Genomic DNA, 144,179 nt, shown 5'->3' on the forward strand with positions numbered 1-144,179 from the left:
ATAGAGGAGAGAATTTAAACTCTAGAAATCAAAAGTAAAATTGAGGAATTTAAAGAAAAATTAGGAAGAGAAGTTCGTTCAAATTTACCCAATGCATTTTGGTCGAGGAAAAAACATATGGTCAAACTCCCGTATATTAAGTAAGACCAATACAAATGCATCAAGAGTTACTTGAATACTGTAAGAAAGAAATCAAAGATTTACTTGAGAAAAAATTAATGAGAAAAAGCAAGTCACCATGGAGTTGTTCAACTTTTTACGCTTAAAATCAAGCTGAAATTGAACGTGGAGGTCCAAGACTTGTAATTAATTACAAGCCTTTGAACAAAGCTTTGTAATGGATTAGGAATCCAATACCTAATAAAAAGATTTGCTAAACATATTATGTACAACGTCAATATACTCAAAATTTGATATGAAATTGGGTTTTTAGCAAATACAAATTGCAGAAGAAGATAAATATAAGACAACATTTACAATGCCATTTGGACATTACGAATGGAATGTAATGCCTTTTGGTTTGAAAAATGCTCCTTCTAAATTTCAAAAAATTATGAATGAAATTTTTAATCATTATACAAAGTTTACAATTGTATACATAGACGATGTCCTTGTATACTCAGAATCAATAGAACAACATTTCAAACATTTGAATATTTTCTTTGAAGTTATCAAAAGAAATGGTTTGGTGGCTTCAAAACCAAAGATCAAATTATTACAAGTTAATGTTAGATTTTTAGGTTAAAACATTTATCAAAATACAATTACTCTAATTCAAAGATCTTTAGAATTCACAAGTAAATTTCCAAAAGAAATTAAGGATAAGAATCAACTACAAAGATTTTTAGGATGTTTAAATTATGTAACAGACTTTATTCCAAATTTAAGAATTAGCTTAAAACCATTATTTAATAGAAAAAAGAAGAATCCACCAGCATAGTCGGATGAACATACTCAAATAATTATTAAGGTCAAAGCTTTAGTCAAAAGACTTCCTTCCCTTAGCCTTCCTGACCTAAAAGCTTTTATGATAGTAGAAACAGATGCCTCTAATGCTGGATTTGGAGGAATTCTTAAACAACAGGTAGATTTAAAAGAAACCCTGGTTAGGTTTCGCTCAGGTGCCTGGTCAGGACCATAAGTTAATTACTCAACAGTTAAAAAAGAAATTTTATCAATTGTTTTATGCATTCAAAAATTTCAAGATGATTTATTTAATAAAGAATTTTTACTAAGGGTAGATTGTAAGAGTGCATATTTTAGAAAAGGATGTTAAAAATTTGTTTTCAAAACAAATCTTTGCTAGATGGCAAGCAATCCTTTCTGTGTTTGATTTTCAAATTGAGTTTATTAAAGACACTTAAAACTCGATTCCATATTTTTTAACAAGAGACTTTTTACAGGGAAAAAATGTCTAGGCGACAGAGAACCAGTGACTATTACTCAAAAGAAGCCTCTCCTTCAAAAGAAATCCCTATTCACAATAAATTCTCACCTCTCATAAGACCTCAAGCCCCCTTCTTTTAAAGCCATCATGGAAGGACAGCAATCCTCTTCTCAACAGTCTCTTATTTCTCAAAAAGTATCAAAAGGCTACATAACAAAGATGTCTTCGAAGATCTGTTTCCCATTGAACCCGAATGGGATTCATCTTCCCCCTTTGAAGTCATCAAGAATTATTTCTTGAGAGGTTGTCATTTTGAAACTCTAGACACCCTGAAGGATAGAAGATTTTATGAACTTATTTTGATTGAAACAAACTTTGTTTTTATAGATCACAACCATGATCCGCAAGATGTTTCAAAAATTAATTTTTCAAAAATTAAGATTTTGAAAATCATTTCTCCTTCTGAGTGGGGTCAGCACCCACGCATCTTCAAAAGATTTAAGGGAGTTTTTATCCCTCAAAATTATGATTATCAAAAGGGATAATTAGAGTTGGCCTAACAAGATCTTTCAATCGGTTTTGGTGATAACAAACAAAAGACTATTTAACTTAAACAGTTTGAGTTTTGAGTTTCAGGAAATATGGATCAAGTGTGGTCTAAGCAAAGTTCAAGTATAGCTCAAGTATGGTTCAAGAGAAGATCAAGTATAAATCAAGTATGGGACAACTACTCAAATGATTCAAAGAGAATCTAATATATTTGAAGCTCAAGCAAATTTTTCAAAGAATATCAAGAGCAAAGCATGAAAGAGAACTCAAGTATGTCTTATGAAAGTTTAGGAAACATATTTGTAAGTATTTCAAAAGTTAAAATATCATTTGAAATATATTTTGAAGCTTTTTCAAGAGATTATAAAGATTTAAGTACCTATTTTTAATTAAGTTTTTATAAAGATCATAAGAGAGCAAAATAGTTTTAAAGAAAGATATTTTATAAAACAGAATTTGAATAGCTCAGATGACTAAAGTAGAGACTTCAGATGACTGAACTTTAAGTTTAGACATCTGAAGAATTACTTCAAACGTCTGAAGATTAAGTGCAGACGTCTGAAGAATTTATGGAACAAGACAGAAAGTGGCAGTAGCAGTTCAGACGTCTGAACTCACGACTTTAGACATCTGAACCTGGAACTTCAGACGTCTAAACCTGGAACTTCAGACGTCTAAACCCAGACTTCAGACATCTAACCCTGTATTTAGTCCTATTTTTAAACGGTTTCAAGAACTTCAGATGTCTGACCTCGAATCCTCAAACGTCTGAACACTATTCAACGGGCAAAAATTTTAAAACCCTTATTTTTAAATTATAACCGTTTGAACCCCAAATTTTCCAACAACTTGGGAAACTCTTTAAGGAAACTATTACAACAAGGAAACCTATTTGGAAGCCTATAAATACATGGTTCTTGTGAATCAAAAATTATCCCCAAGCATTGAAATTCTCTCAAAGCTCTCTTGCTCTCAAAATCTCTTTTAATCAATCTCTTGCAAAGCTGAAAGTACTGATTGTTCTGATATTCTTGTTCATCAAATCCTGAAGAATTACTGATTTTCCATCTGGAAAAAAGGTTTTTGGTGAATTTTTGAAAAGTTTCAAAAGTTTATTTCATTCTTGATATTTTATCTTTTGAAGTACATAGTTTTGATTTGTACTAATCTGCTCTTTATGTGAGCTTCTCTTGTACACCAGATTTTGATATTTCTCTTGTAGATTTTGGACGATTCCAGGTTGTTGGAAAGTTGACCAAATAAGGGCATATTGTTTGGAGAAGGCGGGCTCTAGCCTTGACCAAAGGAGTGCTTGTAAAACAGGCGTTGTTCCACCTAGTAACGGAACTGCTATAGTAGAACCTTTGGTGTTTTGCCAAGGGCGAGGACATAGGCTGTGTTGAAGCCGAACCTCGTAAAAATCTTGTGTCTTTCTCTCTGTTTTACTTTATATTCTGTACTTGCTGTTGTTATATGATTTAAAAAGTGCAGGTTGCAGGTGTTTTAAGTGAGAAAGAAACAAAGACTCTTGATATTTAGAAAGTACGTTTTGATTAATCGTTTGTGGAAACCCAAAAGGGAGTACATTGATTAATCTGCGGACATCTTAATCAAGAGAAGTGCATACTAAGAGCTTATTCAAAGAAGGTGGTAAATATGTACAGGGAAATTAACAAAAGCTCTAATTTTCTTGGTTAAGTGGTTGAATTGCTTTGATTTCATTGATTGGCTCGTTGGTTTAAATTTCTGTATTCTCAAGTTTGATTTTCAGTTATCAATTGTGTTTTTCTTAGTATCATAAGTAAAAGATCATAAATTTATTAAAATTTAAAAGAATCCAATTCACTCCCCCTCTTGGGAAGCTATTCCTAATTTCAATTAGAAGTCAATGAAGAATACTTAGTCAAAATTGTTGATAAGTCAGTTACCTTAGTTACGCATGAAACTATGCAGCAAAAGATATTACTAAATTTAAAAGATTTAGAAGTCTTTATGTCAAAATATGATAGAATTCATATAGGGATGGTCCAAGTAGGACTATTTCCTTTAACAAGAGTCGGTCTTAACAAACCAGTCTGCATCTTACTTAGAGATGCTAGACATCACATATTTAATGATTCATTATTAGGAATGTTAGAATCCAATATAGCAAAAGGTCCAATTTATTTTGAATGTTATCCAAATATTAGGGCAAATCTGTATGATGAGTCAATTGACAAGTTATTAACATTAGATATTCAAACAAAAAATTATAATATGGATTCAAGATCTTCAAATTTAGAAATGATTTACAGAATTTACTACAAAGTCACAACTTCAACTGTTTTTCTAAATGTCATTAAAGAAAGTCCAAAAGGTGAAATTCTTTTACTTCAAGCTAATAATGATAGGACCTCGTTGGTATCTCAACCAAATAAACTTCTTTGGCATGAGATTCAAACCGGGGGAGAATGAGAATTTTACAATTAAAATGAAAATAATGAAGAAAAAATTAGAAGTGTTCAAAAGACTATAGCCACAAGTATTATTCAAGATCAAACTGGAAATGTCAAAATAAATTTTCAATCACTATTAACAAGAAGTAGAAGTGTAGGACAACCAAGTTCAAGAACAAGAGAAGACTTAGGAAGAAAAAGTATTTCAAGTGTTTATACTTGTAACGACCTGCTTATTTTGACTATATTTTTTTTCCACAAAATAACATACATAATAACCCTGTTACCCTGATAAACTTGATATATTCATAATCAACTCGGACCCATGGGCACCGAGAATATACTTGTCATACATCACTGATACCTAAGCAGCAGAAGCATAAATCATTTACATACCATGCAACACCAGAACACATTACCAGAGTTCTACTAAAACCCATAAATTCTTGTATATACATATATCCCAAAAATCAAACGTACCCTAGGGTCATAACCCAAAAACCCAACTGACCCTAGCTATGACGACCTGCTTAATTTCCACATTTTTTTTTATATTACAAAATCAAAAAGCTCAACTCAGCAGATCATAATCCACCTGGACCCGTGGGTACCAGGGATACATCAGAACACATAACGGAAGCTTAAGTAGTAGGAAACATACAATCACAGTATTATAAATACAAAAACATCCATCATATTACCATAAATACCAGAGTCACTATATTATTTCAGTATATACATCCCAAAACAAGATCTAGGAACATTTCCCACAAAATCCAACTGTCCCTACTAAAACTTACCCTTCAAAGAGGGCAAACAAACAATACTAGATCAGCAGGGCTTTTCCCGCTCTCCTATCTAGGGCTCTTGAAAGTTTATAAAATTTTGGGGTGAGACACATCTCAGTAAAGAAAATAAACTAATACCAGTGTGTGGTAACATGAGTATTCCGTGTTATACATATACCATACAGAACATATTCAGTAACTGCTATGTCAAATCTAGGAAAACATATATATATCATCAAAACATAGCAGAACATACTGCATTTTCATAAACATATTTCATCTCATATAATAATAATACAAAAACATTCCTAGTAGGTATGTCGGCTGTTGTCATGTATTACCCCCACATGACTGGGTTGTGTGGCCTGAAGGCGACACCTGACAATGGTTGGCCGACCACTACCAAGTCAAAAGTACAGCCTGTAAGTCTGATAGGTCTGCCAGACCTGGTCCGTACACCAGGGGCGCTCACATACTTCCTAAAAAGCACATCGACCATCCAATCTCACACCACTCCGTACAGTGGCGTTAACAGATATCATGATCATGATAACCATGGACACATAGCAACGATACCGTGCAAGTGCTAGCCCAAATAAAGCCAACCAAGTTCTGATATCATATAACATATACTGAAACTATGGTACATGGATATTTCATATCATTAATTATCAAATCAATCATATCATTTTGCATATATACGTATATCATGAAAAATCATCGGCTCATACGCCAGTATTTCACATTTTACCATAGCTTGGCCCGTACGCTGGCAAATCATAGCAGAGCCCATATGTTGGCAAATCATTTCCATAGCTCGGCCTGTACGCCAGCAAATATTACCAAAGCTCAACCCGTATGCTGGCAAGTCATACACATAGCTCGGCCTGTACACTAGCAAATATATCAAAATCTCAACCCATACGCCGGTTTTTCCATTATAAAAATCCATATCATTAATACATTCCTAAAAAGCAGTATTTCTTTATCATTTCTACTCATGCCACATGAAATAGATTTTTCATATGTCCAACATAGCATCATTTTCAACAGTATTTTCCAAATATAAATCGTATATAAATATATTTATTTCCCAGAAATAAAATGCTATAACAATATACATATTTTCATAAAATACTAGCTTCATTTATCCCCCTACCTGATTCTTGAAAAGCCCCTAAGAAAATCTGTCTTGCATCCACAAGGTACCCCATTCAACACCCTGAAAACGGAATTTCTCAAAACTAAAGTTCAGTATTTCTACGCGTACTCTGCTTTTTACAACTATCAAAAATCCAAATATTGAGTAGAAAGCCTTATTCTGGATTTGGGATGGTTTCCACCTCAGCCCCACCGATGATCCACTCCGACAGATTTGCAAAGAACTTTCCCAGGAGCGTCATGGTGGCTTCAGATCCTCAAACTGGCAGAAATCTGGCCCGAAATCGAAGAGAGAAGGAGGGAACCGAATGGGAGAGAAAAAGAGGGTTCTGCGCTGAATTTCCATCAAAATCCGAGTTTTTCACTATTTATAGGGTTGGATTCATCGACGAGCCACGTCATCTCATCGAGGAGTCCTTTGATAATTACGTCAACGAAACCCACTCCTCGTCGACGAAATTCAGACTATCCAGAACCTCTCTCGGCATTTCCTCGTCGAAGAGACATGTCACCTCGTCGATGAGCCCAATTACAATTTTGTCGATGAACACAAAGCATCCGTCGACATGGCCTACTGCCTCTTTCTCTTCTTGTTTCTATTTTCCACCTTCTTAATCATTATTTAAATACTATTACTCTTCGGGTCGTTACACTAGCTCTACAACTTACCCTCCTAATAGGGTAGCACGGGCAACCACTACTGTTGTGGAGCTCTATCCGCCATTCTATCTGGATTCCCTGAAATGTTTGTAATATTGGGGTGAGACACCTCTTATTAAGGGAAATAAAGTAATATCAGTGTGTGACAACATGAGTTTTTTTTTCTTATACATATAAACAGTACATAATTCATATCTGGTAAAAGCAGTTATATCATATCTGAATTAAACATGATTTGTCATAACATAGTTTAACATACTAAATTTCTATGCATAAAAAAAATCATCTTATATAACCATACCATACCTAAATATTACCCAGGATAGATAGCTAGTTGTTGTCATGTCTAAACCCCACATAACTGGGTTGTGCGGCCCATAGGCGGGACCTAGTAATGGCTGGTCGACCATGCTAAGTCAAACATAGGTGTGTAAGTACGATGGGCCTATTCCACCTGTGCTGGTCTACTAGGGGAACTACAACACTTCCATAAAGCCACATCGACTGCCATCTCTCACACTCTATTTAAGATGTGTGGTAGCACTAACATAAACATAATCGTAATCATATAACTACTGTATCGTGCTTCGTAAAACTAAACTAAATTATCCGGGTTCTAATAACACATAGTACATTTCATATATATTTATATGTAGCTGTTCCATATTTCATAGAAATATCTGACATATTCATATTTTCATAAATTATGACATAACATGCATAGTCACGGCATCTACGCCGGCATAAAGGCTAACATAAAACATAACATATGACTCACGACATCTACGTAGGCATAAAACATGACAAAACTTACTGAATATAGCATCTTTGTACTGTTAACATAATGTTTTAAAACCATATTTCCTATACTATTTTAGGGTTTTCCTAAAATTGTCGTAGCATGCTTATTCTGAAAACCATAATAATCCAATATATCATAATTTCCGTAGAACATCATACTCATGCCACACAAATAGGAATAATATTCTAAACATAAAAATATGATCTGAAATCGTATTTCCTGATAAAATGTATTAAATATGTTTTCCTGTTCAATAGCAGTATTTCCCAAACACTGTACTAAACATACATATTTTTTCAGAAAATTAATGTTGTATAAATTAAATATTAATTTCATGAAAAATACTGACTTAATTTATCCCCTTACCTGACTTACTGAGAAGCCCACAATTTAAACCAAATCCACACCCATGGTGTTCTTAGCTCAACACCCTGAAATTTACATTTTTCCCAACAAAACTTCTGAATTATTCCATCTACTACATTACCTCAATCTAGAAATACAAAATACCCTATAAAACTTAAAATAACTAACTTATCCAAATTTTGGGATGGTGCCCAAGTTAGCTTAACCAACTATCTACTTTAGTAGATTTGAAGAGAATCTTCCCAAGAATAACGCAGCGACTTCCGATCGTCGATCCGGCGAGAATCGAAATCGAAATCGCAGAGAGAAGGTGGAAGGGACGAATTCTAGAGAGAGAAGGGGGGGGTTTTGCATGCAACCTTCACAAAAAAAAAATGTGATTTTTGGCCTTATATAGAGTGTTTGTCTACGTGGCCTCGTCGATGAGCCACGTCACCTCGTCGACGAGTCCAAGAAGGAAGTTTATCGGCAAACGCTTGACCCTCGTCAACGAATTTCAGGCTGTGAAATCAGCCCTCTAGGTAAATTCTCGTCGACGAGACGTGTCCACGTTGACAACCCCAAGAGGACCGTTCGTCGATGAAAGCTTTGGGTTCGTCGATGAGACCCTGCTGAGTCCCCCCTTTGAAATTCCCTTTCTCTCCTTCCTCTTTTATTTAATTACCATAATTTTAGGGTCTGTACAATACTGAACCTAATAAGTATTATAAACTTAAAGGAATCAATTTTGAACCAGAAATTCTTCAAGGTTATTATTTTGAAGAATCTAATTCACCAATAATGTCTCAAGCTTTAGATGAAGAACAAAGAGAAACCTTAAAAGAAGAAGGTCAAAGGAAAAATTTGTTAACCATAAGTAAAAAGTTTGAACCAAATATGGAAGCTTTTAGGGAAGATTATGAACATAAACTTAATCAAAAGAATCGAGGTAATTTTTTTGAAAAATATAATAAAGAAGAAAAAGAAAAAATAAGAGAAGAACAGTTAGAGGAAATGCAAAAAACTCATAAAGATATTTTATTCTTCAAATATTTAAAAGATAGACAAACTGTAAATGTTATTCATAATAATAAATGGAAGTTATTAGATAATAATTGCGTATCTTCAACACATTTGCCTAAAGATTCTTTCAAAATTGCTTATAAGGGAACATAAGTAATTGCATCACCCTTCAAAGAAGTTAAAAATATTAATAATGATTTTGATTAATTAGTTAGTCAAAATAATTACGCAAATCAAATGCTTCAATCAATTGTAAACCAATAAAAGAGAATGGAAAATATTTTAGAATGAATGTGAGAAGTTAAGATCAATAATACCTTTGAAAAAGGAGAATCAAGTAAAGACTTCTACTCAGGTCATTGGTGTTGGCGTTGAACAACTTGAGGCAGCTGACATGAAACTGCGGTTTTCTCCCCTGATCTACCCACTTCTTTATCTAGACGCGAGCAAACTCTACATTCTATCTCCGTTCTCTGGTGAAGATGTACGCCATGAGACTCTTTCATTTGTACGACTCACCCATTAAAAAATAAGAACCTTTATTCAAACCTTTTTCGATGATTGATATTAAATTTAGCTTTGAATCTAAAGAAGATCATATTATAAGAAAAATTGAAGAACTTCGTAAGAAAAATAATATAATTACCCTAACAATAGGAGAAGCTATTCATAACTCGGAAAGAAGCTTTAGAGAAGAAAGTGATTTTGAAATTAATAAAATAAACAATAATTCTTGGAAAAATAAAAGTGTTAAAACTTATTACAAAAGACCAACATTTCCAAGCTTATTATTTGAAGATGAACCTATAAAAGAAGAAAGAAGTTTTAGTGGAAGCTCTTTACATGAGTGGAATGTTGATGGTTTCACTGAATATCAAGTTATTAGGTTAGTACAACAAATGATCTTGGCAACTACTGCCTACAAATTTAATAATGAAAGAACTGAAGAAGCTACAATAGCTGGATTGCTAGTTCAAGGATTTAATGGATCATGAAGATTTTGGTGTGATAATTATCTTACTCAAAAAGAAAAAAATGGAATTTTTGCAGCAGTCAAAATTAAAGAAGAAAATGGTCAACAAACTCAAGTTAGTGATGTTGTTTCAGCATTACTTTGGACAATACTAAAAGCTTTCGTAGGAGAACCTAATAATATGGCAAAAATAATGGCCATATCAAAGCTAATGACCCACTAAAGGCCATATTATCAAAAGAAGATAGAAGTTATCAAATTCATCAAAAGTTGTTGCGAAGTTATCATCAATGTTTGTTCAAAAGTCTAAAGTGGATGGAACACCTTGTCTATCCTTACAATCCCTTCTTTTTCAACTATCAGCCATTTGGCCTAGCTTGTAATATTTTATTTTGAGTGTGTGAGGGAGTGTTTTTACACCTATCCACCATTTGGGGTCAGAGTTGTATATTTTATTGTTATCTTTTGTCCAGAGTCTGTATCTTAATTGAAGGTGGTGGGTTCCCACACAAATGCAGTCGTCCAGGTGCTGTCACCTTTAATTAAAGTTTTTTGTCTTGTTGCATTGGTTCGTCTGTCTTGAAATGAGTCCAAAGTTGAATTTAGTGGTTGATGGGGCCCAAAGAGCACCCACACTAAGTCACGTCGAATTCCAAATTATTTGAAGTCCTAGCCTTGAGTTCTATAAATTTGTAAGTTCATTTCCTTTGTAGCTTGCACCAAGTTGGGAGTTTAATTTCCTTAGGAAAGCTTGAGCTTAGAGCTCCATTCGAACTCCCTTCTCCCTCTTCTCTCTCTTAATCTTTCGTCCATAGGTTTTTGTCATGTAAACAAAAGTTCAATAATAAGTAAGTTTAGGTTTGTTTTGATGAATGATTTCCTACATTTTCATAATATCAAACAACCCCTAAAGAAATTTATTTATTTTTATCTCTTTCTTCACTGTGTAGAAATAAAAATAGAAAATAGAAAATGGTATAATATGTGTTAAGGGACATAATGAATGAATCATTGAAACAACCTAAGATAATCAAATTTAAGAACGTATAAGAATTATATATAATTATTATTTGTGGTTTATTAAGTGAAGGATTTGTTGGTTTAATGTCTTTCCTCAATAAATATAGATGAAATGTTATTGCTATATTTAGGCGTGAAATCCATTGAAAGTGGTGTTTTCATTTCTAGTGCGTTGTGGCCTCTCAAGGAAATGTAATGATTAATGTTGAAATGAATTAAAATTTTGAAGTATGACTTCCAATTCTAGGTTTGACTAAAAAATGTTGTTCCAAAAAAGTTCTAGATTGAAAATCGTTTACATAAATTAACTTATATTGGTGGGAAAATAAAATTGAAAGAAAGTAAAATATTTTTTGTTTTGAAACAATAATTTATCTTGGTAGTGAAACAAAGTAAAACTAATGAAAAATATATTTTGTAATGAAACATTGTTAGGATCCTCTGAGCAACCAGAAAAATTGGGACACCAGAAATTTACATGGTTCGGTCAAGATCGACCTACGTCCACGGAGCACACCACAATTCACTTAAAAATCGCCGAAAAAAATACAATTCTCTCAGCTTCTCTCTTCCCCACACTCTCTTCTTCCTCTCTTTTCTTTTCTGTGTATATCAACTCTCCACAGCTCCTCTATTTATAGATAGCTGATAATCAATTACAATAAATCCAAATTGAGAATTTTCATTCATCTAAATTAAATGGCAGATAACAGCTTGCAATCTCCAACTTGCAATGCGTCTCCAGCTTAGCTCATGCGTCTCCAACTCAGTTCACACGTCTCCTGGCTCCAACACAACAATCTCCCACTTGGAGACAGAGACGCCTCCTTAACCAGTATCAGCATATGAATAAATGATGTGCACAAAATATGTCTTCAGGCATGAAGACCAACTAAGTTGAACACAACTTCAACTTCTCTGTAGTCACCACTTTAGTTAACATATCTGCCGGATTTCTGCTACCTTGGATTTTTTCAAGATGTTTCGCACTCTGACTATCACTTTACAAAACATTCCTCTCCTACTTTAATCCAAGTTTCGTTAACAAACCCTGAAGCCAAATCATATCTTTACTAGCTTTTGTCACTGCTACATACTCAGCTTCTGTAGTGGATAAAACAACAACCTTCTGTATCTGTGACATCCAACTAACAGCTGTTGTGCCAATAGTAAATATATACCTGGTGGTGTTTCTGCGATGATAATTTCACCTGCAAAATCAGCATCTACAAATCCTTTGATTTTCAAATTGCTTTTACTTAAACATAGGCACTTATCAATAGTGCCATGTAGATATCTCAAAATCCACTTCACTGCTTCCCAATGTGTCTTCCCTGGATTTGACATATATCTGCTAACAGCTCCTACTATTTGGCCAATATCTGGTCTGGTACCAACCATAGCATACATGAGACTTCCAGCGGCTGAGGCGTATGGTACCTTAGCCATAAAGTCTTTTTCTTCATCTATCTGGGGAGATTGATCCTTAGAGAGATGGAAGTGACCTGCCAATGGTGTATTTACAGCTTTGGCGCTGTTATGTTAAACCTCTGTAAAACACGGGTGATGTACTCTGACTGAGATAACTGCAACATTCCTTGTTGCTTATCTCTAAGGATCCGCATCCTAAGAATCTGCTCTGCAGGACCCAAGTCTTTCATATCAAATTCCTTTGACAATTGCTTTTTCAATTTTCTAATTTCTTTTATATCTGATCCTGTAACTAGCATATCATCAACACATAACAATAGGATAATATAGCTAGTACGATACCTCTTGAAGTAGCAATAGTGGTCGACATTGCACTTTTAAAAATTGTTCCTCTTCATATAGCTGTCAAATTTCTTGTACCACTGCCTAGGAGCTTGTTTGAGACCATACAAACTCTTCTTCAATTTACATTCAAGATTCTCTTTACCTTTTACCGAGAAACCTTCTTACTGTTGCATATATATTTCCTCATCAAGATCACCATGAAGAAATGTCGTCTTCACGTCCAACTGCTCAAGATGTAAACCCTCTTAGGCAACAATACTCAAAACAGATCTGATGGTTGTCAGCTTGACAATTGGTGCAAAAATATCAGTGTAGTCAATTCCTTCATTCTGTTCAAAACCTTTGACTACTAACCGAGCTTTATATCTCTTGGATCCATCATGCTTTTCTTTGATGGAGTCTTCTCACCATTGGGCAACTTAGCCAGTTCCCATGTTTTGTTGGAGTTAAGAGACTTCATCTCGTCTTTCATTGCAAGCTCCCGCTTACTCGAATCTCCTACCTGACATGCTTCAACATAACATTCATGTTCTCCTCCATCTGTAAGAAGCAAATGGTTCACATACCTCCTGTTTGGTACATGCTGCCGAGAAGATCTCCTAAACTCTGGTGCTGGAGTAGGAGGTGGTGGTGCAATAATCTACTCCACATGTTCCTCTGCCTGAGGATTCTCGGTATTCTACTGGGGATTCTCGGTGTTCTATTGACGTGTCCTTACACCTTCTAAAACATCATCCACATCTACAAAGGTTGTTTCAGACTCTATAAACTCTGTTGCGTGTCTATCTTTGTACATCACCTTTTCATAAAAAATCACATATCTCCTTCTGATCATCGTTTTGTTTTCATCATCCCAAATGCAATACCCATATTCATCTCCACCATAACTGATGAAAGTGCATTTTTGGGATTTCAGATCCAGCTTACTCTTGACATAATCATTGATATGTACATATGCAACACAACCAAAAACTTTCAAATGTGAAAGTCTTACCTCTTTATTGCTCCATACTTCTTATGGTAGACTATAGTCCAATGGTACTGATGGACTCTTGTTAATCAAATAAGCTGCTGTGTTGACTGCTTCAGCCCGAAACATTTTTCGCAAGCCTAACTACATATGCATGCTTTTGAATTTTTCTGTCAACGTTCTGTTCATCCGCTCGGCTACGCCGTTGTGTGAGGCGTACCTGACACAGTTCTTTCCATTCTGATACCATACTCATAGCAGAATTTCTTGAGCTCAGTGTCAACATACTCGCCACCTTTATCTGTTCTCGGCTTCTTAATTTTCAAACCAGTTTCGTTTTCTACCATTGCTTTACAAATTTTAAAAGCATAAAAAACATCAGATTTATATTTCAGGAAGTAAACCCATACCTTCCATGAATGATCATCGATAAATGGGTCGAAGTAATGCTTCCCACCTGTGGACGAAATGGTTGTTGGTCCGTATACATCTGAATGGACTAGCTCAAGTCTCTCCTTCTTTGGGATACTGATGTTTGTCTAGAAATTGATTCTCTTCTGTTTCCTAAATATGCAATCCTCACATGTGTCAATCTTCACCGACTGTAAATCACTTAACTTACCATTTGAGTGCATCACCCTGAGTCCTTTCTCACTCATGTGTCCAAGTCGTTGATGCCATATGTTGCTACCGTCATTTCCTGTAGCAACTATAATAAACGTGCATGCATTAGGAGTTACATAAAGAGTACCACTTTTCTTACCTCGTGCAATTGTCAATGCACCCTTCAAAATCTTCCATTCATCACCAATGAAAGTTGTGTTATATCCTTCATCTGCTAGTTGACCGACTGAGATCAAATTCTTCCTCAGGTCTGGAATATATCTGACATCTCTCAGTTTCCATACTAACCCATTCATTTTGATCTTCACTGTCTCCTTACTGGCAATGTCGCAAGGTTGATAATTGCCAAAATATACTTTACCAAAATTACCCAATGTATACTCCTCTAGGCAATCTCTGTTGCAAGTGGCATGGAATAAAGCTCTAGAGTCTAACACCCAAGACTCCTTTTTGCTCTCCAAAGAGTAGATCAACATATCATCATTTTCTGAAGCAACATTTGCTTCTATCTTCACCCTCGTCTCATATTTTTTCTTCAGACTTTTGCACTGGTTCTTGTAATGACCAGTTTTTCCATAGTCTCAGCACTCAATGATTTTTGTGCCCTAGGAACTTGCGTCCTAAGAACCTCTGAGATTTCTGGATTTAGACCGCCTGGGCCTAGATCTTTCGCGGTTGTTTGATCGTCCATGTCTTTTCCTATGCCTCAACTTTCCATGTTCAAGGCTGAACTCGAAGTGGAGCCATGATTTGATTGCATTCTGATTTCTTTCGTTAAAATCATGCTGACGACCTCATCGTATACAAGCTTTGACTTCCCTGCGGAGCTACTGATTGCAGTAACAATACCATTCCAACTTTCGGATAATTGACTGAGAATCAGTAGGGCACGAATCTCACTATCAAATGTTATCCCAATGGAGGCGAGTTGATCCAAAAACTCGTTGAATTTATTCAAATGCCTGCTAAAACTTTCACCTACAGACATGGTTAAGTAAATAATATTTTCATAAGATGTACCTTATTAGTGGCTGATGGCTGCTCGTACATATTAGAAAGCGCATCCATCAAAGACTTGGTGGATGATGTATGCTTTATATTGAATGCCACTGACTTTGACATTGTCATTCTAATGGCTCCGAGAGCTTTTTGATCAAACAACTCCTACTCGTTCTCATTCATAGATGCTGGCTTACCCTTCAATGGTAAGTGCAACTCCTTCCCAAACAAATAATCTTTAATCTGCATCTTTCAGAAACCGAAATTGTTGTCGTTCATCATTTCGATCTTTGAGCTCTTTTCATTCAGTATCTCGATTCGCTAATCTAGAGATGGAATTAGCTCACATGGATAGCTCGGTTGGATCCAGAATGGTCGAAAACCTTAGAAATAGTTCAAGTCGTTCGAAAAACGGACCCAAAATAACTTCGAAAAGCCAGTCAAAGTTCAGGTCAAACTTGGTCAACGATGCTGACATGGCACTGCGGGGCCTACTTTGCTGACATGGAAGGTGCTGACGTGGCACCATGGGCCCACTTGCTGACATGGTAGTGCTGATGTGTCACTGAGGGGCCCACCCATTGGCGTGGCACTGGGGCCCACCTACTGACGTAGACGGGTTTGGATTGGGCATCGGGTTGGTCCGGGTTAGATACAGATCCAAGTCAGGTGCAGATCGGGTCTGGAGCGGGCTTTCGGTTCAGGTCTAGGATTGCCTGGTCGGGTCGAGGCGGCCAGGAGAGAAAGACGCGTGGTTCGCGTGCGGGGCGCGTGACGGCGCGTGACAAGGCGTACCGCTCCGACAAAGCGTGTGTAGGTGCGTGTGCGGTTGTCTGAACTCCTTTCAAGCTCTGACTTGCATTGTTGGCTTCGTCTTGGTGAGGTGAACGTGATGGTGACCTCAAAATTCAATTTCGAGCCACTGGACAGAGCTTTGATTTCAGTGAAATACTCAAATCTGGCTTTTCTGCTCCAACCGAGCTTTAATACCATTTGTTAGGACCTTGTGAGCAATGAGAAAAATTGGGACACTAGAAATTTATGTGGTTCGGTCAAGATCGACTTACATCTACAGAACACACCACAATTCACTTAAAAACCACCGGAAAAATACAATTCTCTCAGCTTCTCTCTTCCTCTTTTTTCTTCTCTGTATATATCAACTCTTCATAACTCCTCTATTTATAGGTAACTGATAATCAATTACAATAAATCCAAATTGAGAATTTTCATTCATCTAAATTAAATGGCAGATAACAGCTTGCAACGCGTCTCTAGCTCAGCTCATGCGTCTCCTGACTCCAGCACAACAAACATTTGTTGTGAAATCATCCATTTTCTATTGTAATTTTATTTTTCAAAAACATAATTGTGTATTCAAATTTGAATGAGAATTGTAAATGTAATATTGTATTTTTTAAAGCATAAAATTACAATATTATGAGAAAAATCTCTTGCCAACTATAGGGAATTATCTTTCTAATTTTTAAATCAAACCAGCTGCGGCCTTGCGGTCTGCTAGTGCTATAGGTACCGGAGGTGTGTTCACTTTCTCGTGAGCTTCCCAATCATGGCCACTCCAGGACGGGAGAGCCACTGTGACTGTAACCAAACACCCCGTCAACTGGCCAAGCAACACTGCTAGTACTAAAAAAATCCCCACAGCTGTCAGCTCAAGCTTCATAGTTCATAGTGATCCGCTCCCGTAGGCGACGTTCCGACTTCTGAGGGCAGTTCGAAGCCAAAATACAAATGGGATTATCAGCACGCATGGCCCTTCGCACCTCCCTGCTGCTTTCTGGTTCTTCGCGCGTTGCTTCTTCGCACCTCAGTGCCCCTCCCCTCTCTCGCCAGGTGATAATCGATTCTTTCACTCCCAATTTCTCACTCTATAACCCTTCCACTCCGGCACGCACATCATCACTCTATATCTCCTCCACTCCTCTTGATGATTTTTTTATTGTTATTTTTCCCTGTGCGATTTTACTGCGAGTTTGATTCCTTATGTGAATTTCGGTTTTAATCATGCAAATGTATTAATATTCTGCATATTATATTTTATTTAGTACTGTGACTCTTAATTTTTAAATGTAATCCATCCAAGCTTTTCTATCTCATTTATTTTATTGCGATTGATGGGTGATAAGAAATATGGTGAATATGAATTTGCCTATTGGTAAAAGTAGGTTTGCTTGGGTCCTGAGAAAATGTACAACAACAACAACAACAAAATCAAGCCTCAAGTCCCACTAGGTGGGGTCAGTTATATGAATCATTTTCCACCAATTTATGCGACCATTTATTTTGACAAATTTACGGCTATTAAATCCTTACTCAGTATCTCATTTCAAGTTATTTTAGGCCTACCTTGACCCCTTCTACTGCAGCTAACTGACTCTTACTCACTGGCGCATTATGTGACCTACGTCGCAAGTGCCCAAACCATCTGAGTCGTCCTTCCCTTATCTTATCTTTTATAAGAGCTACACCTAACTTACCGCGAATATGTTCATTTCTTAATTTATCTTTTAGTGTTATACCACTCATCCATTTAAGCATTCTCATCTTGACAACTTTTACTTTTTGGATATTCTATTTCTTTGTAGTCCAACATTTTGATTCATATAACATAGCTTGTCTAATAGCCATCCTACAAAACCTCCCTTTTAATTTTAAGGGTATAAAAGTGCTTTTCCTCCATTCATATGATTTTTTCTTAGTTTTTATAATTATGTTAAATGAATTAGTTAATCATATAATTCCATTATCACCTAAGCATTTCCAAACTTCAATTGGAGTGTTATCCGGTCCTATAGTTTTTCAATTTTAAATCTTTTTTAGTGCAAACTTAACTTTGTTAACTCTAATTTTGCGAATAAATCTCATATTTTTAGTCTTTTACTGTTTTGTCAATTATAAGTTTAAGCTTTTTATTTGGTTTTCATTAAACAGCTTACTGAAGTAATTTCACCATATTTCTTTTATGTCTTCTTCCTTAACCAAGACAATATCATCCTCACTTTTTATACATTTTACGTTACCTAATGCCTTACGCTTTCTTTCTCTAGCTCTAGAAAGTTTAAAGACATCTCTTTCCCCATCTTTGGTATCTAATCTAGCATACAACTTATTAAACGATCTATGTTTAGTTTCACTAACCGCATTTTTGCATCTTTTCTCGCCTCTTTATACTTTTCAAAGTTGTCCATGTTTCTACATTTTTGCCATGTTTTATACTACATTCTTTTTGTCTTTACGGCTATTTGGACATTTTTATCCCGCTACCAACTTTCTTTGCTACTCGAGAATCTTCTCCTTAATTCACTTAAAATCTCTTTTGCTATCTTTTTTAATAGAGCTAGCTATCCTACTCCAAAGAGTATTTGTATCTATCTTATCATCTATAGTCCAATCACCATCTTCCACCATGTAGTTCTCTTACACTGGTTTATTTTATCCTTTCTCTTCTATTTTTTAATACATATATATCTAACATTAGGACTTTGTTGTGTGCTTAAGCTTTCACTTGGAATAATTTTACAATCCTTGCATGATAAATGATCTACTCTCCTAGTTGAGAAAAAAAATTATTTGACTTTTATTTTGTCCACTTTTAAAGGTTATTTAAATGTTCTTCTCTCTTCTCAAAGCAAGTATTCATTGTAATAAAATCATATGACATAGCGAAGTCTAAGATCATCTCCTTAGGCTCATTTTTGTGTCCATATCCATGTCCTCCTTGTATATTCTTATAACCTTTATTTCCCCTTCCAACGTGTCCATTTAGATCACCTCTTATGAATATTTTTTAGTCCCTGATATGCCTTGCATAATACTATTCATATCTTCTAAAAATTGTCTCTTAACATTTTCTGCTGAGCCCAGTTGAGGAGCATAAGTACTAATAATATTTATTATCTCTTGGCCTAAGACCATCTTGTTTTTTATAATTCTATCCCCTACTCTATTTACATATACAATGCTATCTTTTAAGTTTTTGTCTATATTCTTATGTTTTTCTTTTCTAGTGTACCAAAGTTTAAATCCTGATTTATCAAATTTTCTAGCTTTCTCCCCCACCCACTTAGTTTCTTGAAGGTAGATTATATTAATTTTTATTTTAATCATTGTGTCCACAATTTCAATGCTTTTACTTGTAAGGTCCTGAGAAAATGTATGAAACAAAAATCAGAAAGAGAAATAATTTTAAATCTTATACTTTTGTTCACTTTCAATTTTCGAAGCTTCAATTAAGCTAGCTAGTTACTATAGGCTTTCTTGGTTGCAGATTTTTGCTTTTCTAGGTCTTAATTATGAGGAGTTTAAAATGCATCATTTTATTCTTTTTGATGTGAAACCTTGACCCCAACTCACACAAGCCCTTTCAACCCCCCCTCCCAAAAATAAAATAAAAATAGAGGAAAAGTAGAACCCAACTTTTCATGCTACATGAGGACTAATTTATCATATATCTACACTCCTTGTCAGTTGTTGGTAAATTTCAATGGCAACCAAACACAGCAAGAAACATGTCTTCAAGTGATTGATGATTGAACTTTATCTACTATTTATTGGTAGGTGAAATTGTCTCTACAGTTACAGAGGAGGGTCATCATAGTGTGCGCGGCCTTACCCCCATGGTTATCAAAATCTTGATTCGGATGGTGCAATTCTATGACTATGATCCAAACTTGCTTAATCGACCTAGATCTCAAGTGGAATCTTAATAAAGTAGGATCCCAGTAGAATCTTATCTGGATCGTTAGAATCTTAAGATCGCGATCCTACTTGCAATCCAACCTATCCCTCTTTTGCAATGGAATATGGAATTTTCCTATTTGGGATTTTAAAGAAAAAGGGCCAATATATATTTTTATTGGCCCAAAAACTTCATTTTTGCAATTGACACAAAATTTGGTCTAGTTGGCTCAAATGCATCAAAACTTGGGCAACATAATGAGCATGTTCTATGATTTGTTGGATCCAAGTCAAGAGAGCAGCTGAGTATCTCTTGAAAGCTAACTTCCTTCAAAATTGAAAGCTCTCTAAGAGCTTAGAGTTCTTGACAGACAGATCCTTGGTTGTCTTCAGTAGGTTTGGACTGTTCCTTCCTCCAGCAACAGTAGAGGCTTGCTGAGAGCTTTGAGATCAGCAAAGATCTTCAACAAATAGGGAGTTGCAAAGTCAGGCTAAGAGCTTAAAGTTGTAAGCCTGTAGCAGTTATGCATTATCTTTGTAGTTCCTTTTACCTTTCTTTTTTCCCTTCTTATTATCAACAAGCCAGAGACCTATCTTTTTTCCCAAAGCAGAGAGCGTATAGCTTTCTTTTTCCTCCTCTTTTCTTTGTGACTAACAAAAAGTTCTTCCCCTTCTATTGTTTCCTTCTTCTCCTTCTTATGATCTGATGACAAAACTACAGAAACTGAGAAATTTACATCTGTTCATTGAATTAATATTAGCAATTTCTTCTTCCTTCTTCTCTTCTTTGTTTTTTTTTTCCTTTTATTTTTAATTATAATCATTAAATAAGCTAGCAACAGTCTGCCCTTTGTAGAGCACTTTGCAGTTCAGGCTATTTAGATTTTTTATAGGGTCAAAGTTGTTGAAGGTAAAACCTGCTAGGTGCTAGCTAGTGAGCTAGCTACATTCTTGAAATTTCTTAAACTTACTACCAAGTTTTTAGGATTATTTTGTTCAGAGTTGTCATAAATTGCCAAATATTTAAAATTTTAATTTATTTTGGATTGTAAGTAAAATCTTACAATCCAAGATCTGATCCTATGATTTGATCCTGTGCAAGGTCTTAAATTTCAACTTCGACTTAAATTTCAAAGCTCTAAAAGTACGGAAATTTCGATTTCGATGTCAATTTGAGACAATAATGGAAATCAGCAGTAGATCATGGACTTCCTTTATGAAACTTTTGAAATGGATAATAGATGTAATAAGTAATAACATAAGTTTTAGGACTAATATATTACAAATTAAATACATCTATGCTGTGTATAAGGTGGAAAAGTTGTAATATAATTTGTGTATAAGATAATGTGCATTAAAATTATTCAGCTAATACAAATGAAATTTCTAAATCATTTAAATATTATTTATTATACAAATAATGATAATTTAGACATGAAGCTTAGATAAAAAAATGTTGTTGCTAGTTTCTTTTTTCATATAATTTCAAAATCCATTGTAATAATCTTTTTGTTTCAATGAAAAAATAACATAAATTAAGAGAGAAATTTCACTTTGCTCCTATATCTCTCATTTGAATTCCGAGCAAATTTTGTTCTACAGTTAAAATTTCGACAAGTTTTGCTAAAATTTTGAGATTTTGATAAATTTTGAATGATTCGTTGAAATTTCGACTGAAATTATGTAAAACGGAAATCAACTGCCATTTCAATTTCGAGGGTGATGGAAATCAGAAATTTCAACAGAAATTTTGACAATTTTTTAGGAATTTAAGATAATGATCCTGCAGACCCTTCCAACAATCCTCTGTAGAATCCAGAATCTAACTACCTTGTGTATCTCTGCTTTTATGTTGAGAGGCTGTTTCCTTGGATTCGATCTTGTGACCAACTAGTCACAAAGGAGTAACCTTACCGTTGATCCAAGGCCCACCCTCTAGCTACTGTACTAAAATAATGAAGAAATAATCAACAGACTTATTGAAGGGTGAATTCTCTACTACCTAGCTAGTTTAAGTGTGGTTTCAATACATGAGAAAGGATGCAAAGTAACATAAAGAAAATTATTTTGTTCTCATCTCAAATCTCTTGGATACCCAATGCTTCTCTTCTCAAATTTCTTGGCAACCCGATGAATTTTTAACAACTTCTGGCTGATAATATAAATTCTTGCTGTGAAGGTAAACTAGTTTCATAGAAAAATTATTTTTCAATATTTAGTGTAATGATAGTGCATTTAAAAAATGATTCTGGTTGTCAGATAAGCATGGAGGCACAAAGTGTTGCTACTCAGCTAAGTAAATCTGGTTTATTACGAACCCAGGGCCTTGTAGGAGGTAAATGGACTGAAGCATATGATGGAAAGACCATAAAGGTGCGGAACGAACTATCTTTTTTTCTGCCCCACTTATTGTATTATAGTTATTGTTATTTTCTTGTGATGTTCGGTTATGTTGATAGAATATTAGAATGAGTAGTTTTAGGCTTGATGCTGCATAATGGGGCTGCAAGCCTGTTTTATACTGTAAATTAATTTGTGAGTGGGAAGGAAATGATCCCTAAAACTTCATTTTCGTGCTCAATTTTTTTTTGGGATATTAAACTCAACAAAGCTTCAATTTTTAAGAAGAATATATTAATAAAAGAATGTTCATGAATAAGAAAGCTTTCTAAAAGGAACAAAACTACAAAAGGAAAAACATAGAAAAAAAAAAAAAACAAAACAGCAATACAATCACGCTGAACATCCTGAAAAGACAAACCCTTGAAACAGCCAGTAGCAGCAGCCCATAATGAAGTCAGGTACTAAATCTTATCCCAAACCAAAGAACAAGAAATCTTCTTTCCATTGAAAATACAGGTGCTCCTATCTTCCCAAACATGCAAAAACAACCAATATCTCCAAAGGGTTGATCTCTCTTTACTCCTTTCGAAACTTGAAAAGAAATGGCCAACATATCTTCTAGGACCTCTACTGACATTGGACCAACCCAAATTTCCCTAATAGCACTGAAGGTCCGTATTAAATCCTCTAGGTAAAGGGAACCATAGTTATCTGGTCCCCGCCCCCCTCCCGAACTGTGATTCGGATCACATTTACCAATTCGAGGGTCAATGGCATTCTAGATCGATGGGGGTCAAGACCTAGATAGCCAAAATTGGTGACCCCAATTTTGAGAAGAACTTTGCAAAGCATGTAATGATGACTTGAAGAGAGAAGAGGGCCGCAAAGCCTATGATGATGGTAAGAGAAGTGGGCTTTGAAGCTTGGGACGGGGAGAGAAGGGGGCTGCTTGCTGGGTGAGACTCTGCGAGGGTTTCCTGCTGTGCAATGGTGGATGGAGACTTCACGAGGGGTTCCTGCTGATGGATGATGGATTTGAACCAGTAGAGAGAGCTCGAGCTCTTTGTCCAAAAAGTTTATCCCTCACCCCCTTTTTTGCGCGGTCTATTGTTAAAAAAATTAACATATTAATTTACATTAAAAGAAATAAATTAATTTACTAACTAATTGTTGTTTCTTTATAATTTATATTATTTAATTGAACTAGAAAAATGGGAATGTTTTTCTATATTCTATATTCCGTTAAGTAAATAATTGAAAACTTACTGCAATTCAGCATAGCGTACCGACTAATCAACCCAAATAAGTGGTTCAAACATACCACGATCCAAAATAGCATCCCCTCCCCTTCTTTCCAAAAAAAAAAAAAAAAAAAAAAGGAGAAACGTGCTCCTCTTAAATGTACCCATTTTCATACATGTAACTTGACCTAAAATGCACCTGGTTCTAAGGAACTATGAAAAGAACAATGCAAAAACAAAGGAGAGGAAGATTTAGAAGTATCAAAACAAAGAATGCATACATCAAGGGATAGAGCCTTAGCTGGCCTTCAACTTTGCAACATATTGGTAGTATTAACTCTATTAAGAACCAATCAAATAAAACCCTTTATTTTAAAGGGAACTTTGGCCTTTCAGACTCTTATGATATAGAGAATAATACAAATTTTCCTCGATTAAAAACTCAAAAGAAAGATTTACAAGAAAAATCCCCGAAGACTCCAAACTCCACTTTCTCAATCACTTTCAAATCCTTCCCTAAAGGATTAACTAACTATAACCCCATCCCCTCAAGGAGTTCTTGAGGGACCCGGTTGTCCCTCTCACTCCCCAAAGAGTTGATGGGTAAGATTCCCCCTTACTAGATAACTCTCTTTAGTATAAGTTATTACTTATTATCAGCAGTTTCAAGAATATTAGGAATGACAAAATACCTTTCTGCGAATCCAAGTCCCCTTTGTTATCCTTGTTTGATTCAGTCTCAGCCTTACCCACATTCATTTTGGAATCACCGAATCAGACGCATCAAAGACAACAATAGGACAACGTTCCAAATGAGAACCAAAGGCCAAAGAACCCACTTCAATGACATTTTCTATTTGGTTTTCTGTATTCTTTAAATGGCAAAAACTGACCTGTGCTTGTTTAGAGGAGCTTCTAGATCCTTCGTCCCCCACTTCCTTCTGCCCAAGCAAAACATCATCTGCCACAGATAAAAAGCCGTCTGCAGATCCTTCACTAAATATATGAGAACTTAAAATACTCATTCTCGTCAACTAGACCGTATGCTTGGGAAAATTTGTCTCTATAACTTTGTTATATAGGGAATACCTCTTTATAATTATATTATATATAGGGAATGTCTTCAGCTAATTCTAGAAGGAAATGATTGTAGAGAGTGAGTGTGGTTTTTATGAGTTCCCCCAAGAGAAATTTGTGTTTTTGTTATGATTAGGGAAGGCCTTATGCTAAATCTAGATAGGAATGATTGGAGTATGTGTAGACTATCTTGTTTTGTTTTTTGTTTTTATTTTTATTTTATTATTTTTATTTTTATTTATTTTTATCTTTTATTTTTAAATTTTTGGTTGGTGGGAGGCGAGGGCCTCTAGTCAAAAAAAAAATAAAAAAAATTGGTATAGTGGCACAAATACTAGTTTTTTCCCCCCTTTTGTTGCTTGTTTCATGAAAGAAAAAATTTCTGCAAAGAAATAGAAAAAAATAAATGTTGCAAAGTAAACATCCTTGGTTAAAATAGGGCTACCATTTGTTCTATAGGATGTAATTATATAGCAACAAATTTAATGGATGCTGAAGATCTGTCTGAAAATAGGCCTGCCGTAAGTAACTAGGGTCTGAAATTGGGGTCTTATTGGTCAAATGGTTGAAAAAGAGCGACAGAAACTTGCATACCTGGGAGCTGCTGTAATTATATATTTACAGTTTATTTTTTTCTTTTTTTTTGGGGGGGGGGGGGGGTAGCAGTTGGAGGGCGAGGCTTTTTTTTTTTGTGAAAGAATAATTTATTAAGAGAAGTAAATAACAGTACAAATGAGGAAAGGAAAACATCTGAAGGAGAAAACACAATAAGAAATAAAATACAAAAAAATCCAGTGAAATGGGATAGAAAGCATATATTTAGATGTTGGTATCCTTTTTGGTATCATTTACCTTATTAATTTTAAGTTGTTGTTTATTCATTTTTGTGCTTTGCTACAGTATGCTGTCACTTCTAACACCACTGGAATTTGCATGTCATGGCAGGTTAACAACCCTGCTACTGGTGACGTTATAGCAAATGTCCCATGCATGGGTGGGAGGGAAACAAATGATGCAATATCATCAGCTTATGAGGCATTCAATTGTATGGGACACGATACCAGTCTATCCTGATTGTGTGGTTTTCTGGGATATGCATTCTTTTTTTCTTTTGCATGTTTGGTTGAATTAGCATATGGAGATCTTGCTTCTAATTGCTTATGAGAATGATACTGCTTTTTTGTCTGGTGAATTTTGTAATACAGTCATTATATTCTATTTTGCTGCGCATGGTATTTTTCACATGTTAGATTGAGGTCTGAGGACTGCCTTGAAATGATTGGGCATTAAACTTCACCTTATCTGTTTGACAACAAAAGAAGAGATTTTATTAATAAGAAAAGAATTTACAAAGAGGAGCATAAAATTATGGAATAAACTGGAAGAAATAAACTAAGAAACAAATAATGACTAAAAAAGTCAGAGCAAAAGATTCCTCCAATCTTGCTGAACCTCCAAAAAGCTAACTCCCTTAAAGCATCCAAAACCAACACAGTATGAAGAGGCCAGGTTTTGAATCTTCTCCTATTGCAGCTTCCAATTCAATTTTTTCCTGAAAAAATCAGTGCATTACACTCCAACCATAATCCCCACAACATTGCAAAAATGCGGCATTTCCAAAGTGCAGCCCTCTCCTTCCTTCTTCCAAAATCCTCAAAAGAAATAGGCAACATTCCTTCCATTGACATTAGGCAAACCCAAGTTTCTCCCATCATACCAAATAATTTATTCCAGATTCTCCAAGCATAATTACAGTGTAAAAACAGATGAGATGTTTCAGAATTCAAATAACAGAGCATACAAACATCTGGAGATAAAGCCTTCAATGTTCTCTTGGTCTGCAACAGGTCATTAGTATTGACCTTATTAAGCACCGTCAGCCAAATAAAAGCCTAAATTTCTGGGGGAGCTTTGGCCTTCCAAGTAGACGAATATAGAGGAAAACAAGAACTGGAATGGGCCAAAAACTCAAAAATAATTTACAACAACAAGCTTTGGCCTTAAACTATACCTTATTTTATATATGTATTTATTTATGCCTGTTATTATTATTATTACTTATCAATGGTAATGTAGCTCCTTTGCGACTGGTTGGTCATGGGTTCGAGCCCAAGGAAACAGCCTCTCTGCATAAAAGTAGGGGTAAAACTATGTACCCGTGACAATCCGCTCCCTACCCTTACAAGCGGAAGCCTTGTGGCCTAGGGACACCCCTTATTTTTTTTTTTTTTTGTTATTCCTGTTGGCACGATGCTTTTGCGGTCACACAGTTCATGTAGTGGCAAAAGACACACTAGCTGTTGATGGATAAAGGGTGAAAATTTAAAATCAATGTTCACAAATTGTATATTATGTTTGGTAGTGAGGAGTTGTATTATAGTTTGCAGAGGATACTGGTCACTAGATTTAGCGGATCGTCAATTCCAATTTTTAGAAGCCTTTGGGACCATATGATTGTTTTATGCCAATATGCTTTTGAAGCAGCTTCATGCATATGTGGTCATGGACCTCATGGTTGGCATGCTATAGGCTATATGAGAAAAATTCTTAAAATAAAGACTGAACTGTTTTCAGTTTCAAACATCCTGCTTCCAAGCTGAATTTAAAAAGAAACAATTTCTTGCTTCTTTTGGCTATGTCCACAACTCCACATAATTATATATATTTTTCCCTAACCTTTGGTCCTTGGTCTTTAAATGGTTTAAAGGGGCCATCTTCCTAGAGCCATGTGAGCAAGACAGTGATGAGTGACCTATTTTTAATGAGTGATATAATTTTGCGATGTTTTGTATGTCGACATACAGTACTTTATTTTTAGGAACATATAATTGTTTTAAATTTGGAAAATAGATTTTAAAGCCTTATAATTTTATGCATTGTAATCAATTTTGGGAAATTGCTCTGAGTTCTGAATTGAGACTTTGATTTTTAAGGTTTAATTCCTTTGTGTGCATTGGGCATGTGTCTGCACCAGCCTGGCACAATCTACAGTACTAGTTGAGAATTACCCCTCTTCCTCCCCACTGCCCCCTCCCACTTCCCCTCTGCATCCCAATTTTGAATATAATTTTCTCAAACTTAACGTAAACTCTTTTTAAGTTATTCTTTTCTTGTTGCAATTACACCAAAAGAAGGAGAAAGAATAATAATAAACGGGAAAAACCTTGTACACCTAATACTTGTGGATTAAGTTGTACTCTTGATGGTCAGTTGGATCAAAAATTGAATTAATGGGTGGGACATCTGCCTTGGTTTTATTACATTTTGAATAGGCTTGAGCCCTCAGCCTAGACTTTGTGTTAGATAATTTTTAAGGCTCTCCCCATTTGTGACTCTAATTGGTTATTAAGATTTGTTTCATCATAAATTTTGTAGTCATTTTTATTCAATTTTATTCACATTATATGTACTCGAAATAAACATCCATTTTTAAAAAATTTCTGTGTCTATCACATGTAACTCGCTCAGAGTGCTTAGTCTATTCTTTATATTTTACTTCATCTTTGTTAGGGCTGAAATTTAGGTGGGTCTGATTTGAATTGAAGGCCGCTTACGCTCTACACTGAGAGCCAAAGTGGCTTCCAAAGTTCAACTGAGGCCAAAGGTTAGGCCATCTTTTCACGTTGGCTAACTAACTATATTTCATCTCTTTTACGTGGTTGTTAAGACTTTCTTGATAATATTTATTAAACAAATATACCATGAGAGAAATTGTTTAACATAAGGCATCAAGACATAAGCTTTTTGAGCAAGGAAAAAATGAACTATAACTGAATGACTTGCACAATGTAGATAATATGCTACTCTTGTATAATGCAGATAATTTGGTTACATTGAAATCAATTGAGTTATTTTTTTTATAATTATTTTCAATTTAAAATATTAAATATACGAAATGTAATCTTTTTAATTGCATCAATTTGAGTAATGACATCCATTCCCATGTTATAACTAGTAGCTTTTGTGGTCCAAGATTGTGGACTTTTGACTTGAAACCGTGGACTGTTTTAAGCTCGGTATATTGGAGATTTTGTAAGAAAGCATGCAAACTCTCACACAGTTTTATATGTAATTTCAAGTGCATATATACAATTTCTAATATATTTGTGTATGTTGGGTTTATATGGATATAAATGGGATTATAATTGAAGTTGTTTTCTACAACATTTTTTCTCTTATATTTTTGGTATATTTTATATCAATAATCAATTTTATGGTGCTTCTCTTGTAATACTGAATTCTTAGGATGCCCAGACTGCTGACTTCTAAGATATAGAGAGCTACTGCAAGTACCATTTTTTTTTTTAATTTATAAAAATGGATGTTAAAGTCGAAGTCTCTTTAACTAAAACTATCTTTTTGCTCTTGTAGAATCTGTTGCAACACGAGCTCTGTTTTCTGTTTCAAGATCTCCTTGGTTGTATCGGTCATTGTTGTCCATTTGTGATTCTATGAACTGTTTATTTTGTGGTACGAGTAAAAGGGAGGTGACACTTAGTTACAGGAACCTCTTGACTAGGTGATGCTTCCATATTATAACCTTAATTTTGTGTTTCTTACATCACTAACCTTGCTTCCATCAGTATAAACCTGAAAATACTTTTAGTGGCCCATGTGCTAGGGACAGAGTTTATTATTTTCAACTAAATGAAGATGAAGTTGTGATGCAATTCTGCAACTCTTTTGGCTTTGTTATGTGAAAAAAAATGTTTTTTTTTTGGTGTAATATTAATTATATTATGGGGTTATAATTAATATTGCGGTATTTTTAATTAAATGAAGATGAAGTTACCATGCAGTTTTGCAACTTCTTAGGCTTTATTATGTGAAAATATTGGTTTTTTTGGGTGTTATAATTAAATATATTATGGTTTTTTTTTGTTATGTAGTGTTATATTATGGGGTTGGTCTCTTGATGCTGGGCTTATGACAAAGTGAAGATGTTCCATCTATCTATTGTCAGGGGATGATGTTTCATGTTAGTATGAAGAAAACCTCTATGGAAGCAAGTCCAGATTGACCTTCCATTTGAGGCTAGAGAAACTTGGAGGAGAGTCATTTGTGATTATTTGCGAGGAGAATCAGATTCTGATCAGTGGGATAAAATTCCATTGTTGGCAATTCGGTGGATTATTCAAAGTGTCGTCCTGATTTGGGCATTTTGAGTAGCTTTGTTTGCAGGAAAAAGTTTGGTTGGTTTGAGTATCTGGTGGGTGATGGCTATTAGACCAACTTGAGCTGGAAATTTTCTGTAAGTGGGTTGTTCTGTGTGTGTGTGTGTGTGTGTGTGTGGGGGGGGGGGGGGGGGTCGCAAGGGCAGCGGGGGTCAAGGATCCCAGAATCGAAGGGAGTTCAACCTAAATATTGAAATGATGTTCTGATGGGGTTGGATAATTTGAGGAAGGAGGATAAGCTGTTGTTCTGTGCTTCATGTGGTGGAAAAATGGCTTCTTCTGGGGATCAGTTTCCTAAACTGGGGACAGAGATTAGCATGTATTTGGATCCCTTGATGGATAGAAAGGAGGAGGTTGCGGTGCTGTAGAATTTAGACTTAGCTAGTTTACAAGGGAGAAGGGAGGAGAAGGGCTGGTAACAAGTGATGGGCTATACAGGGCCTGGTTTCTAAATGAGGGTCCAGGTGTACGGGTGATTCTGGACTTGCTGTGTACAAAATTTCTAACTTAAAGGACTGAATGAAGGGGGCTTAAGGGAGTTGTGCGGATTTTAGGCTTTCAAAAGGAATCAGATATGTTTAATGGGCAGGCCCAAGATATGAGTAAGCCATTAAATCTGGCCCAAAATACGAGTAAGCCTCCAGCTCAAAAGTTGCAGACAAACAAGGTGGTCCCTCAGGCTTTGCAGTAAAATGGTAAATCAAATTCTCCAAGAGAGGTTCTTTGGAAATCAGAGGAGGTGTTGGGTACATCTTCTTCACAAGCAGGGGACAATGGAGCCGTGAGTTCTGGTAGGCAGGGGTTGGGAAAAGACTGGCTCAGGTAAAACTAATTCTGGGATTTCAGCAACTGTCTCTACTTCCTTGGGGGTGAGAAATGTGGTCATGATGAGAGACTGGCTGATGTGCATCCTTTGGTATCTATTGATGAGGATGTTGAGGCTTAGGTAATTGTTAGCATGATGCTCAGGCTAATCTTGTAGTTGTGGGGATGATTGTAGTGTTGAGGGAAATCGTTGTCACAAGGCTAGGGGCAGTAAGGTTTATTATTGGCGGACAGCTAGGTAGGTGGACGTCGACAGTCAGAAGAGGAGATTTATCTACAAAGGCAAGGATAGAAAATATTTGGGAGATATGTTGGAGAATGAAAGTAATGTTTCCAGTGAGTTTGCCTATGATGTTGGTTTGTTATTGGATGAATTTTGGGAATGGTATGGGTATGGGCCCGAGTCATCTGATGTTCAATCGATCATATCTACCACCATCTCCGATGCGATTTTGCCTATTCCTATGGAGGAATTTAATGAAAAGGATGTAGAAGCACAAATGCACAATAACTATTGGGTAAGATGGGATTATGGATGTATGTTCCTGGAAGAAATGACATTCCCTTGGATGATGACACAAGGATGGTGAAGAAAGGCAAGTGGGAATTAGAAAACTTGCAATGTTCAGTGAATTACGATGGTAGAAGTTTAAAAAATGGTTTTCTTAATTAGATGCATTTAGTTCTTTTTCCTTTTTATTTGTTTCTTTTCGTTCTTTTTTTTGGCTATTTATCTTTTTTTTTTGAGGATTTCTCATCCTCTCCTAAGTTGTGATTCTCTTTATTCATCTTCCTAAATATGATTCTAAAAAATGTTATGGGGTTATACATTTCTTTGAAAATGTTATATATTAGTTTATATTTTGTAGTTTTATATATGTTTGCCTATATTTTGTATAATTTACATGGACACTTCTTGAAAGATTCAAGTCTTTGACTCTTTTACATCTCTCTACTTCCCTATGTCTGTACTCTCACTCTCTCTTGCTCCCATTTCATATAACTAGGAGCTGACATGGAGAGTGAGTAGACTTGCTAGTTCTTAGGATTTGACTTTATTTATTAAAGTTCTGTAAATTTTAATGTAGAAAAACAGAAATATGCTTTACTTTTTTTTTTTTTTAAATTTTTTACCCATCCAATATTAGTAAAAGGTGTGGTGCTTTATATTCTTAATATGCTTAAACTTTAGCTTTGATTATGTATACATGGGGATGCAAGCATATCAAACATTACTTGAGGCTATTATTTCCATTATTCATTGTTCTGGGTATGGAATATATCTAAATTATTTTATTAATATAACATTTTTACAATTTATTTTTGAAGCTTGGAGCAAAATCACTGCCACTGAAAGAAGCAAATGCCTACGAAAATGGTACGAGGAGTTTGTAATGTTATTTAGTAAATTATATTTTCTCTTTTATATTTTCAAAATTGACCTCATTATACTTTTGCAAACTTGATTGCACTACGTGCATTGTCTTGGGAATTTGGTAATGGTTGAGTACTACTTGAGAATCACAATAGAATTCCATGACCATAAGGATCATGATCATTTTGATTTGCAGAACGAAAGCTCACAAGGCGACAAGGCTCCAATAAGACCTACATCACCATACTCATGCAAATGTATTGTAAAGATCCATTCAGTGGCTTATGCATAATTGGGAAACTCTTGTACCAACTAGAATGGACTCTTGTACCAACTAGAATGTTCCAAACAACAAACCAAGCTTTAAGTCCCACTACATGTGGTTGTGGTCGATTACATGAATAATTTTTTGCCAATTGGCATGATCATGGACAATTTCCTCCGACAATTTAAGGACTATTAAATCCTTACTCACTATCTCATTCTAGGTTGTTTTAGGTCTACCTAGCCTTCTATTGTCACTATCAATAACTAGATCACTCCTTACTGATGCACTATGTGGACTATGTTGCAGCTGCCCAAACCTTCGAAATTGCCCCTCCCTTATCTTATCTTCTACAGGTGATATGCCTAACTTGCATTCCTTAATTTATCTTCTAACATTGTACGTCTCTTCCACCTTAGTGTTCTTATTTTGGAAACTTTTAATTTTTGGATATGTTGTTTCTTAGTTGCCCAACATGTTGATCCATACAACATAGCTTATCTTATAGCTGCCTTACAATATTTTCCTTTTAATTTTAAGGATATTCTACAATCACAGAAGAGGTCCATAGCACTTCCTTATTTTACCTAACCTGCTTCAACTCTACGTATAACATGTTCTCCCTTTTCTCCTTCAGCTTGCATAATAGTTCCAAGGCATCAAAATCCAGTAGTGCTATTAATTTCTTGACCATCAAGTTTAATTTTTTCTCTATTCCTCCTTCCATGACTAAAATTACATTTTATGTGTTCCATTTTATTTCTGCTTATCCTAAAACATCTAATTATAAAGCTTCTGTCCATGTTTCTAATTTTGACTCTACTCTAATCCTAGTAAGAAAGACAATAGCATTTGCAAACAACACACACCATGAAACCTCATTTTGGATACTCCTAGTAAGTTCATCCATCTTTGGTGCGAAAAGATAATGACTCAAAGCAGATCCTTGATGTACACCTATTTTGATTGGAAATGCCCTATGCTCTCCAACTGCAGTAGTAATGCTAGTTATTACTTTATTGTGTATATCCTTAATGAAATTAGTATCCCTACTACGTATTCCCTTTTATTTGTGTTTATAAAACATACCACAAAATTTCGCTTGATATCCTATCATAGGATTTCATTAAGACAATAAAAGCTATATGCAAATCCCTCTTAATTTCCCTAAAATTTTCCATTAATTTTCTTCAATGATATGTAGCTTTTCGATTTCCTATGCATAAAACCAAATTGATGTTCCTAGATCCTTGTTTCTAACCTTAGGCTTTGTTCAATTACATAGTTTCATTGTATGGCTCATTAGTTTAATTTCATGATAGTGTTTTTTTGTTTCATTTGTTTGGCATATTCTTAGTTTTTATGATTGTGTTTGTTGAGATTTTGATTCAATGAATGAAGATAAGTCTCTCCCACTATTTTTAATACAAATCAAATTTATTCTAATGACATAATACCCTTACTAACTTTCACTAATTAACATACTAACACACTTAATAATAATACTAAAAAACTAAAATAACCTTTTAACACTCCCTTCAAGCTGGATCATAAATATCATATGCTCCTAGCTTATTACAAATAAATTTAACTCAAGCACCCCCTAAAGCTTTGGGAACCAAATCAGCAAGCTGCATATCGAACTTCACATAAGTGGTAGTAATGGGCTTCTGCACAAGTTTCTCCCGAACAAAATGGCAATCAACTTCAATGTGTTTGTTCGCTCATGAAAGACTGAATTGGAGACAATATGAAGAGTAGCTTGATTATCTTATGTCAACTCCATAGATTGAGGATGCGGAAAACCCAATTCTTCCAACATGTTTTCCAACCAAACAAGTTCACAAGTAGTGTGAGCCATGGCTCTATACTCTTCAGCACTTGAGACAATTTGTTTCTTACTCTTCCAAGAAACCAAATTACCACTAACCAAGATATGGTATCTGATAGTGGATCTTTGGTCAGAAGGTGACCCAACCTAATCTGCATCTATATATCCTTGAATATAAGTGTAACCTTGATCTCGATATAAAAGAACTCTCCTAGGGTGCACCTTTGAGATATCTCAAGATGCGAATTACTACGTCCCAGTGATTTGTCCTCAAAGAATCCAGAATTTGACTCACAACAATTGTTGCAAAAGATTTGTTCGGCCGAGTGACTGTGAGATAATTCAACTTTCCAACAAGTCTCCAGTATTGTCTAGGATTAGGCAACAAATCACCCATATCCGACACTAACTTGCTGTAAGGATCCATTGCTGTATCAACTGTTTTGGATCCCAATAGTCTCGTTTCATCCAACAGATCAAGAACATTCTTTCTCTATGACAAAATAATTCCCATATGAGATCTAGATTTTTCTAAACCCAAGAAGTATTTCAATGGTTCCAAATCTTTGGTTTGAAATTTAGTTTGTAGAAAAAGTGTGAGACCCTTAATACCGTTATCATTATGACCTGTTATAACAATATCATCCATATACACAACAAGAAGGACCCTACCCGATGAAGTATGACAATGAAACACATAGTGATCCGCTTGACATGGTTGAAGACCAAACTCAAGTATTACAACACTGAATTGGGCCAAACCATTCTTGGGGAGACTATTTTAAAACATATAGTGCTAGCCTGACTCCCCCTAAGCAACAAACCCCGGTGGTTGTTCCATGTAGACCTCCTCCTCAAGATCACCATGCAAGAAGGCATTCTTCACATCTAACTGATCTAGAGGCCAATGACAATTGATAGCCAAGGAGATGAACAAACGTACTGACGTAAGTTTGGCAACCAAAGAAAAACTATCTGAATAATCTAAACCATACACTTGAGTATACCCCTTAGCAACAAGATGTGCCTTTAGACAAGTCACGAAACCATGAGAGTTGACTTTCACAGTGTATACTTAGCGACAACCAACCACAAACTTGTCAGAAGGAAGAGATACCAAGTCCCTCGTACCATTGTCCTGTAAAGCATTCATCTCTTCAACCATTGCATTCCTTCATCCTCAGTGTGCTACGACTTCCGCAACAGATTTAGGAAGGGCAACATATGATAGAGTAGTACCAAAACAATAATAGGAGGGTGATAAGAAGTCATAGAAAACATAATTGGAAATGAGATGTTGTGTACATGTACCTTTCTGGACAACAATGGGAGGATCAACATCATGGGAAAATGATCATCAAATGAGGAAACCAAAAGTGTGGTAGTAGAAGCTAGAAGGGACTCTCTTCTTTGGAGCCATTGTTGTGAATACTCCTGCAAATTAGGATGATCGAGATGATGAGAAGACCTCGAACTCCATGGAGACACGAGACACAAGTGGTTGATTGGGCAAGGACAATAAACTAGAATCTGGAAGAATAGGCATAGGAAGAGACTCATTGAGATCAAAAGCACTTATGGACTGGGTGTAGGAAGGTGTAGACTAAAAGAAGGTAACGTCTGCAAAAAAAAAAAGAAGTGATGTAGCATAGGATAGGACTATAACAACGATATCCTTTTTAATTATATGAGTAGCCCTGAAAGACACATTTTATAGCATGAGGATCCAACTTTGCCACCCTAGGAGTTAGTTGATGAACAAAGGACATACACCCAAATATACGAGGAGATAGAGAGAATGGAGGTGAATTAGGAAAGAGAACGGAGTTGGGAATTTTACCACTAAGACCTGAGGATGGCATCCTTGATAAGATAGCAAGCAGTAAGTACAACATCACTCAAAAATACTTTAGGTACATGCATTGATAAAGTAAGGTGTGAGTGATTTCAAGGATATGTCTATTTTCCCTCTTTGCAACCCCATTTTGTTGAGGAGTGTGGGTACAGGATGATTGATGAACAATACCAAACTGAGTCATATAGTAGTGAATTGAGTATTGAAATACTCTTTAGAATTATCACTTTGAAGTATTCGAACTAACAAACCAAATTAAGTCTTTTTTTAGAATAAAAGGCACAAAATATATTAAATAAATGAGAATGATCTTTTATTAAATATAGCCAAATCATCCTTGAATAATCATACATTAAGGTTACAAGATACTGGATACCCAATTTGAACACTAATCTACTAGGACCCCAAACTTCAAAAAGGACTAACATGAAAGGGCTTATAGCCTGTTTATTGACTTGGGAAGCAAAAGGGACATGATCATGCTTTTTTAACTAACAAGACTCACAATCAAGACTAGATACATAACTCAAATTTGGAACTAGACGTCTCAACTTTTCCAATGAAGGATGACCAAGGTGACAATGAATTTGGAGAGGTGTGGCAGCAACAGTGCAGGTGGTAGAAGAAGATAGCAGCTCAAAGTGATAAAGTCCACCAACTTCATGCCTTCTGCCAATCGTATTCCTTATCTTCAAATCTTGAATAACCACAAAATTAGGGAAGAATGTTACTGAACAATCCATGGATTTAGTAATCTTGCTAATGGGCATAAGATTGAAATTTTTTTTTGGGAATATACAAAACCGAAGGAGGAGAAATAGAAAAAGTGGGATTTACAGTGCCAACTCCCTTGATGGCAGTGGTGGATCCATCAACAAGAGTAACACAAGGTAAATTTGCAGGATATTGAAGAGTAGAGAAGAAATTAGGTATACCTATGATATGATTAGTGGTAGCAGAGTCTATAAGTCAAGGACTAGGATGAAAAGTATTAGATGACAGGCATGCTGTGGGATTACCTGTTTGGGAAAAAGATGCAATGGAAAGAGAAGCTTATTGTGATGTTTGATACTAGAACTTCGAATACTCTTCCTTTGACATAAATACAGTACGTTGCCCCCCCCCCCGGTGGTCCTAAAGGTGTGGAGTCGGTGGTGGCTGCATTAGCAACACATGAAGGTCTACCGTGGAGATCACAACCTAGCTTAATAGTATGATTACCTCATCCACAATGAGGCACTTGCGAGGTGTGTCTCTACCTCAACCTATATCTACCACCCCGATTGCTCGAACTACCTCGATAACTTTTGTAATTGTTTGGTAGAGAACTAGAATCACCATGTGTACAAAAGCTGTCCTCTCGGACCCAGATGCAAGAGCAGGAGAATGTGTTCTAAAGGAAGCACAAAGGATGCGAGAATAAACATCGACAAATGATGGCAACTCTGCACTGCTAATTATCTGGGATCGAATGTCTCAAACTCAGGTCTCAAGCCCGCTAGAACTTGAAGAACTGCCATTTGCTCCCATTGCTTCTGCATCTCACAAACGTCGGAGGTTATAGGTTGCACAACATTAGCCTCCTCATGGATATGTTTCAACAGTGACAACAACGACAACAAAACCAAGCCTTAAGTCCTACTAGGTGGGGTCAACTATATGAATCCTTTTCCACCAATTTATGCGATCATGGACCATTTCTTTTGACAAATTCAGAGCTATTAAATCCTTACCATCTTATCCTAAGTTATTCTAAGTCTACCCACAACAACAACAATAAAACCAAGCCTTAAGTCCCACTAGGTGAGGTCAGCTATATGAATCATTTTCCACCAATTTATGCGATCATGGAGCATTTTTTTTGACAAATTCAAGGCTATTAAATCCTTACTATCTTATTCTAAGTTATTTTAAGTCTACTCGTACTCCTTCTACTGCCCCTCACTGTAACTAACTCATTTTTTATCATTGATGCACTATGTGGCTTACGTTGCAAGTTCCCAAACCATCTGACTTGTCCCTCCCTTATCTTATCTTCTATAGGAGCTACACTTAACTTAAAGCGAATATGTTCATTTCTTAATTTATCTTTCAGTGTTATACCACTCATCCATCTAAGCATTCTCATCTTGGCAACTTTTACTTTTTGGATATCCTATTTCTTCGTCGCCCAACATTCTGATCCATATAGCATAGCTGGTCTTGTAGTCGTGTGTAGAAGCTATAAGAGATTATACACAACGTAAAAGTCTACTGCATTATTACGAGAGTAAAAAAGCTTGGCATGATCCCAAATCGCACATCCGGGCAATCTAGGGCTTCCTTGGATTCCACAAGAGGGAAACAATCAAGGCATCTTCCTAAACTCACACTTCTTTTCTCTACTCATCAGAAGGACCGGATTGGAGCAAGTGGTCATATTTTCCTAATTCTGCTAAATAAAATCAAATAGACTTAGACCAATGCACATAATTCTTTCCATCCAATGTTTTAGTTGTTTTCTGTGGCGGCAATGAAGGAAACATATTTTTGGGAATCATAGACTCCTTCCCAATTCTCATAAACCAGCAGCCACACCACTGCCAAACAAGAACAATAAAAACTAAATAGGAGAACCGCCAATAGGGAGAACCACTGAAACAACCACGGACGAGGTGAACCACCAATGAACTAATATAACACTACCATAGCCTCACAAATGAACTTATGAACACCGTCACTGCTCTCAGAGACTCACAACTTGCCTTATGAATACCAAACAACAACTAATGGATTACCATGAGTGCATGGTAAAAAAAGGTTGCATCTTTGAGTAGAAAACATGTCCAATGGCTTGATAACATGGTCTAGGGAAGGAACCAGAACATATTGGAGGAAAAAATTAGAAGAAAGTGGCCTAAAACGCTCTCACGTGCTAGCATGTGGGGTTGGAATGCCGTCACTTGGCTGGCGCGTGGGTCGCGTGGGGAGGTTTTTGGCAATTGGAGTTTTGTAAGTCTATAGTTCGAAGTATCTTTTATTTTTTTGGCTATATGGTTGGTTTTGTGAAATAATGAAGGATTTTGGTGGTTTTGATTAGGGCAGCGATGGGAGGGTGTTTTTCGACAGTGGCTGAGTTTGGGTTGGTGATATGGTTTAGGTTGAATCTTGCTTTGGTACGATGTTGACATTTTTTATTAAATGAATGACCTAACACAAAGATAGGTCTCTCCCTCTATTCATAATACATATCAAATGCATTGTAATGGCCATAACACCTTACTAACTCTCATTAATTAACATAACGCTAACACATTCAATAAAGCTATAAGAATGAAATAACCATTAATAGTTTCCAATTCCAATTTGCATTCAGGAGAGAGGGAAATGAGCCTTTCCTTAGTGGGCTAGCTAAAGCAGTTGTAAAGTGGGTCATTGAAGGGAAAGGGTCGAATGGGCCCAACCTAGTTCAAGAACTTGACTCGTTTTTTCTTAGATAGAAGAAGGTGGGATAATTTAAAGAGAGCGCAACTGAAAAAGAATTTTTGGATGGTGAGGGAAGGGAGGGGGCCGGAAGGAGAGTTGGTTGAGTTCGGGATTCCATTAGCTATAGGTAGTACAGAAGGAGATAGATGCAATGAAAAACTTCAAAAGGACATTCAATCTAAGGATAAGAGTGTTATTACCAAAGCTATTACATTGAATTTTGTGGGGAGAGAGGTGAGTTGGTCAAAGGGTCTGTGAAGTAGAAGATATTTCAGAGAAGGACGTTGAAGATTATAAGAAACAAAAGTCTTTACTTCAGATATGTACTTGCGTCCCTTCAGATGATGTTCCATCTAGTAGTAGTGGATTGGGTTGTAGTTATGATTATAATTTTTGTTCTCCATTATCGCTTAATATTGGTGGAGCATATAGGAAGGGGAACAGTAGATATGATGAGGAGGTTTTAGGTTTAGAAGACGATTTAAGCAGCTTTTGCGATTTTTGAAAATTGTTCATTGGTTGATCAGTTGTGAGCTGATTTAGATTTGGAAGGAGAAGATAACTTGGCACAACTTTCCGAGGGATTTTTGGTGAGTGAAGTGGAGCAAATGTTAAGGCGGAGCAAAAATTCCTCACAAGAAGTATAACATTTTGGAGAGGAGAGTATTCAATTGTTCCTTGACATTGCACTAGGGGGAGTAGATACTATCAAGAACAACCCAGACCAGATGAAAGAATTGGTTGATAAGGGGTCTTTGCCCCTTGCTCCTGAGCCTATTTATGAAAAGGTCGACTCTGTTGATATTCCTTCTAATGTTGGGAGGGGGAATGATGAAGAGGCAGCTCCTTGGTCGATCCTAGTTCTTTTGAACTTGGAAAAGGTACTCTTCCCCTTATAATTCACTCCTCCTTTTCTTTTGATGCCTTATGCCATAGGGAGGGATTTGCTGGGGGTAGTGCCTTTGTATTTGGCTTGGGGGCTAGTAAGAGAGACTTTAGGGACCCAATTAAGCTCTTGGATGATCTTGGTTTAGAACAAGTGAGTTTTGCTGGAGTTAAGGTAGGGTTGGGCTCAAGGACTTAATATTCTATTTACTTGGGCTTGAGTCCTAGAAATTATTAGCAGAAAAAGAAGTTGGTTTTGAAAGAGTTAAAGATTCTGGTTTCTTCCATCAATTATAGGGGTGGGAAGGGTGAAGGGGTGGGAGATAAATGTGTTCGATTATGAAGATTATCAGTTAGAATATTAGAGGCTTAGGGGACTTTAGGAGGAGAATCTTGATTAGGGAGATTTTTCTTAGGAATTCTCTTGATATGTCTTGATTCAGGAGACTAATCTTGATATTGTTGATGGGGACGTTGTTATAGGGATTTGGGAAGGGCGTTATAAAAATTGGGCTTTGTACCTCCTCAAGGATTGGTGGGTGGCATTGTGTTGTGAGACACTTGCTCTATTTCTAGAGTGGATAGTCTAGTACATTTCTTTTCTCTCTTAGTCTTGTTCTATTTCTAGAGTGGATAGTCTAGCACATTTCTTTTTTCTCTCTTTGTCTTGTTAGAAGTGACAAGTTGGGGTCATTGTTGGGTTTCCTTTGTCTATGTCCCTTCTAGACTTGCTCATAGGTGTTCTTTCTAAGATGAGCTTTATTTATTATTATTTTTTTAGCTTTTGATCTCGTTAATGGATTGTCGGTGGTGACTTTAAGGTGATGAGGTTTCTTTAGGAGAAGAAGGGGGGAGGTAGGGTTACTAGAACTTTTTAGAAATTTGATTTGCTTATTAGGGAGTGTGGCGTGAGGAATCTCCCTTTGGGTAATACCAATTTTATGTGGTTGGTTGGTGGGTCGGTTTGTAGAAATTTGATTTGTTTATTAGGGAGTGTGGCATGAGGGATCTCCCTTTGGGTAATGCCAATTTTATGTGGTCAGTGGTTGGAGCTAGGGTGGCGGCTAGAAGACTTGATAAGTTCTTGTTTTGCATTGAGTGGGAGGATGAGTTCCCTAATCTTTCCCAAGTTGTTTACCTATACTCACTTTTGATCACTTTCCTATCTTGTTGGAATCAAGAAAGGTTTCTTGGTGTCTCACTCCCTTCGGGTTTGAAAATTGTGGATGGATCATGGCTCTCTCTAGCTTTTGGTGCGATTCTCTTGGAATAAGGAAGTGGAAAGAGGGTGGGAAGGGTTTAGATTCATGAAGAAATTGAAGAGGTTGAAAGAGTGGAATATGGAGGTGTTTGGAGATATAAGGTTTAAAAACTAGTATTTTAGGAAGTTGGATGAGCTAGAGAGAAAGGAAGAAGTTTTTACTCTTGAAGGAGGAGGAGACGAAAAGGAATTTTTGAAGAATGAATTGGAAGAAGTGATTTTTAATGAAATGAGAATTTGGAGGTAGAGTATGAAGTTTAAGTTGATGTGAGATGGTAATTGTAATTCTAGATTTTTTCATAGGATTCGAAATGGGAAAATATAGAAAATTTTGATTAGGGAGTTGGTGGTGGGTCGGGGGGAGATTATCTTGGATCCTAGCTATGTTGCTTTCGAGATCACCGACTTTTACCATACCTTTTTTTTTTTAGGAGGATGTTATTAGACCGATGGCGGAAGGCTTAGAGTGGGACCTTTATCTGGTGATAAGTTAGCTTGGTTAGAGAGTTCTTTTGAGGAAGAGGAAGTGAGGACTACTGTCTTTGGGATGGAGAGGGATAGAGCTCTAGGGCCGGATGGTTGGGAGATGGTTAATGATGACATGGGGAGTTTTTGATGAATTTTATTAGAATAGGTTTTTAAGTGAGAGTATTAATTCCACCTTTATAACTTTGGTGCTGAAGAAAAGTATGTCTATCAGGATATCTTACTGTAGATCTATTAGTCTAGTATCTAATGTTCATAGAATAATCACTAAAGTACTAGCTAATAGGTTGTGTGTTGTGCTTGGTAAGAGTATTACTAAGGCTCAAAGCACGTTCCCCCCCGCGCGCGCAGGGGGGGGGGGGAGGAGGTGAATAGATTGTGGATGCCATTTTGATTGCGAATGTAGTCGTTGAGGATAGTTGAAGAAGAAACAAGGAGTTCATTTTTAAGATGGATTTTGAAAAAGCCTATGATAGAGTGAGTTGGAACTTATTGGATAAGATTTTTATGAGGAAGTGGTTTGGAGAGAGATGGCGTAGATGGACGAGACTTGAGAGGCTGCATATCTAATGTGAGTTATTCGGTTTTAGTGAATGGTGAGTCTAAATCACGGTTTGGGTCTATGAGGGGGATTAGACAAGGTGATTCTCTCTCCCTTTTTTTTTTCGTTTTAGTGGCTGATGTTTTGAGTAGGCGGTTGATAGGGCTCTGGATAGAAGTTTGGTTAAAGGGCTGAGAGTGTGGACGAAGTTATGGTTTCACGCCTTCAGTTTGCCGACGATACTATCTTCTACTTAGAGGATCATTGGCCTTCTTTCTTGAATTTTTGGGGGCTTCTTCCATATTTTAGAAAGGGTAACTCTAGATTTTCTAGTTTTTGCGATCCTGTTGTTGAGAGGGTGTCTAAGTGTTTAGATGGGTAGAAGGGTGCTCTTGTTTCTCTTGGAGGCAGAATGACTCTCATTCAGGCTTGTATTTCTATATTCCGTTGTATTTTCTTTAAAATTCTTGCAAGGCATTGTTAGCAAGATTGAGAGAATTATGAGAGATTTCTTGTGGTTGGGGGTATGGGGCTTCAGGGATCATTAGGTGAGGTGGGAGTTGGTTTGTGGGTCTACATTGGAGGGTGGTTTGGGTCTTGGAAATCGGTGTCTAAAAACATGGCTCTCCTAGCCAAATGGCTTTGGCAGTTCCTGCTAGAGGATTCTTCCTTGTGTCATAGAGTTGTTAAAAGCGAGGGATGGGTAAGACTTTCATTGGCTGCTGCAACATGGTTGGGGATTTCCGTCTCTTGATGGAAGGTCAAGCAAGGGTGTTTGAAGATCTCAGGAAGGTTTCGCTGAATACTGGATGGTGATACATGCGATGAAGGCAGGTAAGTTCTTGGAATTAGGACATGATTGGAGTGGCATGAGATACTCTATATTTGTTCTTGAAGGGTCCAAAGACAATGGGTGGCTTCAATTTAGGGAAGAATTTGGTGCTCTGGTAAGCTCTCTCCATCCTCTCACTAATGGTGTAGGGAGCAATAAGATCTTTGAAAACCGTTGATGGAGCCTGGTAGTTTCAGGTAATAGAGTTGATGCTGGTGCCCGTGCAACTTCTAAGGGTAAGTCTTAGTTGGGGCGTGTTTTTTGTATGGGGAAGATGCAAGAGGGGCTGAGTATTCCGGTAAGGATTTCGACTGAGGGGCTGAGTCCAGAGGTGTCTAGGGTTCCTGCTTGGACGAAGGAGTGGTGAAGATTGGATGGGTTGGGCTGGGGTCTTTGACTATAATGTGAGACTTTGGCTGGCTGTTTAACAGCAATATAGGCCTTTTAAAACTGACGATGGGCCTTTTGTTTAAGGAGGCCTAAAATCAGAATGATGATCCTCTTTTGGGCTTGTTTAATGAGAAAAAAGGTAATCCAGTTAAGCCTCAATTGGGCCAACTGAATAAGCAGGCCCAAAAGCTTATTCATAATGGCATTAATAGTCCCGTTGAAACTTGAAAGGCTCCCAATCTGAAGGAAGCCTGTAGTCCTCCTCCTAAATCCTGTGAGGCAGCAGGATTTCAGCTTCCTCTGGGTGCAGAAGCAAGCTGTGACTGCATCAGCGATTCAGCTGACATCACTCACCCATGGTGATCAAGAGGAGAGGAATAGTTGTTCTGATAACAGAAAAGAGAAGGAGGTTGAAATAGAAAGGTTGGTTTCTAAAGATTCAATTAATATTATTGTGGGTAATTTTTTTCCTGTTCAAAAGAAGTATGCCAGTGGGCAGGCTTCTGGGAATGAAATTGGGGGAGATTTATCTAAGAATATCAATTATTGTGAGAATGAAAGTCAGGATTTTATTGTGGGTCTGGATAGAATTTCAGATGGTAAGGGAGCTAATTCTGATAATAAGATTGATCAAAAGGTTTATCCTTTGTGTAATGAAGTTTCAAAAGGGTTTGAAATGAGGAAACATCTTGAAGGGATTCAAGATTCATCTAGTGAAAAAACAAAAAGTATTCTTAAGAGAGATTCAAAAGGTGGATTAATTATAGTGGAGGGGAGCCAAATGGTGAGAGGGCTAGTACCTACAAGGATAGTAAGAGAAAAGGGGGGGGGTATTTTGGATGACGATAGTGCAGACAGTTGTGACTTTGATTGTTACAGGGGCTTACTTTTGGATCAAATTCGGGATCAGCATGGTTGTTATTCCGATTCTTTTGCTGATCACCTCAGGGATTTATTTTTACGTGCCGTTTCCTCCCTTAGAAGGCTTAGATGGAAATGGAATTAATATTTTTGAAGATGATGTTCCTAAAGAAAAACAGAAGGTAAAATGGATGGAATTCTGCCTACTCCAGTTGAAGAAATTTCTGGGAACAACTTTGAAACTCAGAGTTTGGTTGATGAATTGGACCTCATGTTGTCTGTTCAAGGAGGAAATGAAGTTAGGCTTGACGGTGGCAAATCTAAGGTGAAGAAGGGTCAGAGAGAATTAGCTACTTTGAAATGTGCAGTGAGCTATGCTGGGAAAGGATTAAAGAGGGATTTTCTTGGGTGATTGTAGCAGTTTTTATTTTTGTTTTGTTTTTTATTTCTATTTATTTCTATTTTTTTTTACTTTTGTTTTTTTCCTTTTCTTTTTGAGGATTTAGTATCCTCACTATGATAGGACATTCTCTTTCCTATTATATCTTCTTTTATTATCAAAGAAAAAAATTCTAGTTTGGACTTGATGAGAATGGGTGAGATACTAATTTGGGTTCTAGGTGTTCTTCAGAAAGGGAAAGCTGTTTCTCAGATTTATCCTCTCTTTGTTCCCCATACTGAATACTTGTTGGGTAGGGGCTGTAATATCCGTTTTTGGAAAGATCTTTGGTTGGGGAATGTTGTTTTGTCGACCTCTTTTCCGTGCCTATTTTGTTTAAGCTCAAGGTAGAATGGCTCCATTTCTTCATTTATTGTAGATCTAGGTGGTCATTTATCTTCTTGAGATTATCACTTTCAGATGTCCTTTTATGATAGGGAGACAGAAGAGTTATCCTCTTTGTTAGTCTTGTTGAATAACTGTTGGGTCTCTTTGGAAGCTGATAGTTGGTCCTGGTCCTTCCACAGGGGTTTATTTCTTTCAAATCTTATTGTGATTTTTTGACTAATACTGACTCTTCCTTCTCTCTCTACAAAACTATTTGGATGGCCAAAGTACCCCTCTGAAATCAAAGCTTTTCTTTGGTTGGTTGTGGTTACTAGAATCAATACCAGTAACTTGTTGCAGATTAGGAGGCCTTTGAAGGCTCTCTCTCCAGATGATTGTGCGCTTTGCTTTAACTGTTGAGAATCTGTTCCGCATCTTTTCTTGCATTGTGATTTTGCTGGAGGGTATGGAACTAGTTTTTTGGTTATTTCAGAGAATGTTGGGTTTGTCCAGAGGCAGTGGAGGAGTTTTTAGCAGTTTGTTTGTTCAGTTTTAGTTGAAAAAAGGAAAGAGTAGAGTTATGGAAATGTGCCTTTGTTGTAGTATTTTAGGAATTGAGGAATGGATGTAATGCATGTATTTCTCAGGGAAGAAGATGTCATTTGTGCTGGTTTGGGAGAAGATTCATTATTTGGCTTCCCTTTAGTGTAAGGATCATGGAAACTTCAAGGGAGTGTGCTTTTTGGATATTTGTTGACTTGTTAGGGTTTGCTGGTTTTCTGTTTTGTTCTCTTTGTTTTTTGGTTTTCCTCGTTTTTTTTTTTCTGCGTTACCCCTGATTTTGCTAAGGAGATGTCATATTCTCCTGTTTGTATATTCACTCATCTATCAATGAATTTATTCTTTTGCCATATATAAAAAGGCATCTCAAGCTCACAAATAAAGGGACTTCCTGGATTGTTCCCCTGAGTAAGAATGTCTTCAATTGGCAAATTGACTATCTTTTGGAATTTTATGGTATCCTATATAAATTGAACACTACCAATGAGCCTAACTGAACCCTGTATGAAATTGTTAATGTGATCCTATTATAAATATCTCACTTTTCAGTCAGAAACCAGCAGCAATTTCCCCGGGAAGACAATCTGGAGAATTGGAGCCCCAACGAAGGTTGCTTTCAGGCAACACTTGGAAGAATTCTTACCATTGACAACCTAAAAAGAAAAGGGCCCTGCCTCTGGTTAATGGTGCTACTTATGTCTTAGTCTGCTGAATTAGTTGAGCACATCCTCTTGCATTGCTCCTGGACTAGAATTTTTTTAGAACCTGGATATTTCTTTAATCAGGCAAGCAGTGGGGTACTGCCAGAATAGTGGAGGGTGAGCTTTGGGCTTGTAAAGGTATCCATGCTAGCAAGTTTTTGGTTAGTGTGGAGGGAAAGAAACAGGAGAGCTTTGGAATTATCAGCTATGCCCTTCATGTTGTCGAAGATTGATGGATTGCTATTGTTCCTAATTGGCAAGAGATTGTTTTTGAATGATGCTCGTGTAATCTTTTTACTTTTTAACACCCTGCGGGTGATTTCCTTTTGATTGTTTGTGCATGGGTGGTATCACCTTGATGCCCTTTTATGATTTTTTTGTTGTTGATAAAAGCGTTGGAAAGCATGCTTTTTTTGGAAAATGTGGGGTTTGAGAGTTAATTTGCAAATTTGGAAGGTTCGATGAACTTAAAATCCCATTGAGCATCCCAATCTTTGTTACAAAAATTTGATAATTTCCAGTTGATCGTAATTTTTTTTTAATGATATCTATACACAGACACACGCACACATTTCAATTCATTGCAAAAAAAAAAAAAAGAAAAGAAAAAACAAAGAAAGTTGTATTCAATATACAATAAGGTATAGACTCAACTCAAGCTCCAATTTCATTGCAAATCATGTTCCAATGAAAATACGCTGAGAAATCAAACCCAAGCATAATATTCATCCCAAAGCATAGCATGTGAATGATCAAATTCATTAAATCAACACAAGTAAAAAAATAATAAAAACCTAATTTACATGCTATATAAGAAGTTTATTGAAGCAAAATGATAAACGAAATTGTACTTGACTTTGCCAAAATCCTAATTTTTGATTATAGTTTGATTGCTAAGCCTATATAGAAGATTTAAATTGAGTGAAACATGAAACTTCTATCCCTTGCATCGAAACAAATATGCAAAACCCAGCCAATAATTGGCAAGAGCTTGTAGTTGACATTTGGGATAAAATCCCCCAAATGGCCTTCTAAAGGAATCCAAGCCAAAGTCGTTCTAAGGCCTCTGTAAAGAGGGAGCCAAATCACCCAAAGAAATCATGCACATCAATTACAAATTCATGCTTTCATCTTTCTTTACATGTTGAAGGTGTTATAAACTTACAATTGTCAGTCTCACACTTGTAATGTTGAAATAGAATTTGTAAAGCTTGACATACATTGTTGGGCCACAACCTAACATCTTTAGCTTTTAGACCTAACATCTTTAGCTTTTAGACAAGATGGTAAGCTAGCATGGTACTAGGGCTATGGTTGCTAGGAGTTCCTGGGTTCTAGTCTCATTTATTGTTTGATGGTAAAAAAATATTTTATTTCCTGTAATGGGTATTATTTATTGGTTGACTATCTCATGGTGGTAATGATCCTATAATGACTAACAAAGGAGAAACATAAAAAAAACACCACAGCATTGGTACCATTTGACATTGTCTACTCGTGACCGAGGACAACTCGAAAGAAAGGGTCTTCCAATCCTTTACACTGTCCAGAATCTGTAAACCCTCCTGGAAATGTCCTCATTGAGCCTTTACCTCATGTTCAGTCCATTTCGTCTTCGAGAAGATGAAAGCTCCTGAAAAAAATGGCATGTGGGAGTTAGTTGATCTACCAAGAGGAAAGATAACTATAGGGTGCAAATGGGTGTTTACAGTCAAGTATAAATCTGATGGTTCTCTAGAACGATATAAAGCTCTATTGGTCGCCAAGGGATTCACTCAGACCTGTGGCATTGGTTAATTGGAGACATTAGCCCCAGTGGCAAAGCTAAAACTTTGTAAGAGTTCTTTTGTCACTTGCAGGTAATTGTGATTGGCCTCTGAAACAGTTGGATGTAAAAAATGCATTTCTTAATGGAGACCTGGAGGAAGAAGTGTACATGGATGCACCTCTAGGATTTGGTGAAATGTTTGGCACAAAGGTGTGTAAACTGAAGAAGTCCTTATATGGGTTAAAACAGTCACCAAGAGCCTGGTTTCAGAAATTCACTCAGTTTTGTTAAAAGTTAGGGGTATACTCAAGGGCAAGGTGATCATACGATGTTTATAAGTCATTCACAGGATGGGAAGATAGCGATACTGATTGTGTATGTAGACAATATAATTCTCACTGGAGATGACGTACTTGAGATGAACCGATTGAAGACTTCCTTCTCATCAACATTTGATGTCATGGACTTAGGATCTCTGAGGTATTTCCTTGGAAAGGAGGTTGCTCGATCGAAGAAAGGGATTGTTGTCTCCCAACGGAAGTATGTCCTTGACCTCCTCGAGGAGAGTGGGATGAGCGGTTGTAGGCCAGCAGATACTCCAATAGATCCCAATCAGAAACTTGGAGATGATAAGGATTAATGAAGGTGATCTAGTGCATACAACTCGGTATCAAAAGTTGGTGGGAAAGTTAATTTACTTATCACATACGCGACCTGATATTGCTTTTGCTGTGAGTTTGGTAAGCTAGTTTATGCATTCACCCTACGAGAAACATCTTGAAGTAGTATATCGGATTCTCAGATACTTGAAAAGTACACCAGACAAGGGTTTACTCTTCCAGAAGACCACACTGCAGAACATAGACGCATACACTGATGCAGATTGGACAGGCTCAGTTATTGACAGGAGATCCACGTCAAAATACTGTACTTATGTCTAGGGAAATATGGTCACATGATGAAGCAAGAAACAATATGTGGTTGCAAGGAGCAGTGCCGAGGCAGAATATAGGGCTATGGCTTACGGAGTTTATGAGATGGTATGGCTGAATATAATTTTTGATGCAGATGCTGGTGAACATGCCAATGAAGTTGTATTGTGACAACAAAGCTGCCATAAGTATTGCTTAAAATCCAGTACAACATTACTGCACGAAGCATGTAGAGATTGACAGGCACTTCATAAAAGAGAAGATTGATAGTGGAGCTATTTGCATGCCTTTGGTTCCTACTACTCAGCAAATAGCTGATATCTTCACCAAAGGACTTTTCAGACCTAGTTTTGAGCTCTTTGTAATCAAGTTGGGCATGATAGATATCTACGCTCCAAGGGGGGGGGGGGGGGTGTCGGATTTCTAGCGAATAAATTAGGAAATTCTATTTTTTAAAATCTGAAATTACTATTTCAGTTTCTAGTAGTTCCAGTTTCCTGTTTTCTAGCCTAGAGATCTGGTGATTTGATTTGCTGATTTTGTGGCTTTCCTAATTTGGTTGCCTTCCTCTACTATTTATCTTGTAATCGTGTCTCTTGAAAGTCAATAAGAATGGTTATTCTTCTTCTAAAAAATCCTTCAATTTCAAATCTTAAATGCTACCACTAATATCCACTAGCAATAATTTTTATTTTCAATTGAAAAAAGAAGGCAAATTTCAATGAGTTTTAAATCTCAAATTTCAATGTGAAGGAATTTTTGTTCCATAATCAAAATTTTAATAGATTTTGTTTAAAATTTGAGACTTCAATAGATTTATAATGATTTGTGGACAATTTAACTAAGATTTTAGTAGATGGAGATTGATTGCCATTTCAATATCAAGGGGGGCGGAGAGCGGAACTTTCGACTATTTGATGGAAAATTTAAGAGCAATGTCTAGTGTTTCCATACAACAACAATAGCAATAAATCAAGCCTAAAGCCCCACTAAGTGGGTCTGCTACATGAATCTTTTCTGTTAAGTTAGACTAGACGATCGGCGGCATTTTCTGTTAAATCCTTCCTCACCATCTCATTCCAAGTTATTTTAGGTCTACCCATGCCTCTTTTATTTCAGGTGTCCAAACCACTAAGTTGCTCCTCCCTTATCTTTTCTTCTACTAGTGCTATGCCTAACTTATCGTGAATTTGCTTGTTCCTTCATTTATCCTTTAACATTATACCTCTCATCCACCTTAGCATTTGCATTTCGACAACTTTTACTTTTTTGAATGTGTTGTTTCTTAGTTGCCCAACATATTGATCCATGCATATTGATCCATATAGCACGACTAAGCTTGTAGCCATCCTATATGACTTTCCTTTTAATTTTAATAGTATTCTCAACCTGTGTAAACGCAGATAAATTACCTCTGAAAAAAATTTAAAATTGACGTTATGCTTAAGAAAAGAAGCCCCCTAAATTGTAATGCAGATTGAGGATTATATAACATTGATATATTCTATTCAAACTATACTTGCTCAATGCCAATGAGCACAGGAAGGTCCATTCAAGAGTAAAAAGTTGAGTATATTTGACTTCTGAATTTTTTAACTGTCGAATTATCCATTGTTTATTTATGTATTATTTTGGAGCTTCATATTTCAAATCCTCTTCCAAAGATGATACCTTCATACATCTTCTTAACATGCATTTCAAGGTATGATTTACTAATTGCTCACAAAGAAGAGCTTGGACAACTCATAACTTTAGAGCAAGGAAAACCCCTAAAAGAAGCATTGGGTGAGGTATCACATCGACACTTTTGCTGTAATAAATTACAGCAGTAGGTTTTGAAACTGTGCCTTTGTTATTGTTTATCAGTCATCAGTGACATGACGCTGAAGTGTCAATATACAGGTTAGCTATGCAGCTGGTTTTATTGAGTTCTTTGCAGAGGAGGCAAAACGTGTATATGGTGATATAATTCCATCAACTCTAGTGGATCGTCGGTTGTTTGTTTTAAAGCAGGTGAACATATATCTTTTTCTTATATTTTAAATCTATGTAATTTCTATATGCTTGTACATTTTCTTCCTTTAGTTAGATTTTGACTGCTTGACTCCATGTAACAAAACTTGAAATTCTTAAATTACAAACTGGGTGAATAATGTTATGATTGGGATAGTGATTTTTTAACTAATTGGGTTGCATTAAATGATAATACAAGTAGAGACCTTTGTGCTGCACGGGCTTTTAAAAATATTTCATATGTGATAAATCTTGGATCATCTTCACCTTGGAAGGGTCAGGATCCATACCCTTCTGGTGCAACACAAATCCCAAGAACTACCCATATGATACCATGCAAGCACACTTGTGAGGTTTCATCCATAGCTTAAAACATTGGCATCTATCAAATACCTTCCTCAGTTGCATTGGGTGATTTTCCTCCTTGGATTCAACTACGACATCATCCTCAAAAGTCTTTCATAATATGATTCATTTGTTGTGAAAAAGAGCTGTCATAGCCTGCTGGTGGCATATGAGGTTTCTACTGAATTCCTAACCCCAAAAGACATGACTGTGCTGTAGAAATTTCGATTTGGTGTTCTAGATGTAGTCTTCTCTGCATCCTGTGGAGCCACTATAATTTGATTGTATCCAATAAAATCGTCCATGAAGGAGGACATCTTACCTCCTGCAGCTCTCAAGGTATGAATACTATGGATTGGAATCATCCTTGGGACATGGCTTGTTGATGTCTCTAAAGTCCACATACCCCCAAACAAGAAGGAACTATGTTTGGTCCGTGTTAAATTGGCTTGATGTTGACTTTTGTGGACCTTCTTAGTCAAAGCCTTAATCTGAATTTCTTCCTCAAGACAAAAAATTGTTGGGATTGCTTGATGGTCTATTCACTGTAATGACTTCGAAGCTTTGTTTTGTTTTGTTTTTATTTTTTATATTTTTTGATTTTTGATTATAGAACAGTGAGGTGAACGTGCAATGAAGTGGACAAGGAATTCTCAAACAGACTCCCATGCACAATCAACTCATAAAGCCTTCCAGTTGCATTTAACATCTTGCAAATGGAATTATGGAACACACCTCCACAACAGTGATTTCCAATCCCTGCATTTCTAGTTTTTTATTCAAGCCCGGGCGCCAATATCTCTTCATAACTCGGGCAAAGATGTTTTGATACTTGCATGCTGCTCCTTTGGAAGTTTCTTTAGAACTAATGCAAGATGATAGAGTACCTTAATGGTTCTGCGAGAGTGTTTCTGTGTGCGTAGAACATATTATTGTATCCTTTCTTTGAGCTAGTTATTAGCAAGGTCTTAAATTTTAATTTCGACTCAAATTTTGAAGGTCCAAAAGTATGAAAATTTCGACGGAAATTTCGATTTCGATGTCAATTTGGATTTCGATTTGAAAAAATAATGGAAATTCGTAGTGAAGCATGGAATTCTTTGTGAAACTTTAGAAATGGTTAACAAACATAATAATATAAGTTTTAGGACTAATATATTATAAATTAAATACATCTATGTTTTGTATGAGGTGGAAAAGTTGTAAAATAGTATGTGCATTAAACATATTTGTAAGATAATATACATTAAACATATTCAGTTAATACAAATGAAATTCATAAATCATTTTAATATTATTTATTATACAAATAATGATAATTTAGACATGAATGGTTAAATAAAATGTTACCGTAAGTTTATTTTTTCATATAATTTCAAAAGAACTTGTAATAATCTTTTGTTTCGATAAAATAAATAAAAAAATTAAGAAAGAAACTTCAATTCACTCCTAAATTTCTCATTTGAATTTTGACGAAATTTCAGTGTATAGTTAAAAATTTTGACAAGTTTCGCTAAAATTTCAAGATTTCAATAAATTTCGGATGATTTGTTGAGATTTCGACGGAAATTATGCAATACGGAAATCGATTGCCATTTCGATTTCGAGGGTGATGGAAATTGGAAATTTCGACAATTTCGTGGAAATTTAAGACCATGGTTATTAGCAGGTTGGGTAGCTTTTGCTATCTTTTTTTCCATTTGGATTTTTTATGCTCCTAATGTTTTGGGGCATCCCAACAATTATATACCTGCTAATCCGATGCCCATCCCGCCTCATATTGTTCTGGAATGGTATTTCCTACTGATCCATGCCATTCTTCATAGTATACCTGACATCGGGAGGTATAGCAACAATAGCACCAGTTTTTATATGTCTGTTGGCCTTACCATTTTTTAAAAGTATGTATATATGTAGTTCTAGCTTTTTTCTACCTTGGTTCTATGCACATGATCCTCTATTGTTTGAGTTTTTAATGAACATTTTTCAGTACAGCTTAATAAGCCTTCCCTTTGCCAATGATTCTAATAAAATATCAATTTCTTGTAATGAAGATAATGATTTTTCTTTTGCAGCCTGTCGGTGTTGTTGGTGCTATCACCCCTTGGAACTTTCCCTTGGCTATGATTACTCGGAAGGTGTGTTAAATCTGGGCGTATTACAGTTCAGATGCAATCTAGTGTTTTTGTGCAGTGTTTTGAGAGCTGATAACATTTTAATGCATGGCTTTCATGTTCAAAATGATTGTTTCCAGCTTGCACTTGTATCAGGTTGGTCCTGCTCTTGCTTGTGGCTGTACTGTGGTTATAAAACCCTCAGAACTTACACCCTTGACAGCTTTAGCGGCAGCTGAGCTCTCTATTGAAGCTGGAATACCTGCGGTAATTCACTTTGAAATGTTCTCTTTATTTTAGGTTTATTGAAATTTAAAACATTCTGATCTTTGAGACTTGGACTCTTCACATTGAAATCCCTTTTGGAGACTTAGGCAATGAAACATGGATACTTCTACCTGGTGCTGCTACTTGTGTCAACTCAACCTGAACCCTACCCACTTGGTTTTTTTTTTTTAACACCCAGTATTGTAGGGGCATGGGCTTGAGTTGGAAAAATCCAACTTCATTTAATGTGTGCTGGGTGTGAACTGACCTTCCAAGCAAGCTGATTGAGAGTTGGGAGGGGGAGATATGCTTAAATTTTATATTCTGTATATTTTTTGTATGTGTGGAATAATTTGTCCAAATCAATTAAATGTAAAATAAGATTGCCCCGTCCAAATCTAATATGAACATGATCTATCCTAAACATAACTTGATCCGAACAAAATGAGCTCAAACTGGAGACCTAATGGTTAAAGAAAATGACCGAACTCAAATCTAATATGAAGTTGATATAACCAAAGCATAACCTGATCTTAACAAAATGAGCTCAAATCTGGGACTTGCATTTGAATTTTGAAGTTGGTTTGGGTTGAGCCTTGGTTATATTTGCATACCTCCAATCCTACCTGAACCAACTAAGTTTGTCTTTTTGAAAAAAACAAGGGAAATTTCTAAAAAAATGGTAAACGTGAAACTTCGACACTTAATGCTGTTGGCACCCATACAATGACATAGAATGTAGCAATATGCTGGGGATTTGACATTTGACTGAAACATTTGTGTTCAAAATCACAGTGATAATAAATTTGAAAATGTAATTCTTTGAATTTCCTGAAAGCTTGTTGTAGTTGATCGAAGGTGAGCAGCAATTGTAAAATGGATAGGAGAGGAGGGAAGGGTGGGGGGGGGGGGGGGGGGGAAGTTCAAGAGAAAGCAACCTTCTAAACTAGCTTTGATAAAATCAAATAAAATAATATGATTAAGTGTGACCCATTCCAAATTAAACTTAATTTTCTTATGCATAGTTGAACAGTTGGATCCTTGAAGAGCATAGCAGTGTTTCATTTTTGTTTTGCAGCAACCCACAGACCAAACCTTGTGTTTTCACCCATCTTAAAACCTATCAATTTGAACCCACTGAAAACACCGTTGTCATAGAACCTCCACCATGGTTAACCAACCTTGAAACTATCACCACCCTCTTTGTGAACTGGCATTGCTCCGCTGTTACATGGCTACATCCCAATCACCTTCATCGTTCCTCGGCTGAATCTCTATAATCACCACCTCGAATTCAAATCTTGTAGATTTAGAGATTGAGTTGGGAGTATTTAGGAGTTGAAACTTGCATGGAAGTAGTAATAATTTGAACTTTACTTTTGAGCTGCCAAATCAGACCTTTTCGATGATTCCAATGAATATGTTGACCTGGAATGAGAAAAGGAAGAAGAATAAGATGGAGGAGTTGTGATCGTGACTAATAACGTTCTGTGGGGAAGAAAATCCAACTGCTTGATTAATAACCTGTTAGGAACTAAAGCCAAAAATAAATCCAAGAATGAAAACCATTTAATTATTGATTCATCTATGTCTTTTGGTTTGGAAGCCTGGAACAACTTTTTGCAAGACGTAGAATTGTGCAGGCTGGTGACTATTTTTCATCCACATAGTGGTTGCTTGGATGAAGAGTTTTGATTAAACATGGCATTTTTTTTTCCTATAGGAAAAGAAGAAATTTTATTAAAGAGAGGAGGAAGTACAACAATATATATCACTTTATTATGTTCTTTTCAATTTAATTTTTCAAATATAATGAGGCTAAAACGTGGCAGTAAGGTGGAGTTGTTTGTGATTGACATAAAGAGAGTAGGGGAAAAGCAAATTATATAGTTATCTGTCAGGGAGTTAAGCAGACTTTAAAAGAGGGTCATATTTAACAGTGAAGTAATGGAGGATTATAAGTGATAACAATTGAAATACTCGAGGGAGTGATGCAGGTAGCATATGAAGGATTTTATTTTTATTTTTCATTTTTATTGATGTTATTATTATTAGGGTAACATCTTCAAGATTCTAGGCTATTTTTTATTTAAGAAACTGCTATTTTGATTTAACTAGGTTTTAACGTAGTTTCCTTTCCCTTCAAGCATTGTAAGCCTATAAAAGGCCCTTATGTTGAAATTGTGAATTAAGTTGTTGGACTTTTAGTCCTACATCAAGGGGTATCATAGCAGACTCTGATCCAATGTGGTTGTCAGTGTTTGACAGGATTGGCTATGAGTTTTAACTCAAAACTTGTAGGGTTCATGATTTTTGACTTAAATTGCCTAGCATATGCCACCATCTCTGCCACCAAACACCATCCAACATCAACCATCATTGTTCCCTCCACCATCTCTATCTTTTAAAATAATTGCATCTTATTATTATTATTATTATTATTATTTGCAGCCTTGGTTTAATCCCTTTAATGCCATGAAAGAGCTTCATCTTCTTCACCGACGCCTCTATCTCCTCAACCTCCATCACCAGAGGTATGACCATCATTGTTGACTCACAGCAGTTGATTCGTGTTGACCTCATTGCATGGGCTTGTTGAAGTCGGACTCATTCAACCCGGTCACCACCTGTAATAACAGAGATGAGAAGCCCTGATCATCCATCGAAGAAGAGGCCTTAATTTCATTAAGATACATATAAAGTATCTAACTAGTTCAGCCAAAACCAGTCCAACCCGATGGAATGAAACCAGTTCAACTGGATTGGAATCCACACTCGCTCAAACAAACCAAAAAAAAAAGGAGGAGAAAGGTTTTAACAAAGACCAATTTGATCTAGTTGTTCACAAAGTGGCTCAAATGTTTGAGTGGAAAGGACGTTACAAAGGTTGATCCAAGAATTGATTACTCCTGTGGATTTTCTCAATTCTTGTGTTGCTGTTTTCCAAAATCAAATGAACTCTAAATTTCAGCAAATGATTTCTAAATTTTAGCATCTCGAATCCACTCTCTTGTCCTTCCTTGACCCAAATAAAAAACAAAAGGGTGGTGTCAAACCAAACTCCTAGCAAGCCTGATTATGGAGTCAAGGTTGCATTGCCTAAGTTCACTAGAGAGGGTGAATTAGAGCTACTCTTTGATTGGTTCAACCAAATCGAAAATATCTTTAATTATCTAGGGTCTGCTCAAAAGAGAATGTTGGTATGACCATTATTTGTCTTGAAGGGCTTTGTGTGCACTCGGCAACATAGTCTTGTCATAAGAATTGACTTTGGAGGCCAGCTCCAATTACTGAGTGGAACTCTATGTGGCATGCCGACATATGATGGAGAAAAAATTCATTGCAATGAATCATGAGGGAGAGATTTCTTCAAATTGTGTTCTTTGACCCAACAAGATAAAGATGTTAATATATACGCACTTGAGCTTCACAAATTAGTTGTCCAATGTTCTTTTGATAAATGTGAGCAACAATGCCATTTGGTACCTTGGAGGAATTTGTGATGACGTACACATGGGGCTAGAATCCTACGACTTTCATCTATGGATCAAGCAGCTAGGAATCCTGACCCAACAAAGCTTGGTTCTAAGCGAGTTGAAAGTTTTCCAATGGATGGCTGTAATTGAGGGCAAAAAGGACACTCTTATTGCCATTGTCCTACAAAGACTCATGCTGCTGACTTGCCATAGTAGAGACCACTAAAGATTCAGATGTGGAGTTTGTGCTTGGCAAGAACTCCCACTGAAGATTAGATCGTGAGTGCACTTGAATATTCAGGGGATGAAGATGAGTAGGGGTAATGTTAGCTAGAGCATGTGTTCAGCCTAACTCAAGGTTGAGTTTTTTTCTCACTAAGGGAAATTGATGGAGTCGGCATATGATGGATTATTTTATGTTTTCATTTTTATTTATGGTATTGTTATTAGGGAAATATCTTCAAGATTCTTGGTTTTTTTTTTATTTAGGGAACTGGTATTTTGATTTAATTGGTTTTTAATTTTGTTTCCTCTCCCTTCAAGCATTGTAATCCTATAAAAGTCCATTGTGCATTAGGTTTTAGGGAGATTGGAATTGAGAATTGAGTCTCTAGATGTTTGGTCCTGCATCATGGAGGTCATCGTAATGTTTTAGATTCGCAGGAAGATCCTGAAAATTGCAGGCTGCAATATCACTAGACCCTAGAGTCAGTGTAATTTACACTCATTAAAAAATCAACGGGTCTCTGATAATGATGAAACTATACACAATCATCATGCTGGTCCATATCTATGGCCTAGGTATTTATTAGCATAATCTGGTCCATCATTCACTATCATCTTATAAGTTATGAATAGAAAAAAAAAAATATTGATATTATTTTTTGGGTCTTTTTTGATGTTGGAGTTGGTTGGGGGGGAGACCCAAGTACGGAAAGCAATTACTACAATGTATTTTGATTGGTATAGAGATGCATAGACTCGGAGACAACCTACTAGGATTGGGTTAGCTAGAAGTTGGGATGAATTTAAGTACCGTTGTACTGTTAATGACTTAAGCTTGAGTCTTTTACAACCTTGGTCTGGTGCAGGAAAATTCTTGGGTTCTTAAAATAAGAGGGATAATCTTGTTAATTGGTATGTGGTTAGGAGACCTAAGTTAGAAGAGAATGTGGCACTTGGTAGTTTGGTGTGTAAACATCTCTTTAGTTGAGAAATGGTTATGGAGACTCCCCATAATGGCACAAGGTTATAAGAAGTATTAAGTTCATTGGCATAGGTGGGATGCAAGAGGTAAGGCAAAGTTTCTCATGCTAGCCTTGGAAATTTATTTTCGTGGCTCATTTGTTTTCTCTTACCCGGTTCAAAGTTGGAAATTTCAATAAGATTTAGTTTTAGGAGAATGTTTGGGTGGGAAAGGTTTTGGTGCCTTGCTTTTTTAGAGTATCCTCTAATTATAATGCTACAATTACATCCTTTTTATTTATTTATTTAAATAGAGTATCCTCTATTTATAATGCTACAATTACATCTTTCGTGGGGTTTCCATTTCTTTAGGACTCTTAATGAAAGTAAGGTTGTTGATTGTTTTTTTGTTTATTTGTTACCTGAACGAGGTGTGATTCAAGGGCTTGACTAGGGGGTTCTTTGGGTCACTTTTTTCATCAAATTATTCTTCCATTATATGTTGAAATTTTGAACCTCTTCTCATTTTCCTTTGAGTAATGCAATTGGAAAGCAAAGGAGTCACGCACTCACGTCCCTATTTTTTTTTCTCTCTCTGCTCCAACTCTTATGTTATTTATGTTTTAGCATATCCCTTACAATGTTCTCTCGTCTAAGCCCCGCCTACCACTAATAAGTCAAATGAAATTTCCAATATTAGTTAACACAACTCAATTAATGAATAACATGGCTAGTATGAACTTGTTTAATGCAAAACAATGCAAGTCATGCTAATTTATCAAAAGTAGTTTAAATTTACTGTGGCCTTTAAGGGTATGGTTATCACAACTCTCTCCCCCTTAAGAAATTTTGTCCTAGAAATTTTATCCAATCTTAGTCTGCAAACAAACGAGGATATCTTTTAGCCATGTTGATTTTTAATTCCTTGGTTGCTTCTTCGATGCTATGGTGTTGCCATAGTTCTTGGACCAAAGGGATAAATTTTTTCCTCAAGACCCTTTCCTCATTTTCAAGAATCTGAATTGAATTTTCTTCATGACTGACATCCTCAATGAGATATTGAACCATTCGAACATGACTCAGATTTGGTTCATACTTTTGAAGCATTGAGACATGGAAAACATAATGACTATGATTTAATTCATACGACAACATCAATTTATATGTTGCTTTCTCAACTCGCTTGACAATTTGAAATGGCCCGACGTAACAAGGTTGTAGTTTCCCCTTCTTGCCAAATCTAAAAATCCTTTTTCGAGGTGACACCTTTAGGAATACAAAATCTCTAACTTCAAATTCAAGTGCCCTTTTATCAGCATAACTCTTTTGTCGGCTTTGGATTGTGAGGAAATGATATCTTACTTGCTTAATCTTCTCAGTGGTTTCTTGAACTAATTTGGACCAAGCATTTGATTTTCCCCAATCTTTGCCCTACACACCGGTGATCTACATGGTCTCCCATATAGAGATTTATAAGGTGCCATATTTATACTTGATTGGAAATTGTTGTTGTAGGCAAATTCCACTAGGGGTAGATGCTCACTCCAATTTCCTTTGAAGTCTAGAATGCAAGATTGCAAGACCTTAACATACCCTCTAACATTTGAATTACCCTTTCAGATTGGCCATCTATTTCAAGATGATAGCTGTAAATATGGGATCTCTGTCTAAGATGATGGTTAACACAATCCCATGTGGCCTTTATATACAAGGACTTAGCCTTCTAAGTGAATTTGAAATCTAGATGGGTAAAATGTGGGCTGATGTTTTCAATATATCTACAATAACCCTCACAGTATCGTGACCAAGTGTAGTTCTTGGAAACTTTGAAACAAAATCCATTGTTACCTCATCCAATTTCCATTGTGCTACTGGTAATGGATGTAATACTCCTACAGGCTTTTGATATTCAGCTCTTACTTGTTGAAAAGTTAGATATTTTGTCACGAATTCTCTCACATCCTTCTTCATACTTGTCTAGCAAAATTGTCGGTTCAAATCTCTTTATATCTTAGTGCTGCCAGGATGGATAATGCATCTAGAACAATGTGCTGCCTGCAAGACTTCCTTTTTCAAGTCATGTGGAACACAAAGCCAACCCAAATAACAAAGTCCTCCATTAGAAGATTTTATCCACCCTTCACAGTGTGTACCCTCTTTTGTACCTCTTGATATTTTTTGAAACTAAGGGTGGGTCCTGCTCTTTTCCTTTGATAATTTGCTCCAATGAATTTGGTTATGCCCGTAAGTTATATTTACAAACCATATCTCCTTGAAGGGTCCTCTACAAGTTAAAAGACTCTATTGCCTCCATCATTTTCCACCTTCGAATTTTCTAGTTTGCCCATGTATGTCGAGACTTCCTGCTTAGTCCATTTGCCACAACATTTGCCATACTTGGGTGATAATTGAGTTCAAAGTTATAATCTTCCAAATACTCCATCTACCGCCTTTGCCCTAAGTTCAAATCCTTCCGAGTAAAGAGATATTGAAGGCTTTTATGGTCTGAATACACTTCAAATTTGTTTCTGTACAAGTATGAACGCCATAATTTTAATGCAAACACAAAAGTAGCTAATTCCAAGTCATGCGTTGGATAATTGTGCTCAAGTGGCTTTAATTCTCGTGATCCATTATTCACTCTGTAGAATTTTTTTTTTCACAAACTCAGTCAATGGTATAGTTAGTATAGAAGATTTTGCACAAACTTGTGATAATACCCTGCCAAACCTAAGAAACTACAATTTTTGGCCACTTTTTAGGGGTTTCCCAGCTGAATACAGTCTCAACTTTAGAAGGATGAACAGATAAGCCATCTTTGGTTATGAAATGACCCAAAAATTTCACACTACTTGCCCAAAACTCACATATCACCCGTTTAGCATATAATTGATACTCCCGCGATGTTTGTAAAGCCAATTGCAAGTGTTTTTCATGCTCTTCTTGAGTCTTTGAATGTATCAAAATATCATCGATAAAAACTATAATGAATTGATTTTGGTTTGGTTGAAAAAGTCGATTCCTTTTATCCATGAAGACGGCATGTGCATTGGTAACCCCAAATGGTAATACAAGAAACTCATAATGACCATACATTGTATGGAATGCCGCCTTTGAGATGTCTGATTCCCAAATCCTTAGTTGATGATAACCTAAATGCAAGTCAATCTTCAAAAAATATTGTGATCTCGCCAATTGATCAAATAGTTGATCAATTATTGGAAGTGGATATTGATTCTTAATAGCAACCCGATTTAGCTTCCATAATCAATGCGTAGCCTTAAGGGCCCATCATGTTTCTTAGCAAATACCCATCATGTTTCTTAGCAAATAATATAGGCGCACCCCAGGGTGATACATTAGGTCGAATAAATCCCTTGTCGAGGAGATCTTGTAGTTGCACCTTAAGTTCCCTTGGTTGAGCTGGAGCTATTCTTTATGGAGCAGTCGATATAGGTTCCTTTCCAAGCACCAAATCAATAGTAACTCAATCTCTCGTTTTGGTGGCAGTCTCGGTAAATGAACTAGAAAAATAATTGGAAATTCATCAACTATGGTAAAGAAGTTTTGGGTTTTGATTAACTTGTGTACATTCCTTCATTGCTGCTACAAACCCAAGACATTTGTTAAAATTCCATCATTTCACAAGCAACCCATATATCAAACATAAGAGCTTCTTAGTTTGGTCTCCATAGAAGGAAACTATCACTCCATTTGGATATCTTAGTACTACTTTCTTTTGGAAACAATCAACAAGTGCATGATAAATGGATAACCACTCCATTCCTAGGATTACGTCATAATCCGTCATATCCATGATCAATAAGTAAACTAGGAAGCCATGTTCATTAGTATGTGCAATGCAATTTCAACATATTCTGTTCACATTTATGATTTTCCCCACTGGTGAAGCTACACACAGGTCACTACTTAAATGTTCAGATTCTAAATACCGCATATTAGCAAAAGATGCAGCAATATAGGTGTAGGTAGAACCGGAATCAATTGAAACTCTTGCCCAAGTGTTGTGTAAAGGAATTACACCTTCCACCATAGCATTGCTTGCCTCCTCATTTGGTTGCTCTCCATGTTGCCCATGTTGGGATGGTGCAGTGGAATAAAATCTTCTTTGCACCTTATTCTCTAATTCCTTCCCCTTCCCTTATATGAAGCTTCAACCTTTGATGGATTTGCAGGAGCATTCAGCTAGGTTGGTTGCACTGAAGATCGAGGAAAACTCGAACTTGCGGAAGGATATGGTTGATAAGGTCGAGGATGAGAGAATTGAGTTGCTGGCCGTTGTTGTCTTTGGGATATCATAGGATATTAAGAGGTAGGACATTGCTTCCTTGTATGTCTCTTTTGTCCACACCCATAACACTTTATAATCCTACGGAAGGGGCCACCAATTTGAGCACTTTACTGTGGTGGCGGGAAGACTTTTGGCTTCTTTCCAACTGACCTGGACTTGTTAAATGAAGACCTCTTTTCTAGTCATAAATCCTTGAGTGTCTTCAATTTCTTTCTCTACCAAGGCAACCTGTTCTACTATTTCTCCAAAACTCTCAATCCTCAGGGCTTCAAGGTTAGACCTAATAGTAGGTCTCAGTTCCTTTTCAAATTTTCAAACCTTTAATTCCTCAATGCTGACAAGTTCTGGTCCAAATCGTGATATTTCAGTGAATCTTCTTTCATATTGGCTAACAGACAAGTTCCTTTTGAGTCAAATGCATAAATTCCTGTAATTTGGCTTCTCAGAATGCCTTTCAAAAATATTTCTCGTTGAAATTTTTTTCAAAGTCAACCCAGCTCATAGCCTTGCCATCTCTTACCCGTTGCACAGATTCTAACCAATAGTTAGCCTCACCTTCAAATAGAGAACTTGTGATGGTGACCCTATACTCATCTAGCATTCTAAGAATATCAAAAAGTTTTTGGACCTTCCGCTGCCAATTCTCTGAATCCAAAGTTCTAAGTTCCCTGCAAAGCTGGGAGGGTTTAATTTCTTAAACTCTTTCAACGTATTCATTCATTTTTCGGCAATTGTCTCTTCTAGCTTTTGCTTTACCAATGGCTGTTGATTCAGCAGACTTTTATGGTTATTTTGCTGCGTTGACTGATTATTTTGTGTCATCGTAGCTAAACCCTTAAGTTCTCTTGGAACATTCCGTTCTGAATTGACGCCCTATTCTGGTGGGGTTGAAGAAGTTGGACCACCCCTTTGTCTCATTCTCCTTTAAGGAAAAGAAGAATACCAAGTGTTTTCACTCAATCACGAAATGTTACCATGGACATGTAGTCAATAACTAAGCTACATATTAGCCGTATTCATTTTACTTGCATAGGCCTAAATCTACTTAATGTATAAATGACCTAACTAGACCCTCCCATGTGCTACTCAAATTAATAAGGCCCAATATAACCAAAGCTTTAATACCACTATATCATGTTCCTATATTTTTTTTTTCTCTCTCTGCCGCAACTCTTATGTTATTTGTGTTTAAGCATATCCCTCATAATTTTCTTTCATCTAAACCCCTCTGACCACTAATAAGTCAAATGGAATTTCCAATATCAGTTAACACAACTCAATTAATGCAAAAAAAAAGGCAAGTCATGCTAATTTATTGAAGTAGTTTAAATTTTCTGTGGCCTAAAGGGTATGGTTATCAGATAAGGTTCCTTTGAAGATTGGGGCATTCATTTGGATTTTGACTCTTAACATAATTAATACAAATGACTTGTGACAAGGAGACCTTGTATTCTTGTAAGACCATAAACCCCGAAATTTCCATGATGTGGCAAAATTCTAGCTAAACCATTGCGTATCTCTACATCGTTGGGTGGCTAGATGCTTTAAATTACCCTTTTCTCAGTTTTTGGTGAAGCATTGGTGACACCATAAAGTGTTGATGACTTTATAGTGGTTTAGTTTTCTGGTTTTGAGTGAAGCAAACAAGGGTGGTTTTATGGACTTGTTTGGTGCATGCTATGCTTTAGATTTTGTGGCTTTTCAATGTCAAAGCAACATCTTCCCACTTGTTATAGGATAGAGTTGTTTTTCTCACTTTTTTTTAGCACTCTTTGAAATTTTTTTAGGGTATTTTCATTGTTACATCAAAGGTTCAGGAGATGCACTTCTGTAATTGCTTGTAGCTGATCTTTGGAGGATGTCTTGTTCTTTGTAATCCTTCCATTTTTCCTTTAGTGGATTTTTTTCTTATAAAAACAAAGGTGATTGATTCTTTAACAAGCTTGGTGAAACTAGAAAGGTACTATTGAGGCTAGTATACAGGCTTCATTGCTTATGTTAAGAGAAGAATGTATGTATTCAAATGGGTCGTTATGTAGTTAGCATGCCTCTATTATACTCTATGGTTTTCTTCGGGCAAGGACGTTGGAAAGGCAGATCTTATAATTTTTTTTTTCCTGCATCTTTTGGTTCATGATCCATCAACTATTGTCAGAAAGTTTCCTTTACAAGCTTGTGCACGATCTCTCAATATTCCACATGGGAGGCTGACGTTGTGGGCGATTTTTGAGAACTCTTGGGGCATTTGGTTGCAAGGGAGGCATTCAATATGAATTCACAATAAGCCATGGGTATTCATAGATTACAATGCAAAGGATATGGGTTAGATTGTCAGAAAATGTTGGTTGAGTTGTGTCGACATTGGGTTTAGAGACCCGTTTCGGGTTGCCAACATTTGGTGACTTGTAATAAACCAAAGTAACATAATCATCCTTAGGTTATCATACTCACCAATTTTATTTAAAACATAGTTATCACCATTTTTCTTTTGTTTGTTTTTAGACAGGTAAAATAAAGGAAAAAAATTTCTTTCCAAAGTTCTGGTTTGGGAGTACCATTTTGAATAGGGAAGGTAGGCTTTCAAAGCTCTTCCCTTTGAGATTTGAAAGACCGAGCACCCTAAAGCACCAATTCTAAGAATGGTTGCTGCACTTGTCCTATGTGAGTCTGTGTGTGTTCCACTTTAAAATTAGGATTTTGAAGAAAAGGTTGACAAATAGCCCAAAAATAGGCTTGCAGCATCAGGCGGTCAAATACTTGTTTGTAGAGAGCAGTCGACCGGCTTCTGCTGGTTTTGTTTTCTTCCATTTGCAACAAATGACCGCCTCACACCATTTGAAAAGGCTTTAATGGAATTCACAGAGGCATAAGTTCCATGGGAATTCTACTACTTCAATGAAAAGAGAAACAACATCAAACAAAACAAAGAAAGAAAAGAGAAAATAACATAAGTTAAGAAAAAATGAAGCTTTTGTGTCGTGGCTGAATCTACTAAAGTAGATTGTCTACATATCCTTCATGATTCCAGCCACTTGTAGTTCCAAAAACGTTTTCAAATACAAGTTTTTAAAAAAATCTGTTTGGTGAATGCTTTTGAAAAGTCTCTTGAAATCACTTGAAAAATCTTGAATATACTTGAAACCTTACTAAAAAGGCATTTTTCTTTTGATTAGAAAATTGATTTTCAATGAATGCTCTGTAAAACAAAGATTGAAATCAAGTTTTAACATTAAAAAAAAAAAATTCCTTTTTCCCACTCTCATGCCACTTCATGGGTTGATTACTTTGAAAATAATGATTTTTATTGTAGATACTTAAAAACCTTGTGGAATTTTGGTGTGGGAGAACCACAAACCTGCCTTGAAATCACATTTAGAAACTTGGAGAACATCCAAAACCCACATCATGGATGTATGACTCCAGGAAAGTAGTGAAATAACTGTGAAAACGTGAAGACTTTTTAGAAAACTTTGAGTGAATTTTCTTTTTGAAAAGAAAATTTTGGTTTTTTTTTGGAAAAACTATGGAAACCATCCTCCAAACAGCAAGCAAACTTGACCAAATACACTCTAACAAGTGTAGAGACTCAAAAACTTGAAGAATCCTATAGAAAATCAAGAGATAAGTGCAAAAAATGCACTCTCGGGATTTGGTGGGCAACCACTTGTAGAGGGCAGGTTGACTGCCTAGTAGCTGCAACAATTATTTTTTCAAAAACTAGAGGGCCAATCGACCACTTGAATAGCTGGTCAACTGCCTGAATAGGCCAATCGACTGCCTGAAAGACCAAAATTACTTACAAATTTTCGATGCTTAAACATGCTTTTTCCTAGGAAATTGGAAGCAAGACATCCTAACACCACTAATATGTAAAAAAAAACAACATGCAATGACAACAATTCCACAAATCTAACCACAAACATGGAAAAACCTTCATACATCATCCATTGCAATATTTAAGGAAATGAACTCAAATTGAAAAGAAGGGTTAGGCACTAACCTTAAGGATCATAATCACACTGTAGAGATCAAGTTGAGGATCCCTCTCTCCCAAGTCACTCTCAAAATACTTCAAATTAGAACGGTAGGAAATGAATTTCCCTTTTTTTTTTCTTTCTAAACAAACACCCTTACAAAACCCTATATCTCACTCTAGAATGCTCTCCTTGCCCTCACTTGGACGTGCCCATATCTCTCTTTAAGAAGGTCATTTTATAGACCTCCAATGGAAGGGAGGGAAAACCTCTTTTAAATTTTAAATTTCAAAAATGGAAGGGAGGGAAAACCTCTTTTAAATTTGAAATTCAAAAATTCAAATTTTGAAATTTAAAAGTACCCACCAGTAGAAAAAACTAACAAATGACTTTTTGTATTATCTTGTGTATAAATGTCGTTACATTTTGCTGCTTTTATAAATATAGTCAGGTGCCTGTAAATAGAAAGGAATCAACTCACACTGTATAAAATTAATGTAGAATATTATAGCTAATAAGGCAAGTCTAATTTAGGACACTAATTGTGATTCTCAGCACACTTTATATTTAGATTTGCTGAGAATGGTAGCTTTCCATATGCAGCTGATCTTCAACACTCCCCCTCAAGCTGGCAAATTGATGTTAACCATTCCAAGCTTGTCCACCAAAGCTTCATAAATCCTCCTGTCTAACCCTTTAGTAAACAGATCTGCCACTTGTTGAGCTGTAGGGATATATGGCATATATACTTCTCCAGACTCATTTTTCTCTCTAATGAAGTGTCTATCAATCTCATTATGTTTAGTTCTTTCATGTAGTACGGGATTATGAGCTAATGAGATTGCTGACTTGTTGTCACAGTAGAGCTTCATGGTTCCATTGATGTTCATTTGCAGGTCCTTCAGGATTAGTTTAATCCACAGTATCTCATCTAATCCTTTAGCTAGGGCTCGGAATTCTGCTTCTGTATCGGATCTAGCAACAACATTTTGCTTCTTACTCTTCCATGTAACTAAGTTTCCCACCATATACACACAGTATCCTGTAGTGGATCTTCTGTCATCCGGACATCCTGCCCAATCTGAGTCGGTGTAGACTTCTACATTCAGTGTATCATGTTTTTTGTATAGGATGCCCTTTCCTTCAAATACCTTAGGATTTGATTCACAGCTTCCATATGTTCTTTACCAGGACACTGCATGAACCTGCTCACATAACTTACAACAAAAGCAATTTCAGGTCTTGTATGTGATAGATAAATTAATCTACCAACTAACCGCCGATATCTTCCCTTATCAACTGCTTCACCCCCTTCATTCACTCTTAACTTGACATTTGCTTCAATTGGAGTTCCTGCTGGTTTAGTTCCATCCCAATAGATCAAGAACATATTTCCTTTGGGTTTTATAAATACCCTGTTTAGATCTGTCAACTTCTATTCCCAAAAAATACTTTAGATTTCCGAAGTCTTTGATCTCAAATTCTCAGGCCATCCTCAGTTTCAGATTCTCCATTTCTTCCTTATCATTCACTGTAACAATAATATCATCTACATACACAATCAGGACAGCAATCTTGTTACCTATAGAGTGTTTAATGAATAAAGTACGATCACCTTGACTCTGCCTATAACCCATTCCTCTCATGAACCTTGTACATCTCCCAAACCATGTTCTAGGTGACTGCTTTAGTCCATACAAGGATTTCTGAAGGTGACACTTTTCCCCTTTACATCTTCTCCTGTTAGCCCTGTTTCCTTGTAGACCTCTTCCTCAAGTTCTCCATGAAGGTGCATTCTTAACATCATACTGTTTCAGTTCCCATTCCAGATTTGCTGCTAGAGACAGTAGGATTCTAACTGTATTAATCTTAGCCATTGGAGAAAAAGTTTCAAAGTAATCAACACCTGGAGTTTGAGTATATCCTTTAGCTACTCGGCGTGCTTTGAACCTTTCAACACTTCCATCTGGTTTATACTTTACTGCAAATACTCATCTGCAACCAACTGCCCTTTTTCCTCTTGGTAGTGTGCATAACTTCAACGTCTGATTCTTTTCTAACGTTCCCAAATGAAGACTTGTTAGGCTGGTAGTGAAGCTTTAAAAACTGGTCCAAGTCTATGATAGGATACATAATTTGACAGTGGATGTTTAGTGCGTGCTCGAACCCCCTTCCGAATAGCAATAGGCATATCAAGTTCACTGTGTAAATCTAAAGCTGAGTTTGTACCTTAAGATATACTTTCCTCTATTGCATCCAAGGGATCTTTTGACGAATGATGGGTTCTGTTGTGTCTAGTTCTTTGTCTGGTATCGGTAATGTCTTTCTCCTTCTCTGGTATGTCAAAACCTCTGCTGTTTTTGGCAATTTAGAAGAGTCAGTCTGCTACAGGTTGTCTGTGGGTACAGGCTCAGGTTGCAGAGTGTCTGGTGGTTGCAGGAGATCAAGCTGTTCAGGTACATGTTCAGGTTGCAGGAGATCAAGCTGCAGGTCAGGGTGGTCAGGCTGTTCAGGCCACAGGTCTGGGTGTTCTGTGATAGTTTCATATTCCTGCACGTCAGTAGGCATAGCAATTGGCATAGAGACTTAATCTAGACCTTGATTAGGACTCCATAACTAGTCGGGATTGACCCTATTCTCCCCTTGCCCAGCAGTAGGGAGGTAAAATGGGACGAACTTGTGGATGGTGACGTCTCTACTAATAAACAGCTTACGAGTTTGTGTATGATAACACCTGTACCCTTTATGAAACATCGAGTGCCCAAGGAAAGTACACTTAGTTGAACGAGGTTCTAGCTTACTTATATTGCTTGACACATTCTGAACGAAGGCATCACACCCAAAAACACGTAGTGGGTGATCATAATAGAACTTCACCATGGGGTAAATAGCTTTGAGTTTGCCCAGTGCAGATTCAAAGTCCAAAACTATAGAAGGTATTCTCTTAATAAAAAAGGTAGCATTTAAGAGCGCATTACCCCAAAAATGCATATTTAAAATCCTAAATCTGCCAACCGACTCATTTAGAGGCGGATAAAAAAATTTTAAACCGTATTTGACTCATTTAATATGCATATCGGTTATGAGTCATTTTAAGCAGGTCGGATTCGGTTCGGATTAACAGATTATTATCCATTTTTCCAAGTCTAACTTTGCATGATAAATACACCTCAATATATAAGTTAATAGACTCCAAAAAACCAACTTTTTTTAACATCAATGGTAAGGAAGTAAGAAACAAAATGGAAAATGCAATTTTAGTAATTTCTAACTTGATTACCAAACAATACATATGGTGGATTCCATTATCTTGCATTTATTATGCAAGTAGATGGAGAAATTGAAGATGATGTGATACATGTTGAATAATTGGGTAAAATGGAAGACCTTACCTCAATGATTGGTCTCTCCCTCTATTTATACTATATGTCAAGTACAATTGTAATGACCATTATACCCTTACTGACTCGCGCTTATTACTAACAAAACTCTTAACTCATCATAATAATGCTAAATGACTAAATAACTATTACCACTCCCCCTCAAGCTGGAGCATATATATCATATGTTCCAAGCTTGATACAAATGAATTTTACATAAGCACCTCCCAAGGTTTTAGTGAAGAAACCAGCAAGCTGAAACTCAGACTTCACATGAGTGGTTGTAATGAGCCTTTGTACAAGTTTCTCCCAAACAAAGTGGCAATCAACTTCAATGTGTTTTGTCTGCTCATGGAAGATTGGGTTGGAGGCAATATGGATAGGCAGCTCGATTATCACACATCAACTCCATAGGCTGTGAGTGTGGAAAATCTAGTTCTTTCAACATGTTCTTCAACCAAATAAGTTCACATGTATTGTTTCTTACTTTCTTTTTCTTTCTTTTTTCTGTTTGTTCTTTTCTCTACTTTACTTAATAGATTCCGTTGCCTAGTTTCAGTTTTTCATATTTTCATTGATTGATTGAGAAATGTGAGTTCAACTTGCCAAAACTTGGTGAATCACTTGAAAATTCATAGGTGAAAGTGAAACATCCTGGATACCATTGGTATTCGAATGATGTCCCGCTTGCACTTTAGTGATCTCAAATTTTTTTGTTGTTTAATTGGTTTCTAATCATTTCTGACCTTTTGATTAATAGGGTGTTGTGAATGTGGTTATGGGAAATGCTCCTGAAATCGGGGATGCTTTACTTGCAAGTCCACAGGTTTTGTACCTTTTAAATACTATCTATATATTATCTGTTGCACTCTTCTTGGTAGATAAGGTTAAGGTTATACAAGAACCATGTAGCATTGGTTGCTCATGTTTTTCACTATATATTCAGGTAAGAAAGATAACCTTCACGGGTTCAACTGCTGTAGGTAAGAAGTTGATGGCTGGTGCTGCTGGGACTGTCAAAAGGGTACAGATTGTTTTTTGAACTGCAACCTGTGGGAAGATTATCCTTATAAATCATTTTACTACTGATTTTACTTACATATTGATTCTTCTAGGTGTCTTTGGAACTTGGCGGAAATGCACCCTGCATAGTTTTTGATGATGCAGACGTGGATGTGGCAGTAAAAGGAGCTGTAAGTTAGGGGTTATCTAATCGTAATGCCGATGATGCTGCCATTCTTGTATACACACAGAGAGACACAGATATACAGATATAGATATAGATATAGATATTAATTTATGCAGAGTGAGTATAGAGGAGCTAATTTAGAGGTTGATACATTGATAGGACCCTTAGAAAACGTGTTTTTTCAAGTAAGGTACTTGGATCTTTTGGTTGGGCTGTCAACCCATGCTCGACACATGTCAAGAGATTGAGTATTTAAAATGTGTATCCTAGACTGTCACTATCCATTATTAGAGTCATCTTGTGTCCTCGTCCCTGACTGCCTAAATAGCTGGGAGAAGGGCATCATGCTAAATCAACCAGCCTTTGCAATATTCACAGCAATGGTAATTGAGATTTGGAATGGAATACATATCTTTTGGCTTAATCCGACAAAGAACATGTCACGAGGAGATTAGTGGTCTGACCATCTGGTTTATGCATTAGTAGGTTATAAAGGAGAGGGTCCCACATCTTTGCTCATTGGAGCAAGTTGCAACTATTGACCTCATGATGAAGTGATGAACTCTAGCTAATGAGATTGTTCTGCAAGGAAAGGTCCAGTGCAGGTTTTAAAATAGTATTTTGGCCTGTCATACATATTATTTAGTCAATTCCAGACAGCTCATCCACAAAGCCTTGTGGATTATACATTACTGAAAATTGAAAATTGAAAATCTTTGCATCTACATTTGCATGACATTATCCTATAGTTGATCAACATGTTTGCAACTTTGCGTTATTTAAAACAGAATTGCACTCTCTTGCACATATGGCCTTGTAATAGAGATTTCTGTTGGGCTTGTGGCTGATTCTTCTTGTTGTTTGTGAAGTAGTGTTGTGTATACCTCTAGCTTTTTAAGCCTTTAATAAAAATGGCTCGGTGGCACTTTAATGAATTGGTCCATTATAGAAATGATAGTTCACAAGTTTAGAGACTTTAAAACAAATTTTATGTGGTCCCCCAGGGCCTTAACATCATTGCTGTAATCTTGTATACTCTTTTTGAGGTGTTAAAAGACATTCTTAGATGCAGGAATACCTTGGGAACTTTTGTTGCCTAGTTTCGATAACAGTACATCCAAGTTTAGGTTTTCTTTATCTCTGTAGATTATTATTTTTATTTATTTTTCTTTAATTTTGTTCTGTGCAGTTATTTAGGATTACATATTTTCTCAATATAGACTGCAGTATTTTCTATATGTTGAAAGTCTCTATTTTCAAGTCTCTTTTTTTTAGAATAAAAATATTTTTATGCTTTTTGGCTTTAGTGTGTGGTGCTTGGTAAAATTATATTCTTGTTTGGAAAATTTGAAATTTCTACTTTGTATCTTAACAAAATGAATTTCTATTTTTGTTTGAGAATTATTCTTACTAGAATTAAAATATTTTAATGATAAATGTGTTTGTGAGTGCACCATTTTAATTTAATGAGAGAATGAGTTTAGAGAAATTTTTAATCCCTAAGTGTATTGAATGTGTGAGGTGTAAAAGTTTTGAAATGTGAGCCTAAAACCAGTAAACAACTTTAAGCAGAAATGAGATGTTGTTACTTTCTCTTCCTAAGCCCTAACTTTCAAACTTCATTTTCGTAATGTTAATTCGTTTGCCTGCCAAGTTTTAAAATCTAATATATCTAAAGAATAGCGTCTCAAATAATGACTTCTATTAATGTTAAATTATTGTTCTTACACTTACCACAAAACCATCTTTCTTTTCTTAAATTCATTTCGCTGCACAAACCTTGTGATACTGGAGCAATTGACAAGCAAGAAATAAATGAAAGGAAACATGAACATAAATGAAAGAAAAGAAAAGAGTGGAAATGAAAATATGAGAAAATAAGCAGAAGAAAGTGAAGGCCTCGAAAACCCAGATTTCTTCAATTCACAATCATTCTAGTTTACCAATCAATCACACACACCCATTTTTGGGGGCTGAATGTTCCTGTAAAGCAAGAAGAATAATGAAACATTTTAATAGAGGACATCACTTTCCTAATCATAGAAACATATAATCTGCTAATCGATCACCTAAAAAAATGTTACTATAAAGTATAAAATCTTTCAAAAAATAGAAAAAAATTATGAAAATAATGGAAGTTAGAATAAGGTTTCTAAAGTTGAGGCAGTATTTCCCTCTTTACATCTTGAAATAATGATGGTTGGGCACATTTATCATCCTTTCATTGTTTGCTTTGAATTTGTAGATCATATTCATCTGTCTGCTCATCAGCTCATCATCTTTGTTCACTGTAGACTCTTCATATTTTTCTCTTTGCTCTTTGTTGAAAGGGTTAGCTTTATAAAAATTTAGGTCACTGATATTCCATGAGTAATCATCATTATAGCTCATTTGCAACTCATCCAGGGTTCAAATGTAGATGAACACAAAAGTCATCATAATATGATGCCTGAGTAGAAGTCCTGGTTGAAACAGCATTGCTGGATAATTCGTTACGAATATAGGCACAAAATCCAGCCATATGGATTGTGCATATTCCACCAATACCCAAGGAAAAAAGACTTAATGCAATACTTCTATTGCATTAGGACATAGCGTGTGACGGATTGGAGTCGGTAGAATTTGATTCAATCGACGACTCATTAGGTTCATTGGATATTGTTAAGATTTTGATTAAAAGAATGACCTAACTTGAAGATAGTTCTTTCCCTCTATTTATAATACAAATCAAATACATTCTAATGACAATAATACCCTTACTAACTCTCACTAATTAGCATACTAACACATTTAATAATAATACTAAAAGACATAAATAACCTCTCACACTCCCCCTCAAGCTGGAGCATAAATGTCATATGCTCCTAGCTTGTTACAAATAAATTTAACATGAGCACCCCCGCAAAGCTTTGGTAAACAAATCAGTAAGCTGCATATCATACTTCATGGAAGCGGTAGTAATGAACTTCTGCACAAGTTTCTCTTGAACTTCTGCACAAGTTTCTCTTGAACGAAATGGCAATCAACTTAAATGTGCTTCATTTGCTCATGAAAGAACAAATTGGAGGGAATAGGAAGAACATATTGATTGTCACACAAAGTCATAGGCTGAGAATAACCCTAAACAATTTCTCCCAAAAATATATTCAAAGATAAAAATAGGAGAAACTAGGGTTTTCTTTCAAAAATGATTGACCTTAAATACAGGAAGGTTTCCAATCAATATATATGAATTGATATATGCTCAAACCTTACTTGAATAACTTTAGAGTTTTTCTCCCAAAGATATTTTCAAAAGAAAGAGTAGGAGAAATAGGAATATGATGCTCAAAATGAGTATAAAAAATGTTTGGGAATTTAAAGAATAAGCAAGTATACTTCCAATGATTTTTCTAACTTTTTCCAAGTGTTTTAAGCTTGGTATTTATAGGCCATTTCAATTTCTAGCCGTTATGTGACCATTGGGGAGTTAAATAATATTTTATTTTCAAATTTTGCAACCGTTGGAGCTCAAATTTGCTTGAACCCCAGAGGTCCGGTCGACTAGCCCTAAGGCGATTTCTGTTTTCGCGAGCTTCGGTTGACGGGCATTATGATTCGGTTTGCCGGATCATCAACGACTTGAAGGCTGGTCAACTAGGCTTTACTTGGCTTTAGAGAGGCCGGTTGACTTGGGCTTCACAATTCTGGCCAAATGGTTTTGGTTGGTCAATTGAGTTGGGTCTGGTCGATTGGACCTTTACAAAAATGCATTTCTAGCCAAGTGCACACTCTGGTCGACTGGGGCTTAGATGCCGGTCGATTGGGCCTTAACAAATTCTAATGTTTGGTCCTCTCTTAACTTCAAAGTCATTTCAAAACCTATGAATGATTTTAACTCTTTCAAGTATAAGGTTTTTCATGAAAATGTTGGTTCCCTGAGGTCATTTTATGGTCCATATGAGCTTCAATTTAAACCAAATGAACATGCATGCACACATTAAACTAATTACTGTTACAACTCAAAAATTAACACAAGTCTTCAAGCTTTTGCCCTTCTGATTCCATGGAATACACCAAGATGTGTTCGTTTAGGTACGTTCAAGGCTTCCATTTTGCATCAATAACCCGTGCTTTGAAACTAAAACCTGTTCATACCCTTAATGCACAAATGAGATGCTGTGGTTTGTCATTATCAAAATCGGGATCAGACTCAAAAGGTCAACAGTACTAGTTGTGGATCTCCGGTCGGAAAGCGACCCAACCCAATCTGAATATGTATATCCATGAATATAAGTGTGACACTGATACTCTCAAGTGCACCTTTGAGATATGTCAAGATGCGTAGATTACTACTTCATAGTGACTTGTCGTCGAAGAATCTAGAAATTGACTCACAACACCTATTGCGAAAGATATATCTGGCCGAGTGACTATTGGATAATTCAACTTTCCAACAAGTCTTAGGTATTTTCTAGGATTAGGAATTAAATCACCTATATCCGACACTTGCTGTTAGGATCCATGGGTGTATCAACCAATTTAGATCACAACAATCTAGTTTCATCCGACAGCTCAAGAACATACTTTATGACAACCGTTTCCATACGAGTTCTAAATACTTCTATACCCAAGAAGTATTTCAATGGTCCCAAATGTTTAGTTTGAAACTTAGTCCGTAGAAAAAAGTTTGAGACTTTAAATACCTTTATTATCATTACCTAAAATAACAATATCATCCATATAAACAACAAGAAGCATCCTACCTAATGAAATAAGACAATAAAACACAGAACGACCCATTGCACACCATCGAAGGCCAAAGCCAACTACTATAGCATTGAAACAACCAAGCCGTGCTCTTGGTTGGTTGGGCAAGGACAACAAAGTAGAATTTGGAAGATTAGGTGAAGGAAGAAACTTATTCAGATCAAAAGCACTCAAGTACTGGGTGTTGTGAGGTGTAGACGCAAAGCAGGTCGCATCGGCAGAAACAAAGAAGCGATGCAACACCAGACTATAACAACGATATCCCTTTTGAGTAGATGAGTAGCATAGAAACACACATTTTATAGCATGATGATTCAACTTATCCACCCCAAGAGTTAGTTGATGAACAAAGGACACACACCCGAATATATGAGGGGGGAGAGAGAATAAACGTGAATTAGGAAAGAGAATGGAGTAGGGAATTTTACCACTAAGAATAGAGGATGGCATCCTGTTGATCAGGTAGCAAACAGCAAGTACAACATCCCTCCAAAACACTTTAGGTACATGCATTTGATAAAGTAAGGTGTGTGTGATTTCACGGATATGTCTATTTTTCCTTTCCGCTACCCCATTTTGTTGAGGAGTATGGGCACAAGATGATTGATGGACAATACCAAACTAAGTCATATAAGTAGTGAATTGTGAACTAAAATACTCTTTAGCATTATCACCTCGAAGTATTCAAAATGGCAAACCAAATTGAGTCTTTATTTCATAACTGAAGGCACAAAATACATGAAATAACTCGTAATGATCTTATATTAAATATAGCCAAGTCATTCTTGAATAATCATTCACCAAGGTTACAAAATATTAGAAACCCAACTTGGACACAACTCTACTAGGACCCTAAACATCAAAATGAACTAACATGAAAGGGCTTGCAGCCCGTTTATTTGATTCGGGAAGCGAAATGGACATGGTGGTGCTTTCCCATTTGACAAGACTCACAATCAAGACTAGACACATAACTCAAATTTGGAATAAGAATTTTTAGCCGCTCAGTAAAGGATGACAAAGACGACAATGAATTTGGAGAGGTGTGGCAGCAGCAGTACAAGTGGTAGAAGGAGATGGCGGCTCAAAGTGATAAAGTCCACCAGCTTCACACCCTCCGCCAATTCTCTTCCTCGTCTTCTAATCCTGAATAACGACAAAATCAAGGAAGAATGTTTCTGAACAATTCATGGATTTAGTAATCTTTCTAATAGACATAAGATTGAAAGGAAATTTGGGAATATACGTAATTGAAGGAAGAGAAATAAAAGAAGTGGGATTTACAGTCCCAATTCTGTTGACTTCTGTGTGGTGGATCCATCAACAAGAGTAGCACAAGGTAAGAGGCTGTTTGGTATCATTGTAAAAAATTAGGGAAACAAAAACCAAAAATGAAAACCAAAAACTAGAAACAGAAATTAAAATCTAGAAACCAACGACCTGTTTGGTTAACATTTATAAAACAATCACAAACTAAAAAATTAAATAAAAAAATGCTCATTTTCATCTTTAAATCAAATAATATTATAAAAATATGGTTAAAAATAATAAAATTACAAATAATACACATTAAAAAATTACTATAATAAAAAGAAATTTTTATTATAATTATTTTACTTAATTGCTCTACTTTCAAATTTCACTTTACAATAAATATTTTATTAGACATCACAATTGAAAAATAGTAAAAGTATTTTTGTAATTGGCATTATTATTATTATTATTTGAAATTTATGTAAATTTCTATTTTAATTATATTTAAATTCATATGATCATTTAATTTTGATTTTAATTTAAAAGTGTATAAAATGTATAATTTAATCCAAAAAAATTATTTCTGGTTATCAAAATTTTTGGCAACAAGTTGCCAAAAACAAGTGAAAACCATAAAATTTGGTTTTCAGTATTTTGACAGACAACAGAAAACCGGTAACAGAAATAGAAAACTAGCAACATAAATGAATGCTTTTTTTATAATTTGTGTATTCATTGTGGAGAAACAGAAACAGAAACAAAAGACAACAAAGATACCAAACAGGCCCTAAATTTGCAGGATATTGATTAGTGGAGAAGAAATTAGGTATGCTTGTGATATGATCAGTGGCAGTGGAGCCTATGACTCAAGGACTAGGATGAGAAGTATTGGATGACGGGCTTTTTGTGGGATTACCTCTTTGGGCAAGAGATGCAACGGGAAGAGAAGCTTGTTGTGATGCTTGATACTGCTGGAACTTGGAATACTCTTTGTTTGACATGGATACAGTATGTTGTCCCCCACTCGTCCCCAAAGATGTGGGGTTTGTGGTGGCTGCATTGGCTGCCCCCAAAGTTGTGAAAGCCTATGGTGGCTGCATTGGCAACACGTGAAGGTCTACTGTGGCGATCCCAACACTGCTCAATAAGTACGATTACTTCGTTTACAATGACTGCACTTATGAGGAGTGCCTTTACCTCGTCCATCTCTACCACCATGACCCCTCGAACCACCTCGATAACTTCTGCGGTTGTTTGGTAGAGAACTAGAATCGTCCTATGTATTAAAGACTATTCTATCAGAGCCAGATGCAAGAGCAGCAGAATGTGTGCTAAAGGAAGCATGAAGGACATGAGAATAAACATCGGCAAATGATGGCAACTCTGCACCACTAAGTATCTGGGACTGGCTCAAACTCGGGTCTCAAGCCCGCTACAACCCGAAGAACTGTCATCTGCTCTCTCTGCTTTTGCATCTCATGAACGTCGGCGGTTAAAGGTTGCACGATGTTAAGATCCTCATGAATACACTTCATCTCTTCAAAATATTCTGCAATGCTCCTATCTCCTTGTTGTAACTGAAGGTACTCCTAGAGTATGGAAGCTTGGCATATACCCAAATCTCCCTACACGTATCTAAGTGCATACACATCTGTGCAATTTGTGACTCCATCAAACTCCACAAGGGTGAAACAATCAAGGCATCTTCTTGAATCCACACATCTTTTCTCTTCTCATTAGAAGGATCAGATTGCAAGCGTCCAGATTTTCCTAATGCTGCTAAATAAACCTGAACAGCTTTAGACCTTTAAACATAATTCTTTCCATCCAACTTTTGAGTCGTTATCTGTGGCAGCTTTGAAGGAAACATATTTTTGGGATTCATAGACTCCATCCCAACACTCAAAAACTTGCAGCGACACCAAGTTCAAACAAGAAGAACAATTTAAACTAATCGGGACAATCACAAATTATGTGTAGCACCGACACAAGCACAAATGAGGTGAATGACTTACCAACTGAGATAGCACTGCCACAGCTTCACAATCTTAACCTGCAAACACTACCACTGTTCCAAAAAACTTCAGAAGAAGCCTTTACAAGCACGGAATAAAAACTAATGGATTACCATGAGCGCGTGGTTGAAAAAGGTTGGATCTTCGGACAAAAAACGTCTGACAGCTTGATAATATGTTCTAGAGAGGGAATGAGAACATGGCAGAGGAAAAAAAATGAAAATGAAATGAACAGCCTTCAACTTGCCGGAAGCATGAGCTGTGGAAGAAGTTTAGGAAGACAACTATTTTACCTGCCATATCTAAATAGCCTGCCGAGACAAGATTTCTAAATTTCCCCGTGTCTGCTATGTTCAAACATTCAAACATTTGGAATACTTTAAGATTCTTTTGCCCCTGAAAATTCAGCATCAATTCAAATTTATGTGAAAACTTTTGCAGTCATTTAGATTTGGGGAATTTCAGGTTAACAACTGTATGTTTCAGAAAATTTCTGGGCCTAGGCTATATCTATTGAGGCCTGGTTGAGATGGATCAGGTTTTTCCTGGTGTTATTGCTTGTAAAACATCCAGACAACCTACTCCATATCAATGGTATGGCCACTTTGGTCATCCATCTTTGGAAAAGCTAAAGTTGTTAGTCCCTTCATTGAAGTATATGTCCGTCATTAAATGTGAAAGTTGTGAATTGGGTAAAGAGTTGTTAATAGAGTTTGCAGTCCTCATTGAATGCATCATTATTTTTGGGTCTATTTGGAGTTCTTGGGTTGGTTTTAGATATTTTAGTACTTCTGTTGTGATTACTCAAGAATGACTTTGGTTTGTTTTGTGAAAAATTATGTTCTTTATTTTCAAATCTTCATGTGCTGATATTTACATTTTGTGTTAAGATTCATATTTTGTCTCTAATAATGCCTTGGAATATTTTCATACTCTTCTTAAAGATTTTATTGCATCTTAAGGTGTGTATCACTATTCATATGCAAGAATCAACACGTATTGGAAGTTGCTTGTACTCTAATATTTCAGATGTTTCTGCCAAAAATCCATTGGGATGATGTTTTTCTTACTGCCTGTCATCCTATTAATTGCCAGTCTTCTTCAATTCTTCATAATCTGACTCCTGTTTCTGTATTACTTCCATCTCAAGATCCCTGTCCCCTTGGTTTGCATACTTTTAGATGTACTTGCGATATTCATATTTTGACTTGTTAGATTACCACTTTACCTAAAAGCTTAAGCTGTTATGTTGTGAGTCAACAATGTCTATCAAGCTTTAACACTCCACCGCGTGTGCTGCCCAACAACACGTGGAGAGACAGCACAATAGAAAACACCCATTACAGGGAACACAATAATTTTTTAAACACCACACAATAAAATCGGCAGCAAGACTAGAACCCAGGACCTCTTGGTAAGTAACTCTGATACCATGTTAGATTACCACCATACCTAAAAGCTTAAGATGTTAGGTTGTCGGCCGACAATATATATCAAGCTTTAACATAACTCATGAGATGAACTTGATCCTAGATCCCTCAAATGTTTGTTTTTAGGTTATTCTTGTTTTCATAAGGGTTGTCATTATTTTCTTCCGCCTTGTCGCTGCTGGATCTTTAGCAAATATGCCAGATTCTTTTAATCATCTGTTTACTTTTCCATTGAATCATCTCTTATGTCATCATCCCCACCTATTTCTATGTTCTTTTTGCATCAAGTTTAATTATATATGAGTTGTCCAAGCCTCCCATGCCTTAAGTGTAATAGCGTCGGATAACCCATCAATCCATTCCTCCAAATGATCATCCTCGAGGTAATATTATTCATTTTACTAGTTCTTTAACCAAAGACCCAGACTGCAGCTAGTTGCCTAGACCTTCCTATAGCTCTTCAGAAAGGAACTAGGTTGTGTGCCTCCCATCCTACTCAAAGATATATTGGCTATTTGTCATTTTGTCCCTCGTATTGTGGCTTTCTTGCTTCCCTTTCTTCATTATCTCTTCCAAAGAATGCAGGATACATGCTCTTCTTCTCTGTCATACCTGAGAGCTTGTACCTTTTCCCTTCAAGAAAGATAGTTGTTGGTCGTCTGTGGATTGTGCCATAAATATTTGCCTAATGGGTTTGTTGAATGATATAAACTAAACTTTTAGCTAAGGATTACACCCAAACTTATGGCAGTGATTGTGTTGACACTTTTCTTCTGTTGTCAAGATCATGTTTATGCGGGTTCCCATTTCCCTAGAAGCCAATTGTAATTGGACCTTTGATGTTGAAAAATTTTTCTTAAAGTTTTTTTTTTTTTTGGATAACAAAAGAAGATGGTTCCATTAGATAAAGAACAATGTAAAAAAGGAGAATAAGAAATCCTCCACAAAATGAGGAAAAAACAAAAGGAAAAAACAACAATCAAACTAACAAAGTTTCATTTTGGTTCTAAATTACTAATAATCATGTACTTTAATATTTCCTAATTTTTTTCATTAATATTTCCATAATTTACTATAAGTGTGTGTTGTTTCTTTAAAATGGGATTGAAAATTCTGTTGGAGTTGAAATTTATTTTGATATTTCTGTAAATTGAGACCCCCAAAATTTACATCAAAATCAAAATTTTAGTCATTGGTTGTGTTACATCTTTAGTTGACATAGAATATGAGGATAATATTGCGAAAATACTTATTAACTCCTCATTTTTAAGGACATCTCATTGTCATTTTGTTTATTTATTTTCCCCAGATTTCCTCTCACAATCCGTATTTTGGGGGGGGGGGGGTGTTCCATTTGTCAGTTTTATGAGACTATGTTTAAGATGCGCTGATAGTTTTGCACCAAATACATATTTAGCTCCCTATGGATGTGCATTTTATGTTCTGTATGCAAGGGTCTTATCCTTTTGACTGCATGATTTTGCTCTTTCTTAAAATAAATCAGCCATGCTTGTGTTGATGAAGTTCTATTAAGCACATTTGTCAGGGCATTGGAGCATACACTCCTGTTTCTCGCAATATTGCAGCATGCTTATGAATCTATTCTATAGCGCATGCCCTTGAGGGTAGGCATGCTACAGTGTATTCTACTCCCTAGTTATATGCCCAAACTAAATGTTAATATTTTATATATATATATATATATATATATATATATCTGTGTGTATGTTATTTTTATTACTTTATAATTTTTGAGAAATGCTTATGCCATTTATAATATTTATAGATGGGTATGGAAATTTTATGTCTTTATTTTGTTTCATTGCACTTGTAATTTCTCTAAGTTCAAGCTGGTGGTGTTGTTGGCTAAGACATGCAATTGTTGTCGCAGCTTGCAGCAAAGTTTCGTAATTCTGGACAAACATGTGTCTGTGCTAATAGACTGATCGTGCAAGAAGGTATAGATGAGAAAAATATTTGACTAAAAATTTACTATTTTAAACAGTTATGCATCTTATTTTATAATGAACCAATTGTTCATTTCTTGTAAGAGATATGCAAGTCTTGTATAGGATTGGGAATTCCTGTGATTGGAGATCGCAGTTTTTTACTTGGAGATGGAAAAAGCTCACCTGATTTTATTAATTTGCAAATCATTCTCCTGTTAAATGATTGAAATTGGCTGATGAGCTACAGATGCTATTTACTTACGAAGATTTGAGTGCTCAAGTAAACAAATCTCAGGCGCCACTTCCTGTAAGGCAAATACTGATACTAAAATAATGCTGATATGATTGTACAAGATTAAGTTCCTATAAGCTGCTTAGCTGTGGAATGATGCTTGCCATTGACTGGTGCACATCTTTTCTATGCAAAAGCATGATTTATACAGAAACTACTCAGATTTTTTCCTGCCACAGATTGATATAGGGATCAAACCTTTGCAGGTTGAATTAGTAATTAAAAGTTGATGCAGATGTGAATGATGGTTTTTCACATTCATGTGTGCATGTCAATTTAATGTTAGTGTTCGACACGGATAGTGCTAATTTTGTTGATATTTCCATATTACATTGACCTTATATAATGCTGAAACTAAAGAGAGGCCTAAAAGGGTGTTGAAAAGAAAAAATAATATTTAACTTTCTGATTCATGGTTATAAAAAGGTGTAAAAGGACAAGAAAACTAAAAAACATTAAATTTTTGACTTATGGTTTATCCATTGGACAACCAGAATTTTTTTTAGCTTCTTATTAAATATTAGCTTACTTCTTAATTGTTCCTAGACCTAGGGTTTGTCTTTGTGTGTTTCATGGTTTCTTATCATCATCATCAGCATCATCTTTTTCTTCTTATTGTCCAGTTTTGGTACTTTGATTTCATGCCTGCTTTACGATTCCTAAATTTTAGATATAATTTGAGATGTTGAGAAAGAGTTCTAAAAATTTTATGATGGATTTATATTTGAACCTGTAAATATTGGTTAGTTGAAATCCTTTGTTTTAAATTGAAATTTACTAGTGATTAAATTAGTTGAAACTCAATGATTTAGCAACTGATACATTGTGCATTAGACCTTAGTTTATGATGTTACAAATGGTTTTAGTAAGAGCTGTCCTCGTTGATGATCAGTCAGGTAAAAGGTGTAACACATCCTTTCTTCTTGTCAATAATTAAGACAACATGTGAGATGATATACAGTGTTGTCTCGTAGCTGATAGTATAAGCTTTTGGAGTGAACTGTTAGTTTTACATGGTATGAAAATGATTGATCTTTTGGAGGGTTGGATTTTGAACATCATTGCTTCCTTTCTGTTGTTTGTTTTTCTATCTCCCTCTCTATATATGAGTTTATGATGGAGTTAAATGGGTTTTTTTTATTTTTATTTTTTTTTTCAGTTTTTTTTTTTCTTCTTTGATTATTTTATTTTATTCTTCTTTTTTTGGGGGAACTTGGGGTGGCAGGATGTTCCATTGCTGCTGCACCGGTGAAGCATAATTAATATTTTTAGTTGCTATAATATCTATTAATCATGCTGTTAAAGCTTGACATACATTGTTGGCCCACAACCTAACAGCTTAAGCTTTTAGATGAAGTGGTAATCTAACATGGTATCAGAGCTGGTTACCAGGAGGTCTTGGGTTCTAGGTTTGTTGCCTGCGTTTATTGTGTAGTATTTAAAAAATTATTATATTCCACCTCTTATCAATGATATGTGTCTTTATCTCTCCACATGCTATCGGGCTGCACATGCGGGGGAGTGTTAAAGCTTGATATACATTGTTGGCCCCCAACCTAATAGTTTAAGCTTTTAGGTAAAGTGGTAATCTAACACATGCTATCTGGGTATCATTATTAGGGTCCAGTCAAAAGTGTGTCATTTCCTAAGTACAACTTTATTTTCTGAGTTAATTTTTTGGTAACCACTTTACATAAAAGCTTAAGCTGTTAGGTTGTGGGCTAACAATGTATATGAAGCCTTAACACTTCCCCACATGCAGTGTGATTGCATGTGGAGGGATAAACAAACGATAAATAACACTCATTAGAGGGAATAAGATATTTTTTAACAGCCAAACAATAAAGGTGAAGAATAAGACTAGAACCCAGGACCTCCTGGCAACCTGGCTCTAAAACCATGTTAGACAACCACTTACCTAAAAGCTTAAGCCTTTAGGTTTTCAGTCAGCATTGTATATAAACTCTTAACATTCATTAACGAGGTTTTTGACTCTAGAGAAGTTTTCTACAGCTGTGGTCAAGAATAGTCGTTCCCTAGGAATATGTAGTATTCAAAGCTGTCATGTACTTAAATTTATGTTGGTCGAGATAATGAAGCAGTACAGAATTTTTCCTTTCCATTTTGGTCATCAGATCTGATATATTCAGAATTTTCCTGAGAATTTGGAAGCATGGGTTGAGTATTCACCCAATTTCTCTTTCCCGTAGCCTCCACCGCTTCATTTCCATGTGAGAGAATCTCCTTTTGGCACTATTTCTCCCTTTGGTTATCCCTAATCTGTCAGACTTCTATTATGATAGATCCTGTAGTCTGTTTCCACCTCACATGTTGCATCAAATTGGTGTCAGAGCAGTTCCTTCCTTGGGTTGGTTTGTCAGTTTGCTGCTTCATTTAACAGTAGGTGAATAAATGGATTATATGCTTGTAGGTTGCTGTCATACTTTACCAAATTGTCAACAACTATGAACTAATGAGGAATAGGAGATAGGCACTGAAAGGATAGAAACACTTGCAGATAGAAGCCAATGTTGGGTTCAAGCCTAACGATGAACTCATCCAACAGAACCACAAGTGAAAAGTTCCTATGCAGTTTCTAGTAGAATCAAGAAGCATTGATCACAAGCAAGATATACTGTCAACTCATTTATTTGAAGATTTCATATGCATTCAGTTATGTTGATTCAAATGGCTAGGTAGTGATTAGGGAGCTTGGCCTAATGGTGTGGGTGCTACTTTGAAACCTGGGACTCTTAGGTTCAAATCACAGAACATGCCCTCTCTAGACCCCTGAGCCCTGTTGCGGTATAGGATCCATTTGAATTGGGTGGTCTGTGTATTATTGACGAAAAACCCAAAAAACACACAAAAATCACACAAAAAGCCCACACGTTTCATTAAATCTCTTAATACCTTGTGGCAGTCTGACAAACCATTCTTATGTCAATAAAGATATTAAAAAAACATCTTTTAGGAAGAACTAGATTCTGTCCCTATGTACACATGAATGTCGTGTTTGTTTATTTACATTTTCACCAATTTAGAAACTGCGTTTGTTTATCCTAAAATATTTCTCTTATTTATCTCTTTGCCCTTATACATGTTTCTTTCTTTGTGGGGTTGCTGTCTTACTGAGTAGGTATTTATGAGAAATTTGCAAATGCTTTTTCAAAAGCTGTCCAGAATCTGCAAGTTGGGGAAGGCTTTGGCGAAGGTGTGGTCCAGGTAGTTGTTTGTGCACTTTGTACTTTAGTAAAGGCTGCTTTGCTGTTTTCCAGTAGTGCTGATTGGTTCGCTTTGTATATATATTTATATATATATTTATTTATTTATATATTTTGAGTGTGTCAATGATCTTAACAGTTCAATCATATTGAAGTCTTTTATCAGTCATTACTTTTGTCACATGGCTGGGGGAAGTGTTCCCTTCATACAGCCATAGTGGCTTATTACATTGCCATATATGAGGGCTGTTTATTATCATTACAAGACTGGGAATAAGAAACTAAGATTAAGGGTTCATAGTTTTAACTTTTAAGTTCGCTGTTCATTTGTTGCAGGGTCCACTAATTAATGAAGCAGCGGTACAAAAGGTTGGTTGTGCTTTTCGAGTTTCTGTTAACCATTATTTCCATGATACAGTCCTTACATGTATCTCTATTGTGTTGCTTCTTTAAATTGTGTGTTACAGGTTGAATCACTTCTTCAAGATGCTCTCTCAAAGGTTCTTTTCTTACCTATTCGATTGAGATCATATTTAGAAGGTGTTACAATAGCAAAGTGATTATGTCATTTTCTTTTCTTTGCAGTGGTATTTTGGTTACAGTAACATGTGTCATACTTTTTTTTTTCCTTATTTTCTGTATATGACTGCAATGGTACTTATATGGGGAGTCAGATTCCTTGGTCTGTCATCATTCCGAAATATCTGTAAATTAGCATTAATGCAAGTAGCATATGTATTTGATCTGTATATTGCATATTGACAACTTGTAAGGTGGAAGTTTTTTTTTTCTCTTTTGATAATAAAAGAATTTATTAAATGGGTGACTTCCCTGTGTAGTTCAGTTAATGACACACTTCTACTCATCAAATTAAGGCAAAAAAAAAAAAAAAAAAAAAAAAACCAAAACAAAAAAGGAAAGAAGGAAAGAAGAATTTTTTAAGAGTGATTAGAGAACAATACAAGATGGTAAATGGGATATCTTCTTGAGAGAGAATTACACCAAAAAAGAGGGAAAGGGGGAAAAAAAGAAAGCATAAGAAAACAAAAACAAAAGCCAAAACTGAAAACCAAAATTGATGGAGAATAGCCTTCTGGTCTTTTAGAAAATCTTTCCAAAAAGCTCAAAATCAGAAGACCACCAGGATTGGTGGAAAAAGAAAAAAACTATCCTGCTCTGCTATTGAGTTATATGAAATCATTGGGTATTTAACATCCTGAAGGAACAATACAACATTTTTTAAATTTTTCAATAAAACCTTTGGAATAAAATCATGTTAATATATTGCTATTGATGGGTGAAATGATTTGGTATTAAACGTGACTGTTGTAGTTTGAAGCACTGGCAGGCCTTGTGAAGGGCCGTGGCAAGATCAGACATTTGTTTGATGCAGTTGTGATTTTAATAAGATATGACAGTTCAACCAAATCTTAATGTCAGAAACTTGCATTGCCTTACTATGAAGAGTATCCACAACTGCTATCCTTTGCCTCTGGTTAGGATATATTTTCACTCTGGTCTGTTTTTTTCTTTCTGCTGTACCGCATGCCCCTAAATTTCATTTGAATTTGTTACTTGTGTCACTTACTGAAGTCTCTCGGTTGTTCAATCATGTGTTATCCTTCTTACTATACATAACATGAGTTCTAGAGTGTAGACAGATAAAAAAAATTAGTGGATAGTTGAGAAGGATAGGTTATACTTAATATTTTTATCCAATCCTATAGTGAAAGTGAAACAAAGAATTGATTTTGCGTCAATAATTCAAAATTTTCATTTGAACACTGCACTTGAATTTTTTGGGTTGATGCTATTTTTACTGCATTTTTCTAATCAGGATGCCCTCCTGTGTAATGGGGTGAACATTTCCTTTCTTGGGTACCCTGATGCTTCTCTGTTTCTTCTTTTGTCTCCTTCTTCTTCTTCGTTTTTTTTTTTTTTTTTAACCCATAGTTTAACCAGCTGGTTTTTTTAGGCATGTATATGTGGATCAAAACAACCCATAGGAAGGTTTGACAAGTGCATATATATTTGTATACCAAATTAGCTTAATGCTTGAGGCTTCACTCCATGGAGAGAGGAGCTTTAAGCGCAGACCCCCTTCATCATACGATTTGGACACTTGGTGCCATTTCACCTTACAGCCATACGTATTTCAGTCTTTTGTTTTCCTTGAGAATGCCTTCAATCTCTTCTCTATTTCTCTGATGACTTTGGTAGGAAGAGGGCCACGGACCAGTGGCCCTGTATGCTTGGGAGGATGATTTGATTAGCTGCAGTCTCCCTGCATAGGAGAGGGAGGTATTTGTGTTTCCAGGAATGGATTCTTCCTGTGTTTTTTTTTTTTTTTTTTAATAACAGATTCACATTTCTGCCTTATCATTCTTTTTCATACCAAGGGTAGCTGTGGAATTTTACAGGGAGTTTGCCTACTGAGAATCTCGGATTTGTTCAATTTCTGTGGCAGTTTCCTCTGAGACACCAGAGATGTTGAACTCTGATTCATCACTATTACACTTGCCACTAGTGACTTTGTAGAATAGGGCGACACTGTGTTCGATACTAGCTGCTGGTTTTGCATCCCCATGTGCTAGTGTCAGTAGGTTATCCGCAAATTATAGGTTTACCAATTTCATTTTTCTGCATTGTGCTGTCTAACAAGTCTTTGTTTGATACATTGGAAGTTAGAATGCAAGAAGGTATCAGTTTTATGATCCTTGAACTTGTAAACATTTATATAAGTGATTGTGTGACCTTTGGGAGACAACTATTTTTATACTTCTGGATAGACTTTTGGATGACTCCATTTTTTTTTTAGTACATCAATAGTTAGCGATAGCACTTGTTCTAACGTCTTATTTCTGCTCTCATTGCTTTGCTTGATTCCTCTATTGCAATTGCTCGTGAGATATCTGTACTTGTTTTAGAAAGACATTTCAAAGTATATGAGAGTTGTAAAAAGGAAATTGATACCATCGTAGATATCCTCACCTGTTTTGAGCCCTCTAATATGGTTCTCGAGACCAATCTCAGCTAGATATGGACTTGCTCATAGCTCATTGAAAACATATGAGCTCTTGCACCTGAGCCCTTGATCAACTATCCAAGCTTTAAATTATGTTTCCTTGACTCATCTTTCCATTGTTATTTATTCTTTTGCCCTATCTGTTTCATTTATTTCTATCTCGCCTCACACTAAGGTCGTTGCTAATCTATATATGTTGATTGCGAGACCTTGACTTCTCATGGGGCTTCAAGATTGGTGGATCTACCTTATGGTAAGGAATTGGCTGGGCATTGCTCGATAATATACCATTATGTATTATTGACACTAATGACAAGATGGAAATGGTGGTTGGTGAGCAAAGGGTTTATTCTAATGGAAAGAAGAGGACTAAAAGAGAGTTGACAAAACTACTTTACTTAGTTGTTTAATGAAAACCAAATTCAAGGCTTATGCTTAGAAGTGACAAATGAGGAAAGGACTAAAATATGAGATTTATTCACAAAATTAGAACCACTGAGGTTAAGATGGCGTTAAAAAAATGAAAAGTGAGAAATCTATAGCACTTGATAACATACCAATTGAAGTTTGGAAATGTCTAGGGGATAATTGAAGTATATGGTTAGCTCATTTATTCAACACAATTTTAAAAGCAAAAAAGGAAAAGTACGTTGATAACTATGTACAAAAACAAAGGTGGTATTTAAAACTGTAGTAACTATCATAGAATTCATATGATGAAACTGTGGGAAAGGGTAATTAAACAAATAATAAAGTTAGAAACGAGGATCTTAGACAACCAGTGTGATTTTATGCCTGAGGGATTTGCTGCAGGAGCTATTTATCTTTTAAGAAGATTAACGTAAAAGTTTAGGGGTAAAAAAAGAGGGATGTTTATATGGTTTTTATTGGCACAGAGAAATACTATGATAGGATACCTAGGATAGTTTTATGGTAAATTTTAGTAAAGAAGGGAGTATGTAATGGATATACTGATGTCATTAGAGGTATGTATGATAAAGTAATGACTAGCGTTAGGAATGTAGGTGGAGAGTCTAGAAATTTTCGAGTCACAATAGGTGTATATAAACGATCTACTTTGAGACCTTTTCTCTTTAGTGATTGATGATCTCACTAGGAGTACCTAAAAAGAGATACCATGGTTTATGTTGTTTGCAGATGATACTTCTTTGATTGATAAAAGTAGGACTGGAGTAGAATCTAAGTTAGAAACATGGAGAGAAGCTTTAGAGTCTAATGTTTAATGATAAGTAGAAATATGACAGGATATATAAATGTAGTTTCTGCCACTGTAGGAGGAATATTGGAGAAAAGATTAAACTTGATGGTTAAGATATTAATAGCACTAGTAGGTTTTGATACCTTAGATCTATTATGCAAGCGTAAGGAGAAATTGAAGAGGTTGTAATACATAGAGTTAAAACAGGCTGGCTAAAATGGAGGAGTGCTCTGGGAATGTTGTGTGATTGTAGAATACCCTTAAATTAAAAGGAAAGTTGTGTAGGATGGCTATAGTACCAGCTGTGCTGTGTGATCAAAATGTTGGGCAACTAAGAAACAACATATCCAAATAGTAAAAGTTGCAGAAATGTGATTACTAAGGTGAATGAGTTGTTGAGAATTCCTTTGTGAGTTTATCCCACGTTGGAAAAATATAGTGGAAGATGGGTGTGTATATACATACATGGTTGGGCCCAAGAACCAATAGAGTTAAGCTTTTAGGTCAATTTGGTGCTCACCCATGTGTATCAAGCCTCATGAAGACTTCCTTGACATTACATGAGTATTATAACATTAAAGGATAAATTAAGGAACAAACATATTCACAATAAGTTAGGCATAGCATTGATTGAAGATAAGATATGGGAGGGGCAGCTTAGATGGTTTGGGCATATGAAATTGGCCAAATAGTGCACCAATGTGGTGGAGTGAGCTAGTTACTGTTATTGGTAGTGGAAGGGCTAAGGGTAGACCTAAATAACATTGAATGAGATAGGGAGGCAGAATTTAATAACTCTTTGGAGAAAACGACCTCAATTGTGTGAATTGGTTGAAAAGGATTCATGTAGCGACCCCACATAGTGGGACTTAAGGCTTGGTTTGTTTTGTTGTTGTTGTTCTTTTGCAAGTCAATTTGAGTTGGTCGTGTCCTAATCTCCCTAGAGGTTAACTTTGAGTGGCCTTTATGCCACTTAGATTTCAAAAAGAGCAATCATGTTCAGAAAGTTGCAACAAGCAGTGTGCATGGAGCAACCTCAAGTATCTGTTCCTTATTTCTTTTGTTGGGGTGAAGGGGGGGGGGGGGGTTGGCAAGATTTGTCGGTTGCATTTTTATAAGAGCCTTTATGGGTTTAAGCAGTCCTTTAGGGTCTTTACCCTATTATTCCGTTTACTTTATTTTTGTTGTAAGGAAGGAGACTAATGTGGCGTTTGTGGTGGTTTATGTTGATAATATCATTATTACTAGCAGCCATATTAAAATCAAAGTGTTGGCTTTAGCAATGATTTTAAATCAAGGATGTGGACACCCTTTGGTCTTTTTTTGTTTTTTTTCCATTGTGATTACCTGTTGTTGCAGCAGAGGTCTGAACCTGTCTTAGAGAATGTAGAAGTTAGATATATCGACTAAAATTAGTATGTTGGAAGCTTAACTAGGTAACACTCGTATTGATCTAAAAATTGATTTACTTGATTGCCACTGGGCCTGGCATTTCCTTTCCTGTGGGAGTTGGTTAGTTTATGGAGAATCCCAATTAAGCTCAATAGGATGTTGCATTTAGTATTCTTCACATCTCAAGAGTTACCTTGGTAAAGGACTAGTGTCGAAGTGTTGCACTAGTTTTGATATTGTGTGGTACTTGACTGCATATTGGGCTGCTCCAATTGAAGCTTGGAGTTCTCCTACCAGACACTGTGCTTTTGTGGTTGGTAAGCTTGTCATGTTGTCACTTTGCATGTGAGAAGCAGAGTATGAAGCTATTGCCATGGTCTTAAATTTCTACTAAATTGCCGAAACTTCCATTGAAATTTCCGGTCTCCATAACCCTTGAAATCGAAATGGCATTCGATTTCTATGTTGCATAATTTCCATCAAAATCTCAATGAATCATCCGAAAATTGTTGAAATCTCGAAATCTTTGAGAAACTTGTTGAAATTTTAACTGTACAATGAAATTTACTCGGAATTCAAATGATAGATTGAGGAGTGAAGTGAAATTTCTCTCTTAATTTATTTTATTTATTTTTATCGAAACAAAAGATTGTTACAAGTACTTTTGAAATTATATGAAAAAATAAATTTACAACAACATTTTATTTAACCATTATGTCTAAATTATCATTATTTGTATAATAGATAAGAGGGCAAAAGATACTAACCTCCCTTGAGGTATGGCAAAAAGACAATGACCTTGCTTGAGGTTTCAAAAATTCTAGAGACCTCCCTTGAGGTTTCAAGAATTCCAAGGACCTCCCTTGAGGTTTGCCAAAAAGACACAAACCTCCTTTTATATCTTTGCAAAACACAATTTTTTGAGGGGAGGTTGGTGTCTTTTTGGCAAACCTCAGTGGAGGTTTGTGGCATGTTTGAAACCTTTGGGGGAGGTTTCTGGCATTTTTGAAACCTCAGGAGAGGTTTGTGGCATTTATAAACCTCAGGGGAGGTATCTGTCTTTTTGACAAACCTCAAAGGAGGTGAATGTCTTTTGCCCTAAATAATATATAAATGATTTATGAATTCCATTTGCATTGACTAAATATGTTTAATATACATTATCTTACGAATATGTTTGAGACACATACTATATTAGAACTTTTCCACCTCATACACAACATAGATATATTTAACTTGTAATATATTAGTCCCAAAACTTACATTATTATGTTTGCTAACCATTTCTAAAGTTTCACAAAGAATTCCATGCTTTATTACTGATTTCCATTATTTTTTCAAATCGAAATTCGAAATAGACATTGAAATCGAAATTTCCGTACTTTTTCTGAAATTTGAGTTGAAATCGAAATTTAAGACCTTGGCTATAGCTCACATAGTCAAGGAGTTAAACATGGATTGGGTATTTAATCCCTTATGTTTTCTTCTAACAAAACCAAAAGGCCTGTTTAGTTGTGGAAAACATTGTTTTCCATTTTTTAGTTTTCCAAAAATTTATAAAAACTTTAGCTTATATTTTAAATATTCATATTAAAAAGGTAGAAAATAAAGAGTTTGTATAAATGTGCAAAACAATTTTTCATTTTCTATTTCTAGATTTTAAAATAATTATAAGAAAGACACCTTGTTTTTCTTTTTTACAAAAATCATATAAGGTAATACTTGGAATCATAGATTTTGGGACTTGAATTTGGATTTGCTTGGATTTAGAAGCAACTCTGCACATAATCTACAAAAATTAAAGTCCAAGATCTGAATTTCATGCTCCCACACACAAAGTAAGAGTTAGACATCTAGAAAAATGGTAAAGGTTGTTTTCCAACTTTGCTATATAAATTTAGAAAATTGGAAAACAAGGAGGTTTTTTTGTAATTATTTGAAAATTTTGAATTGGAAAATAAAACTATTTTCCCAATCAATTGTGCCAAAACTATTTATTGTTCATTTATTTCATACAAACATTGTTAAAATGAAAATTTGCTCACGTTTTTGTAATTTTTTGGAGAATTAAAATAAAATGAAAACTTTTTTCCAAAACTAAACGGGCTCCAAGGATTTATGGTGTAATTAGGTTATCATTTATATTGCAAACAATCCACTATTTCATGAAAGAATGAAGCACATCAATGTAGATTGTTGCCTTGTATGGGATGTTCTAATGAAGACAATTTTGTTGTTTGAGTGTTTTAATCAATTAGGAGATATGCTTACAATTAAGGTTTGATATACATTGTTAGAATCAAAGTTTTAAATTTTGATTTTGACTGCAATTTCAAGGTTTCAAAAAAATTTCATAGTATTATAAAATAATAGAGGAATTAATAATAAATAAACGAGGATAAGCAGAAAGTAATGAAGTCAAGCAGAAAAATAAATAAGAAGTGAGACTGGATTTACATGGTTTGGTTTATACCTACTCCACGGGTGGATGGGATCAGAAATTCACTATGTTAAGAGGAATTACAACATATACCTGGCTTTTGTACAAATATCTCACCTTCTTACCTTACAAAATATCTCACTTTCTCTTTTCTCTCTTGCTTCTTTCTTCTCTATTTTTTGCGTGTTCTTTTCTTTCTTCGTTCTACGCTCAGTATTTTGCACTGTGTATTTTGCACTTTGCACTCTTAGTTTCTCCTCCCCTTATCTCAATCAGCTGATTCCCTTTATATAGCCGTGGGAGGAGCAAGTAATATATTTAATTATTCTTTTATAATTGAAAGGGCAAGTGAGTTCGTCTGATAATAATAATGGATTCACATGAGAAACATGAGGGAGATTGGAGATGGGGCAGGTGTGTTGAAGACATTTATGGGGATGGTGACATCCCCCATTCATTTCACAACACTCCCCCTTTGATGTCACCCATATATTAACTTGTCTAGCTAAGATCTTTAAGATGTCTCATTCCGACAAGATGAACCGGTCTCTTGAATAATGTAGTTGGCAAAGCCTTGGTGAATAAATATGCTAGATTATCACTTGATTGGATCTGTTGTACATCTATATCACCATTCTTCTGGAGTTCATGCGTATAGAAAAATTTTGGAAAGATATGCTTTGTCCTGTCACCCTTTATGTATCCTCCTTTCAGTTGAGCTGTACATGTGACATTATCTTCTTACAAAACTGTTGGAATATCCTTGATTGATTGAAGACTACAAATTTCTTGGATATGAGAAATCATTGATTTGAACCACACGCATTCTCTACTAGCTTCATGAATAGCTAATATTTCAGAATGATTGGAGGATGTTGCTGTAATCGTTTGCTTCACTAATTTCCAAGATATAACAGTTTTTCCATAAAGAAATACATATCCAATTTGAGATTTAGCATTGTGAGGATATAGATATCCAACACATCTGCATATCTTATTAGTTGAGATTTGGAATCAAACGAGTAAAATAGACCCAAATTAGATGTACCTCTCAAATAACGTAGAATGTATTTAATTCCATTCCAGTGTCGTCGAGTAGGAGTAGAGCTATATCTTGCTAATAGATTCATAGCAAATGTAATGTCAGGTTTTGTACAATTTGATAGATACATCAAAGAATCGATAGCACTTAAATATGGTACTTTAGGACCAAGTAATTCCTCCCCCTCATCACGAGGTCGAAATGGATCTTTCTTAACATCAAGTGATTGCACCATCATTGGAGATCCTAGAGGATGAACTTTATCCATATAGAATTGCCTTAATACTTTTTCGGTATATTTAGATTGATGAACAAGAATTCCGCCATTTAAATGTTCAATCTGTAGGCCAAAACATTATTTTGTCTTTCCTAAATCTTTCATCTCAAATTCAGCCATTAAATAATTAGCAGCTTTAGTGAGCTCTTCAGGAGTCCCTACTAAATTCAAATCATCAATATAAACAACAATTATAGCATATCCAGATTCTGATCTTTTAATAAAAACACATGGACAAATTGGATTGTTTATGAATCCTTCTTTTACTAGGTACTCACTTAATCAATTGTATCACATGCGTCTAGATTGCTTTAATCTATTTAAGGAACGTTGGAGTTTGACTGAATATAAATTACAAAGTTTTGTTTTAGGCAATTCAAATCCTTCAGGGATTTTCATATAAATTTCACTATCCAACAATCCATATAGGTATGCTATTACTATGTTTATAAGGTGCATGCTCAGTCGTTCAGCGACTACTAGCCCAATTAGGAATCTAAAAATGATTCCATCCATTATAGGAGAATATGTCTCCTCATAATCAATTTTGGGTTTCTGCGAGAAATCTTATGCCACAAGTCTTGCTTTATATCGAGTAATTTCATTATTTTCATTTTGCTTGTGCACAAATCCCCATTTGTATCCAACGGGTTGGACATCTTCTGGTGTTTGGACTATAGGTCCAAAAACTTATCTTTTTAAAATAGAGTTTATTTCTGATGTGATAGCCTCTTTCCATTTTGGTCAATCACTTCTATATCGACATTCATCCACAGATTTAGGTTCAGGATTCTCATTACTTCTGGTAATGTTAGTAGCTATTGCATATGCAAATGTGTTATTGACAATAACTTTATTTCTATCCCACATTTCTCTTGTGTAATGTATTGAGATCTCATTATTAGTTCCAGGTACCTGTCCCTTTTCGAGGGATGTCTCTTCAGGAGTTTTCTCTTCAGGAGATTCCTCTTCAAGAGGTCCCTCTTCAAGAGAAGATTTCTCTTTAGGAAATTCTATAATAGCGATTTCATTTTCAGGAGAAATGGATTTGTGAATGTCGATTGGATTACTTACTTCTGTAATCTCTTCTAGAGCGTTTACAGATTTCAATTTTCTCCTTCCAGGAGTCTATCCTTTGCACCAACAGGCCTTCCACGTTTAATTTGCGGCTTAGATTTATTAAACGGCTGTTGTCCTTCAGGGACATCAATACGTGCTGGAATATTTGCAGCAGGTATATGAGATTTTAGTATTACCTTGGTATCTACAAAAGAATCAAGTAACTGATTTGCAATCCCTTGCAAATGTATAATTTTTTGAACTTCAAGTTCACATTGATTTGTACAAGAATCTAAATGAGATAAACTCATGGCATTCCATGTGATTTCATGTTGTGTTTCAGGCACTAATTTTGCTCCCCCTAATGGAGGGAATACCGTTTCATCAAAATGACAATCTTAAAACCGTGCTTTAAACAAATCACCCGTTAAAGTTTTAAGATATCTAATAATAGAAGGAGAATCAAAAGCAACATAGATACCAAACTTACGTTGAGGACTCATTTTATTTCTTTGAGGAGGGGGCAATAGGAACATATACTGTATAACCAAAAATTCTTAAATAAGAAATATCGGGTTGGTCTTATACGAACTAAACATGCAGCATGAAGAATAGCGTGTCCCCAAACAGATATGAGCAATTTGGTTCTCATAATCATAGGTCTAGCAATAAGTTGAAGTCTCTTAATAAAAGATTCGGTTAAACCATTTTGTGTATGGGTATGAACAACAAGATGTTCAACATCTATTCCAAGTGACAGACAATAGTTACCAATAGTTTGGGATGTAAACTCACCAGCATTATCCATATGAATCGATTTAATTGGATAATCGGGAAAATAAGCTCATAATCTAATCATTTGAGAAAGAAGTCTAGTAAAAACAACATTTCGAGTAAAAAGTAGAGAAACATGTGACCATCTAGTAGATGCATCAATTAAAACCATAAAATATCTAAATGGTCCAGATGGTGGATGTATTGGTCCGCATATATCACCATGAATTCTTTGTAAGAAACTGGGTGACTCAAAATTTACTTTCGAAATAGATGGTTTGACAATTAATTTCCTTTGAGAGCAAGCAGTACACATGAAATCTCTAGACAAAAGAATCTTCTGGTTCTTTAGTGGATGACCATATGAGTTCTCAATGATTCTTCGCATCGTTACATCTCCAGGATGTCCAAGATGATCATGCCAAAGTGTAAATAACTTTGGGTCATTGCACTTCAGGTGCAAGACATTATATGATTCAACTACTTTAATCTTTGTATAATATAGTCCTAAAGATAAGGTTGACAACTTTTCTAAAATTTGTTTCTTGCCAGAAATAATGGAAGTAATGTAAAGAAATTCTTTACTGCCTTCATTTGTGGTTTCAATATGATACCCATTGAGTCTTAAATCTTTAAAGCTTAACAGATTTCTTCCGGATCTGCTAGAATATAAAGTTTCATCGATTTTTAATAAAGTTCCATTGGGTAATTTTATATTAGCTCTTCCGGAGCCTTCAATCAAATTTGTAGACCTAGATATTGTATTAACGTACGTTGATGATATTTTCAAATAATGGAAATATTTTCTATCTTGGAGAATTGTGTGTTGTAGCACTGTCAACTAAACAAACTTCTTCCATAGACATCTTAGGCTCGTTCAAAGCTTTAAGACAATTTTCACTACAACAAATATTTTGAAAACTCATTACTATAATAATAGCAACAATTTATCAAAATACATTATTACTTACTATATATATGTCCTAAAATATTACATCATTATTTTCATTTGGATTTACAAGGAAATCAGTAACATCAAGATACACAGAGTTGGACTGTTCAGTATCAAGGTCCATTGGAACAATATTATCGGTAAAATTTGTTTCAATTTCTTTACTCTTTTCCTTTTCTTTTATGGATGCTTGGAATAAATCTACCAAGTGTCTGGGCGTACGACAGGTACGCGACCAATGATCTTTTACTGCACATCTGTAACATTTAGTTTCATAGTGTCTGGGTTGTTGATTTTGATCATTTGCCCACTTCTGGGGGCCATCCCTCTTCTGGGGTTCATTCTTCTTCTGGGGGTTTGTTACCTCACGTTGATGCTAGTAATTATTTTGACCACGGCCGTGACCATACCCATGACCATTCCTGTGGCCTCGCCCTCGACCATGAGATGTGTTTACATTCACTTCAGGGAATGGGGTCGAACCAGTTGGACGGGTTTGGTGATTTCTCATCAAAAGCTCGTTATTTTGTTCAGCAACAAGAAGACATGAAATAAGTTTGGAGAATTTAGTAAATTTCCTTTCCCTATATTGTTGCTGTAGGAGCACATTAGTGGGATGGAGTAGTAAAAGCTTTTTCTAACATGTCTTCATCAGTAATATTTTCTTCACATAACTTTAGCTTCGAGCTAATTTTATGTAGAGCTGAGTTATATTCGCTGAAAGTTTTAAAATCTTGCAACCTTAGGTGCAATCATTCATATCGAGCTTTTCATAAAATCACTGTTTTTTGATGGTCAAGCCTATCCTTTAAATTTCTCCATAGGAAGAGTGGGTCTTTAACAGTGAGGTATTCCGTTTTTAATTCTTCTTCTAAATAATGTCGGATAAAGATCATGACTTTAGCATGATCCTGCATGGATGCGATATTTCCATCTAATATTGTATTTCTTAAGTTCATTGCATTCAAATGGATTTTTACATCAAGAATTCATGAGAGATAGTTGTTACCTCTGATGTTAAGGGGAACAAACTTAACTTTGCTTAGGCTCGACATCGGAATAAATTAACAATAATAAAGCGATTTAGAAAAGCGAAACATACTAACTAAAATAATACAAAAATAGTAATATAATATTTTTTTTTTTGGAAGATTAAAAATATACCCTCTTTAAGAGGTAAACAAGTACTATCTCTTCTGGAGATTAAATATATTGTCTCTTTAGGAGACTTGTCTCTTCGGGAGATTAAATATATAGCCTCTTCAGGAGGACTATTTTACCATCTCTTTTGGAGATCGGTAATATATATATATATATATATATATATAGGCAATATAGAAATAAAACTAGCCATTGAGGCGGTATTAATAAACAAAAATAAAACGGTCCATTAAGGCGGTATATATATATATATATATATATTAGTTGGGTTGAGCATTGTGCTGATAACGTATTATAAAATAATACAGGAATTAATAATAAATAAACGAGGGTAAGCAGAAAGTAATGAAGACAAGTAGAAAAATAAATGAGATATGAGACTGGATTTACGTGGTTCGATTTATACCTACTCCACGGGCGGATGGGATAAGAAATGCACTATGTTAAGAGGAATTACAATATATACCTGACTTTTGTACAAATATCTCACCTTCATACCTTATAAAATATCTCACTCTCTTTTCTCTCCTGCTTCTTTCTTCTCTATTTTCTGCGTGTTCTTTTCTTTCTGCGTTCTACGCTTAGTATTCTGCACTTCGTATCTTGCACTCTACACTCTTAGTTTCTCCTCCCCTTATCTCAATCAGCTGATTCCCTTTATATAGCCTTGGGAGGAGCAAGTAATATATTTAATTATTCTTTCATAATTGAAAGGGTAAGTGGGTTTGTCTGATAATAATAATGGATTCAAATGGGAAACATGAGGGAGCTTGGAGATGGGGCAGGTGTGTTGAAGACATTTATGGGGATGGTGACATCCACCATTCATTTCACAATACAAAAATTTTTATGCCAATTTTTTTTAAAATTATGGAAATTAGTAGTAGGACATTATTTTATTTTTTGTGAAACTTTCAATAGAAATAATAGTTCAAGATTTAGAACTAAAAGATTGTTAAAGAAAGACATCGACAACAAATACATGGTGTATACGGTGCAAGAATTGTAAATGATAACGGTATGATGTTCTTCAATTTGCATAACTGAGACTTGTAAGTGAGCTGATGTTAATTATTATGCAAAGACAATTAATCTAGACATAAATGGTTGAATAAACTGTTTCTGAGTTTCAGTTAATATATTAATTGTTTTAGCACAAAATTTAAAGGTTTTAAAGCTATTGTTCCTATCCATCATGTGGCAATATTTTCTATAAGGAAGAGTCGTTACTAAGACATAAATTTCTATATGCAAGGTTTTCAAATTTTCAAATAAATTTTGTTCCACAATTCATAGCATGGGAAAGAAGGGGAGCTTAGGTGCAATAGTAAGCTTGTCGCTGTGTGAAATAGCCTCGTGCAATAATGCAAGGTAAGGTTGCGCTCTATAGACCCATTATGGTCCGCCCCTTCCCCAGACCCTGCATGTGCGGGAGCTTTGTGCACCAGGCTGCCCTTTGTTTTTTTAGTTCATAGCATGGGAAACTACCTTGCAACACCCCGACCCTCTACGTGGGCCCAGAGTGCTACTAATCCATTCATTTACCTGATAATCCACATTCTAATATCATGTACGCACCGGAAAACATAAATATAATCTCCATAAATATAACACCAGAGTTTACTATTTCTATCTATAATCCAAAATAACTATTCATCACCTATATTCTCATATATACACTTATCTCAAAAAACATTCAGTATTCACAAACACTAGTATATTTCTCAACCATCCATATCTCAGAAGACTTAAAACATAAAACCTAAAATATAACATATATACATCCCAAAATATCATCAAAATTATACCCTTTTCTCAAAAAAACTATAACAGCTCGAGGTCTCTAAGCTCGATCTCGTGGAGGTTCTGAAAAAGATAAGTTCATATTCGGGTGAGACACATCTCAGTAAGGGAAGAAATAATATATTAAAACAGCGCATGGCTAACATGAGGTTTGTATATAACATATTATTCATCATTTGCAAATCATTAGCATAATTTCTAAAATCATTTCCTGTTCCTAATAAAACACATGCAAGATATTTTACCCTCGAGATTACCCAAGGATAGGGCTGATTATCCGCCCATACAAGTAGCACTCCTCTGCTCTAATACATTAGGTAACCCAAAGGTCACAACTGAAGCATATCAGGGTACTCACCTTACTCAGTAAGCCTTCAGGTGAAGAAGTAATCTAGCACTCACATAGTTCATACAAAAGTTTACCGATGAAGGCTCCCGAGAATAGGGAAATCTACCCGCCCTTACAAGTAGTTTCCCTCTGCCACGACACGTTATGCAGCCTACTACTACACTTGATACAACTAGGGCACTCGCCTTTCTCAGCAAGCCCTCGGGCGAAGAGTTTGCCTCGCCCAAATGTAACATGTTCTACTAACATAAATACTGATAATACCATAATACATTATTTTGCTTGCCATTATTCTACATTTCTCAACTGTTCATGTTCTCAGCTTTGACGTTTCATAGCGTTTCACTCTATGTGGCTCTTTCCCATTTTACATTGTTCACATTTCACATTTCATTTCCGTTTCATTCATTTCCATTTTCATTTCATTTCATAACATATCCAGCATCTTTCACCTGTTTTACCAAGCATCTTTCAGTTGTTTTACCTAACATCTTTCAGTTGTTTTATCCAGTATTTTTCAGCTGTTCAGCTGTTTTACCCAACATTTTTTAACTGTTTTACCTAATATCTTTCAGTTGTTTTACATGGTTGGATTAACACTCACATACAACATAGCAATTCATTTCATGTATATCTTGCATCTCATACATATGACATATTTTGACACAAAATTCCTATTTACTCATGCCACACTATTTAGCAGTAAAATTCATATATATTTCCTGTAAAATAAGCCAACCTACATTTAACATTTATATGCTGAAAATATACCTTTCATTTCTTACATAATTATCCCGAAAATATCTTTTACTTTCATCAGTTCAGTTTCACATATACGTATCTAATAAAACAGCCATAGGCTCGGAAAATATAATTTAAATGGTTGGCATTTTAAACCCATACCAAAACATATACATGTATATAACACAGTTCTTTTTCCATTAAATTCATAAAAAATTCTGGTTTAAAATATATATTTCCCCTTACCAGGTTTCTTGAACTACGCCAACAGGGATCCCAAAAAGATTCTTGCAGCGCTCACTTGTGCCCTAAAATAAAAATCTTAGTTCCATTAAATCAATCCTAAATAAAATATTATTTTAATATTTCCTAGGCCCATAGATTCCAAATAAATAATTATACCCTCAAATATACCCAATTTACCTAATTTTCCAAATCCCACTCTCGCTTTGGAGTGGGGCCTAGGAAACCCAAATTGAAAATTTACTCTGGCCAAAACGACGACGATTGTGATTAAGACTCCATGGTGGTGCTCGATCGTTGATTTAACGACAGATTTAAGGAGAAATTGAAAAAGTAGTAAAAAGTTGTCTTACCCCAGGAATGGTGCCTACGACGCTCCCACAACAAATCTGCTCCAGTAGAAATGTCGGTGGTGGAGCGAGGAACCCAATGGTACCTTTCGTTTCCCAATTGGCCAAATATCCGTCGAGAATTGAGGGGAGAGAGAGACGGAGACGGAGGAGAGACGTTGGGGATGTGAGAGAGTTACAGAGAGAGAGATTGAGAGGCGCAAATCCGTTGGCCAAATTCAATATGGCATTTTGAAGAAGGTTCTTCTAGAAGCTTTAGCAAACTAATATATATATATATATATATATATATATATAATATATCTACTTTAACTTTTATATATATTATAATAAACTCACATATATATATATATATATCATCCTATTATTTATTTAATTAATTTAATTTAACAATGTTTAATCAATTAATTTAATTTAATGATGATATATTAATTAATTAATTTTATTTATTTATTATTATTATTATTATTATTATTTTTAGGGTCGTTACAACCCTAGCCAAGTGGAACCAAAGAAGTCAACTTCCATCAAGAATTTGATTTCTTGGTCGTGCTAATTACATACACATTTGACAAACTTTGTTGAAATGTGAGCCCGTTTATTTGTGGAAAACATTTCTCATTTTCCAATTTTTAGTTTTCTTAAGAAAACATTTGTTGAAATGTTTGCTCATTTTTAAAATTTTCAAGATTTGTATTAAAAAGGCAGAAAATAAATAGCTTGCTCAAATGTGCAATTTGTTTTTTCATTTCTGTAAATTTAGATTTCAAAATAATAAAAAAAAAGGCAACTTGTTTTTTAATTTTTCAAATTTATGTATGGTAATATTCAGAATAATGGATTTTGGGGCATTAATTTGGATTTTTGTGGATATAGAAGAAATTCTATACATAATCCACACGAGATCCAAGTTTCATGCTCCCATATGCGAAGTAAGAGGTGGAAATTTAGAAAAATAATGAAAATATGTTTTCTAACTTTTCTATGTAAATTTGGAAAATTGGAAAACAAGGTGGCATTTGAAAAATTTAAAATGAAAAATATAAAAACTATTTCCACAAGAAAATAGTGTCAAAACTGTTTATTGTTCATTTATTTCATATAAATGTTTTAAAAATGAAAAAATAGCTTCTTTTTTTTTATAATTCTTTTGAAAACTAAAGTGGAAAATCAAAATTATTTTCCACAACTAAACAGGCCCTTCGATTATGATAATTTTGGATGATTTGTGGAAATTTTGATGGAAATTCTGTAATACAAAAACTGACAGCTGTTTCAATTTCAATGGTGGTGGAAAGTGGATGAAAAATTCAACAATTTCATGGAAATTTAACCTGACAGCATAAACCTTTAGGTATAGCAGTTGTCTAACATGGCATTACAGATTTACAGCCATGGTTGCAGAAGTTACTTGGGTTCTTTTCTTGTTGCACATGTTTATCATTTGTTGAAAACTATCTTATGCACAGTTTTGGGTTTTACTCACCATTTGTTTATTGCTTTATGTGCAATTGAGCTACACATACAGGGCTGTTTCAAGGCTTAATGCACATTGTTGATCAACGTCTGAACTCTGAACAACTTATGCTTTTAGATAAAGTGGTGATCTAAAATTGGTATAGGATTTTTTGAGGCTTACCTTTTATCAGTGTTGTATCATGATGGGGCTTGGTGATGACCCTGATATTTGTGTGCATGCGGGGGAGTGTTAGTGTCAGTAATCTGGGTTAACTGTCTATGATATTAAGGATACTGAGGGTTTTTTTTTTGTCATCAACTGTTAGTACATATTATGGTTGACTGTGTAAGTGTTCTCTCTCGGCTAGTCAAAACCAGTTCTCCCTTCTTTTTTCTTTACTCTTTCATTTTAAAATTTTCTCTATTGTTCTTACTTACCTATTTTCCTAGTGCTGGTCTAACTTGGATTTCTCAAGTTAATGGCATGGTCGTTTTTGAGAAGTGGATTTGGTGCTTCATGGTGGAGGTGAATTTTTGTATGGAAGTAGATGGAGCTAAAAATAAAGTGGAAGGGAGTCTGGAAGGGTTGTATCATGTGTGTTCTTTTGGCATTACAGGTGGTGTAGACATCGCCCTTTGAAGACCTAATTTCCTTTGGCTTAAACAATAGCTAGAGATAAATGCCCAGGCTAGCCTGTGCATGGTACATACTAGTGGCAGATTGAATATTATAAAGAGAGACATAGATTCTTGTCTGGCATTCTTTGGAAGAGTATTGGGATTTGCCCTACTAGAGTGGCTTTTTTCATTCAAAAGGCAGCACGGTTGAGGATATAGAGTATTGATATCCTCCCAAAGGTAGGGAAGATCTTATTTTACAGATATTAACTTTGTAATAGTGGAGGATATTGTTTGCTGTGTCCTCCATTGTTATGGAATTCGGGACATGGCCATTTCATCAGTGGGAATCTCTTGGGTGCTTGTGAGCACTGAAAAACTCATTTTTCAGATTCTTCATTCTATTTTTTGGATTGTATAGTGGTTAAGAAAAAGAAGGGATTTGAAAGGAGAACAAAGCTCAAAGCTAGATGGTTAGAGACTGTAGACTTCCAAGTATAGAGAAAACAGTGGAATTTGTTAGATTATCATTTTGCTTAAAGTTTAAGGTGTTAGGTTATGGGTCAACAATGTCTGTCAACAGTTAGCACTCCCCCCGAGGTGCAGCATGATTGCATATGAAGAGGTAAGTGAACTGTGAATAACTCCCTTATGGGGTCAAAAATAATTTTTAACAAACGAACAATAAATGGGCAACAAGAATAAAATCTAGGACCTCCTGGAAACTACGACTCTAATATCATGTTGGATTACCACTTTACCTAAATGCTTAGCTGTTAGGTTGTCGGACAATCAAGCCTTAACATGGTGAATGTGCAATGTCTTAGATTTTTCTTCAAACGTGTCCTGTAAATATATTTCTCTTTTAACCTGGGTAGGCACCCTCTTGGTGCCCTTCTATGAAGTATATTTATTTTCAATTTAGTAATCAAGGAGGAAAAAATAAAAGAAAGGAGTAGTCTGTCTTCCCCTCTGTGTTAGTAATTTTGCACAGAATCCAGGGTTTTTATATTGAGGGATAGGCGAGGATGAAGATGAAAGAGAGAAGAAAGCTCTGTGTGTGTGTGTGTGTGTTTGTAATGATATTATTTCTTCTGCTGATCTCTGAAGTTTCAATCACAAGAATGGACCAATTTGGTTATGACAGTGTAATGTTTGTCAGGCTTCCTTAAAAAACTATGAAAATATCTTCATGAACAAATCAATGGGCAATATTCATTATTAACATAGTGGATACAGATCAATCAGAGTTGTTGAGTTTCTCATAGTGGAAGTGCTTGCTCACTTTTCATGCTTTTGATGCTGTTATGCTTTGATGGCTGGTTTGTTGTTGCAATATGAAGTCATAGGACTTGCCATATGAATCTTAACTGCAATCATAAGCCATAGCTTGCTCACCGTTGTTTTCTTGAAAGCTTAAGCTTTAGGTTGTGGGCCAAAAATTTAGATCAAGCTTTAATACCCCCTGGCATGTGCAACCCCACTGCACATGGAACAAACAATGAAGAACTCCCACCATGGGGAACAACATAATTTATTTTCAGAGAGGGTAACCACAGGCAACGAGAATAGAACCTAGGACCTCCTAGTAACCTTGCTTTGATATCATGTTAAGTTACCAATTTACCTAAAAGCTAATGCTTTTAGGCTGTGGACGAACAATATATATGAAGCTGTAACAACAATAATTGCTTTATTATTTCAAGTACAATAACTGTGATCTTATAGGAGTTGCAAGAGCAATATTAACAGCCATAATTAGATTCTTTAACCACGCATGTTTGCGCCAACCATGATCCATGGTTCAGAATTCTTCTTTGTGCTTGGTCAGGTGAATACCGATTCCTTATAATTATTTCATGTCACAAATTTCCTCTGGAAAGTACTATAGCTGAAGGAGGGCCTTCTATCCACTATGGATCTAACAAAGTCATTTGTTTAGTACTGCACCTTCCTTTGTGCATGCTAAGCAAGCATAAAATATTTGCACAAGCTCTTCTATCTACCGAGTCAAATAAACTGCCTTCACATATGATGTTTGACGGGAATGCGCCGGCTGATTCGCCGAATTCTCGGCATAATTTTTTTTTTAAAAGATGCTTGCAGACTAGATGAATGAACTTGCAAATTGGTCTCCATTATTCACCTATGTTTACTTTTGTGCCTCAATGTTTTCATTTGGCTGGTGATTCTATTCAATAGACTTGGAAGAGACTAAAAAAACATAGTTAAGGATGGATTAATATTCTTATATTCAATGTTACAAGAATGATGTTGAACCTTAAGTTGGATAACTATCTCTCAAAGATATCTAGGAAATATTTTTATATGGAAAAAAACAATAGTGGTGTACTCCATGAGCACATAAAAAATGAGTTATGCGTTAAAAGTGTTACCTTCATCATTCCATACTAATAATAGCATAGCACAAACTCATTTTTGCCTGCATATCATAGGAATGCTCTTTTTATCCATAGTAATATCATTAGTTAGTATGTTTCAAATAGTCTGACATCCATGTTTTATTAATCTAACAAAAAACTAACCTTAGCATTCCAATTAATATTTTTTCTTGCTTGATATAAAACATGGGGAGTTTCAAGTATGCTAAAACATGGAGAGTTTCAAGTATGCTACAAACATGCTTTCTATTTTGAAAAGAACATTATGGTTATCAGCTACATTTCGTTTCCTTCATTTATTTCAATTATGCTTTTCTTTCTTTGACTTTCTGCAATTGATCACTTGTAAATCACGGCATTGTTATCTCAAGGGAGCAAAAGTCCTTCTTGGGGGTAAAAGACATAGTCTTGGAGCGACCTTTTATGAGCCCACTGTAATTGGAGATGTCAACAACGAAATGCTTATTTCAAGGTAAACTCCCAAAACCAAATTATGTTCCAGCCTCTCGGTAAGGCTTGGGAGCCTAGTGCACTTGGTATTGAATTTTTTTTAAAGGTTTAAAGCTAAATTTCAACAATTAAACCATGGGAGTATTTCGGTAAATTTTTGTGCATACTCCAATGACTTAAATGGCATGCTCTAATGGACCAAAAAAAAGAGGGAATTGATTGCTTAAAAATTGCTATACTTAGATCTGTGAATGGTTTCACTCATTGTAGTTCGATGTGCTGATAAACAGTATGTAACTCTGTCCTACATTTTCAGAGAGGAAGTATTTGGACCTGTTGCTCCTTTGTTGCGGTTTAAGGAGGAGGAAGAAGCTATCCGCATTGCCAATGATACAAACGCAGGTTCGTTTTCTAAGGAACATATTTATTTCTAGCTCTGCAGTTATGTTTGTTTTTTGCCCCCTCATCATTGGAAAATCCTTTTTCCATATACAAGTTTGGAAAAATAGTGGAATAATTAAACCTAGACAAAAGACTTGCACAACCTTTCCTACCTTGCACAAATAAAATAAAACAATGGGCTAGAGATATAGCCACTAAATTCCAATTTCAGAATTTAATCCAGCAACATAGCAATTAAATCACCAAATAAATCAACAAATAATTGACAAGAACAGTAAAGCAATAAAATGCCCAAAAATGAGACACACCAAGAATTTATGTGGAAAACCCAAATCAGGGAAAAATAGCGGGACCTCTAGTCTAGGCCTAATCCCTTAGATAAGAGAAAAGTATGAGGGTCCACAAGCTTTACAAAAGCTCTCAATAACAATAGCAATTGCAACAAATCATAAACAATCTTACTCAGAGCCAATCTCATCAACAAGAACTAGAGATCAATAGAAGACTATCTCACCAAAAGACAAAAAATCTGAAGAAGAATACCACAATCAAAGTCGATCAAGTGGAAGCCCTTGTCATCATGATCGTACACTGAAAATTTCAAGTCAATCAGAGCCCATTTGGTTGCCCAATCGAAACCCAAGTGAGTTACTTCTTCCCTAGGTCTTCTTTTTCATCAAAATTCTGTGAACCCCCTTTTTCTTCTTTTCTTTTATTTTTCAGCACCCCCACTCATGCACACAACCCTAGTTTCCTTTTGTTGATTATTTTCTTATTTAAGAAATTGCCTCTCCTTTTAATGGCAGCTGAGGAGGGAAGCCCAATAATATTCCCCTCCTAACTCATGGGGAAAGGTCTTGAAGACCTGCAGCTACCCTGCAAAACTCAAGCTTCCTCTGAGGCAAGGCCTTTGTCATCATGTCAACCCCATTCTTATCCATGTGAATTTTATCAAGCTGTAGCAATTTCATCTCTAGTGCATTTTGAGTCTAGTGATACCTCACCTTAATATGCTTTTGTTGAATAATTGGGTAAAATGGAAGACATCACTTCAATGATAGGTCGCTCCCTCTTTTATAATATATGTCAAATACAATACCAATGACAATAATACTCTTTCTAACTTGCACTTATTACTAACATAACTCTAACACATAATAATAATGATAAATGACTGAATAACCATTAATAATCCTCCTTAAGGTGAAACATATATATCATATGCTCCTAGCTTGTTACAAATGAATTTCACATGAGCACCTCTCAAGGCTTTAGTGAACAAATCAGTAAGCTAAAACTCAGACTTCACATGAGTGGTTGTAATGAGCTTCTATATAAGTTTCTTTCGACTAAAGTGGTAATCGACTTTAATGTGAGTTGCTGCTTGTAGAAGACCGGTTTGGAGGCAATATGAATAGGAGCTCGATTATTACACATCAACTCCATAGGCTGAGAATGTGGAAAACCTAATTTTTTCACAATGTTCTTCAACCAAACAAGTTCACGTGTGGTGTGCGTTGTAGCCCTATACTCAGACTCTACACTTGACCTGGCCACCATTTCTTACTTTTCCAAGACAGCAAATTACCACAAACAAAGATATAGTACTTGGTTTGGATCTTCGGTCGAAAGGTGACCTAACCCAATCTGCATCTGTATATCCTTAAATATTAGCGTGACCCTGATCCTGATATAAGAGGCCTCTCGCTGATAGACCTTTGAGATATCTCCAAATGCGTATTACTGCATCCCAGTGACTTGTTCTCGGGAAATCGAGAAACTAACTCTCAACTCTTGTTGCGCAGGATATATCTAATCGAGTTATTGTGAGAAAATTCTACTTTCGAACAAGTCTTTGGCCCCAACCCGGGTTAGGCAACAAATCACCTATATTTGGCACTAACTTCTATTGGGATTTATGGATGTATGAATAGGTTTGGATCCTAATAGCCCCGTCTCATCTAAAAGATCGAGAACATACTTTCTCTGAGACAAGACAGTTCCCGTACAAGATCTCGATACTTCATACCCAAGAAGTACTTTAATGGTCCCAAGTCCTCGGTTTGAAACTTACTCTGTAGGAAAAGCTCTAGGGATTGGATGCCTTGATCATCGTCACCAATGATCACAATGTCATCCACATACACAATAAGAAAAAGCTTGCCAGATGGAGTATGATGATACAATACAGTGATCTATTGCACACCGTCGAAGTCCAAACTCAAGTATTACAACACTAATCGGCCAAAACATGCCCTGGGAGATTGTTTTAATCAATATAATGATTTCTTAAGTCGACACACTGAGCTTGACTCCCCCTAAGCAACAAACCCAGGTGGTTGCTCTATATATACCTCATGAAAATCACCATGTAGGAAAGCATTCTTCACATCTAATTGATGTAGGTACAATGAAAAGTGGTGGCTAAAGAGATGAAGACACATACTGAGGCAAGTTTAGCGACCGAAGAGAATGTGTTTGAGTAATCCAAACCGTACACCTGATTACGTCCTTTGGCAACAAGGTGGGCCTTCAAATGAGCCACAAAACCATTAGGATTGACTTTCACATTGTACACCCAATGACAACTAACCACAGACTTATCAGGAGGAAGAGGTACCAAATCCCAAGTATCATTATCATGTCGCGCACGCATCTCTTCAAACATTGTAGTCCTCCTTTTAGAGTGGGACAGGGCTTCAGAAATATATTTTGAAAGAGCAAAAAAAGATAAAGTACCAACGAAATAGTTATACAAGGGTGACAAGAAATCATAACAAACAAAATTAGAGATTGGATGTTGGATACAAGTATGTTTGCCTTTTCGAATAGCTATAGGAAGATCAACATCATAGGAAATAAGATCATTTGATGAGGGAACTAGAGGCTAAGTAGTAGAAGCTAAAGAAGGCTCTCCTCCCTTGAGTCACCGTGTGTATACCTGCAAATTGGGATGATCCAAGCGACGAGAAGGACTCAAACTAGAAGAAGATGTAGGAGGATTGGGTATAGATAATAGGTTGGGATTTGGAAGGTAAGGTAAAGAAAGGGACTCATCAAGGTCAACAAAACTCAAGGAATCATAGTAGTATGGTGTAGGCTCAAAAAAGTGACATCAATAGAGACAAAAAATCGATGTAAAGTAAGACTATAGCATCGGTATCCCTTTTGAGTATAGGAATAGCTTAGAAAAATACATTTGATAGCACGAGGATCCAACTTATCCATTCATGGAGTTAAGTGATGGACAAAGGACACACAACCGAACATACAGGAAGGAAGGAAGAACAAGGGAGTCCTAGGGAAGATAACTGAATATAAGTTTTTACACTAAGGATAGAGGATGACATTTTATTGATAATGGAGCAAGTTGTGAACACAACATCACTCCAAAAAACTTTGAGGACATTCATTTGATGCAATAGGGTACAAGTGACTTTAAGAATTAGTCTATTTTTCTTCTCTGCAATACCAATTTGTTATGGAGTGTGGGCACAGGAGGACTGATAGATCATACTAGAATTAGTCATATAGGTAGTCAATTGGGTACTGAAGTACTCTTTAGCATTATCACTATGAAGTATCTTGACTGGCATACCAAACTGAGTCTTTATTTGTAAACAAAAAGCACAAAAGATATTAAACAACCCAGAATTGTCTTTCATTAAATATAACCAAGTCATCCTAGAGTAGTCATCAACAAATGTAACAAAGTACCGAAACCCCAACTTCGACATGACACGACTTGGACCCCAAATTTCGGATTGGATTGGCATGTAGGACTAACCACCTATTTTTTGACCCAAGAAGCAAAGGGAACATGATGATGTTTTCCCAATTGACAAGATTCACACTCGAGATTAAACACAGAACTCAATATAGGAACTAGCTATTTCAACTTGTCCAAGGATGGATGACCAAGGCGACAATGGATTTGAAGTGGCGTTGTGCGATTATGCAGGCAGTGGGAGGAGAAAGGGACTCAAAGTAGTAAAGCCCACAAGACTCATGTCTTTTGCCAATTGTCTTCCTCATCTTTAGATTATAAATAATCAAGAATTAGGAAAGAAAGTGGCAGAACAATTTAGTGACTTTGTAAGCTTACTAATTGACATGAGATTGAAAGGGGATTTAGGTATTTATAAAGCAGATGGAAGAGAGATGGAAGGAGTAGGATTTACTATTTCTATCCCCTTAACAACATTAGTGGACCCATCAATATGGGTGGCTGGAGGTAGATTTTTAGAATATTGGAGGTTAGAAAAGAAGTTGGTTGCATCTGTTGTATGGTTAGTGGCAGTAGAATCGACAATAACCCAATGACTAGTGGGAAAGATACTAGATGACATACAGACTATAGGATTACCTTTTTGGGCAAAAGTTGTAGTGTGATAAGATGCTTGTTGAGATGATTCATACTATAGAAACCTTGAATACTCCTCTGATATAGTATTTGCCCTTGGTTCACTCAAACAAGTGACTAATGAGGGAACCATACTTTTGGGATGTGCAGACTTCATCCCAACACTCACAAACTTAGACCAATGATAACAATATTAATTATTGGAACAATTGGAACAACTACGAACAAGGTGACCCACCATGAACGAATCACAAATAAATCAGTACAAGGCTGCCACAGCACTAGGAAGCTCAGATGCAGCCTGAAGAAACCAACACACTGTACTGGAATAATTGGAGAGGTGAACCCCCAAAACTACAGCGGAAAAATCACCAACAAACTTATATAATACTGCCACAGCCTCACAAAAACAGTTTATGAACACTACAAACCAACACATGACACTGGAACAATTGGAGAGGTGAACCACCGAAAGTACTACGGACAAGTCACCAACAAACTTATATAACACTGCCATAGCCTCATAAGACAGCTTATGAACACTACCACTGCTCCAAGAGAGTCATCAATGACCTTTACTAACACCGAACAATAACTAACGAATTACCACAAGTGCATGGTCAAAACAAAGATTGATTCTTTGAGCAAAACACATGCTCAACAGATTGATATTTTGGTATATGGATGGAATTAGAACATTGAATCAAAACTCTGCAAGTCTTACTATTTTAGACCCAATAAAATCAATAACCATTGATAAAAAACTGCATGAAGCATCAAACAACCATTCCTTGGGTGTCGCACGTGTGCAATTAAAAAAGGTGAGATCTTTGAACAAAAAACATCCCAAAAAACTCCATCAACATGTTTATAGAGGGATTCAATCACTATTGGAGGATTTCGGGTAAAAAACATGCCTGAAAGTAGCTTCACGTGGCGGCACGTGTGGTCGGCCCTGGCATCCTTCAACCGGCGTGTGAGTGCATGTAGGGCATTCTTTTTGTAGATAGGATTTCAGTGGGGGGCAGATCAGCACTGTTTGTGGGTGACTATAGTGTTGTTTTTGCAAAATCTACAGTAGATTTTGTTTTCCCGAATTGGCAGTGTTGCCCAGGAATTTCTGACGATTGGTTTGACTTACGACAGCTGCTGGCTGTTTTTTAGGGCTATAGTGTTGCTGGGAATTCTTCTATGATGGTAGACATGCAGCGGGTTAAGGGTGTTTGGCTTCATTTTTTATGGTGGTGGTAACAATTAGGGTTTAGGTTTTAGAATCACGCTCTGATACCATGTTGAAGAATTAGGTAAAATGGAAGACCTTTACTTCAATGATAGGTCACTCCCTCTATTTATAATATATGTCAAATACAATACCAAATACCATAATACTTTTAATAACTCACACTTATTACTAACATAACCCTTAACACGTAATAATAATGACAAATGACTAAATAACCATTGACAGCTTCAGTCTCGAATGAAATGTCTAGTTATTGCTAAGGTGAATTGCACTTTGGCTGTCAGATTGTAACACATATTTTTCTTGCTTGATGCCTTGCTCCATTAGAAACTTTTTCATCCATAGGAGCTCCTTGAAGCTTTAATGACAGTGATATATTCAGCCTCTATACTTGTCAAGGCAACACATTTTATGCAGTTTTGACTGCCATGACACTGTGCCACTTGCAAAAGTCATCAAATGCCTAGATGTTGATTTTCAGGAGTTAACGTCCCCTATCATGTCAGAGTCTATGAAACCATTTAACTCAGACTTGCCATTACCAAAACATAAACAAACGCTAGATGTAACCTTGATAGATCGAAGTATCCATTTCATTGCCTCCTAATGTCGTTTACCTGGATTAGAAAGAAATCAGCTTACCACACCAACTGCATTAGCTATATCTGGTCTTGTACATAACATGGTGTACATTAGACTACCAATAATAGAATCATAAGGAACCTTTCTCATGTTCTCCTCTTTATCACTTGTAGGACACTGTTTTGAGCTTAACTTGGAGTGACCTGCAAGTGGAGAACTTACTAGCTTCACATTACTCATGTTGAATCTTTTCAACACCTTTTCAATATACATTTCTTGAGAAAGACAAAGCTTCACATGCTTCTTGTCACAAGATATTCTCATGCCAAGAATTTGCTTTGCTGGCCCCAATTCCTTCATTGCAAATGATTTACTTAGTTCTTGCTTTAGTTTAGCCTTTTTCTCAGCATCATGCCCAACAATTAACATGTCATCCACATAAAGCAAGAGAATAATAAAATCATCACTAGAAAATTTCTTGACAAAAACACAATGATCGGAAGAAGTCTTACCATACCCATGTTGTGACAGAAAAGATTCATTCTTGTACCATTTTGTGGAGCTTGTTTTAGTCCATACAAGCTCTTTTCTAGCTTGCATACAAGATGTTCTTTACGTTTCTCTTCAAACCCTTCAAGTTGTTCCATGTAGATTTCCTCCTGCAAGTTACTATGTAAGAAGGCAGTCTTCACATCAAGTTGTTCAACTCTAAGTTTCTAGGCTAAGAATCACTCTAAAAAAAGACATCTTGACCACAAGAGAAAAGGTTTTCTCAAGATCAATGCCTTTCCTTTGACTAAATCCCTCAACAACCAATCTTGCCTTGTACCTAAGCTATGAACTATTTCCGTCATTGGTCAACCTAAACAGCCATTTGTTCTTGGGTGCTCTCTTGCCCTTAGGCAACTTTACTAGCTTATAGGTCTTTTTGTCACCTAGAGATTTCATCTCTTCCTGCATAGCTTTTAGCCACCCTTTCTTGTGATCACAAGCCATGACTTCTTTGAAGCACTAAGGTTCTCCCTCATCAGTGAAATTCACGCAGTCCCTTGGGTAATGCTTTGGATTTTGGTGATGCTCTCTAATGGATCTTCTAAGTGGAGGTGCTGCTAGTGGTTCTAGAATTGGCTACCAAATCTGGTTTTCTATGACTTCCTCATTTAGCAATGACTCAAGTTGGTTTTCTATGACTTCCTCATTCAATAGTGGTTTACCAACATCAATTTCACCATCTTCCTGCCCATCTTCCTCATAATCAGCATTCACCATGGTAGGTGTCTCTGGAATAGGAATAATAGGCTTTATTAGCATTCACCTCCTTTGCTTTATTGTCGAAGTTTTCAAAGTTTGGTCTTCAAAGAACACAACATCCCGTACTTCTTATTAGCTTCTTGTCAATAGGATCCCACAACCTGTAACCAAACTCTTCATGACCATAACCCAAGAAGACACACTATCTTGATTTTCCGTTTAACTTGGATCTCTCATCTTTGAAAATGTGAACAAAAGCGTTGCAGCCAATAACTCCAAGATGATTATAAGAGACATTCTTCCCTGTCCATACTCTTCCTGATACATCTCCTTGTAGAGGAACCTATGGGGAAAGATTAATCAAATTCACTGGAGTACGCATAGTTTCGTCCCAAAATGGCTTAGCCATCTTTGCATGAGAAAATCATACATCTAATTCTATCAGTAATGGCTCTGTTCATCCTCGTTGCAACTCCATTATGTTGACATGTCTTAGGAACACTCTTCTAAAGCTTGATGTCATGTTCTCTACAATATGCCTCAAACGTCCTTTGTTATCTCCCCCATTGTCAGCTCTAACACATTTCAGTTTCCTTGTTTCTCTTTCAACAATAACATGGAAGTTCTTGAACGTTTAAAACACTTGGCCTTTTGTCTTCAAAGTATAGATCCACATTTTCCCGGAACAATCATCAGTAAAGGTGGCAAAGTACAAAGCACCACCTAATGTCCTGTCACTCATTGAACAAACATTAGTATGGACATGATCAAGAATATTAGATTTTCTATGTGAAGGGGATCTATGAAAAGAAACACGATTTTTCTTACCTACCAAGCAACGAGTACATGTCTTCAATCCCATACATTTCACTGGAAGAAGCTTTCTTCTAGCAAGTGTCTCTAGGTCTTTCTCACTCAAGTGTCCAAGTCTTTATGCCAGAACTCCATAGAAGAATCTTCAATTGCATTCACCTCTCTTGTTGCCACAACAAAAAATCCTTTAGTGAGCTTCCATTTATGACCACCAAAATGATTAAAGAACCCTTTATCATCCAGGACAATCGTGGAGATCAATTGAAGTCTTAAATCTAGAACATGCCTAACGAGTAGTTACTTGTAGTCAACATCTGTCACCATCCAAACATCCCCAATGCCAATCATCTTGGACACAACCTGATTAACCATCCTCACATAACCATAGCCACCACTAGCGTAGGTCGCAAAGACATCACGCCGTGAAGAAATATGGAGAGAAGTGCTTGAATCAATAACCCAAGTATTGTCCTGACTTGGTAAGTTTACATTAGCATCATTGGAGATAATTATTACATATCCATCAACTGGAACTATAACAGGAGTCTCCTTTTCATCTTTCTGCTCATTCTTGTCTCCATCGCTTTCTCTTGATTTTTCTCTTCTAAATTTCTTGCAATGTTTCCTGATGTGCCCAAAACCTCCACAAATGGAAACACTTGATATCCTTCCTTCACTTAGAATGAGACCTCCCTTTTGAGCTGCCTTGGTAATTGAAACTATGGAAGTTCCTATTCATGCTTCTCCCCTGCCTCTTAGTGAGAAGTGCATCTGTCTGTGAAGTGAAACCCTTTTCTTCTGGTCTCTTCATTAAATGAGCTCTCCTTGGCTGTATTCATGTTAAGATTTGGTGTTGAATTATTTAATGTGACATCCCAATTATTCGACAAGGTATTCAATAGAAAACAAGCTTGCAACTCATCTTTCAAATTAATTTTCATATTAGCCAACTGATTCATAGTATCATGAAAAACATTTAGGTGCTCTGACATTTTGTTCCCATCTTTATATGTCAAATTAATCAACAGCTTGACTAGGAAAGCTTTCTTTTAAGAAATTTTCCTTGCATATAGATTCTCTAATCTTTTCCACAATGCATGGGCATTTATTTTGTGGCCTCATGGTGAAACTCATTATTCTCAATACATTGCTGAATAAGACTGACCATTTTTATATTTGCCCGCTCTCATTTTTATTTGTTTTATTCGCTGGTTTGGCCTCATCACCCTCAATTGGATCATACCGATCGTTACAGAATAAAATGTCTAATACTCTTGGTTTTTGTATTGAGTAGTTCGATGCCGTCAATTTAAACATTTCATTATTGCCGTTATCCTCTATTTTAATTTGCACTAGAGTACTCAAATTAATTCAACCTTGCTCTGATACCGGTTTATTGGGAAAAATAGCGCAATAATTGACCCTACACAAAATACTTGCATAGCCTTTCTTATCATGCACAAATAAAATAGAACAATGGGATAAAGATATAACCACTAAATTCCAATTTCTGATTTTAATCCAGAAGCACGGCAATTAAATCACCAAATAAATCAAAAAATAATCGGCAAGAATAGTAAAGCAATAAAATGCCTAAAAACCAGACACCAAAATTTATGTGGAAAACCCAAAATCAAGGAAAAATTATGGGACATCTAGTCAAGGCTAAATTCACTAGATAAGAGAAAAATACAAGGGTCCACAAGCTTACAAGAGCTCTCAATAACAACAACAATTGCAACAATTCATAAATAGTCTTATTTGAGAGCCAATCCCACCAACAAGAATTGGAGATCAATAAAAGATTGTCTCGCCAAAAGGCAAAAAATTCAAAGAAGAATACTGCAATTGAAGCTAATCAAGTGGAAGTCCTTGTTGTCATGATTGCACACCTAAAATTTCAAATCAATCGGAGTCTGTTTGGCCTTCCGATCAAGGACCCAAGTAAGTTTCTTCTTTCCTATGTCTTCTTTTCTCGTCAGACTGTTATCAGCTCCCTTCTTCTTCGTTTCTTTTATTTTTCAGCACCATGCATGCACACAACCCTAGTTTCCTTTTGTTTATTATTTTCTTTATTTACAAAATTGCCCCTCTTAATGGCACGTGAAGAGGGATGCCCAACACTTGTCTGGTCAACTTTGCTACCAATCTGGAGCAGTAAAAGATTCAATATGAATACCAAATCAAATTTTTTTGCTTTATATCAGGCTTTTATCAATTGCATAACTATTTGATATGGACATTGTTAAAGGATGATATGGCGAACTCCTGCAGGGTTGGCTGCTTATATTTTCACAACAAACATGCAACGATCTTGGCGTGTCTCTGAAGCTCTTGAATATGGGCTTGTTGGTGTCAATGAAGGATTAATTTCAACAGAGGTGAGCTTTCCCTGCATCCAACGGGAAGTTGGAAGGGGAAGAGAAGGATTATGGGCTGGCCTGTAAACAGTTTGTCTTCTATTGTAGGTGGCTCCATTTGGAGGAGTTAAGCAGTCAGGTTTAGGACGTGAAGGCTCGAAGTATGGGTTGGATGAATATTTGGAAGTGAGTAATTTAATGTCACTTCTGCACATTTTGACAGACTCGCATACCTCTTTTGTCCAATTTGATTTATTGTTCTGTATGTTATCATCACGACTGTGTAACCATATAGGCACGATGCAAACTTTTTCTCTTGGCGAATGATCAAGCATCTCAAATATTTTATGCTTCATCTTAAGTCCTGAATTTTTATGCCCTGTTCGGATCTTGGAAAATATTGAGGAAAGGAAACAGAAATTTGGAGAAATCCACTTTTTGATGTTTTCTTATCAAGGAAAGTGAGAAGGAAAATAAAAAATATGCCAAATCAACGAATAAAATTTTGACGTTGCACATCACTAACATGTTTTTTCTCAATTTTTAATCATACTAGAATAAATTTTTATTTTAACTAGTAATCGTTGAAGAGAGAAGATATAATGGAAAATAATTTTCTTACTTATTTTCCTTTCCTTTTTCTAAATAAAATCCACAGACCCTTAGTGGTAAATAATAACAACACTTCAGTTTTCCCAATATATTGCCTTCTCCTGCTTGAATTAGTTTTTGGAAGTCCTTCCCTTTGTTTTCCCAAACATTATTTTGGCCTCACATACATTAAAAACACACGACACACACAACCACATCAATGGCACATCTCAAATTTGTACGATCTCTTAGTGAAGTTCAAATCTCAAAGTATTTCGTATGCTTTTACCATTTTGGTGTCATTTCATTGATGCACCATTTTCATCCTTCGCAGCTTAAATATGTGTGCATGGGCAATATGAGCAACAGTTAATATGAAAGGTATGAATTTGAACCCTCAGTTTTCGATGCTACATGGAACCCTGTTTACTTTTGTCCGTAGCAATGTCAATATGCTTTTACTTGCTGTGGCTTTCAGTTTATGGTAGCTTCAGAAACAACTTGGAGGGAGGGTCTCTCAGTCTCTCAGGCACTTGATGAATGATACAAATGATGAGCAGTCAGATCCTTGGTGCTGAGGTATCTAAATAATTTGCTGGCAGTACAGTTACTGAAAGGAATGAATAGACTCTCCCTTTTTTTTTTTTTTTGTAGCCTTATAATTTTATTTGTGTTGGCTTGTTTTACTTCTTTGGTTGGGTTGTCTTCTCATCTGTGCGAATATTAAAGATATCTTGTAGCTGTATTTTAGCCTCTTTTTGGTGTAGAACATGGTGTGGAATGATATATGCTTAATTTGTTAATGGCCTGTTTCTGTACCACCGTGTGATGGCAGCTTTAAAGTGGGGGTCATTTTGAACTGGATGCCTCCTGGCTAGATGTTAATACCTTGAAACTGCATTGCATCCTGCGGTCACCATGTGCTTATGTTGCTCAGGCTTGCCTCTTGCACCCAGGGTGGCTGTATGGACATGATAGTACCCTAGTATTTATTTAAGTAGATGATTTTCTTGCTAAGTTCCAATACTATCGGTTCATCTATGACCGAGTCCATGTACCCATATTTCAATTTCTTGGTCTTTAAGTTGTATCCCTGTACCCTAAATTTTGGGAAATAGACAAGTTGCACACCTAGACACATATGCCCATGCCCTGAGCTCTGTACCCATATCCGAACTCCATAGATTAATGAAAAAGAAAAAGTGAATAAATATTGCACCCTCTGCCCTGTTTTTTGGATTTGGAATGTGAAAGATTGAGAAAGGTGGTTCTTGTCCATGCGCAGCTGTGGATTGCAATCAACCTCACTGTGCGAAATGATACAGCCATAAAATAAGTTAATTATCTACCTTCAAAACAGGAGCTTTTGGCTAGCCGAAATAATCTGTTTACCAGTAATTGATTATTTTAATATTCTGTCTGTTGAGAGCATATATTAGTATAGTTGTTAAGTTACCAAGACCGATGCTTATTATTTTTTGATTGCTACTTTCAAGTTTGACAGAGTTCAGAGGTGCCTAAAGTTGATACAAATTTTGAATCTAAAAAGTGAGAAGTGTGTTACCTAAATATGGAATTGTGGTGTGGAGTGTGCTGTCTGTGTCATGCCCCAACTTGTAGCAGTGTTAACTAAAAATGCTGTCTGTTTGGAGCGGCTATGTAAAGACACTGGGAGCTTGGAGAGAGAGAGAGAGAGAGAGAGAGAAACTAATGTTTGTGAAAAGGAGAGTTAAAAGGGTGGCCGGAGTACGACGCCATTACTAGGTAATGAAATTGGGGGTGGGGAGTGGGGGCATACAGCTATTGAGAGAGAGAGAGAGAGAGAGAGAGAGCAACTAATGTTTGTGAAAAGGAGAGTTGAAAGGGAGGCAGGAGTATGACGCCATTACTAGGTAATGAAATTGGGGGTGGGGAGTGGGAGCATACAGCTATAGAGAGAGAGAGAGAGAGAGAGAGAGAGAGAGAGAGAGGATGGTTACAGTACGGGCGTACTGCAGGTTAATTTGTTGAAGGTGAATCTCATGAAATGCGTCGTACCAAATCCTGATGAGGCAACATATGAGTCTCCATTTAAAATGCTTGAAACGTGACAAGCAATTAACGTGCCTCTCCCTGTACCATACCTGGTCATGAGTTGCAATGTCCCATCCCACAGCACCGCTAATATTCCAAATCTGCTGTGGTCATCCTTTGCTCTATATTTCAAGAGTAATTATGTAGAGGTCCATTTCCTTATTTCCTTTTTTTCTTTTTCATTTTCTTTCTCTCGTCACACTTTCATTTATATCATCATAATCAACATCATTATTCTCGGCGGGCGGGCGGGCAGGCAGGAAGGCATATGCTCTTAATGCATACATAGTTTGTATTATGGTGGATGGCTATATAGATGACCTCAAATTTCGCCCATTGTGATTTTTGATTTTTTTTCCCTTTTGTCTTAAGAAAGAAGGGACAGTTAATAGTATTGAAAATTAATATATGAATTAGAATATATGCTGTCCGCAGTTGGGATATCCGTTTCTGCATATATATATATATGGCACTACTATGTACTGCCTAGCTGTTGAAGAGATTTGGTAGAGAGGAAAACACTATTTTCATAGTTTCTGAAAATCATATATATATATATATATATATATATATATATAATATTCATGAATATGACTGCCTAGCTGTTGAAGAGATTTGGTAGAGGGAAAACACTATTTTCATAGTTTCTGAAAATCATATATATATATATATATATATATATATATATATGTATGTATGTTTGTATGTATATATATTAATATATATAAAATATTCATGAATATTATATATTTATTACAAAATTTTGAGATTAATATAAGAGAGCATACATCCATTTATTTCTATTTTTTGTTTTTGCATTTTTTTTTAGGAGGGCGGCACATCCATTTATTTATTGATATACCCTTACTTTTGATAAAGGAATATTGTGGTTACATGACAAGTATTGGGAGATTACAAATAAAAAACATTAAAGGCCTTCCAAAAAAAATGCCAACAACCACCCAACATAGGATTGCAAATCCAAACAAAGGTAAATAGGAAGCAAATTTAAGTAGACCTAACAAAAATAAAAATAATAAAATAAACTAAAATTAAAAAATCAATGACGAAAGGAAGTGAGACCCAACCTATTTATCTAAATGATACCTTTCATAGAACGTAATAAAAGATGTTCTTCGTAAATGACATTATTTCTAATTTCTCTAGCGAGAAAATTGGCTGCATTAATGCCTTTCCTATATTGATGGGTTACCATGAAATTCATTCCTTCTAACTCTGCCACGAGATCCCTCCAAAAATCCCAAAGATATCACAAGGTACATCTACCATTTCGAAGCCAATCAACAATAATTTACGAGTTACTTTCAATAATCACATTAAAATAATAAAGTCGTTTGTATAAACGAATTCTTTCTCGACCGACTTTTAATTTCGCATTATTGTTTGTACAATTGCCAAAATAGCTTGAAAAAGCCGCTTTCATCATGCCATGGTAGTTCTGAATGATTCCTCCACCTCCTGAAGTATTCAGATTGCTCCTATAGCTTCTATCACAATTAAGTTTTATCCATCCTGCTGAGGTTTTAACCCACGAAATAATTTTTCTAGGCCTGGAGCAAACTCCCTGATACTGAATTTGAAACTCTTTCATCATAATGTCTGAAATCTTCAATTTTTGAAAAGAATTAGAGCTCTTAGCTAAAGAACTAACCCAGTATCGAACACTTATCCATGTCTGATCCGCACTTTGATAAACTCCTTCTATTTTTAGCTTTACATTTTCAATTCCAGAGGCACCACGTAATCAAACACGGTATCAGATCGATTAAAATACCTTTAATAGATGATTTTTAAGCATAGTGGAATCAGTTTGCAATTCTGTTTTTTCAGGGAAGAAATCGTTGAAAAGGAATCCCCAACACACACTAGCCCGACGCCAAACCTCTGAATCCACCTTGCTTAAAGAAAGAATGTGATTAGTGTTTTCCTAACTTCTCTGCATGTAACAATCACAAGCCGAATCCATCGATATTCCTTTGGCCTGAATTCTATCATCAACTGCCAAACATCTAAATCAGACTTTCCATAAACACATTGAAATTCTTTTAGACAATAAAAAATATCAAAACCAGCCATTCCACTCAAAATTATCACTTCTGCTCCTCATCGCCTCCTAAGCCGTTTTTGTAGAGAATTTGTTGTCAAGGACGGGCTTCTAGATGAATATATCCTGATCACTTTTATCAGCTGACACATTATGCAAGATTTCTATTGTTCTGTCGGCCCCTATCAATTCCATTAATAAATCAAAGTTCCAGTTGTTATTCAACCAACAATCCTTAAAACACAACTTCTTGTTCGAAATATCCTCAGTGCGCACAGCTAACGGGCTTGATGTAAGCCACCTATCGAACCAAAAGGAAGAGGTCCCACCTCTCACAAAGATTTTAATATTATCCATAGCTTCTAGAATGATGACCATCAATGATTTTCAAAACTGAGAGTCATTTTCTCTCATCTTCCTTATTAATAAATGATCATTTCTGCAATATTTAAAACCTTATCATAGATTGTTGGAAGTGAGCAGTCTGAAGACAAATTTCATAAGAAGTGATTTTTGAACTTCTTTAAGATCTCTTAAGCCCATACCCCCTTTTGAGGTAGGTTTACAAATTTTCTCCCAAGAGTGCCAATGAATCTTCCTTTTACCTTTCATCTCTCCCCATAAAAAATTATCAAAAAGAGAGTTGATGCGAGAAAATGTGACCTGCATAACATTAATAACAGACATCAAATGTATCGGCATGTTAGATAACACATGTCTTAATAAAATCAATCTTCCACCTTGCGAGAGCAACTTAAATTTCTACCCTGCAATTTTTTCCCTAATCTTCCCTCATCCCTTCGCTTCTCTCCTACCCTGCAAACAATTGAGGTATGTTCTTGTCGGCAACATTTAGAGCAGAAAAAACCCATCTTTTGATATTTGGCATCTTGCTAAATACATTGTTTCAGAGATAAAATAAGAGGAAATCCTTTAATCGGCTCCATCATCAGGTTGACTTCCACACAAATACGTGCTCTTGAGACTCTCGTACGATTAATTGTTGCATTATCGGTCCTAAGATAACGACCAAAATGAGTCGCTATAATTTGAAGAAAATTCGCTTGGTAAGGATGCTTTGGTAACCTCGATAAGAAAATCTATTGAGGAGCCAATGGGGATTCTTTTTTGACATCAAAATCTTTCGTCTATTTAAATAGCCAAAATGAATTGTCTTCTATAGTTCTACTGTAATGCCTCGACCCGCCACGTGGGTTCGGGGTGCTACTTTAGTGATGCCTGTGTATCTGATACCTTATTTATTATATATGAAATACACATACGCAGCAGGAAATAAAATAAAAAATCTTCAAATTACATTACTAGAGTTTTAACTATTTTTATACACAAATATCTCTATTTTCACATAATTACATCCCATATATACAAAAATAAAATCTTTGTCCATACATACCACCTACATAAATTTAAGCCACTAGCCCGACTCCTTTAGCCTGCTAGACCTGATTCTTAAGATTTCCTGAAAAGATAGTTTGTAAAGTAGGGGTAAGGCACGACTCGGTAAGGGAAAGACTAAGTTAATGTCAGTGTGTTGCTAATATGCATTTAGTGTACAGAAAATAACCAGTTCACTTAGTAGATAAATACATTTATGAAATCATTCTTATTTTATACTCACACACACAATTGGCCGATGATAGGGAAGATTACCTGCCTATACAAGTAGCTTCCCTCTATTCTAATACCATTACTGCTATTAGGACACTCACTTTTCTCAGCAAGCCTTTGAAATTATCTTATTAATTATTCGTATTCACATAAATTAACAGATATGCATTTAAGACACTCCTTGTGACAAACACATCATTTACTTTCCCTATGACACGGGTTGTGCGGTTCGAAGGCTAGACTATTGTCCTGGGGGATCCATCTAGACAATAGTCATCTGTACTCTCCGTTAACATAATCCACGGGTCTATGCAGCTCCAACCACTGGCCCAATTGCCCTCACCCAGGGGGGTACATTCACCTTACGTAGGCAAATCAGACAAGGCCACCCTACACTCCTCAGCACAAGTGTGTGCGCACATAGCTACATAACAAATCCCTAGCAACGGTATCGTGCTCACAATACATTGGTCCCTAGGGTTCCTAAAACATATGATGCAATTTAGATAATAGAAATCATCATTTAAAACATCAATTCACATATATTTCCTGTTATTCCAAAAACTTGGCTCTCGACCACAAAATACAACCCGACGTATAACCGTCAATTAAAACTCGGCACTCGGTCATCAAATAATTATCCCGGCCTTTGGTCAATCAAACAATACCTAACCACTGGCCTTTATTTCAAACTCTTGCATTTCATAAACAATTCTAGTATTTTCGTAAGCATTTCAGTATTTCACAAACAGTTCAATATTTCAAAATCCCAAATTCAGATATATAATAATCCATACCAATTAAATCATCTACCACACGATTTCCACATTTTAACATAACCATATAAACAAACAAGCTTTCCAACCTTCATTTATTCAAAAATACTACACCATATATCCTAGATTTGTAAAATCCATTTCGAACGGTTGGTTTTCAAAATAACCTTTGAATTCTTAAATATATATATATATATATAAACATAACAATTAAATTGATTCAATTTCCATAAAATTACTGACTTAATTTAATCCCCTTATCTGATTCCTGAAAAGCCCGATAAAATTCCGACTTACGCCCCACGATGTTCAAAACCCTTGAAACCCTGAAATTCAAACTTTACCATATTTATTTATTTATTTATTTTTTTACATTTTCATGCATAAAATTTTTGGGGACATTACATCTACCTTCCCTTGCCTACCCATGCAAAAAATCATGTTCATTTTTCATGTGTAACATGGTAATCATCCATAACATTGATTGTTGGAATTTCTATTAAGCCTCACGTTTTCACAATCGATAATCGAATTCTATCAATAGATGATCGATTCCTAAAAAATTTCATTACTAATGCAAAGTGAAATTCTTCTTCAGTTTTAACCATCTTAGCTTCTGAGAAAATAAATCCCAATTCACTATTGATATTAATTGGCAATCTCATAAGAATTTTGAATGTAGGTATCTCCACTTTTTTATTCACAGTTTGCGCATACGGCTGCACCTCGAAACTAGCCTGGGCGACATTCCTTGCCGATGGTGAGGCCATCAACGGGGGACGAAACCTTCCCAACCACCCTAGGTGGTATTAGGGTAACTTACAGAGGGTTGGAGTTGGTTAAGTAGAAGAAGACTAAAGTTGTGGGCGTCGTACCTGTTCGGCTATGTTGGACAGAGTGGCTGTTAGATGTTGGCAGATCGCGGTAGAGACAGACACACACAGGCGGAAAGGGCTTCACGATGGCAGATTCTCGAAGAGCTTCAAAGCAACAAGGGAGCAAGGTCTCATGTAGTAGGATTTTTGGGCTTCTTGGAATCACGGTGGTAGATTTAGTTCACAAAACAATAGGGCGCAAGGCTTTGCAACCCTAGGTTTCAGCAACGGCATGCCCTAAGTGAAGCTTGCCGCGACTAGAGAAGACGACCTCAGCGTCGCACAACACCCCCCATCCTTAGGAACGTCGTGCAATCATGGCTTCGGTGTACAGCGACGAGCAGCGACGACGTGCGGTGACCTGACGGTGCGGCGAACTCAAAGATTTGAAACTCTCAAGCGAGAGAAAGGTGTGGTGACGGTGAGGTGAGGGGCGAAGACAACGGGCGACGATGACGGGCTGGAGCTGCTCAATGATGGACGGGGCCCCCTTTTGTTTTGCTTCTTGTTTCCCATGAAACAACTTTGGTTCAAATTTGAAGTATTCCAATTACAACTTTAATAGAATTTATTTATTGATTATATGGCATAAATTTACCATTTGTTCAAAATTTATGAAAATCTAGGCATTGCCATGATCATTGTTGATATCATCATTAAAATGAGAAAAAATATTTAATAATTGGCGCAACACACGATTCATTTATATTATATTTCCATAGTTCCAAATGAATATCGTTCGAGCAATGATTTTGTAAAAAAATATAAAAATTGACTACGTTCATTTAGATAGTAATTGTAAAAAAGGAACCCAAATATGTTTCTTAATGTAAAAGTATATAAATTACTCTTTGCTTGAGTCACTCTTTCAGTAGATTTTAAAACAGTTGTATGAACAAGAAAATTTTTTATTAACTTCTTGCTTATTTATGTACTTTGTTTGTTTCTAATTGTTAAAAATTTATTTATTTATTTTTTTTAAAAAAGACAAGATTTTCAAACTCAATTGTTATCATGCATGATGATAATCATATACAATCATTGTTTGTAGAGTTTTTAATTAGGGTCGATGCATAAAAAAATTTACTCGAACATGCATTCAAAGAGTATTTATAGAATTAGGTATCCAACACCAGCATAATTTAGATTTTCAAAAAATGAAGTGCAAATTTTTATTTTTTTAGCATTTCAGTGCTTTTAAATATGTTTCTTCTTAAAAAAAAAATACATTTTAATTTAAAATTTAAATAATTTAAGATAAAATTTGGGACTGGGATTTTGAAATTTTAATCCAATTTTTATTTATAAAATTTTTTAAAATTATTTTAAAATTTTTTAGAACCTGAAAATAAAGATTTTTTTTGAATATATTTAAAATTAAAAAATGATAAATGAAGGGATAAAATGTATTTTTAATTTAATTTTTTTTAAGGATGCAATAATAACTGATATTTGGATTTTGAAAATCTAATCTGCTAGGTTGTCAAATTCATATTTCCATTTGAATATGTTTTTATTTTTAAATTATTTAATTTTTCTTTAAATCCCTTTTTAATTATTTTAAAATAAAAAAAATTCTAATTTAATTTTTTTTTTTCTAAAAAAAATATGTTGCATTTCCCAGGTATCAAGTCCTTTTTCATATGATTAAGAACAATTTCTTTTAACAAGAATTTCTTTCTCAAAATAATTCTAAAACGAAGTTTTTTTAAAAATTATTATGAGTTTATTTGGATCAACAGTTTTGTTTAGTGAAAGAAGAAAAAAGAAAATGTATTTTTTATTATATTTTTACATATATATCAAATATCATTATAAATTAAATTTTACTCTAATATGATAGTTTTTGTTTTTTTTTTTTTAAAATAAATGTTAATGATGTGCAAAATAAAGTTTAGTTCATTTATGAAATCACTCTTGAGCTGGTTTTGCAAAGCTAGTCCCTCACCCCTATGAAATTCCTTGGACGCCCGTTCTCCCCCAACTATATATATATAATACCCATTAAAACCCCTTCAACTAAGATGTATAAAAATTATTGAAAGCCAAACCATTTTTGCATTTTGGTTCAATTTTAGAATTTCAGCTATCAATTTTAGTTTTTATTTGTTTTTATTTTCTGTTTTTCTAGATTTCAAAATATTAATATTAATTGATATTTTTTTATTTATATATTTATTAAATAATTATAGTTTTGCTATTTTAAATTTGCCAATGTTATTTTCAGTTTGATTTATAACTGTATAGTTCAGCTATCAATTTCTATATTATGTTTTTGTTCATATCCAAAATGTTAATATTTAACGTTATTTAGATTTATTTGTTTAGATTTATAAAATAATAATGATTTTACTATTTTAAAAGTTGCTAATGTTATTTAGTTACAATTATAATTGTAAAGCATAGGGGGATTAAGCAGGAAATTGATTTTTTTTAAACCAAAATATTAATATGTTAATCAAATAAACCCAACTATACAATTATAGGGAGAATATATACAAAAATGTACTAATCAACTTATGGAAAGTCGGTTTTCGTTCAAAATATTCGAATGATCACTAATTGCCCGTCCCATTGCGTCAGTGGAGAAATAAAGGATTCAATGCCACGTCCCTTCAGTGTCGGGGAAACCGACTTAAGGAAAGTCGGTAATCTCCTGTAAATCAACTTTTCATAAGTCGGTTCTGCGTACAAAAATTGATTTATGGAAGGTACGTTTCTATTTCTCCCCTATTCATCTCCTTCATTCTTTCTTCCTCCTCTACGGAATCTTAGTGTTGACACCTCATTTTGCTCGGGCATCATATATCAAAACCAAGTGAATTTCAAGGCGTCTTAGGTCACTGTCCATATCTTCAAAAATTGTGTTTTTAAGGGAGTGTCTTCTAAGGTCTTTGCCTAGTGGGGACTCTCCTTGTGTTTTAATTCACTCATTCTCATCGCCTAAAAGTAAATCAGATTTCTTATCATATCATTGATTGTTTTGCTCCAACTTTAATCACATAGAGCCAAAACCTCTCTAACGTCTAGTGGACAATTTGGCTATAAAAGAAGTCCAATTTCAAGGAAGAAAGACAAGAATCTACTTCATATTTCTAAGTGACAGAGTGTTTAAGAGAACATTTTCTTCTAAAATTTTTTTTTATTAGTTTTCCCTCTTTTCAAGTTCCAAGTCTATTCCTTTTAGAGAGTTTGAGTTGTAAGCTTGAGTTGTGGCATCAATTTACTTAGAGATACTAAGCCACATATTATTTGTAATTTCTCATCGTTGAAAGTGTTGTTTGACCCTCAGTGAAAGGCTCCTTTTATATTCCAGTCTCGGTGAAAGGGTAGGTCTAGTAATTGTGCTCTTACCTCGGTTGAAAGGTAAGAACTTTGATAGTGGAACCTTGGCTTGGATTTGGTTGAGAAAGTGGATGTAAGTGCTTGTGAAGGAGGGCAAACCATTATAAAAGAGTTTAAACATTTCTCTCCCTACTCTCTTACATTACTTATTATTTGATTGAATTAATTGCTCAATTGTGTTTGTGCATATGTCATACATTATCTTGATTTATTGAAGCATATAAGGTAAGTTGTGAGTTAACACAAACTTATTCTTATTGAAATTTTCATAAAGCATTCACTAGAATATACATACTAGACTATTACTCACTAAGAGTTTGATAAAAGGAATAAGTGTCATAAAAAATTAGAAATAGTCTTGAGCGAGGGTACATCGTTCAGAGAGGGGGGCTCTACCCTATTGAAAGAGTGTTGAGCGTGGGGTATTGCTTGGAGAGATTGGTCCGCCTAGAAGGACTGATGTAGAGGGTGGCTCCGGCCTATTGAAGGAGTGGTATAGTGAAAATATTTGGGGGGTTTGCCCAAGACGAGGACGTAGGTGGGGATAGCCGAACCTCAGCTCGTTAAAATCTTTGTGTCATTCTCTCTTTCCCTTATCTCATTTATATTTCTGCACGTGTATATTTACGTTTATACTGTTGTGATTGTTTTATATACATGCATTATATTTTAATTGGGATATTGCTTGGTGAATCAGTTAAATTATTTCGCAAAAGTTTTAAATATCCAATTCACCCCCTTTTTGGGATTACATCAGTCCTCTCATATAACAAGAATAAAAAGACTTTCAAGTAATATATATGAATTGAATATAAGATCAAGCCTTTTTCAAGAAACCCCTTAAAAATTTTCTCCAAAAATATTTTCAAAATGAAAGAAGGAGAAATATGATCTTTGAAATATCACAAGGGTAAGAAGTCTTTGAAGTAATATATATGAGTAAATATATGCTCAAGACTTTCAAGAAAACTCAAAAAATTTTCTCCAAAAATATATTCAAAAGAAGAGTAGGAGAAATATGAATTTGATGCTCAAAATGGTATAAAAAAGGGTGTGAGAATCAAAGAGTACTCAACTAAGCTTTCAATATGCTTCTCTAACATTTTCAAAGTGATTGCTCAAGGTATTTATAGGCAAATTTGAAATATGACTGTTATATGTTCGTTGGATATTATAATAATAATTTATTTCAATTTTTTTTGACCTTTGGAAGCTCAAATTGGCTTTAACCCAAGAGGTCCGTTCGACTGGCCCAAAGGCGATTTTCCCTTTTCGCAAGCTTCGGTCTACCGGACATATGATCCGGTCTACCGGATCAACCTTCGTGCGAAGGCCGGTCGACTGAGCCTAAGAGATCGATCAACTGGGCCCTTTACAAAAACACATTTTTGGCATTATGAACTATTTGATCGACTGGACTTTAATAACCGGTCGACTAGGCCCTAACAAAAATAAGTTTTTTGCCTTAATTTGGCTTCAAAATTATTTCAAACCTTTTGCGTAAGTTAAGCATTTTAATAATTTTTTTTTTTTATGAATTTCTTGAGTTCCTAAGGTCAATCTATGGTCAGTGTTGAATTTCAATTTAAATAATTTGAAATGCATGCAAAATTGAAGCCCAATTACTATTACAATTGAAAAAATAAATAAGTGTTCAAGCTTTTGCTCTTCTTATGATCATGGAATATGCCAATTGATGTGAGCTTTAAGTACTTTTTTTGGCTTCCATTTTGTATCCGTCATTTGTGCTTACAGAAATATAAACCTTTTCATTCACTCAGCATACAAATGAAATGATGTGCTTTGTCATAATCAAAATAAAGATCGAATTCAAAAAGTCAACAACTTTTATGTACATGGGGTGTCGAAAGGGAGATAAATAGGCCAAACATTAATCTTAGGATTGGAATAGGCAGAGAAATAGGTTGGAATACCCTCGAAATGCCCAAAGTCTGTCCAGCGCTGTGGTTTTCGTCGAAATGAGTTTAACAAAAAAGCTGACACTCAATTTGGAGTTCAAACAAAAAAGATATAAGGATTTGAATTTTTAAGTTTCCTGCATCTTCACCAACTATTCACTGAAGAGGACGATGGAGAAATCTCTTGCCGCCATTTTATTATTTATTTGTTTATTTATTTATTTATCTAATAATCTATTTTTAATAAAAAAATTATAAAAATGTTGTCAAAAAATTATGAAAAAATAGGGAACAACTTAAAAAAAAATTCTATTTTATTTTTATTTTTTTTCTAATTTTATTTTATTTATTTACTATTTATTTTTATTTTAATTGGGTTGTTTCTAATTAAAAAAAATGTTTTTTTTTAATGTTTTTCATTAACTTTCTATTTTGGAAATTTTGGTAGGCACTTTTTCAAAATTTAAATATTTTTATTTGGATTTTTAGACCTCTTAGATATTTTATTTTATTTTATTGTATTAATTTTTAACCTTTAACAAATTAATAAAAATTCATAAAAATTTTAAAAAATCCTATAAAATACCAAAATTTCCTTAGGTGTTCCCATTTTGTTTTTAGGGGTTTCTAAGTACTTTTTTTTTTAGTAGTTTTATATTTTAATTTGAACATGAAAGTTTGAAATATACAAAATCTCGAATCTCTGTCTCTTGATTCTATGTTTGCCCACTCTTGTCAATATATGAATTACAAGAAATTCCTTTAGGTCAAAATTTAGTAGGAACAATAGCATGAATGTTCATTTTCAAATGTGTGTTGATGGAGAATGTGTGCATGATGTTGATGACATATATATGGGTGTTATGCTATGAAATAATTTGCTTCGTCGTGAAATAACTTTTGTCTTTGGTTAATTATCTTATATAAGCATGTTTTGAATGTTTTAATCATTCTAACAACCTTTAATGAATTCAACAATGGCCAGACCTCCAAAGAACATATCGTTGTTGTTTGTGTGGTTCTTGAGGTAAGGGAACCCTTACAACACTGATGGGTTGCCTAATGGTTGTAAGGTGGAACAATGTTAATGGCATGGAAAATAAGCACATTAAACACTCATCTTCAACTATAGAATTGTGTGAATATGATTGTGTGTATTTAAAATCAACTTGAGATTGAATATAATGATGTGTGTTATTGTATGCTCTATGTGATAAAACTATTTTTGCCAATATCATAAAACTAAATTAATGAATCCAACGACGGATTGCCAAGTAACATGTTTCTTCGTGTGGTTCTTGAGGTGAGAGAAGTCTCACAACACTGATGAGTTTTCCATTGATTGTGAAGTGAAAAAATATTAAAGGAAAGATAACCTAACTAAACAAAGATTTGAAAAATACATTGATTAATGTTTGAACAATTCGAGCTTATCTTGGTACCATTCAAAAGGATGAGTTTATTAAACGGGTGGATTAGGGGTCACATGGTTGTGACCTGTTTAACCCCAACTCGTTTACGACCCGACCCGTTTATAGCTTGACCCGATTACGACCCCCTGGACCCGACCCGTGTAACGCCCCGAAACCTTAAACCTCGGTCCTGTGCGTTATACTTGATAATTCAAAAATCAATATATACGCAGCGGAAAGCATAAACATAATCTCCATATAACATAATACAAGAGTTTACTAATTCTAACTATAATCCATAATAAATCATCCATCACCTGCATTTCCATAAATTTACATAACTCCCAAAACATTTCTGTATTTTCACAATCATTCTTTACTCAATGACCTTAAAATATAAATACATAAAACATAAATATTTACATTCCCCAAAATTAATATAGAAATATACCCTTTTCTTTTTTATACAATCCTCAAAAGGTTAAAAACCCTCGAGCTTTCAAAGTTTGACCTTGAGGAAATCCTGAAAAATATAAATTCGTATTTGGGTGAGACACATCTCAGTAAGAGAAGAAATAATATATTAAACACAACGTGTGACTAACATGAGGTATATAAATATCATTTTAATAAAATTTGTAAAGCATTTTCATAGACATTGAAATCATTCTCTGAACCTCCCGATCATATGCACAGGTTTTAACCCACGAGATTACCCAAGGATAGGGGTGATTACCCGCCCATACAAGTAGCACCCCTCTACTCTGATATTAGGCAATCCTAAGGTGACAACTAAAGCATACTAGGGCACTCACCTTACTTAGTAAGTCCTTAAGTGTTAAATTGACATCGTACTCACACAGTTCATACAAAAGTTTACCAACGAAGGCTCCCAAGAATAGGGAAATCTACTCGCCCATACAAGTAGTTTTCCTCTACCTAGCACGTTATGTGGCCTATTGCTACACCTGATACAACCAAGGCACTCGCCTTTCTCAGCAAGCTCTCGGGCGAAGAGTTTGCCTCGCCCAAATGTAACATGTGCTACTAGCATAAATACTGAAAATACCATAATACATTATTTTGTTTGCCATTATTATGCATTTCTCAACTGTTCATGTTTCCATCTTTTACTTTTCATTTCATTTCACTTTACGTGGCTCTTTCCCATTTTACATTGTTCACATTTCACATTTCCCATTTCATTTTCATTTCATTCATTTCCATTTTCATTTCATTTCATTTCATACCCAGCATCTTTCAGTTGTTTTACCCAACATCTTTCAACTATTTTACCTAACATTTTTTAGCTGTCATACATTTACCTAACATCTTTCAGCTGCCATACATTTACCCAACATCTTTCAACTATTTTACCCAACATATTTCAGTAGTTTATATGGTTGCATTAACACACACAAGCAGCATAGTTCATATCATATTTCATTCTCAATGTATTACTTACTTAACTTGCATCTCATACATTAAACATATATTTGCACCAAATTTACATTTACTCATGCCACACAATGTAGCAATAAAATTCATACATTGCTTGTAAAATAAGCCAACCAACATTTAATATTTATATATTGAAAATAGCTTTCATTTCTTACATTATTACCCTAAAAATATTTACCACTTTCATCAGTTCATTTTCGCATATATGTATCTAATAAATAGCTCTAAACTTGGAAAAACATAATTTAAAAAGTTGGCATTTTATCAAAACATATACACGTATATATAACACAATTTATTTTTCATTAAATTCATAAAAATTCTAATTTAATATATATTTTTCCCTTTACTTGATTTCTTGAACTACGCCAATAGGGATCCCGAAAAATACCTGCGGCGCTCACTCGGACCCTAAATAAAAAAACCTAGTTCCATTAAATTATTCCTAAATAAAATACCGTTTAAATATTTCCTAGGGTCATAATTTCCAAATTAATAGTTATACCCACAAATATAACCAATTTGTCAAATTTTCTAAATCACACTCTCGCTTTGGAGTGGGGCCTATAAAACCCCAATTGAAAGTTTACCTACATCAAAATGATGACGATCACGACTATAACCCCATGGTGGTGCCTGATCGTTGATTCAACAGAAGATTTAACGAGAAATTGAGAAATTAGGGGAAGATTACCTTACCCCATGAATGGTGGTTACGTCGCTTCCATGACAAATCCACTCTAATAGAAATGTCGGTGGTGGAGTTAGGAATCTAACGATACCTTCCATTTCCCGATCAGTCGAATATCCATTGAGAAATGAGGGGAGAGAGAGAGAGAGAGAAGACGGGGAGTGGACGACGAGAGAGAGCGCAAGAGCTCTCTTTCTCTCTCTCTCTCTCTCTATAATTTTCACAGGAAGCCTTTTGGCTTCCTTATCTTTCTTTTTCTTTTTACGTATTTTTGATGGGTGGAGAGGAACGCTCAGTCACTAGTTGTGACTGAAACTCAGTGAGAATAAATGCACAATAACAATATATTTCAATCTGAAAAAATACTGAGGACTTCAAATCAGAACTCTCTCTCTCTCACTCACTAGTTTTACACTCTCAACACACCACATTACATTGCACACACACACAACTATTTATAGCAGATACAAAAGACAAATAATCAACAATTGTGGGAGTAAATTTTCAACAGAGGTGGGCTGATAGGTGGAGTAGGTTGCCTACCGATTCCAGAAAAATCAACAGCGGTGGGCTGCTGGCCATCTCCAGTCAAGTTTACTATTTCAACATCCCCCAATAAACTTGACTCTCCTAACTTTGTCATTCTGAGCATTGTCTTTAGTCTTGCAAAAATATCATGCTTAAGTGACTTCGTGAAAATATCAGCAATCTGATCATATGTTCTACAAGACATCAATTCCACTTCTTTATTCTTCGCATGCTCCCTGATAAAATGATACTGAGTATCAATATGTTTGCTTCTTTCATGATAAACTAGATTTTTCGCAAGTGCAATCATTGATCGGTTGTCGATGTAGACTTCTGTGGGATTATCTTGAAGAAATTCCAGATATTTCAGTACATTCCTAATCCATATATCATGATAACAGCTGAGCTGACAGTAACATACTCAGCTTCACATGATGATAGTGTTACGATGGGTTGCTTCTTCAAAGACCATGTAAACGCTGTATCTCCCATAAAAAATGTGAATCCCGTCGTACTTTTTCTTTCATTAAGATCTCTTTCCCAATTGCTATCTGAATAGCCGACAAGTTTGCAATCACCTCTTGATGAATAGAACATACCATTGGTGATAGTACCCTTGACATATCAGAGTATCCTTTTCACTGCATTCAGGTGGGACTGGTCAAGAGTCTCCATATACCGGCTGACAAGTCCAACACCATAGAGTATGTCTAGTTTGGTGCACGTCAAATACCTCAAGCTTCCAACCAGACTCTTGGAATATGTGGGGTCAACATCTCCTTGCTCATTCTTTCTTAACTCCAATCCCATTTCAATCGGAGTTGTCACAGGGTTGCATTTGTCCATCCCAAACTTCTTTAATACTTCTTTTGCATAGTGGCTTTGGGAGATGAAGATTCCCTTCTTGCTTTGCACAACTTCTATGCCAAGGAAATGAGCTATCTGGCCAATATCCATCATTTCGAATTCTTTGACCATACTCCTCTTGAAAGTGGCAAACATGTCTGGATTATTGCCGGTGAAGGTCAGATCAACAACATATAGGTAGGCTATCAGCATGCTTCCATCTGTCTCCATCTTTATGTATAGCACATGCTCGTAGGGACACTTCTTAAATCCATTCTTTTGGAAGTAGTCATCAATCCTCATGCTTCAAGCACGAGGTGCCTGCTTCAAGCCATAGAGTGCTTTCTTCAACTTATACACTTTATCTTCTTTGCCCTTCTTCACATATCCAGGTGGTTGATCGATATAAATCTCTTCTTTCGGAAAACCGTTCAGAAATGCTGATTTCACGTCCAACTGGTAAATCTTCCATCCATTTTGTGCTGAAAGTGAAATTAGTAATCTGATGGTTTCAAGTCTGGAAACCGGGGTAAAAATTTCTCCATAATCAATCCCTTCTTTCAGCTTGTAGCCTTTGGCGACAAGTTTTGCTTTGTATCTTTGAACTTCTCCTTGAGCATTCTTCTTAGTCTTGTAGACCCATTTCACACCAATAGTTTTGCGGCCCTTCGGGAGATTTGTCAACTCCCAACTCTTGTTCTTCTTGATGGATTGAATCTCCTCATCCATCGCTTTTCTCCATTTGTCTTATTCGTTAACTTCCTCAAAGTTAACCGGGTCATTGGTCAACAACAGACAGTATAAAGTAACATACTCTTCTATTGGTTATGTAGTTTCATACAGGTCAGCTAAATTTTGAGCTCCTCTAGGTCTCATGTCTGAGATTTCACGCTCTATTGGTGATGGAGCTTAATTCCTCTGTGATGAACCATGTGGAGATGTCTGCAGCTCGGGAACTTGTGGCTCGATAGCCACTTCTCTTGTCTGTGTAGGTTCTTCTCCTTCAAGTGTCAATTCTGCATCTTTGAAACATTCATCCTGGTCCCATTTCCAGGATTCATTTTCTTCAAAAATGACATCCCGACTGTGAAAGACTTTCTTGTTGATGGGATTGTAGAGTCGATATCCCATGGTGCTATCGTTGTATCCAACAAGGATACACTTCTCTCCTTTATCAGCCAGCTTTGTCCTTCTTGCTTCTAAGATCTTGGTGTAGGCTATGGAGCCAAACACCCTAAGATGACTCACACTGGGCTTGTGAGTACTCCAGGCTTCATATGGTGTCTTTGTATCAAGACTCTTTATAGGACACCGATTGAGTAGATAGACTGCACATGACACTACTTCTGCCCAAAAACTCTTGGGCACATTCTTATCCTTTAACATGCTTCTGGCCATGTTAAGGATTGTACGATTCTTCCTTTTGGCTACACCATTCAACTGGGGAGTGTAGGTTAGTGTGAACTGTGTTTGAATCCCTTGATTCCTAAGGAATTCCAATAAAGCTTCATCTTTGTACTCTCCTCTTTGGTCTAACTGGAGTGACTTGATGCTGTAGCCACTCTGTTTCTTCACAAGAGCTTTGAACTCTTTGAACTTGTCGAACACATCTGACTTCCTTTTCAGGAAGTAGACCCAAGTTTTCTTGCTGTAGTCGTCGATGAAGGTGAGGAAGTATTGATTCTGTCAATTTGAAAATGGTCTCAATGGACCACACACGTCTGTGTGTATTAGCTAGAGCGGCATGGTAGATCTCCAATTGGTTTGCTTTCCAAAACTATTTTTGTGTTGCTTGCTCAGAATACAACTTTCACATACTACATTTGGATGGTGGATATTGGGTAAGCCTTTCACCATATTCTTGCTTCCCAATTGTTTCAAACTTTCACAATTAAGATGTCCATACCTTAGATGCCACAGCCAGTCTTTGTCTTTGATGATAGCGCTCAAACACCTTGGCGTATCATGTTGGATGGCGAGTGGAAACATTCGATTCGTTGCCATTTGAACTCAAGTAACAAGCTTTCTTTGAGCGTTTATTATCACCATCTGCTTATCACTGAGGCTAATTCGGTAGCCTCTCTCCATGAGCTGTCTGAGACTAAGTATATTAGTCTTCATGGCTGGCACATAGTAGACGTTGGAGATGTAAGCATGATCTCCGGACTTCTGTTTGATCAAAACATCTCCTCTCCCTCGGACTGAGATTTTAGAATTATTACCAAAAGAGATCTCCTTCTGAACTTTCTCATCAAGTTCAGAAAACAAGTTTTTTCTGCCAATCATATGGTTGCTGGCTCCAGAATCAAGGTACCAAACACTTTGGTCCTAGGGAGTTGAATCGTATGCCATCAACATTAACAACTCTCCATCTGCATGTTTAGTTTCGGCAAGGTTAGCCTCCTCGCTAACCTTTTCTTATTGTCGTCCCCAACACTCATTGCTATAGTGTCCATACTTATGACAATTGTAGCATTGAATGTTTCTTTTGTCTACGTTTGGGCGGTTATTGTATCCTCCTCTTCTTCCTTGTCCTTTGCCTCATAGGACATAATTTTGTTGATTTTGTCCTCCTCTAGTTGGACCTCTTCCGCCATTGCCACCTCCTTTGGAGTTAAAGTTTCCAGAAATTCTTCCATGAGATCCTCAGCCTCGTCCTCTTCCTTGCTGTGACATCCCCCCTTTGTTGTATCTATCTGCAGTGAGGGACAAATTCATTTGGAGGGCTTGCTCCAGTGCTTTATCATCACTTCTTTTGTTGACTTTCTGCTCATGGGCTTGGAGTGAGCCCACAAGTTCTTCTACGGACATGGTTTCCAAATCTTTTGTTTCTTTTAGGGTCACAACTATATAATCATATTTTGGATCTAGAGATCACAAAATTTTCTCACAAATTCTCTTGTCATTGAGAGTCTTTCCATTTCTTCTCAATTGATTTGATACTACCATAACTCGTGTATAGTAGTGAGTAATGGATTCAATAGATTTCATTTTTAGAGATTCGAACTCACCTCGCAATGTTTGAAGACGAATCTTCTTTACTTTGTTTGCACCTTTTGTGTGTTCGATGGAGAGAGTCCCAAACTTCTTTGGATGTCTTGGCGAATGCGATGATTTCGAACGTGGCCTCATCAAGGCCTTGGTAGATTATGGACTTCGCCTTGCAATCCTTCTTTCGATCGGTTTGCAAGGTCGTTATTTGAGCATTCGATATAGCTGCTTCGACTTCTTTTGAAGGGCTTTCTCTGTACCCATTTTCAACGATGTTCATGACATCTTGAGCACCTAGAAGGGCTCTCATTTGAATCAACTAGTTGTCATAATTCTCCCGGGTCAACTTTGGAATGACCGCTTGGGTAGTACCGTTAGCCATCGAATTTAAAATATCAATACAGAGATATGGGTATTGATTTTGGCAAATCTGATGCCACCAATGTGTTCAAAAGGTCGAAAAACTTGAGGAACCGATTTTGGGTTGCAAAGAATCGGTCCAAAAATCACTAAACCGGCTATAGGAAGTTCTGGTGGTTTAAAACTAGGTCGGTTTAACTTAACGGTCGTTTAAATGACGTTAGTGCTTACCGTTAGGCCACATGGCAGCGTCTGCGCGTGCCGCGTGTCGGCGGCTGGGACGCGGGTCGGGTCTTGGGTACGGATCCAAGTTGTGGGTTGCTGGCTGGGTTGGGACTTGCCAAGCGGGTGAGGAAGACATGCGCGGAGCGCATGGGGCACGTGTTGTCGGCATCAGAGTTTTCATCGGCGCTTGGGAAAAATGTTGAAACCGTCTGTGGCGCGTGTGAGCGCGTACGACATTTCCCAGAGTCTGTTTGAGATGTGATTTTCACCGTTGGAATCGTCTCGCGTTGAATTTCACAATGGTAGGATCAATTTTGGATTTTGAGCAACTTCAAATATAGGAAAAAATTGAATTCTTTCTCTGTTTGCCTCTGTTTGGCGAATTTTGGCATACCTGGACGCTCGAATATCACTGATGGGTGGAGAGGAATGCTCAATCACTGGTTGTGACTGAAACTCAATGAGAATAAATGCATAATAACAATATATTTCAATCCGAAAAAATACAGAGGACTTCAAATCAGAACTCTCTCTCTCGCTCACTGGTTTTACACTCTCAACACACCACATTACATTGCACACACAGACACAACTATTTATAGCAGATACAAAAGACAAATAATCAACAATTATGGGAGTAAATTTTCAACGGAGGTGGGCTGGTAGATGGAGTAGGTTGCTTATTGATTTCAGAAAAATCAACAGTGGTGGGCTGCTGGCCATCTCCAGTCAAGTTTACTATTTTAACAACTTTATCTTAACTTTTATATATATATACACATTAAACTTATACTTTAACTTTTACATATATATATATATATATATATATATTAAGCTTACACACACACACACACACACAGACATATATATATATATATATATATATATATATCTTTATTCCAATTTTTTTACTAATTAATTAATTAATTAATTTAATAATAATTAATTAATTTAATAATAATAATTAATTAATTAATTAATTAATTAATAATTACTCTTTTTTTTCATACTATTTATTTTTATTTGTTTATTTAATACATTAATTTAATAATATTTAACTAATTAATTGATTAATAATTTTAATTAATTAATAATTTTTTTATTATTTAATAACTTTTTTTTTTTTTTGAGTTATTACATTCTTCCCCCCTTTAAGAAAATTTGTCCTCGAAATTTGTTACCTAATCTTTCATTTCCATAATTTTACGATTTACTATACTTCATACCATTTAGTAAATATATCTCCCAAATAAATTTTTGCATAATCAATAATTAAATAAAATCATCATCATCTTCAACATAAATTCATACATGCCCCATTGGCTTTATCTGCCTCATTCAAGACCATCGTATAACCACGTGTTCGTCCACCTCTGCCTAGTGGTATCTGCCGATTCCCCTGATATAATAACCTCTAAAATCAACCAACCTAACATTCGAGTTCAAATTCCAAGTTCTAATTTGTTTGCTCGAAAACATTACCATTGATGGATTTACCATGATTTTCTAAAGTTAGCTACTTCTTAAAAAAAAACACAGAAGACCATTAAGGGATTTTTGCCCCCAAACTTACGAAACACAACTCAGAATTCCTAACAATATCTTAATCTACCCATTCCTACCCTTATCGCAACTCAATACTATACTCTGGTATAAATCATCCCTAACCTACTACTCTAATATTTCCATATTCAGGTGATGTGAAATTAATCACACTTCCGGCTGAACATTACTCTGATACCACAATGTAACGCCCCAAACCCTTAAACCTGGGTCCGGTGCGTTATACTTGATAATCCATAAATCAATATATACACAGCGGAAAATATAAACATAATCTCCATATAACATAATACCAGAGTTTACTAATTCTAACTATAATCCATAAACATCCATCACCTGCATTTCCATAAATATACATAACTCCTAAAACATTTCAGTATTTTCACAATCATTCCTTACTCAACGGCCTTAAAACATAAAGACATAAAATATAAATATTTACATTCCCCAAAATCAATATAGAAATATACCATTTTCTTTTTATACAATTCTCAAAAGGCTAAAAACCCTCGAGCTCTCAAAGATCGATCTTGAGAAAATCTTGAAAAATAAAAATTCGTATTCGGGTGAGACACATCTCAGTAAGGGAAAAAATAATATATTAAACACAGCGTGTGACTAACATGAGGTATATAAATATCATTTTAATAACATTTGTAAAGCATTATCATAAACATTGAAATCATTCTCTGAACCTACCGATCACATGCAAAGGTTTAACTCACGAGATTACCCAAGGATACGGGTGATTACTTGCCTATACAAGTAGTACCCCTCTGCTCTGATACTAGGCAACCCTAAGGTCACAACTAAAGCATACCAGGGTACTCACCTTACTCAGTAAGCTCTCAAGTGTTAAATTGATCTCGTACTCACACGGATCATACAAAAATTTACCAGCGAAGCCTCCCATGAATAAGGAAATCTATCTACCCATACAAGTAGTTTCCCTCTACCCTAACACGTTATGCAACCTATTGCTACACCTGATACAACCAAGGCACTCTCCTTTCTTAGCAAGCCCTCGGGCGAAGAGTTTGCCTTGCCTAAACGTAACATGTGCTACTAGCATAAATACTGATAATACCATAATACATTATTTTGTTTGCCATTATTTTGCATTTCTCAACTGTTCATGTTTCTATCTTTTACTTTTCATTTCATTTCACTTTACGTGACTCTTTCCCATTTTACATTGTTCACATTTCACATTTCATTCATTTCCATTTTCATTTCATTTTATTTCA

General features: G+C 35.8%; 1 protein-coding gene across 2 annotated transcripts; it reads left to right on the forward strand.

Moving 5' to 3' along the window:
• The first annotated feature begins 16,993 nt into the window (after nucleotides 1-16,993).
• LOC131145091 (succinate-semialdehyde dehydrogenase, mitochondrial) lies at nucleotides 16,994-120,993 on the forward strand. 2 transcript variants are annotated; one of them, XM_058094167.1, is made up of 21 exons: nucleotides 16,994-17,366; nucleotides 22,470-22,583; nucleotides 25,817-25,916; nucleotides 32,200-32,248; nucleotides 51,348-51,435; nucleotides 51,548-51,658; nucleotides 54,079-54,141; nucleotides 54,274-54,384; nucleotides 71,472-71,537; nucleotides 71,658-71,735; nucleotides 71,827-71,904; nucleotides 83,240-83,306; nucleotides 86,729-86,814; nucleotides 87,150-87,182; nucleotides 87,281-87,313; nucleotides 108,490-108,590; nucleotides 108,885-108,970; nucleotides 119,497-119,603; nucleotides 119,691-119,768; nucleotides 120,508-120,554; nucleotides 120,652-120,993. In XM_058094167.1, the coding sequence occupies exons 1-20, from the start codon at nucleotides 17,265-17,267 to the stop codon at nucleotides 120,544-120,546; spliced, it is 1,590 nt and encodes a 529-aa protein (XP_057950150.1). In that variant the 5' UTR covers nucleotides 16,994-17,264; the 3' UTR covers nucleotides 120,547-120,554; nucleotides 120,652-120,993. The 2 variants fall into 2 exon arrangements, with proteins under 2 accessions (XP_057950150.1, XP_057950151.1); XM_058094168.1 differs by lacking the exon at nucleotides 22,470-22,583.
• The last annotated feature ends 23,186 nt before the right edge of the window (nucleotides 120,994-144,179 follow it).

The sequence above is a fragment of the Malania oleifera genome, chromosome 12, assembly GCF_029873635.1.
Source record: "Malania oleifera isolate guangnan ecotype guangnan chromosome 12, ASM2987363v1, whole genome shotgun sequence".
Classification (NCBI taxonomy): domain Eukaryota; kingdom Viridiplantae; phylum Streptophyta; class Magnoliopsida; order Santalales; family Ximeniaceae; genus Malania; species Malania oleifera.

Bases quoted from the DNA above. Each gene is read 5' to 3' on its own strand.
- LOC131145091 (XM_058094167.1), top strand. From the start codon at position 17,265: ATGGGATTATCAGCACGCATGGCCCTTCGCACCTCCCTGCTGCTTTCT. The intron at 87,314-108,489 runs GTTCTTTTCTTA...TGTTATCTCAAG, and splicing joins TTCAAGATGCTCTCTCAAAG to GGAGCAAAAGTCCTTCTTGG. The intron at 119,769-120,507 runs GTGAGTAATTTA...CATCCTTCGCAG, and splicing joins GGTTGGATGAATATTTGGAA to CTTAAATATGTGTGCATGGG.